General features: G+C 50.4%; 2 protein-coding genes and 1 long non-coding RNA gene across 4 annotated transcripts; 1 reads left to right on the top strand and 2 right to left on the bottom strand.

The window, feature by feature from the left end:
- Positions 1-41,810: 41,810 nt before the first annotated feature.
- Positions 41,811-72,463, bottom strand: ARHGAP27 (Rho GTPase activating protein 27). Its single transcript, XM_080679275.1, has 18 exons — positions 72,312-72,463; positions 71,159-71,293; positions 68,942-69,622; positions 48,857-49,267; positions 48,256-48,438; positions 47,932-48,009; positions 47,776-47,859; positions 47,336-47,403; positions 46,763-46,853; positions 46,152-46,256; positions 45,770-45,868; positions 44,743-44,848; positions 44,479-44,604; positions 44,308-44,406; positions 44,022-44,099; positions 43,798-43,932; positions 43,579-43,684; positions 41,811-43,476 (listed from the first exon to the last, which is right to left on the bottom strand). Exons 3-18 carry the CDS (start codon positions 69,602-69,604, stop codon positions 43,299-43,301), a joined length of 2,610 nt encoding a protein of 869 aa, XP_080535401.1. The 5' UTR covers positions 69,605-69,622; positions 71,159-71,293; positions 72,312-72,463; the 3' UTR covers positions 41,811-43,298.
- On the top strand, positions 71,504-72,913 carry LOC308253642. Its single transcript, XR_013961145.1, has 3 exons — positions 71,504-71,584; positions 72,139-72,227; positions 72,357-72,913. It is a non-coding gene; the product is annotated as an uncharacterized lncRNA (long non-coding RNA).
- Positions 72,914-74,332: 1,419 nt separating this feature from the next.
- Positions 74,333-125,957, bottom strand: PLEKHM1 (pleckstrin homology and RUN domain containing M1). 2 transcript variants are annotated; one of them, XM_080679478.1, is made up of 13 exons: positions 125,818-125,957; positions 122,671-123,048; positions 117,031-117,119; positions 112,898-113,145; positions 109,647-110,273; positions 100,588-100,987; positions 92,356-92,626; positions 89,342-90,259; positions 86,640-86,785; positions 82,003-82,196; positions 78,107-78,170; positions 77,294-77,451; positions 74,333-76,483 (listed from the first exon to the last, which is right to left on the bottom strand). In XM_080679478.1, the coding sequence occupies exons 3-13, from the start codon at positions 117,076-117,078 to the stop codon at positions 76,375-76,377; spliced, it is 3,183 nt and encodes a 1,060-aa protein (XP_080535604.1). In that variant the 5' UTR covers positions 117,079-117,119; positions 122,671-123,048; positions 125,818-125,957; the 3' UTR covers positions 74,333-76,374. The 2 variants fall into 2 exon arrangements, with proteins under 2 accessions (XP_080535604.1, XP_080535605.1); XM_080679479.1 differs by lacking the exon at positions 122,671-123,048 and having other exon boundaries at positions 125,818-125,896.
- Between the last annotated feature and the right edge of the window lie 1,749 nt (positions 125,958-127,706).

Here is a 127,706-nt window from a genome sequence, read left to right as displayed (position 1 = left end):
GACGCTCTATCCACTGAGCCAAACCGGTTAGGGCAGGTTTCTCCTCTTTTGAGGCAACCATCCTTACAAGTTTCTTGTGTATTTTTCCAGATATGTTTTTATGCATTTACAAACACGTAACTTCATATAACCTCTTTTAAAAACTTAATGGAAGCATGCTATCCACAAGTTCTTTGTACCTTGCTTATTTTACTTTACATATTAGTGAGTTCCATGTAGTACGTATAGAGCTGCCTCATCCTACTCCGTTATATGGATGGTACGTAACTTATCTACTCCACTGTATGGCTGGTACACAATTTACCTGGTCCCCTATTGATGGACTTACCTGATTCCAACCACTTCCGATTATAAAAATTGTTGCAGTAGCCCTAACTGGTTTGGCTCAGTGGATAGAGAGAGTATCGGCCTGCGGACTGAAGGGTCCCGGGTTCAATTCCAGTCAAGGGCATGTACCTTGGTTGCGGGCACATCCCCAGTTGGGAGTGTGCAAAAGGCAGCTGACAGATGTTCTCTCTCATCGATGTTTCTAACTCTTTATCCCTGTCCCTTCCTCTCTGCAAAAAATCAATAAAATATATTAAAAAAAATAAAAATTGTTGCAGTACATATCCTTATACCTGTTTTCATTTTGATTATGAATTAATCCTTGCACTCAACAAATATTTATTGAACACCTACTATTCACCAAGCCAGCTCAAGGCACTAGCAGAGTTGGGGTGGGAGTGTAGATCAGAAAATACAACAGGCCACAGAATAAATCCCTAGAATGGGTCAGACTTTCCTTCAATTCTTCTAATGAAGTCAAGAGGAAAGTCTCACTTTGGTGAGAAAGTCTCACTTTAGTGCCAAATGTCTTTAATACCTCTCTAACTCTTATCTCTTTACAATACAGAGTATTGGTCTTAGGATTCGAGCCTTTTGTGGGCCACAGAGCCCGGCTAGAGTTTAATAATAATATTTTTTATCAGATTTATTTTTACACAGCAAATGATACTGATGTTCCATATAGCATCAAAATATGAAGGTTCTGTTCAAAGTATGAGGGTTCCTTTCAAAATAATTTAAGTTAAAAAAAAGTGAGTCTATTTAAAGAATGTTAGGTAAATCATAACATAGGTGGAATTTGGAGGTGGAAAATCCAGGAAGGTGATATTCAAATGATGAGGTTAGGAAGCCACTGATGTAAACACTGCCAGGAGAAAAGAGAACCAGTCATTAAACTTCACACCATCAGATATAATCCACAGATTTGGGACCAACTTTATCCTGAAGTTGATGTTTAGTTTATTTTAAAAAATTTTTAAGTGATTTTTAGAGAGAGAGGAAGGGAGAGGGAGAAACATTGACTTGAGAGGGAAACATCCACCAGTTGCCTCCTGCAAGCCCTCTATCAGGGATCGAACCCACAACCTGGGCGTGCATCCTGACTGGAAATCGAATGGGCAATCTTTTGACGCCTGGGATGGCACCCAAACCACTGCGCCACACCGCCAGGGCGATGTTTATTTTTTAGAACCTCATCTTTGGTGTTGAAACGTCTTGCCTCCCTATTTCTCCCTAGGCAGCTTATTTGTTTGTCATTTATTATTTGCTTGGCAATTCTGATGCTTAGATTTCACTGAGTTTTTGGTCATGGGAGTGTTGTTGTTTTTTTTAAAACTGTTATCCATTAGCATTCTCTCAGAAAATCTCTTTCTCTAGAATTCCCCAGATGCCCCAGCCTCTTTGTCATCATTGGCCCTGGGGATATTTGGAGCCGCCTCTGCCAGGGGCGTTCAGGCAGTACCCTTAGTCAGATTTTCATCGTCTGGCTGAGGCTTGCTCAATAGTTCTCTTCCAATATAGTATGATGAAACAACCTACCCAAATAGGCCTTCGAGGAGATTTCAAAGCCATAATCTTCTGCACAATCCCCACAACCACCGGTGGGCCTGTAATCACCCACAGCTTGTTAGCTAAAGACACAAACAATTAGCTTGGTGGTTGCAAGTATAAGCGCTTTTCTTAGATGGCCACTTTATGCCAAGTGGGTGGTAGTAAGTTGGTAATACTGCTGTCAGCTGTGGTCAGAGGGTTGGGGGTGCCTCCAGGCCACAGACAGAGCATCTTTGTGGTGGGAGATGAGGGGCCAGGATCCAGCGGAGGCGGGTGGTTCGGGGTAGGGGCAAGCAGAGCTGTCGGCACCAAAGGTGCACCTGGGTTCTTGGAAAATGAGAAACAACAAAAAGGCCATCCATGAGCAGTTAAATCTCCGAACTTTCAAATCTGGTGGAGTTTAATGGTGGCTCATTAACTCCCAGGTACCAGGTACCAATTTAAGCAGTTTATAAGTATGAATTCAGTGGTTCTCAAACTTTCCCCCACCCCTCACCAGAGGACATGCTTTCATTGATTTTTCTTTTTCTTTTTTAAGAGAGAGAGGCAGGGAGAGGAAGAAACATTCATCAGCAGGGGATCAAACCCGACACCTGGACATGTGCCCTGACCGGCAATCAAACCCACGACCTTTCCGTGTATAGGACGATGCTCCAACCAACTGAGCCACACTGGCCAGGGCTCGCAAACGTTTTGGCTCACTCTTAAAATTTTGTTAGGACGCCCAAAATCTGTGGATTATATCTGATGGTGTGAAGTTTAATGACTGGTTCTCTGGGGGAGAAATCCTGATTTGTAGCACTTGTCAATTCCCATGGTGTCAATACTTCCACTGTGGCCAATTTCGAGATTCCAATCTGACATAAGAAATGTGGGGGGGAAAAGAAATGTGAAGTGTGAAGAGAAGTGTGCATTCAACTCTCCCAAGCAGGTGCAAGCTGACTCCAGCTGGAATATTTATTGATATTTAAGGTATGAGAAATTAAAACTGAGGAAAATAAAAAAAATGCATTCATTAAAAATACCAGTACAAACCCATTACATGTTATTATAAATAACACTCTTGGTGAAAATACTATATTTTCGCCTGGCCGGTGTGGTTCAGTGGTTGAGCACTGACTTACAAACCAGGAGATCACAGTTCAATTCCCGGTCAGGGCACTTGCTCAGGTTGTGGGCTTCATCCCCAGTGTGGGACTTGCAGGAGGCAGCCAATCAATGATTCTCTCTCATCATTGATGTTTCTATCTCTCTCTCCCTCTCCTTCCTCTCTGGGGTGGGGGAAAAAAAAGGCCAATTTTTAAAAAAAGAAAATAATTATATTTTTCAAAATAAAAAATATTTAGTTTAAAAAGTGACTTTTAAATATATAAATGTTTGCAACTCCCTTTAATGTCTAGTTTTATTAAAGACAGCTGGATCCATACATCTGCATTCAATCTGTTATGATGTCACACATCATATGGTCTCTGGATAACACTGTAGAGCAATAAAGATAAATAATGTCTTACTATCACTATGAAAATAGTTTTGACCACATGGATGCCCAGAAAAGTCCTGAGGCCCCTGGACCACACAGTGAGAATTGCTTTGCATTAAACTTTCCAAACAGTCCAAAGAGATAGGTTTCTAATTATCCTGATTTTACAGATGGGGAAACTGAGGCATGGAGAAGTTAAGTAACTTACTTAAGGACACTTAGCTGGAAAGTGGCAGTCAGAATTCAAAGTCAGTTTATACAGATGTGAATGAGTTGGTGACTGTCACTTACTAGATGTGTGCTCTTGTAAGTGACAGTCAGCTGAGTTTGAGATAATGTCATTTGATTAACCCATTGTCATCCCCTAGGTGGGATTAGAATTGATCTCCTTTCTGTTGGGGTCCTTATCTGTGTGTCCTTAGCATTCTCTCTTTGTTCTGCTCACGTAGCTCTGTATCCCTTGCTTCTGTGGCATTGTTTACTTGTCCCCATTGGACTGTGCACTCCAAGAGGGCGGACCCCACATTGACCTTGATTCTAATTGTCTCTGGAACTGGGGTCTGGCACTGGTGCTGGGAAATCTTTGCTGAAGAAAGGAAAGAATAAATTAATTCATGAAGGCAGGAGGCAGTTCATCCTACTCAGAATTCTCTGTGGCTCCGAGGAGGGAGAGAGAAAGGAGGATAGGGGAGGAGAAGCGCTTGTATACACTTGCCCAAGCCTATTACATCATCACAATCAGAATTAATCACAGACTAAGAAAAGCCTCCTCCTAAATTCTGCAGAGCGTTCTGATCATCCCCTTTTTGCCTGGAGCCACTTCTACTCAATGTGCCCATCACTTGGCACTCAGCCACTTAGTTTAGCAATCCCTCCAGATATTCTCTATCCTTCTAGAAAATTCTGCATCTCCCCATGTGCTGCTGGGGGGTAGGATGGGGGAGCTCTCTGCCTTTTTCCTTCATATCCTGGGCTTTGTATGTTATCAGCAACTTTCCTACCCTTTTCTAGAACAGTTTAACCTTTTTTTAAAAAAAAATACATTTTATTGATTTTTTACAGAGAGGAAGGGAGAGGGATAGAGAGTTAGAAACATTGATGAAAGAGAAACATCGATCAGCTGCCTCCTGCACACCCCCTACTGGGGATGTGCCCGCAACCAAGGTACATGCCCTTGACCAGAATCAAACCTGGGACCCTTCAGTCCGCAGGCCAATGCTCTATCCACTGAGCCAGACCGGTTAGGGCAAACAGTTTAACCTTTTTATCTCATCACCTCTAGAAAGGGTCAGGCATGAAAGAATGGAGTTGTTCTTGATCCAGTGCCTCACACCACTTGGCACCCAATTAATGGCTGCACTTCTGAAGCTGAGGACCCTGGGGAAGATGTGGCCTGGCAGGTGGGAACAGTGAGATGGAGGCCATCGCCCTGGGCTGGAGCCTCTCAGCTTCCCCTTTCACTATCTGCACGGTCCTTTCCAGCAGTGACCTTCTAGGATTCTCAGAAGCCCCTGAGGAGAAGTGTGATTGTGGGGGAGGGAGGGAGACACAGCGCAGAGACAATCAACCAGGATTCTGCCTGGAAGGTCACGAGGCTGAGCTCTGGCACCAGAAACCTTTAAGAAGAAGCAAAAAAGGAACTGAGAAAATAGCCAGGAGTCTGCTAGGCATGGAGTTCCTGGAATTCTGCTTTGTGTGTGAGTGTCCAGGGCACCTCTGATTAACAGGAGATGATAATGGGAAGTGACAGGGTGGGTGGAGAGGCAGCTGGGCCTGTCAGCTCTCCAGGCACTGCCAACGCCACAGACTGGCTCCAGGTTTCCTCTGGTTGCTGACAAGGGTCTACGTAGAACTTCGCCCATAAGGGTGGGCGCCTGCCTGCCTGCCTGCCTGCTGTGTAAGAGACCCGGCAAATCATTAAGTCAGGTTCTCTTCCCACCCAGGATCCAGCTCTCTGCCAACCTGGTCTTGAGTAGGCAACCAAATTGAGGCTATCTCTAGAAGGTCATCTTTAAAAACACGACCCTCACCCAAGGAGAAGGGACACCTGACCCCATGACCAGCTTTATGACTTGGTAGTTGTCATATTGGAAGGCACCATGAGCCTGGCCTGGGCCCCAGGACTGATGGATTTCAGTAGGAGGGAGGAAGGGGTGGGAGCAGGAGCAGCAGAGGAGTAGCAGTGCGGGGTGACGTTCTTAGGAATAGGTACAGTTGGGATCAGAGCGATGCCCCAGGTTGTAAACAAACTCAAGGATCCCATTTCCTCCCTCCACCCAACATTAGTGCAGGTGATACCTTGTTAAAATAAAAATCAGGAGTAGGTAGCCTTGGTGTATTCTTGTCTTCTCACACTATCACAAGTGGGGTTCACGGGTCTGTCTCCCATCTAATCTGTGAGCTCCTGGAGGACAGAGGGCTGGGTTGTTTCACCTTGGTACCCCATGTGGAATGAAGCCGCAACATGACGACTACACTCGGGAGTGGGATGTTGGGAGGAGGCAATGCAATCAGGAGGAGCTAAAAGCAAAGGCAGATTGTGGAGGGAGAGTGGTCCTGCTGCTTTAGGGGCTTAGAGCAGCTTCCTCCTCCTCCTCCTCTTTCTCCGCACCCCCCCACCCCCCTCAAGCTGCCCTGGTCTCTAAATGCTCAAATAAAGTGGTTAATCCATCCAGTCAACATTATTGAGCACCTGCCCTGACAAGCCCTGGGTTCTGCATAATTGGGAAGGAGACCTACACATTGCCTGCCTCAGGGAGCTCCCAGTCTAGTGTCGGTAAGGAAGTAATTATAATGAGCTGTGACAAGGTCTGTGACCTGGAAGGTCTCATAGAGCTGAGGTGACTATAATTTACTATTTTAATTGGAACACTTTGGAGAGGTAAAGTGATAGTTGCAGGGAGCAGATTCTGAGAATGAGATTCAGGTGCAGAAAGTTCATAACGTGTGCTGTGGGGATCGACACCTGTGGGAAGGAAGGGACAGAAGCCAGATTGGGCAGAGGGAGAAGTTGAGATGTGACACAGTCTCATTGAAAGTGCCAGTCAATCCCACAGGGGGGCCGGGAGCTGAGATGGCCCTGCAGCCTCCAGTTGGGTGAGGGGGCCTGTCTTTTATACCATCTTGTTGATCAGTCATTGGATACTGGCTGCCTCTGGAAGGAGGTGTGATCAGTTGGCTCTTTTTGGTTTTGTTAATCCTCACCCCAGGATATTTTTTTTAATTTATTTTTAGGGAGAGTGGGGAGGAGAGAGGGAGAGAAAGGGGGAGAGAGAGAGGGAGGGAGGGAGAGAGAGAGATAGATTTGAGAGCTATACATCAATTGGTTGCCTCCTGCATGTGCCCTGCAACCCAGGCACAAGCCCTTGACCAAGAATCAAACCTGAGACCCTTAGGTCGCAGGCAGATACTCTAACCACTGAGCAACCATCCAGGGCGAGGCTGTTTTCTTCAATCCCCAAAGAGGGCTGACAGCTGAAGGCATCTTCTGGCAGCATTCCTGGCAGCTGGGGATTTGGGTGGTGCCTCACAGCATCTGCCACTGGGGCACTGAGGACCACCATGGGCAGACAATAGGTGTAAACCAGCTGTCTCTGGTGCCCAAGGCAGGAGCACCTGCTGGGCTTTCGGCTGGAGCCCTGTGTCAGTGCAGGGTGGCCTAAAGCTCCCGCAACAGGAACAAGCTCAGGGCTTGCTCAGTCTGCAACCTTTTCATCCATAGCTCCTCCTTTCCCTCACCTGTTTCCTTTGCTTTTTAGGACCATTTGTGGCTCTCACATGAATTACTTCACTCCCTTCATGTTTATCTTGTCATTTAATTTGCAGTAAGCCCTGGCCGGTGTAGCCCAGTTGGTTGGACATCGTCCTTTTCACTGAAAGGTTGCTACTTTCACTGGGGTTGCGGGCTCGATCCCCAATAGGGGGCGTGCAGGAGGCAGCTGATCAATATTTCTCTCTCTCTCTCTCCCGCCCCCTTCTCTCTAAGACAAAAAACAAAAACAAAAACTCAATAAAAATATTTTTAAAAATTTGCAGTGAGCTGGGTGTAATTATTATTCTCATCCTACATTCAAACTATCAGGGGAGTCCTTTCACTGTTACTTCTAAAACATAGTCTCAAACCATTTACTTTCTTCATCTTCATCATCTTCAACCTGGTGCAAACCACGCCACCTCCCTCCTAACTGCTGAAAGGGATTTGGTTGTGAACCAAGGTGGCCAACAGCATGAAGCTGCTGAAAAGACAGGTGACAACTGTGAACAACAACAAAAAGAACAACAACAAAAAGAACAACAACAAAAAGAACAACAAAAGAACCCCAAGTAGAGCACACGCACTCAAAAATCTTCAGGGAGGCCAAACACAGATTTGATTGGGGAAAAAACCCAGCACATGACCTGAGTACTGAGGATATTCTCTCTTACGAATAAACTGAGAGGCAGGAGAGCACAGTGGTGAGCATAAACCCCTGAGGCCCGAGTGCCTGGGTTTATGTTACCAAAGGCCAGCTTCTTGATTTCTCTATGTCTCAGTTTCCTTGTCTGTAAAACAGGGTGATGACAACAGAACTATTTTACAGGGCTGTTAGGAGAAGTAATGAGTCACAGGGGTCAGACATTTAGAACAGTGCTAGGGACACACGGGAAGTGCTCTACCAGGTTAGCTGGTGGTTTTACCCGATGAGCTGCTATCGCGGTCCACATTCAGCATAGTAGACATGGCCCTGGTGTCCCTTCTGGCCCCCGTCTCCCGTCTGGTCCTGTCTCTAACGCTCTCTACTCAGCTCCCACATGGAGTCATGTATCCATTCAACAAATATTTGAGTGCCTACCCATGCACCAGGCACTGAACTCTTGTTTTATTCTACATCCCACAAGTCCCTGAGCTAGTGGACAGACGGCCCTGGGCTTGCTTTTGCTAGAGATGGGAGCCCCTGCCATTTCTTGTTGATGCTCAGGGTCACCCAGATGAAAAGCCAGCCTCTGTGGAGCTCAGCTACACTGTCCTCTGTTTTGTCTGAGAGTGAGCATCATGAATGACCCCATAGGTCCTTCCTCTTGGACTGAAAAGGGCTCAGTGGGAGAGGGGGCCCTTTGCAGCATAGAACCTGCTCTCTCACGTGGCTGAATTCTTCATGTGGTTCTGACCTTGGCTGTGACCTTATGTACTCCTGACCTGTGCCTCCTCTTCTTAGATGTCTTGCCCAATCTCAGCAAGGTCCTGGAAGGGGTGAGGGAGGAGTAAACCAGAGAGAGCAGTGGGTAGAGCAAGTGGAAGAAAGGAGTGAGGCGGAGGGAGACAAGAGGGGTTGGAAGGGAAGAAGGGTGAGAGGATGCTGATGATGAGTTAATGCATGTGAAGCCTTAATTCACATAATAGCCCTATGAGGTCAGTACTATTATCATCCCGTTTCAAAGGGGAGGAGTCTAAGGCAAAGATGGCTTATGAAACTTGACCAAAGCCTTATGGCTCACAAGTGGCAGAGCTGGAATTTGAACTCAAAGATGCCCTGGAAGGGGAAGGGTGCATCCTGAGGGCAGGCACCTGGCATACAGCCCGTGGGCAATGGATACTGTCAAATAGATGGTGGGGCAGGGGGCAGGGGCTGGAGTCTATGGGCTGACTCTTTACACAGATCCCTGGTGCCTGCTGGCATTGGCCAGTGAAGCATCTGATCTTCCCCACCCAGTAATTCCTCTGCCTCCTTGGCCAGAGGGAGACCTGGACTCTGCAGTTCTGTGTCGGCTCTGCCTACACCCGCTGGGTTGTCAGCTCCCTGTGTGGGCACCGCTTGACATCGGTCACTTCCTATCTCTGGGACCAGAGGTGAGGCCCTTAGCCTCACTTTCCTCCATGGCAAAATAGGAGTAGTAGGTGCGTCCTTATGGGGTCGTTGTGAAGATGAAACTGCACAGGGCAGAGCCCCCCACAGATAGGGAGGCGCTAAACAGACGCTGTTACGATTACTGCCCCGGTCACCAGCTCTACCGTGCTGACGGCTAAGGGGTCTTTACGGTTGACAAAGCTCTTCCTGCTCCCATCTGTCTCACGTGGATCCCCTCAGCAGGTGGGCAGGCACTGTGGAACCTCCCTCCATCTGTTTCACAGATGAGCGAATTGAAGCCCAGGAGGTCAGAGAGGAGGAGGAGGCCCTGCCAAAGTCTGTTAGGGGGCTGTGGGGGTGTCAGGAAGAGAGGGCCCCCTCCGGATCCTGGAGCCCAGTGCGGCCTGCCAGCCCCTCCTCCCTCAGCCGCGGAGCCCATCAGCATGGCTGGGATCTGTTGGCCCATATCTGGTCCCCATGTCCCTTTCCAGTAGCAGCCTGACCTCGTCCACTTGGAGAAAAACAGGAAGCTGGGCTTTGCCAGGAATCGGAACACACCCTTCCTCAGCCCTGGGCTGCGAGGACACTGGGATGGTGGGGGACTCTGGGGGGAGGACATGGGACAGGGTGTGGGGTAGGGGCTCTGCAGGCCAAGCCAGGGTGGCCTGGGCCTCGCCACCTTGCCCAAGAGCTTGGCTTCATAGGCTGTGTCTGCTCTGGCCTGGCCTGCTGAGCCCCCAGGGGCCTATAGGACTCAGCAATAGGAACTCCTGGCCCTCCTCTCCTGTGTGGGGACAGAATTCTGGGCCACCAGGGCCACATAAGACTTTTGCCTTTGTGGACTCCTTCCTCCATAAAAAATATTAAAAATTATATTATTCAGCCCTGACCGGTTTGGCTCAGTGGATAGAGTGTCGGCCTGCGAATTCAAGTCCCGGGTTCGATTCCGGTCAAGGGCATGTACCTTGGTTGCGGGCACATCCCCAGTAGGGGGTGTGCAGGAGGCAGCTGATTGATGTTTCTCTCTCATCGATGTTTTTAACTCTCTATCCCTCTTCCTTCCTCTCTGTAAAAAATCAATAAAATATATATTTAAAAAATTATATTATTCAACTGCATTGCTATAAGATGAATAGCATCCAAGTTGGATTCATGATGATATATTCATTATTATTTTATTCAGTTTATCTTCTGGTTTGAAAAGACAGTAAAATGAAAACATTTGCATGGGCCCCTGAAAGTATGGTGGGCCCTGTGCCTAAAGGATGAGCCAGCCTGTGGGGGAAGCTCCTAGCGCTTTCCTGTCCCACAGAAGTGTCCCCACGCCCACTCCCACCCTGTGGCCACCTAGCACAGGGATTAGCGCTCAGACATTAGAGGGAAAGCCTGGCTCAGCCTGGAAATAAAACCTCCCTGGGCCTCAGTTTCTTTTGTGGAACGAAAACCTCCTGATGCTCTTGCGAGATGATCCTGTAAAAGTGTCTGACCCACAGCCTGCCCCGAAGGCTCCCTGTTGTTTCCACAGCCTGTGTGAGCCTCAGAGCCTGGGGAGACCACGGCAGCAGCTGCAAGGTACAAGCGTGGGGTTTGGGGACACTCCCAGGGTTCCTACATCCTTCACTTTTTCTTCCTCTCTTGTCTGTCTCTCTTGGATCCTTTAGAGTCAGACCCAAGGCAACAGTGAACTGATGAATCATGTGGGGTTCCATCCCACAAACCACTTTCACCCCATCATCTCATCAGTCCTCACAACAACCCCCTGAGGAGGTCTTGTGTCACTGTTCACTCTGTCTGCTCTGAGCGGATACTGACCATCAGAGAGGTTAGGTACTTTGGCCAAGGTCACACAGCTCCCAAGGACAGAGCTGGGACAAGAGTTTAGGTCTGACACCCCAAGATGTTTACTCTAACCGGTGTGTGTGTAGTGGGGTTCTTGTAGTGACTGTGGAAGGGCTCAGGACCTTGCTGGGGTGTGCTGACAGGGGGTTCATAAGGGCGGCAGGTGTCTAGCTGTACCCCACAGGGATCTCTGAGGAGCTGGGCTTTGTGCCCTGCTGGGTGCCCTGTACTCCCCCCATCCCCCCTGCCCCCCACCACTTTCACTAGCTGTGTCCTCCATAGGTTAGGCATCTCCGGGGTGCAGAACTCAGGGAAGAAAGTGGCTTAAGAGAACAGCCACTATTTTATGTCAGAGTTTAGAGAAGCCGTGGGCAAACTACGGCCCGCGGGCCGGATCTGGCCCATTCGGCTGTTCTATCTGGCCCACGGAGCCGAAAGAGCGGAGGGTTCTCTTGCTTTCCCCTCCGCTCCTTTACTTTGAATTTATATTAGTTCACACAAACACTCCATCCATGCTTTTGTTCCGGCCCTCCGGTCCAGTTTAAGAACCCATTGTGGCCCTCGAGTCAAAAAGTTTGCCCACCCCTGGTTTAGAGTCATCCTTAACTTTAACATTTTTATTGGAAAACAATTCACTATCTTTAAATCCACATAGTCTCACAAATAGAAATATACCGAAGAGGTGGAATTCATGTTAGATTTCAGTGAAGAAGATTGAGGCCCCAGATGAAGAAGTCCCAGCCCACAGATACTGTTCAAGCACAAAAAGTAACTCCTGTGTAGAGTCCAGAGAACGCTTTTTAAAAACCTTGAAGGAGAGACTGAATTTCCAGCTGGCAGGGATGGTTTGGGTTCAGCTTTTCATTTTTGTGGTATTTCTGATTAAAACCTTCCAGTTCCTCTGGCTGAATTAGGCCACATTGGGCTCTCGTTATTTTGGTATTTCCTAAGAATCTGAGCTGGGGCGGGATGACAGATATGCTCATCAGCCCTGTCCCCATGGACTCTGTGGGCTGGTGGCCTGAGACACCGCTGGTCTAGTGTCTCCTTTTCCAGACGAGGATGAGGGTAGGGGTGGGAGGACAGGTCACCCAGCTGGTAGGTGCTGAGACTGGCCGTGAAGCCTCTTACTGGGAGGTGAGACATACATATATATATATATATTTCAGAGAGGAAGGGAGAGGGAGAGAGAGATAGAAAGATCAATCATGAGAGAGAATCATTGATCAGCTGCCTCTTGCACGCCCCACACTGGGGATCCAGCCTGCAACCTGGTCATGTGCCCAGATCAGGAATTGAACCATGATCTCCTGGTTCATAGGTCGACATTCAACCACTGAGCCAAACCAGCTGGGCTGGAAGATGGTCTTTTAATGACCCACATCTAATCCTGTCACTGCTCTGCCTGAAACTCTCAGGGGCCTTCTCTGGCTCCCCCAATAGGAGGGGAGGCTGGCGAGCCTACTCAGGCCCCTTCCCAGCCCAGGAGGGTAAGGCCCCCTGCCCGCTGCCACCAGGCTGGTCTGTTCTCCAGGTCTCTCACTTCCTTACGTCCCACCACTTGGGTTGAAGCAGGTCCTGCTGCTGTTACTCCCCATTCCGGCCTCCTATTGGCCTCCTTCACAGCCTTCTGCATCCGGAAATCATCCATTTATGTGCACGCCTGTTTGGGTAGAGTCTTTGAATAGAGCTCCACTGGGTTGTAAGCTCCCTGAGGGCAGGACTTTGTCCTGTCCTGCTCACCACTCTCCACCCAGTGCCCAGCTCAGTGCCCAGCCCACCAGAGGCACTTGGGAAATATTTGTTGAAGCCATTATTGCATTGAAGCAGACAATAATAATCCATAATAATTTTTACTGGAAGACAGGCTTAGGGGCCTCACAGACTGGGGTTCGTGTTTCATGTCAGATTTGTCATCCTCAAAGTGTGCCTGGCTCATTGGGGAGAAAATGAGGCAATGCACAGAGACTCCTGGTGGGGCAGAGCACCCATTCAACAATCATAAGCTGCTACGATGAGGATTCCCTCTGGTGACAGGGATGGGTGAGGGTGAGGGCCCAGGACCCACTGCACAAGACCCCACAGCTTTGTCTACGTAAATGGTGGACATTCATCGCCACAACCATAGCGGTCCCACCCCTAGTTGGCATTGTCTGATTTAGAATGGTGTTACTGCTCCGGTTCCCAAACTTGGCTGAACGTTAGAATCAAAGGGGAGTTTCCAAAATAAAAAATAAAAAAATAAATCCTAATGCCTGAATTCAGCCCCAGAGAGTCTAATGTAATTGATCGGGGGTGTGGCCTGGACATCAGGACTTTTAAATGACCCCAATGATTCTACAATGCAGCCACGGGTGAAAACTACTGTCGGTGTGACTTCAGGGGCCTCCTAACTTCTCACCACTTTCTTCCCACCTGCCTGACATTCATTTGACACAGCACAAAGACTTCCATGGCACAAAAAGGATAAGTGGCTTCAAGCGCAAATGACGAATTGAGCGGAGAAATGGCTGAAGCTCTTTCTCACACATACTCCATCAGTCAGCTGTCAGATTCCTTTCTGCCTTCCCAGCAAGAAGGGCATTAGAGCAGAGGGCTGGGTCCTGGGAGTGGGGAAGGGAAACGGAGTTAGGATCTGGGATCTGGAGCTCAGGTCATAACCTCAGCTTTGCCACTGTGTAAATATGGACAGATCACCCCTCTCTCCGACCCTGGGTCTCAGTTCCCCCTCCATGAATGACATTCTTTTGACAGCCGGCATCTTAGAGTGAGGGCCGATTCCACGATCCCCAAGGACCTGCCTGCCAGCAGTATGAAAGCCTGCAAATCCATGCAGCTCCCCTGGCCTCGAGCTTGCCCTGCTTTCTGAAATTTATTTGTTTAGCACAATTGAGTTATTACAAAGCTTGATTCCGAGAAGACATCACTGTACTTTTGAGGTTATGAAACAACTCAAAGTAAACTTATGAGGTGTTGACAAGTAGAGGTCGTGGGGGGATCAGCTTTGCATTGCATAGACAAGAACCTTCTATAATCAGCTGGAGGCTTATTGACAGTTAGATGTTGCCTAAGAGAGTAAAAACGTTTCCTCTTTTGAGCAGGTCACTGTGGAGCCACTGGAACAGCTTTTTTATTCAAGTTATTTAAAGGGAACCCTGTTCTGTGGTCACCAATTAATGGACGAGATTTTATAGTTCTTGGAAGAAAGAAAATGGAAATTACAAGGAAAAGACAGGAGTCCTAAATAGCACTTTTAATATGACACAGGAATGAGTATGGCTGAGGTGGGGGAATGTCTGGAACCAGACTGAAGGGTGGGCCCAGAAAGGCATTCCCTGGGCAACCACTCTTAGCTTTCAGATTTTTTTCCAAGGTCAGGGCCAAGGGCCTCCAAGTTATGAAGCTCAATCAGGCCACGACAGTTGCACAAATCACAACCATCTAACGCCAGCCCAATCAGGCCCCAGTCCAACTTTTTTGAATGTTAGAACTTGCCCATTTGAGGTCAAACACTGTTGGACCCAGAGAGAAAGGGTATTCGGGAAAGGATAGACTTTTTCCAGAAACTCTCTGGCACCCAGCCCCCTCACCCCCTAATTCAGAGATGGGAGCACATCCAAAGCAAGGCAACCTCAGGAAGACTGCTCAGATACCCTGGGAAAATTTCCCAGATGAAATTCACTCAATCACCTCAGTGTCTGCACTGGCTGAGTCTCCTTGTGCCTACCACTGGGTTAGACGCTCAAATCAGAGTTGGGAGGTAAGTAAACCTGACTTTATCCCTGTGCTCTCCTGCAAGAGAGTCGAACAATTCTGTGTTCCAGGCACTGTGAATTCAAATTGGGGGTTGAGAGGTACAGAGGCCTACCCCTATTCTGGAGGGGCTCACAGTTCATGGGAGAGACAGACAACAGACCTAGCTTGACTATCCTGCTGCCCCAAGGGCTGGACCCCACCTGGACAGACCTTGGCTCTTAATTCCACTAAAAACAATCTTTATGCTCCCACATCCAAATGGCTGCCTGATGGCTATCTGGTTGGCCCAGCCTCCAAATAATCTATCTATATAAAAGCCTAAGCAACCATCTGACCGTCCAACCAGTAGCTATGACACGCACTGACCACCAGGGGGCAGACGCTCAACGCAGGAGCTGCCAAGCTGTGGTGACTTGGCAGCTGTGGTTATCAGGTGATGCACTCAGAACCAGAGAGGAAGGAGCCCAAATCCTGGGTGTGTCACCCAAGAACCACCCTCTCGCAATTTGGGACCCCTCGGGGGATGTCAGAGAGCTGGTTTTGGCTCGATCCCCACAGGCCAGGCTGAGGGACCCAACCGGTGCACAAATCCATGCACTGGGCCTCTAGTATATATAAAAGGCTAAGTGACCGACCATCCGTCTGTCCAACCATCTGAATGGCCAACCTGCCAATACATATGATGCGCACTGGCAATTTAAAAATAAATGTTGACTCGTGCATGCGCGATACATATAAAGCTCTCGCTGGCGCCAATCGCATGCATGCTTTAATTTTATAATACTATATTATATACTAGAGGCCCGTTGCACAAAGAGATTCGTGCAATAGGCCTTCCTTCCCTTGGCTTCCAGCACCGGTTTTCCTCTGGCACCCAGGACCCAGGCCTTTGCTCCGGCAAGAGTCTGCCTTCTTCGTCTTTGCTGCAGACTCTGGCCAGCGTCTGCCATCTTTGTCTTCGCTGCAGACCCTGGAGTCTGCAGTCTTGTCTTCGCTGCGGCACTCCACTCCTGTAGATCCCTTCACCCCCCCTCACCCCGGCCCCCACCCTCTCTCTCATAGCAGGTGTCCTGCCCCGCCTGGCCACTCTGCGCTTGGAGCAGCTGGGCGGCCGCCATCTTTGGCCTTCTAATTTGCATACTCACTCTGATTGGCTGTGGGCGTGGAGGTACGGTCAATTTACATGTTAGTCTATTATTAGGTAAGATACTATTTTGACATGTAATTTTTTGCAGTAACATAATTACCACACAAATCTTTCTCCTAATTCCGTGGTTGGCAAACTGCGGCTCGTGAGCCACATGCGGCTCTTTGGCCCCTTGAGTGTGGCTCTTCCACAAAATACCATGGCCTGGGCGAGTCTGTTTTGAAGAAGTGGCGTTAGAAGAAGTTTACGTTTAAAAAATTTGGCTCTCAAAAGAAATTTCAATCGTTGTACTGTTGATATTTGGCTCTGTTGACTAATGGGTTTGCCGACCACTGTCCTAATTAATTTCCTTTCAATGTGCACCGGGCCACTAATCTCTCTTGATTACTGAGTTTTTTGGCACCTCCTGAAATTTTTCTCTTGAGGCAAATGCCTAACTCATCTAACCCTCACTGAGGCCTGGACAGACCTTTGATTGATGGCCACACATATACAAGCAGCTGCAGGCCAGAGGGGTGAGTGATTGGAACAAAGCCCCATGAGAGTTTATAGGGACATTTGAGTAATTCTGGGGGCAGTATTTTCTAAAGTGCTCTGTGAAACATCAACCCTATGAGATGCTCCTTCAAAAAGAAAAGACTTTGTGGGCAAATACATTTGGGAATTGGTGCATACTCTAGCTTCCACTTTAGATATTTACAAGGGACAGGAATACCCAGAGGGCTCTGAGAATTCTGTATGAAAAAAACACACATTACTTTTTTGGCGCATCATCTGTGGCTACTTAGCTGGGTCAGCTCAGCCATGTTGATTGTTTCTTAAAGTGGGCCCTCATCTCAGAACCTCTTAGGAGTGCCTGTCAGAAATACAGAATCCCCAGCTCTGCTGCAGACTTTCTGAGTCAGTCTCTGGAGCCAGGACCCAGGATTCGGCTTTGAAGAAGCCCGATTGGTTGTGATGCATGCTCAGACTGAGAACTCCAGGTAAATCTTCCCAGGCCTTGGCTTCTTCTCAGAGTGTTGTAAAGATCAAGACATAAACTTGATCAAAATATTAGTCAAAAAGAAACCTAGACACTTCCCAATTCATTCTATGAGGCCAGTATTACCTTGATAACAAAACCAGACAAAGACATCACTAGAAGATAAAACTACAGACCACTCTATATGTAATGAATACAGATGCAAAAATCTTCAACAAAATACTAGCAAACCAAATGCAGCAACATATCAAAAGGATTGTACACCATGACCAAGGAAGATTTACCCCAGAAATGCAAGGTTGGTTTAGCATCCAAAAATCAGTAAATATAATATGCCACATCAACAGAATAAAAGACAAAAACCATATGATTATCTCAAAACATATGGAAGAAACATTTGATAAAATCCAACATCCCTTTATGCTAAAAACACTCAAACTAGGAATAGTAAAGAACTTCCTCAATTTGATTAAGGGCATTTTTATCCACAGTTAACACATTTAATGGTGACAGACTGAATGATTTCCACTAAGATCAGGAACAAAACAAGGATGTCTTTTCTTCCTTTCTTTTTTTTTTTTAAAAAAAATACATCTCCTTTTTTTTTTTTTTTTTTTTTAAGATTTCAAGTACTTTTTTAAAATATATTTTTGTTGATTTCGGAGAGGAAGGGAGAGGAAGAGATAGAAACATCAGTGATGAGAGAGAATCATTGATTGACTGCCTCCTGCATGCCCAACACTGGGGATGGAGCCCACAGCCCAGGCAATCAGCCTGCTACCTAAGCATGTGCCCTGACCAGGAATCAAACTGTGACCACTTGATTCATAGGTTGATGCTCAACCACTGAGCCATGCGGCCTGGGCAAGGATGTCTTTTCAATATTGTACTGAGCAAAGAGCAGAATGATAATTGCTGGGACCTGGGGGAGGGGAAAGTGGGGAGTCATCGTTCAATGGGTATAAAGTTTCAGTTCTAGATGAATAAGTTCTAGAGATCTGCTGTACAACATAGCGGCTATGGTTAACAATACTGCATTGTGCATTTTAAAAATGTTGGTGAGGATGTGGAGAAATACACTACTCTTGTGAGTATAAATGGGACAGCTATTTGAAAAATGGTAAAAAACTCATCTAACCCTAATCGAAGCCCTGATAGACCTCTGATTGATAGCAACAAACCCACAAGCAGCTACAGGCCAGAGGGATGATACCCTCAAAAGATTAAACACATAGTCACCATGTAATCTGGCAATTCCACTCCTAAGTACCCAAAGAATTAAAAACATACATACACATAGAAACTTGTACATGTATGTTCACAGCAATATTATTCACAATAGCCCCAAAATGAAAACAATCAAATGTTCACAACAGATTAATAGATCAATAAAATGTGGTATATTAGCCCTAGCTGGTTTGGCTCAGTGGATAGAGTGTTGGTCTGAGGACTGAAGGGTCCCAAGTTCGAGTCTGGTCAAAGGCACATGCCCGGGTGATAGGCTCGATCATCAGTGGGGAGCATGCAGGAGGCAGCCGATCAATGATTCTCTCTCATCATTGATGTTTCATCTCTCTCTCCCCTCTCCCTTCCTCTCTGAAATCAATTAAAAAAATTTTTTAATGTGGTATATTCACACAATGGAATTTTTTCAGCGATGAAAAAATACTGATTCATGCTACACATGAATGAACTTGCAAGCATATTCAGTGGTTCTCAACCTTTCTAATGTTGCGACCCTTTAATACAGTTCCTCATGTTGTGGTGACCCCCAAACATAAAATTATTTTCGTTGCTACTTCATAAATGTAATTTTGCTACTGTTAATGAATCGTAATGTAAATATCTGTGTTTTCCGCTCTACAGCAGAACCGCTAGCAGGGTCGCCTAAGACCATCGGAAAACACAGATATTTACATTACGATTCATAACAGTAGCAAAATTACAGTTATGAAGTAGCAACAAAAATAATTTTATGGTTGGGGGTCACCACAACATGAGGAACTGTATTAAAGGGTCGCATTACAAAAGGTTGAGAACTACTGTGCTAAGTGAAAGGAGCCAGACAGAAAAGGACATCTATTATTTGATCCTATTTATATAAAATGTCAGAGCCCTAACCTGTGTGGCTCAGTGGATAGAGCATCAGCCTGCGGACTGAAGGGTCCCAGGTTCGATTCCGGTCAAGGGCATGTACCTTGGTTGTGGGCACATCCCCAGTGGGGGGTGTGTAGGAGTCAGCTGATCGATGTCTCTCTCTCATTGATGTTTCTAACTCTCTATCCCTCTCTCTTCCTCTCTGTAAAAAATCAATAAAATATATTTAAAAAAAATAAAAATAAAATGTCAGAAAAAAAAGGTAAATCTGTAGAGACAGAAAGTAGATTAGTGGTTGTCTGGGGCTTGGGTAGGGGTGGAGCAATGAGGAACAACTGCTAAGGTTATGAAGTTTCTTTTTGAGATGATGAAAATGTAAAATTGTGTCGATGGCTGCACAACCCTGTGAATATTAAAAACCATTGAACTGTACACTTTATATAGGTGAATTGTATGCTATGCAAATTATGTCTCAGTAATGCTGTTACAAAAAGAAAAGAAACCTTGAGATGGAACTCCAGTTGCACCCTCTGACTGATAAAGTTCATCTGCCGTGACACAAACAGAAACCAAACATGAATCATTACAACCTCTCACTTCCTCAAACTTCCTCAGTATGTTTTCCCTTGCCTTGCTCATCCCTCCCATGACCACACTTGTTGATGTAGCAAAGGAACCCTGGCTGCAAACTCTACACTGGTACTCAAGGTGCTTCTCTGTTTTAAGTAATTTTCAAGATCTCATTTATTTCAAGAAACATTTATTTAGAACCCATGTTCTGCAAAGCACATTGAAGAAAAGAAATATAGCTATTACCTTCAATTTCTTGCAGTGTCATAGGAGAGATAAGACCCATCATTTAGGATTGAATCGTTGGATATAAGAGAAAAACCTGAAATACTTAAACAAGATAAACAGAAGCCTGAAGGAAGGTAGTCCAGGGCTGGTATTGTTGTTCCTTGGGTTCACTAAGAACCCAGGCTCTGTGTTTTTCTATTTAGTTCTAGCATAATGATTTCCCATCCTCAGGGTCACGTCTTGGGCCAACATGGCTGCTGAAGTGGGTTGGGAATGAATGGGAATTGAGGCAGAGTGAGCAAAGAAATGACACAGTAGCTTGACTGTGGGCCAAAAGAGGAACTTGAGCAGATGGGAGATAGAGGCAAGTGAAATGATCTGATTCAGAAGGAGAAGTTGATATTATCAGAGGTGGTGGAACCTCTCAGGAGTCCTGTTCCTGAGATGAGAGGAGATGGCATTTTCAGCCCATACGGGGCAAATGGTCTTAGAGAGGAGCAGGGACATACTTCCAGTTGTCACAAGGAGGAGAACATGGTACAGATGGGGAGGTGTTGGGTGAATATTCCGAAGGGATTGCTTCTAGTTCCTAATTGAAGTTGTCTCCTTCCCCTTTCTCTCTCTTCTCTCTCTCTCTCAATCTCTCTCTCTTTCCTCAAGTATTTATTGAGCACCTACTCTGCTATGGCACTGTTCTAGGTGCTGAGGTTACAGCAGTGAATAAAATAGACAATAAACACTTCTCCTGGGTCATACATTCTCCTGCGTGAAGAGAGTCAACTAATAAGATGAATAAGTTTTACTGAGGTCAGAAAGTGGTAAATGCTACGGAAAAAACTCCAGCTGGAACGGAGGTAAGGTATCTGGGTGGTAAGGCAGGAAGGGACTAAGAGACTAAGGAAGGGGTGTGGAGGAAAAGTGGTGAGGTGATGGGATTGGAGATCTCCCGAGCATTGGTGCAGGTGGAGAGCTGGCAGGAAGGGTGCGGGTGTGGGATGCCTGAAACCAAGGTGGCACAGGACGGACAAGGTCTAGAATGTGCTATGGGGAATGGGTGGCTGAGTTGGCATGGAGGATTAGACCTTTGGAGGTGAGGAGGTCAAGTAACTGGGAAGCCAGAGTATTGAAGGGTCATCCATGTGGCCGGTGTAGTGTCAGTCACTGGTGACTGACTGGGCGCTTAACGTGTTAAAATGAACGGGGAGGATGGTCAGGAGCAGGTGTTTGCCCTAGGGAGAGGCACTAAGGTTTGGCCATTTGATGGGAACTTCGAAGCATCTAGAGTTTTTGAGGGAGAAAGGAAGAGAAATAATTTGGAAGAAGCAGAGGAGAGCAAAGAAAACACCCACTCACCCCCCACTTCCTGACTCAGAGGTACTTGGAATATGAGAGAAAAAAATAGCTTCTTCTTGAGCAGGAGGAAATGTCTCAGACGCTAGCTTGGTTTCCATTAGGCCAGGAGGTAGGGGTAAATTTCCAGAAGAGGCTGAGGGTACTGGAGAGGAGTTAGAGTTCCAGAGAGCCCAGGGGGAGGGTTTGTAAGGATGAGGAGAGGGGGTGTGCAGTTTAGGGTAAGTGTCTGAGTGATGATGTGGATCAACATCAGCTTCATTCAGTGAACAAGTGAATAGGGGCTTCATGGAATAGTCTCACTGGTCTCTTAGAAGGAGGGAAAATGGTATAGACTTGCTGATGAAGACTTGTTTGACTTTATTTTTTTAAATAATGTTGTCTATTTTCTTTTGACTATATTTTAATTGATTTCATAGAGGAAGGGAGAGGGAGAGAGAGAAATATCAATGATGAGAATCATTGACTGGCTGCCTCCTGTATGCCCCACATTGGGTACCGAGCCCACAACCCAGGTATGTGCCCTGACTGGGAATTAAACCATGGTCTCCTGGTTCATGGGTCGACGCTCAACCATTGAGCAACACCAGCCGGGCTTATTTGCCTTTTTTTCAAAACATTTTACTATGAAAATCTTTAAACATACAGAAAATTTGAAAGAATTGTATGAGTACTCCTATACCTACCACCTAGATACTATAGTTAACATTTTGCTCTATTTGCTTAATCACATATCTATATAGCTCTTCATCTCTCCATTCATCTGTTCATCTACCTATCCTTCCATCTTGTCTTTTTGAACCATTTCAAAGAAAGTTGCAGACATCAGTATATTTTACCCATGAACACTTAAAGATGTATATAATTAACTAGAGTTCAATATTTGTTTATCTTTTTTAGGTAGAATTTACAAACAGAAAACACACAGGTCTTAATTATATGTCAGATGAATTTTGACAAATGCTTATACCTGTATAACTCAAACACCTTTCAAGATATAGTAATTACACCCTAGCTGGTTTAGTTCAATGGATAGAGCATTGGCCTACAGATTGAAGGGTCAAGGGCACATGCCTGGGGTTGCGGGCTCTGTCCCCAGTAGGGGGCGTGCAGGAGGCAGCCCATCAATGATTCTCTCTCATCATTGATCTTTCTACCTCTCTCTCTCTCCCTCTCCCTTTCTCTCTGAAATCAATAAAAATATATTTTAAAAAAAGATATAGTAATTACCATCACTCCAGAAAGTCCCTCATGCTCCTTCCCAGTCATTCCTTTCCTTCCCTCATTCAGGCAACCAGTATTCTGATTTATTTTTAATCCTCACCTGAGGACATGCCGAGAGAGAGAGAGAGAGAGAGAGAGAGAGAGAGAGAGAGAGAGAGAGAGAGAGAGAAAGGGGGGGGGGGGGAGAGAGAGAAACAATGATGTCAGAGAGAAACATTGATTGGTTACCTTCCATAAGCTCTTGACCAGGAATCAAACCTGAGACCCAGGCATGTGCCCTAACTGGGAATTGAACCAGCAATCCTTCAGTGCAAGTGACTATGCTCAACCAACTGAGCCACTTCAGCTGGGCACATGATTTTTTTTTTATTATAGATTAGTTCTGATTTTTTTCATCATAGATTAGTTTTGTTTTAAAACTTCATATAAATAAACTCATGTTATGTGAACTCTTTTGTGTCTAGTTTCTTTCTCATAACATAATGTGAGATCATTCATGATGTCGCATGCATTGGTTAACTCCTTTTTATTCCATTATGTGATTATACCAAAAGAATTATTTATTCTTCTGTTATAGTTACTGGAGCTATTTCTAGTTTTAACGATTATGAATAAAGCAGCTAAGAACATTCTTGTATGAGTCTTTTTATGGACATATGCTTTCATTTCTCTTAGGTAAATACTGAGAAGTGAAATTGCTGATTCATAGGTAGCTTTTGTTTTAAGAAACTATCAGATCTTCATCCAAAGTATTTGTACCATTTAACATTCTTACTAACAATGTGGGAGAGTTTTGATTGCTCTACATCCTTGCCAACATTTGATGTTGTCGATCTTTTACCTATTCTGGTGGGTGTATGTTTGTGACTCATTTTGATTTTATTTTGTATTTCCCTGATGGCTAATGTTGTTAAGAACTTTTTAATGTCATTCATGGCCATCTGCTTATCTTCCATTGTGAAGTGTTTATTCAAATCTCTTGCCTATTTTCAATATTAGGTTCTTTTTACTATTGACTTGTGGGGGTTCTTTATATATTCTGTGTGTAAGTCCTTTGTCAGAGATGTTTTACAAATATTTGCTTCTGGTCTGAAGCTTGCTATAATTTTCTTACTGTTGTAATTTGATGAGAAGTTTTTAATTTTCATGAAGTCCAGTTTATCAGTCTTCTTCTTGTTGTTAATCCTCACCTGAGAATATTTTTCCATTGATTATTTTTTTTTTTTAGAGAGAGTGAAAGGGAGGGGGAGAGACAGAGAGAGAGAAACATTAATGTGAGAGAGACACATGAATTGGTTGCCTCCCTATGTGCTCCCACCAGGGGGCCTGCAACCAAAGTACATGCCCTTAACCAGAATCAAACCCAGGACCCTTCCCTCCGCAGGTCGACGCTCTACCCACTGAGCCAAACCAGGGGGGTGAGTTTATCATTATTGCTTTCTATGATCTATTTTAAGATAACTTTGCCTACCCCCATATCCCACAGATACTCTCCTGCTTTGTTGTAGAAGCTTTTATGATTTTAGCTTTTGATTGAGGCCTATAATCCATCTCACATCAACTTTGGTGAATGATGTGAGAGAGAGATTTGTTTTTCTATTTGGATATTCAGTTGTTTCAGCCCCATTCATTGAAAAGACTTTCATTTTCCCATTGGATTGCTTTGGTGGACTTTATAAAAAATCAAATGGTTGTTTAATTGTGGATCTATTTCTGAGTTCTCTGTTCTATTCCATTGATCTGTTTATCGTTTTGATAGTGACACAATGTCTTAATTGCTGTAGCTTTATAATAAGTCATGAAATCAGGAAAGGTAAATTCTCCAGTTTTGGGTGTTTTTTTTTTTAAAGATGCTTTGGATAGTCTAGGTCCTTTGCATTTTCATAAAATTTTAGAATCAAACATGTCAACTTCTACAAAAGCATCTACTGGAATTATAATTGAAATTGAGTTGCACCTAAAGATAACTTTGGAGATAACTGACATCTCAACAATATTGAGTCTTCCAATCCATGAACATCTCTCTCCATTTCCCTAGGTCTTCCTGAATTTCTCTCAGCAATATTTTGTAGTGTTCAGTGCAGACGTTTTACACATATTTTGTGAAAAATTTTCCTAAGTAATTCATGATTTTTTTATTCCTTATTAAGGTATTGCATATGTGTCCTTGTCCCCCCATTGCCCCCCCCACTCCCCCTAGCTCGTACCCTCACCCCTATAGTGTCTGTGTCCATTGGTTAGGCTTATATGAATGCATATACATCCTTTGGTTGATCTCTCCCTCTTCCCCCCACCCTCCCCTGCCTTTCCTCTGAGGTTTGATGGTCTGATCGATGCTTCTCTGTCTTTGGATCTGTTTTCATTCATCAGTTTATGTTGTTCATTATATTCCACAAATGAGTGAGATCGTGTGATATTTATCTTTCTCTGACTGGCTTATTTCACTAAGCATGGTGCTCTCCAGGTCCATCCATGCTGTTGCAAATGGTAGGAGTTCCTTCCTTTTTACAGCAGTGTAGTATTCCATTGTGTAGATGTACCACAGTTTTTTAATCCACTCATCTGCTGATGGGCATTTAGGGTAGTTCATGGTTTTTATTAATGCTATTGCAGGTAAAAATGTTTCCAATTGTATTTTTGATTGCTGGCAGCAGAGCTGAGTGCCTGATTCATTTGTTACCGCAGCCAACACAGGCCAATACGTCAGAAGAGGGTACCATATATATCCCTGTTCCACCCAGTTAGCTACTGATAAGGTATGTCCCTCAGACACTTGGTTTTGTGAACTGTATAGGCCCCGGAATAAGAGTGGCTGCCCAAAGACCAGCAGCCAGAAGCAGATGGGAGAATACTGAGGGTCCTCCTCAGCCCCTCCGAGCAGCAGGGGCCCCCAGGCCTGGCTTCAGGTTCTTCCTCTGCCAGGCATCAGGCTTCTCCCCGTTGATGGTTTCCAAAGCTGCTCGCCTTTGGCACAGTCCCTCTGTGTCCACCCCCAGCAGACAGCTTCCAGAAGCAAGGCCAGACGCCGCTGGCCCCTCTCCAGATGCTGGCCACAGTGCCTGGAAGGCTTCCAGAGCCTCTCATTGTCTTTCAGATGCATCCCTGGGGACGCAGAGCTCCGTACCCATCCCTGCTCGCCCAGCCCCTGGCAACCACCACTCTGCTTGCTGCTCCTGTGAGTTTGACCACCCCGGGCACCTTATACAAGTGGAATCATACACTACCTGCCTTTTCGTGTTTGACTTCTTTCACATAGCAGTGTCCTCCAAATTCATCCATACCAGGGGTCCTCAAACTTTTTAAACAGGGGGCCAGTTCACTGTCCCTCAGACCGTTGGAGGGCTGGACTATAGTTTAAAAAAAAAAAACTATGAACAAATTCCTATGTGCACTGGGGGCCCTGGGATGAGTCGGCTGCTAAGCAGGACAGGCAGCGGCACCCGGCGGCCAGATAAATGTCCTCGGCGGGCCACATGTGGCCCGCGGGCCGTAGTTTGAGGACCCCTGATCCATACTGCAGTGTGTGTCAGAATTTCCTTCCTTTTTTAGAGAACAATATTCCAGTGTATATACCACATTTTGTTTATCCTTTCCTCCCTCCATGGATGCCTTTGCTCCCAGCTTTTTGCCTTTATGAAGAATGTTGTTATGAATATGGGGGTACAAATATCTCTTCCAGATTCTTGTATCTTTATGTTTTTATTTTGTTGTTTCTTTTTAATCCTCACCGGAGGATATTTTTTCCATTGATCTTTAGACAGCAGAGGGGAAGGAGAAGAGGGGAAGAGAGAGAGGAGAGAGAGGGAGAGAGGGAAACATCCACGTGAGAGAGACACATGGACTGGTTGCCTCCCACAGGCACTGGATCGCTGGGGATTGAACCTGCAACTGAGTTACATGCCCTTGACCAGAATTCGAACCCGCAACCCTTTGGTCCATGGGCAGATGCTCTAACCACTGAGAAAACCAGGCCAGGGCTCTTGATGTTTTTAAAGCATGTGAATGTGCTACTTATTTGAAAAAATAAGAAATTAAATTAGATTTTCTAAGGATGAAATACAAATCCATAGGAATGAAAGTTGTACTATTTCCTCCCACACCCCCTTGGGGAGCTCCTGCACAGCTTCCACGGTACATTTGCCCGCGGGCCTTGCGCCCCCCCACCCCCACACACACACACACATGCTCACAGGGCAGCAGCCAGCCCGCTGGGGACCGGCAGGGGTCCGCTGAGAAGGTCTTTCTTAGTCTTGGGCAGTGGCTCAGCTCAGCCATGCCCTTGCCTGCCCGCCGCCCACCCCTGCCGGGCCATTGGCCAGGACACATTCCTGCGTGCAGCCTGCTGCACAGCGGTGACTCGTGGCCCAGGCAGCCCGGGAATGCCCGGCTCTTCCTGGGGCCCCGCAGCGCCTGGTTTTCCTATTTAGAAACGCCTTTGCCGCCTCTGCTCCAACCAGCCCCACCTCCTCCCTGGCCCCCAGCGTGGGGGGAAGGAGGGCAGGGAAGCCTTCGGACAAACACCCTCTGTATGCAGTGACCCACAGGGCTTAGAATCGATCCACGCTCCCTTTATCCCAGATTCCAGAATCCCCAAATGCCTGAAAACTAAACGTACAGGATGGCAAAACCTGACCTGAACGGACAGAGGCCAAGTTAGAGTCTTTATTTATCCTGTTGAGTTTTGCTGCAGAAATGTACATGCCTTATTCCAGGAGGCTGTATCAGGCCGCCCCGGGGGTGCACTATCACATACAATTTATGCTTTGAATTTTCTTTTTAAAATCGGAAAAATTGCCCTAGCCGGTCTGGCTCAGTGGACAGAGCGCCAGCCTGTGGACCGAAGGGTCCCGGGTTCGATTCCCATCAAGGGCTCAGGTTGAGGGCTCCTTCCCCAGTAAGGGGGCGTGCAGGAGGCAGTCGATCAATGATTCTCTCTCATCATTGATGTTTCTATCTCTCTCCCTTCCTCTCTGAAACCAATTTTAATATATAAAATTAATAAATAAAATAAAATCGGAACAATTGTGAATTCCAAAACCCAGCTGGCCACCCGGATCTTAGGTAAACAAATGTGGATCTGTGTTGCGTTCCTTTTACTGAGCAGAGTCAAGCTCAGAGGTCTACATGGGCTGCTGGGTCTACTGAGTGAGTTGGTGTCTTTCTAAAGCACCTCCTCGAGCATCCCCCACCGTGTCTGTCCCCCCCTCTCCTGACCCTCCTCTGGGAGCTTTTCTTGTCCACCCAGCCAAAGCTCTTATCCTCCTGGCAAATGACTTCCCTGTGGCGTCCCAGGCCCAGCCCGTGCCCACCGCTTACGGGCATTTTGTGGGGAGGCAAGAGAGTTCAGGGACTACAGGCTGACACGAGGCTCCAACTACTCAGGATCCAGCCTTGGTCTGGCCATTTTTCAGATGTGTGACATTGGGCAGGTTACTCATCCCTCTTTGCCTCACGTTTCTCATGCGAAGGGGCATCATAATAATACCCCTCCCAGCCCAGCCGGTGTGACTCAGTGGTTGAGGGTCGACCCATGAACCAGGAGGTTTGATTCTCAGTCAGGGCACGTGCCTGGGTTGTGGGCTCCATCCCCAATGTGTGTGTGTGGGGCAGGGCGGGGGGGGGGGGGGGGGGCGGGGCCGTGCAGGAGGCAGCCGATTGATCCATGTCGATGTTTCTGTCTCTCTCTTCCATTCTCCATTCCTCTCTCTCTGAAATCAGTAAAAACATATTAAAAAAAATAAACGTTGAATTAGGTGAGAGGCTTTTTACCATAGTATTTGCATGTGCCTAGTCTTCCATACTAGATTAAAAGCGCTTCAAAAGCATTCATTCACTTAACCATTATTTACTGGGCACCTACTATACAGAAGTCAGAGTTCCAAGCTTTGGGGATAAAGCAGTGAACCCAAGCTGGTGCCTATCCTCAGGAAGCCTAGTCTGTCAAGGAAGATTAGTATTAAACATCAATTACTCAGAATGTTTCACATCTGTTGTGACAAGCGCCAAGGAGAAGTCCTAGCTGAGAGGACAACCTATGATGGGGACTTAAGCCTTGAATTTTCCAGCTCCTCCCTCACACCCCTGCTCTCATTGTCCCACCTGGTGGGAGGCTGGATGGTGGTGCTGATAGAGAAGGGCGTGGGGAAGAGGCTCCTGATCCCTGCGGAAGGAGGGTTGCTACGTACAACGGTGTTCTTTCACTGATGCTGGCCCACACTAAGCTATCCTCACTCCCCCCCAGCCCCATCCTCACTGTGAACGGAACTAGGTGGGAGGTGGCAGGTCTAGTTGAGATCAAGGTGGCTCTGGGCTGAATCCACGCCCTCATCTTTTTTTAAAAATATATTTTTATTGATTTCAGAGAGGAAGGGAGAGGGAGAGAGAGAAACATCAATGATGAGAGAGAATCACTGATTGGTCACCTCCTGCATGCCCCCTTACTGGGGATCAAGCCCACAACCCAGGCATGTGCCATCGACCAGAATCGAACCCAGGACCCTTCAGTTTGCAGGCCGACGCTCTATCCACTGAGCCAAACCAGCTAGGGCCACGCCCTCACCTTTGGAAACACCTTCCTGTATGTTTGTCCAGTGAGCAGGCTCTGGGTGAGCGCTAAGAGAACCGATTTGAGGTGAATGATGTCTCTTGAGTCTAGGGCAGCCGTGGGCAAACTACGGCCCGCGGGCCGGATCCGGCTGTTCTATCCGGTTCTCTTGCTCTCCCCTCCGCTCCTTTACTTTGAATTTATATTAGTTCACACAAACACTCCATCCATGCTTTTGTTCCGGCCCTCCGGTCCAGTTTAAGAACCCATTGTAGCCCTCGAGTCAAAAAGTTTGCCCACCCCTGGTCTAGGGCGATCAGCTCGTGATGTTAGGGGAGAGGAACGCTTTAAAGATCAAGTGACTTGACATTTAATAGATGAGGAAACTGAGCCCTCGAGAGGGAAGTGATTTCTGAAGGCCACACAGATCTTTCCTGGTGCATCTGCCACCAAAACCCAGGCTGACTCCCAGGCCAGAGTCCCCACCGTCCCCCCACCCCCACCCCAGTGGTGCTAAAGCAGAAGGGTCCTGTGAGTTCACTGCCCTTCCCCCAACTGGGAATCCCCAAAAGGGGTCACCTGGGAGCACAACAGGCACCCCTTCTCCCACATCCCCCAGGCAAGTTTCGGTGCATTTTCACTCCCCCGACCAGGGCCTCCAGGTCTCTGCCTGCAGCTCAGAGCAGGGGAGCCACTGAAAGCCAACCTCAAGCAACAAATGAGAAAGTTGGCCTTGAAAAAGTTTCACTTCCCGAGTTTCACTGTGGTGGCTAGGATCCGGGCAGCGATAGCTGGCATCCCTAACGCTCCCTCACCGGCTCCTCGCAAAAACCCTGAGGAGTTTGCTCTGTGATCCGTCCAGGCTCCCTGAGTGCAGGACCCTGCTCCTCCCTTCTCCGCAGTGTCAGATACCGACTCAGATCCCCAGCCCTGGAGACGGGCTCCCCGAGCATGCACACCCAAACCGCCAGAACCATCCGGCCAGCCCAGCGGTGCCCAGTCCTCTGCATGCTCAGGCTGGGATGCCCATAAGGGACAGGACAGAGCTTTCACCTTCCTAGTGTCACTCCTCTCTGTGCCCTCTCCATGCCCACATCTACTGCCCTAGTGAGGACCCTGCTCTGTCTTTCCTGGCAGCCTGGCATCACGTGCAGTTCTACGCCTGATATGTGGACTCTGCCATCAGACATCCCCCGTTCCCCTCCTGATGCTGCCTACGGCTCTTAGCTGCGTGTGGCAGTTCTAAAACATGCCCACCAGTCCTTTGACACTCTGCCCGTGGAGAAGTGGGGTCTGTGTCTTCTCTCCTGGAAGCTAAGCCAATCTTACAGACTATGGGGACGATAGGGTATGGCAGAAGTGTTGTGATGTGACTTCCAAAGCTGGGTTTTCAGGACAATCAGCTTCCTTCAAGTTCTCAGGGACACTCACCGTTGGGAGTCCTGAGCTGCCATGGAAACCGTGCAAGGCCGCCATGCTGTGAGGAAGCCCGGACCAAGTGCAGGTGCCTGGCCAACAGTTCCAGCCAAGGTTTATGCCAGCAGCCAGCATCAACGGCAGAGAGTGAGGGACGCTTCGTGTAGAGAGAAATGGATGAGTCAGGGTTTCCTGCTGGGGACGCTGGGAACTTCTCAATTAGGACCAAGCTAACAGGCGAAACCTGGACTGGCCTAAATCAGACTTAAAGGCCCAGAACTCGATGTTCTGAGATGGATGGAATCACACGGCTACACTCCTCTACTCCCTGGGCTCACAATAATGAGAGACACTGACTCTGGGGGTTTGCCCCCCACCCTGGTCCCTATGGGATCCAGCCCAGACACAGTATTTTCATGATCATTGGACTGGAAGGGGTCAGTGGTCTGGACTGTTAAACCACACCAGCTCTCCCATCTATGTTTCCTTTACTTCTTTGTTTATTTGTTAGCTCTCTCCCCACGAGAGTGTGAGCTTTCTGAAGGCAGGAGCTCATAGGAGTTTATCTGTGTGGTAATCTGCATCTCCAGCACTTACAACAGTGCCTGGCATAGTAGGTGCTCAATGAACATTCCCTGAATAAGTAAATGAACGGATGGGTGGGTGGTGTGAGGCCAGACCAGCTGCAGACGAGGCCCTGCTCGCTCCTCTGTGAAATGCATGCCAAGATGAGGCCCACCTGTCGGGGTGTCGGTGGATGACTTGAGAGGACAGCCTCGTTCTCCTGCCTAGTGTACCACTAACACTCCAGGGAGGGTCACTGGGCTTCTTGGTTATCTCCAGGCCTCAGCTGAGTGCCCTCTGACTAGAGAACAGTGAGGCTTTCTGACCCCTTGGCCCGGGCTCCATGAGGACTGCCAACCTGTGGGCGTATGTGGGCTTCTGGGCAGATGAGACACCTCCTTGGGGCTCCCAAGGCTCTTCTCTCTCCACCGCCATGTGAACCCCAATCCCAGCTCTGGCGCACTGACCCCTGGTTGGTCTGTGAAACTCCAGGGTTGGGGGACCGAGCCTCATCCTCCCTATCCCCGGTCTAGCCCCACTCCTGCCTGGCGCTGGGAAGGGATAATGAGGGGACTGAGTTGGTCAGAGCTTCCTCTGAGATCCCCTGAGGCTCCTCTCCCCCCAGTTTGTCAGACTTTGACCCGAAACACCAGAGCCCGCCCCATCACACCATAAGAATCACTGTTCTGGGACAGCCAAGATGGTGGGTCCCGGGGCCAGTCTCTTCTCACTTCCCTCCCTGCCGGTCCCTGGCTGTCCCACCCCAGCTGCATCTCATTCCCTCATGCCCAGCTGTTTCCCGTTGCCAGCCCTTTGTTCACGAGGCCCCTCCCTCTCAGAACACCTTCAGAAAGGCTGTCCACCCATCCTTCACAACTCAGCTCAGCTATTACTTGATTCTGGCATGAATGTTAATGGAACACCTGCTCTGTCCCTGTCCCTGTCCCTGTCCCTATCCCAGACATTCAGGCACTGGGAAAACAGCTGAGGACAAGGACTGAGGCTCCTGCCCTTAAGGACCTTACATTCTGTGGGTGGGACAGAGAGGGAAGATCAGCAATCAAAACATTAACCTCCTTCCGGAAGCCTTCCCTACACTCCCCCCCCCCCCCCCCAAATCTGTCGCCTCTCCTCTGACTGCCGTCAGGGTCCTGTGCCCCTCCTCAACCACACTCACCACCCTGTACTATGAATCGGTGTCTGTATCTGTCTCCGCTTAGGACAGGAAGGCCCACATTCCTGTGTTTTCCGTCTCTTATCCCGACCAGCACGAGGCCAGCACTTAGTAACTGTACCTTCGGGTTGAACTCCAAAGGCTGAGAAGTTGTGGTGCCATATTTTGGGCTGAGGGGCTGGCAGGGGCAGAGCCGGGTGCGTGTAGGTGCCTGCATATTTGGGGGAAACATGGGAGGGGACGGGAGGGGGAGTGAAGTGGTGCTCTAGTTGGCACCAGATTTTGGTGGGCAGGAGTCAAAAGGGCTTCTATAGCACCTGCCTTGCTAAGGGAATATGTCCCGATTTACCAAACCGCCAAGGGCAGCAGGACTTGGTCACGTGGGAAGTCACATCTGAACAAGTTGCCCCACCAATGGCTTGTAAAGGTTTAAAACAGAGTTCCCGTCTCACTCAGCAAGTGCCCGGCTTAGGGAACCTGTGAAGCTCTGAGAGGTTAGGTAGACGCTGGAGGCGCTCTCGTGGGTGACCTATCCATATAGGGTGGTAAAGGGAACTGGGATGACTTGGGGACATCCCTAACCTTTGAGGCTGACGTCATGGTGATAACCACTCGCCCACAACACATCTCGTGTTGCCAGTTCTCCATAGAGGTGGATGAGGTCCCCAGTGCGGGGTTGAATGTCTGACATCCTTATGAGCACAGAAAAGGAACCAGCCCTCCCTCCTCCAAGAAACTGCAGAGAAGTTAGAATCATTCCAAGAACTGTTCATTCTTGCATTTGGCAGGTATATATGGAGAGCCTTCTCTATAAGCAAGAGCCAATCCCTAAAGGAACAGCAAGCCATACAAACCATATGTGTTCATGGGTGGATGGTGCCCAGGGGGTGGGGTTAACCTCATGAGGGGTGTGGCATCTTCTAGGAGCAGGTGCTTAAGCTGGGCATTGAAGGAATGGGGGTGTGATCGCCAGGTGGAAGGGCATTCTAGGGGAACCGCATGTATAGACACTTGGGGTGCGAAACCGTGTGAACAAGCAGGGCTTGTTGAGGGAGCAGCAGGCAGCTGGGTGTGGCTTTACCTGTCACGTCCACCTTCTGTGCCCAGTGCTGGGCCATTTCATTCCACTGATCAAGCCCATCACCCTTTGAGGTGATTTATAGATGAAGAAGCTGATGCTTGGAGAGGCTAGGACACTCGGTCAAGTCCCACAGCCAGTGGCAGAGCTCAGGTTCAAAGTCAGGTTCATCAGATTCCCAAGTCTGTGCTCCTAAGCATCACACCCAACTGCCCTGTGACGTGTTGCAGGAACTGAGGAGCCAGGAATGGCCATTTGGACTTGATGGGAGAGAGCACAGTGCCCTGAACACCTACCATTTGCACCCTGCCTTCAAGAGAACTGTCATGTCCTCAGATTTTCATTTTTTAAAAGTGGATTTCAGAGAGAGAGAGAGAGAGAGAGAGAGACTTGCTATTGCACTTACTTATGCATTCATTGGTTGATTCTTTGTGTGTCCTGACTGAGAATCAAACCCACAACCTTGGCATATTAGGATGATGCTCTAACAACTGAGCTACCCAGTCAGGGCCAGACTTCCATTTTCTTAATGCTCGTCTTTAAATAATTCACTTTTCTTAAAGTTACATTTAAGTAAAGTTTTCTTGACGTATAACATATGTAGGAAGACGCACACAAATAAATTGATTTTCACTCATATAACAAAAGTAACTTTTCACCCAGATCAAAACATAATATTATGAGCCCCTCAGCAGCTGACCTTGCGCCTCCTCCCAGGTACAGCCCCACAGGTAACCAGTCTGAGCTGTCCTGTGGTAGGCTAGGAATGTGGTTTAGACCCCCTGACCTTCCATATTACTGGTCATGCAGTTCTGACCCTCCCCTGACCTTTCCTCCCTGGCATTCACTGGTCATAGGGTAGACTACCTTAGAGGAGGAACAAGGGGCAGAAGAGTGGCCTCATACAACTCCCATGCGGGCCCTTGCATGACCATTCCCTTAAGCACTAACCCCTAGGGATAACATCTAGGTCTCAGTTATGTTTCAGCTCCAGGCTCAGAAAAGCAGCAAAACCAGACAAGTGAGGCCATAGCTGACATCCGGGCCAACTGCATTGACTAATGACCCCCTGCGCTCGCTCGTGCCGGCCAACCAGTGGAGACCATGACCTTAAAAGGACACACCTGGAAAGCTGATGAATATCCTATTGAGGTCCTCCCTCCCCTGGGACCTCCCTTACAATCCCCACCCTTCAAAGGACTGAGGACCAGGCTCTCCCTCCCGGAGCCTTCGCTCCTTCCTAGTCCCTCTCTCCTACCCCCAGGTGCATTACCTTTACCTTTCTCTCTCCTAAGTTCCAAGGGCCCTTCTTTGGCCTCTGTAGCTTGTTTCCTGAGCCCATTTCTTTTATAGCTTCACTTCTCCCACCTCTGTGACTTTTTAAAAAAACTTTCTCTTATGTTTGAGTCTTGGCTCTGAATTCTTTCTTAGCCAGAACGCAAGTACCGAGGTTGCAGGAGGTCAGGCCTGACTCCACAGGTCTAACACCTGGTGCCCTTTTCACTGCCGCCAACAGTAACAGCTTAGATTAGTTTTGTTTGCTTTTGAACTTCATATAAATGGAACCAAAAAGACTGTTCCTTTTTTGTGTCTGGCTCAACACTTGTATAGTTTAATTTATTCATTCTCACTTTGATGCAGCATTCCATTCTGTGAATAGACCAGAATGTATTTATCCATTCTACTGCTGTGACAGAGATTGTTTTAGATTTTTGGCTATCATGAAGGAAGCTGCTATGGCCATTCTTATGCATGACTCTGGGTGAATCCATGTATTAATTTCTGTTAGAAGTATACCCAGGAGTTGAATTCCTGGGTCAGAGGGTAGGATGGGTATGCTCAGCTGAGTAGATATGGCCGGTTTCCCAAAGTAGCTATTATAAATTACATCCTCACTGCCAGTGAGTCAGAGCTTCAATTACTCCACATCCTTGTGAACATTTGATACTGGAAGTCTTTTTCATTTTAGTCCTGGTGGGTGGGTGTACAAGGATATCAAGTTGTGGTTTTAATTCACATTTCTCTGATGACTAATGTAGCTGAGCACTTTTCATCTGTTTGCTGCCACTTATATATCCTCTTTTTATGAAGTGTTTAAGTCTTTTGCTCATTTTTCTTTTTGATTTTAAAATTTCTATTGGTTACTCTTATTGATAAGAGTTCTTTATATATTCTGGATGTTAGTTCTTTGATGAATATGTGATTTGCAATATCTTTTCCTAAATAAATTTTATGGACTATTGTTATTATAAATAAGACAACAATATCACATACCATAGAGAGTACGTAACTGTGAAATAAATACAAGACAATGTTATTATGTTCTAGCTCAGTGGTCAGCAAACTGCGGCTCGCGAGCCACATGCGGCTCTTTAGCCCCTTGAGTGCTCTTCCACAAAATACCATGGCCTGGGCGAGTCTATTTTGATGAAGTGGCATTAGAAGAAGTTTAAGTTTCAAAAATTTGGCTCTCAAAAGAAATTTCAATCGTTGTACTGTTGATATTTGGCTCTGTTGACTAATGAGTTTGCCGACCACTGTTCTAGCTAAATACCTTGTGGCTAGCAACGTGGCTAGAGTCCTGATTCCTGTTAAGAGATTAATAAATGAAAAATAGGTGTGAAGGACGTTCTAGCACCACATGGAGACTTTCTCCTTGATGTCTTCTAAAGGCTGGAAAGAATCAGAAAAGAAATAACTTATTATTCAGCTTCCTGTTCATTGTCTCAGACACCCTCTAACCCTTTATCCTTGAACCTTCTATAATTATGTCCTCTGCCACCCACTGTGTGAGGTCTACACTTGGGAAAACACAGCTGTAAGGGACATGGATGTAATGAGGGTTTCAGGTGCTGACATGGTGAGATTGATGTTTTAGAAAAACCACTCAGTAGGCAATGTGGATAAAAGCAAAAACAGAGGCGAGGGATCCAAGTTAGAAGCAGCTGGACAGGTCCAGGTGCTGTCAAGGGTCTAAATTAGGGGTGTGCCAGGGACTGGGGTGAGTGTGGGAGCTGGAAAGATAGGAGGTAGAATCTGGGCAACGTAGTGGCTGAGTGATAGCGGTGAGAGAGTAAAAGATGATGCCTGGGGTGACTGTGGGATTTCTAAATTGGAGGACTGAGAGGAGAGAGGCAGCCAAGACTGGAGAAGCAAATTGTGAGGAGGGAGGAGATAATGAAATTAACCTGGGATGTGTTGAGTTTGAACAGTTCACAGGGCCTCAGAGGGAGAGTCTCCCATTCATTCATTTCATAAATATTTACTGAGCATGTACGGGTGCCAGGGGTGCAGCAGCGGATCATACAGATAAAATGTCTGCTCTAATGGAGCTTATCGTTCGTGGAAAAGATAAATAGTTGGAAAGACACATCAGGACAAGGACGGTATGCACAGGACTCAGGACCCAGGGCTCTGGGCTGTGAGGTGGATTGGGGGCCCTTTAGAGCAAGGGCAACAGTTAAAGCTGTCAGTGTAGGTGAGCCTGGCAGAGGGGAGGGTGGAATACCAGTGTTTAGAGGTGGGGGAGGGGCAAAGAAACCCACCTAGGAGTAATCAGAGGGGATGGAGAACAGAAGCCCGTCACAGGAAGAGGATTTCAAAGATCTGTCCCCTGCTGCATTCATTCATTTATCCAAACTGGGGAACAAGAGAGGAGTGAGAAGTCTCTGGCAAGGTAGACTGTAAACTACGAATTGTTAGGCAAGGCCACATGAAACAGATTCTCTTAAGGAAGTGCAGACACCAGGTGGGAGCACGGAGGACGGGAACGCACGCCTTTTAGCCCACTCTGTGCTGGGCACTGGGGAAGGCTTCTTGGAGGAGTGGGCATGGAGCTAGAGAAGAGGCGCAAGGGCCCTTGACGGAGAGGGAAGGGCTTGAGCCAGGGCGTGGAGGCGGGAGGCTGCAGGGCACGTTCTGGGGACCAGGAGCCTGGGTCGGCAGAGTGAGGATCATGCCTAGCGAGGGGGCTGAATTGGGAAGGCGACGGGGCAGCGCGGGTTTGGAGGAGAGTGCCTGCCACTCGGCGGCGTTGTTCCACCGCGTGGGCCCTCGGAACACCGCAGCAGAGCTGCTCTGCTGGCCCTAAGGTTGGCAGGTGCCCGGGACCAGTAGGGGCCCACTCTGCTCGCTTCACAAATGCCAGCTCCACACAGCCCAGCGCCCGCTGGATAAGCCCTGCATCAGCGGTGGGCGCACGCAGGAGGGTGCGGTGGTGCAGGGAGGCAAGTGAGAGAGGGCTGGCTATATAGCATGGGACAGGCCGGTTGACAAGCTCCAGGGTCTTGGGAGCTTTAGAAGTGGGCAAGGACCTGAGGGCAATGATCAGGGATGAGGAAGGATGGACGGGGCTGAGGTGCCAAGGCCCAGTCTGGCGGCCTGAGCTCAGAGACACCCTCTGAGCGTGAGCCCTGGGCTGGCGGGGTGGGGGTGGGGAGCTGGAGCACTCTCCCTCCGCACCTCGCCAGCCCACCTCCTCCCGGTCCTGGCCTCACCTTGCCTCCTCCTCCACTACACGTCGTCAGCCTCCTCCCCCAGCCTTGGAGCTCAGGGCTGCACTGAAACTTGGGGGCTGGGTTCCGGAGGGGTACCAAGACGCCGGGGTTCTCTTGATTCATACGCACAGCAGGCCTAAAGCTGCTCCCCCAACCCTCTCTGTGGTTCACTGTTGAGAGTAAGCTCTTGGACAAAAGACCTCTGGCGCCCTCTACTGGCGGCTCTGGCGCCCTCTACTGGCGGCTCTGCGTCAACAATCCAATCGCCTGACCCTTAGGGCCTGCACACATCTGGGGCCACTTGCAGCGGTAGGGAGGTAGTGCAGAGGCCAGCCGGGATGGAGATCTGGCTTGTGATATTTACCTGGATTCCTAGCTGGTCTTCCTCCTTCCTCCCTCCATACACAGCTAGGAGAGTCTCTTTAAAAGCATATTTGTGGACGCCGAGCCTGTGGGGCTCATTGGCTGAGCTTCGACCTATGAACCAGGAGGTCACCTAGGTCACCATGCCCAGGTTGCTGACTTGATCCCCGGTAGGAGGCATGCAGGAGGCGGCCAATCAATGATTCTGATCATTGCTGTTTCTATCTGTCTCTCACTCTCCTTTTCTCTCTGAAATCAATAAAATAAAATTAAAAAAACATATCTGTGGAATACTACTTAGCAATAGCAAGTAGTGGACTATTGATAGCCGCAATGACTTGAATGGATCTTAAGGGCATTATGCTGAGTGCAGAAAGCCAATCTCAAAAGGTTCATATTTTATGATGCCATCTATGTAACGTTCTTGAAATGACACAATTATAGAGACGGAGAGCAGACAAGGTTGCCAGGCATTAGGGAAGGGGAAAGAGGGTGTGGCTATAAAGGGGCAGCATAAGAAATTTTTAAGGCGATAGAACAATTCTCTATCTTCATTGTGCTGGTGGTTATATAAATCTATGCATGTGATAAAATGTCATGGAATTAAACACAAAGACACACAAAAGAGTGAGTGCATCCAAAAAATGGTGAAACCAAGTAGGCTCCAGACCCTAGTTATTGTATAGTGCCATCACTTTCCTGGTTTTCATAATGCACTGAGTTTTGTAAGCTGTCTCCACTGGGGGAGGCTAGGTGATGGGCACACGGACCTCTCTGTACTACTTATGCGACTTCTTTATAAAAAATTTTATTGAATTTGTTGGGGGTAACACTGGTTAATAAACTTATACAGGTTTCAGGTGTACAATCATCTATACATTGTATTGTGTGTTCACCACCCAAAGTCAAGTCTCCTTCCATCACCATTGATCCTCCCTTCACCCTCTTCTACCTCCTCCCAGCCCCCTTTTCCTCCGGTAATCACCACATTGTTGTCTGTGTCTATGAGGTGGTTGTTGTTTTTGCTTCATTCCTTCACCTTTTTCACCCAGCCCCCCGACCCCCTCTCCTCTAACAGCTGTCAGTCTGTTCTCTGTATCCATGAGTCTTTTTATTTTGTTAGTTTACTTTGTTCATTAGATTCCACATATAAGTGAAATCATATGGTATTTGTCTTTCTCTGACTGGCTTATTTCACTTAGCATAATACTCTCCAGGTCCTCCATGCTGTCACAAAAGTAAGATTTCCTTCTTTTTTACAGCTGAGTAGTATTCCATTGTATAAATGAACCACAGCTTTTTTTTTTTTTTTTTTTTTTTTACCCAATTATCTACTGATGGGCACTTGGGCTGCTTTAAAATCTTGGCTATTGTCAATAATGCCCCATTGAATATAGGGTACTTATAGTCTTTCAAATCAGTGTTTCAGGTTTCTTTGTATATATTTCCAGAAGTGGAATCTTTGGGTCACAAGGCAGTTCCATTTTTAACTTTTCGAGAAAACTCCATACTGTTTTCCACAGTGGCTGCACCAATCTGCATTCCCACCAACAGTGTACAAGTGTTCCCTTTTCTCCACATCCTCGCCAACACTTGTTTGATTTATTGTTGATAGCCATTCTGACAGGTGTGAGGTGATAGCTCATTGTGGTTTTTTCATTTCTCTGATAATTAGTGATGAACATCTTTTCATGTCTATTGGCCATCTGTATGTCCTCTTTGGAGAAGCGTCTGTTCAAGTCCTTGGCCCACTTTTTAATTGGATTGTGTGTTTTGGTGTTGAGTTGTATGAGTACTTTATAAATTTTGGATATTAACCTTTTATCAGACGTATCATTGGTAAATATGTTCTCCCACTCATGGGTGTTCTTCTCATTTTGTTGATCGTGGGGAGCTGGCACAGCCATGGCATACTCAGCCCCAGGGCGCCTTATGTGCTGCACCAGCTCAGCCAGGTTCAGTGAACCCGAGTGGGGGCGATGGAGGATTGAGAAAAGATAGACAAGAGAAGGAAAGACGAGGACCCAGCAGCACCACGGACTACAAGCCTTGTCTTTAGTGTATAGCCGATGCCACGAGGCAAAGTAAGGGCGTGGTCAAGATGTTTACAACATTCTCGTGGGTTTCGATCCTACTCAATTACATGCACCTGATCAAACTTTGTTTACTTACTGCCTAATCAGTTAGGCACCTGTTGGGACCATAGGTTCAAGCTTACAACCACAGCTGTTGGCTGTCATTGTGCGGGGAGGGCTCTGCCCTCCAGGCTGGGACTTGCACGTGGCCATGAGAGGACTGTGCCCTCTCATCAGTCCAAGGCTTGAACCTGTCCAAACGCTGTAGCCGCGCCCCACAGTTGATGGCTTCCTTTGCTGTGTAATTAGTTGGATGTAGTACCATTTGTTTATTTTTTTTCTTTTATTTCCCTTGCCCAAGATATATCAGAAAAAATATTGCTTCGAGAAATGTCCAAGGTTTTACTGCCTGTGTTTTCGTCTAAGATTATTATGGTTTCAAGTCTAACATTTATGTTTTTAATCCATTTGAGTTTATTCTTGTGTATGGTGAAAGAAGGTGGTCTTGTAAGTGACTGAAAAAAACATAATATACAAACCAGGTAGTAATTATAAAGTACACCGTACTGACACACTCATAGGAATTCAGGCAGTGAAAGAGGCTTCAGGAAGGTTCCCGCACCAGGCTGTAAAAGGGCCGTGTGTATTGCACACGTCTCCTTTTATCATCGTAAGAAGCCTCTGAGGTGTGAACGTCCTACACTGAGCTGGCACTTCCTAAGACATCCCTGCCCAGGGATCCTCCTGCCTGTTGTCCAATGAGCAACACAGAACCCCTTATTGGGGTACACCAGTGGTCGGCAAACTCATTAGTCCGCAGAGCCAAATAGCAACAGTACAACGACTGAAATTTCTTTTGAGAGCCAAATTTTTTAAACATCTTCTAATGCCACTTCTTCAAAATAGACTCGCCCAGGCCGTGGTATTTTGTGGAAGAGCCACACTTAAGGGGCCAAAGAGCCGCATGTGGCTCGCGAGCCGCGGTTTGCCAACCATTGGGGTACACAAGGCCTTACACACTCTGCCCCCTGCCAGCCTCTCCCACACCCATGCCTACGGGATCTCCCGGCTCTAATCATGATGGTTTTAGATTTTGTTCTCCCCACAAGCCTTCCTGCCTCAGAGCCTCTGCCTATGTTGTTCCCTCTGACTATATACTCTTCCCTAATTCCTCTTCCTTCTTTAGTGTTTGGCTCAAATGTGGCTTCTGCAGAGGCATCTCAGGTCCCTGGGAGACAGTCCCACTCCAGCGACACAGCTGCAGAGGATCCTATGCCTTTCCCTAGCTTTTCTATAAATGTACTTAACCAAGTAATCAGGTGTTTAATATGGCAAGTTCCAAACCTTACACCTGGATGAGGGGGTCCCTGCCCTGGATCCCTCTATTCTGGACCTTCTCTGTGCTTCTCCACACAGGATGAGGAATCTGTGGGGCTCTCTCAGAGCCTAGGCCCTTTCCTTTAGACCACACTCCTGATACACGGGACCCCAAAATCCCCTGCCCAAAAGGCCCCAGGCCCATTCCCTCGAGGGTGGGCCATGTGGAGTGGCCATGGGGAAGGAGGTTGCAGGGAAGGAGTATGGCAGTTTGCACTCAGGGACTGGAGTGTCCACCTATGTGCACATGACCTTCTCCTTGGGGCAGGATGGGTCTTTGGGTGGGAAGATACAGGGGGCAGGCTGAGAGCAAGTTTACATCAGAACCTGGCCTTCCAGGTCAGTATGAGAGTATGTTTGCCGAAGTAGGAGAACAAAACACATTTTATTGAACAGTTGTTAGCTTGGTTTGTAAGTTTACAGTATTTCGACGGGTGTGGCCTCCACTTGTACTCTTGCCCAAGCCCCGCTGGCGTTAGGGTGGGCTTGGGGCAGCCCCACCCACTGGACATGGCTCCACCAGGGAGGCAACTGCAGCACCCCTGCTCCAGAGCACAGTGTCTGGCACAGAAGAGCAGGTAATAAATATTGGCTGTGAGAAACGAACAGGATAATCCAAGTAAAATGCTTGGCATGGTGCAAAGGTCAATAAATATTAGCTATTATTGCTTGTTGAATAAGTGAGCGGGCGGGTGGGACAGGGAGGGAAGACCCATAAACGGATGTGGTCTGTGTGAGGGAAGGGGGCTGCTGACCCCAGCGTCCACACTTCCTTTGTGGAGGTTACACGCCCCTTCCCTCCGTCCTGCAGGCCTCTCCCAGCTGTGTGGCAAGGCAGCCACCAGGGAGGCATACTTGACAGCGAGGTGCTGAGAGGGGCTGGGGGCTCCTGCTAGTGCCACTTCCCCTCCCCCCAGGGAAGGACAGCTGGACAGGTTCCCTCTTCCCCTCCAGGTTCCTCCCCAGGCCCAGACAGAACCCACCCAGCTTCGTTTTTTTTTGTTTGTTTTGCTTTACCCATAAGTCCATGCTGCGGTTAGCGGGTAGCTGAAAGGATTGGTTTTACCCCACCACGAGTATAAGGGGAGCTTATACCAAAGCACAGCTGGGGAGTCAGATCACCCACTGGACCCTGAACCAAGTCACTTTGCCTCTGCAAGCCTCAGTTTTCTCATCTGCAAAGTGGGATTGTGTGTGGAAATGGTGCATGTCAGGTGGCAGGTGCCAGGCACACATTTACCCAACGGGAAGACCCCTTGCACAGAACCTAAGTGGGTCCAGGAGGGCAGAATCCCGGATCCGCAAACAAGAAAGCAGGTGAAAACTGTCCACAGCCAGCCAGTGGGCGGGCTGGGCAGAAGGTCCTTCCTGCCTCCTGAGGGAAGGCAGGTTCAGCTGCCCACGCTGGAGGCCCGGGTCAGTCCTGTTTCAGCAGCAGGGAAGTTGCTTTATGATGGGCACAGTGCCAGCCCACAGGGTCTCTGTTAAGGCCTCAAGCCTGAAGAAGCCAGGAAGCCCCTCTCCCAAATTACTCCTCGCAACAACCCTCACCCCCCCCCCCCACTACATTCTCGTGTGCGCGCCCGCGCACACACAGTAGGTGGCGCTGTAATCAAGAACAGAACCCAATTAACCCCAAAACAGGACAGGTGAGGGGAAAAATCACATTTTGTGAGTTACCCACCCAGGGTCACCATACCCTCAGAACTGAGGGGTGCAGAATTCCCAGCGGCCTGTGGACCGGGGGAAGTGGAGGGTCTCAGAAATCGAGTCTAGCCACGTGGCAGGACAAACGTGGCCAACTCCAGTGCCAGGTCCTCGGTGCGGCAGTGGGGTCAGTGCGGCGGGAAGATGTCTGAGCACTGCTGCAAGATGAGCTCCACAACCTGGTTCTGGAACACCATGGTCATGGGCATGCTGGCTTCCTCCGTCTCCGGCCGCAGCAGCGTGGGCCCGAACACGATGGCCACGCTCTGCACGGACATGCGGTTCTGTTCCCCATACTCAATCACCCTGCAGCGGGGATGGGGTGGAGGGGAATCAGGGCCCAGAGATGGGAGGGTGCTGGGGGTCCCGGCAGGGCCCGCCTCCCCATTCCCACGGCCGCCCACTCACCGGCACAGATGCTGGAAGAGTAGCCGCATCGTGTCGTGGTTGGGGGCGGGCAGCGTGTGCACCAGGTTGCGCACAAGGCGGCTGCGCTGGGCCTGGTCCTGCAGCTCTGGCGAAGGGAAGGGTGGGCTCGGCGAGGGGAACGGATGGAGCTACCTCCCGGTGTGTGGGGGTCCTGCCCCAGGCAGGCCAGCTGCACCCCACCCCCTCCGCCCCACTCACTGATGGCCGCGATGAACTGGCGGAAATGCGAGAAGGGGAAGAGGGGCTCGGGCAGCTCTCGAAAGAAGAGCTTCAGGGCGCCGGTGATCACGTGAACGTCCTCCCAGCGTCCGTCGTCCAGGTCCAGACGCTCATCTGCGGCAAGCGGGACGGAGGAAGAGGAGGTGAGCGCCCCCTCATGCCATGCCTCCGGGCCCTGAGGCAGGGCTGAGGGCGAGCCTCACCGTGGTCCACCTTATAGCGCAGCTTCTGGATGGTGGCCAGGTTTCCACTGATGCGGTACAGCCCGTCGATGTCCAGCCCTGGAGAGAGGAGGCGCTGAGCCCGGGTTTCGTGGATGGGGCTAAAGCCCCTGCTACGGTTCCGTCTAAGGAGCTCCCGGTCCTTTTCTCTCGACCCTGCGCCCGCCCAGGGGCCTCCCTCATGGGGTCCTGTTCGGAGGTTGTCAGGCGCCCTGCATGCGCCCTCCTCCCTGCCCGCCCCTGCCCCCGCAGACTGCTGCGTACGTACCGCGGGCCTCGACGGCGCGGATGCACTGCTGCACGAAGCGCGGCACGGGGCTCCTCTCGCGCTCACACAGCGTGGCCAGCGCGCAGCCGAACACCTGGTCTGGGGGAGAGGCTGGTCAGCGCCGCCCTCCCCTGCGCCACCAGCGGCCCGCTCTCCAGGTCCCTCCGGTACCTTTGATGTAGCCCTTCTCCCGCAGCGACTGCAGCGTGGGCCTCCGGAGTAGGAACTTGCGGAGCTTCTGCCGGACCTTGCTCAAGTCGCTCTCCTGGACCCCAGGGCTCAGGACAGGAGCGGCTGCTGCAGGGAATGCAAGGGCGGGTCAGTCGGTGGCGCCGGGGTGGCCCACCAGGCCCCATCCGGGTCATCACCCTCTCCAAAAGATTCCCTTCACCCCATCCCCACCCTCATCCCCCACCCCTCCATCCCCGCGCACACCTGCTCCAGGCCGTGCCTCATCCTCCCGCCAGCTTCCCAGGCGCTCGCTGGACCCGAAGTCCACACTGCTGTTCTCGCTTTCCTCCTCTGGGGGCAGGTCTGCAGACTAGAACCACATAGCCTCAGAGGCAGAGCCTCGGGCCTGCTGGCCTGGTGACCCCCGACCCCACAAAATTCACCCTTCCCTTAACCAGGATAATTCCCCTCATCTCCACCATGGAAGCTCAGAACATTCACCTTCCTAGCTGCATGACACTCTTCAGGTGTTGGGAGACAGTCCTCCTGTTCTGCCCTACCCATGTCCCAGTTCCTGTCTCCCACCCCCGCCCCCTGGCCCTGCCCTTTCCATATTTTTCTCAGCACCTCTGTACACTCCACTAGGTCAGGATTCCCCAGTATGTGGCTCCCAGTTCTGAGCTTGCAGTTCTAGCTGGGGCCTGAGCCAACAACCACACCAGAATCACCTCCCTGGATCTGGATTCCTGCCTCTAGTAATACAGCCAAATGCCGCACCCAGTGTTGGGTCCTAGGGAATTTCAGAAAGCCCCAGGTTGTTTCCAGGTGAATTGCCGTCAGCGGGGGACTGTCCCATCTCTACGTATGCAATTGATATTTTGAACCTAAAAATGGTAGACTCTTCAATTCAACCCTTAAACATTTTATCTTCATTCTAGCCTGAGGCTATTGCTCGGATATGTTCTTTTCCTTCTGCGCCCCTTAAAATGGGGCAGTCCTCTAGGATGTGCCTCCAGCCCTCATGAAGCATCCTCCTGCAGGGCCAACCTCAGAGGCTGGTTCATTAAGAAAGGCTGTTTCTTCAGCAGCCCTCTTGCCATCCAGTCATAACGGGGGGGGGGGGGGGGGGGAGGGGGAGGGGGGCTGCATCTGCAGGGAGGGGCACTACCCACTGGTGCCATGGAGCTCCCAGTGCCTGAGTAGAGGACCCCACCCACAGTGGGCACAGCTGCCCTGAATAATGGCTGGCCATCCCCTCCCTACAGTCCTAGAGGCCCCAGGCTCTGCCTACCAGTTCCTGGATGCCCTGGGCAATGGCCTTGTGCCAGGTGCTGATGATGGCCTCCGAGTCGTGCTGGATTAGGTACTCTGAGCCATCTCGGCTCCGCAGCTGCAGAGACACAAGTCATGACAGAGTTTTGTCCCCCAGAGACCCCTACTACTTCTCATCACCGTCCAAGGCCAAGGACTGGGGAACTCAGCTCCTGGAGAGGAAACTGCAGAATCCATGATGCCAGAAATACTGTGGATGGGTCCCTAAGGTGGGGGCAACTTGAGCTTTGAGCCCTGAGAATTCCAGACCCAACTCCCCCCAGGTCCCCTTCTTGGGACTTGCCTAGTTTGAGTCCCAAGCCATCAGTAAGCCCCCTTTCTTTCTCTCTACCCCAACTCACCTCCAGCACATTCTTCTTGCTGGATTTGTCTTTGGGGGCCCAGGCAAGAGAGGCCCCCTTCAGCTTCACCGTGTACTCGGGGATAGAGAGCTTAGGAGGCTGCCTCTGTGGGAGAGGGAAGGAGAGAGCCTTCAGCTTGGACAGGCCTGCCACAGTACCCTGACTTCAGTTCACCAGGCTCTCTCAGCTCTAGTGACAGGATGGGGTCACAGCTCTGGGAGAAGGGGGCCCAAGGGTTTCTGGAACCCAGAGATCCTGGAACTTCTTAACCACAGAACCTGAGGGCTGGTGGGTCCTTTGCTGCCTGCCCTCCCAGGAGAGGAAAGGAGAAAAGTGTGCAGCCCCCATCCCTGCAAACAGGGCACCTAGTCCCCAGCTGCCTGCCAGGAGGCTGGAGCTGTCGGCCCTTAAGGACAGCTAGCTCCCCATGCCCAGTGGCTGCAGGTGCTTGTCCTGGGGTAAATCTGCTCTTGTCTTTGCCAAAGGCCTAGCTCGCAGGACATTTATGTTCCACTGTCTCAGAATTGGCCTTTGACAAGACACATCAGGTAAAGACCCACAGGAGTCAGGAGTAGGTGGCGTGATCCCTGCCTTGGCGGCCCGGGCCTCACCAGGCTAACTGCAGCTGAGGTCTTCGAGTCCTTGAAGAACGTCAGGACGCCACCCTCCAGAACTGTCCAGGAGGTACTCCAGTGCTTCTTCCTGGGTGGGGATGGGGAAGCGGGGGGGGGGGGGGTGGCAGAGCTTGGAGTTGGCCCTGGGCTGAGGCCTCCTTCCCACCCCCGGGAGCAGGACACAGAGCTTAAGAACACAGCTTGGGGCCCGGCCAGAGTGGCTCAGTGGTTGAGCGTCAACCTCTGAACCAGGAGGTCATGGTTCGATTCCTTGTCAGGGCACATGCTCAATCCCCAGTTGGGGGCAGGCAGGAGGCTGCCGATCAATGATTTCTCTCATCACTGATGTTTCTCTCTCTCTCTCTCTCCCTCTTCTTCCTCTCTGAAATCAATAAAAATATATATTTTTAAAAGATCACAGCTTGGGGACACCCAATGGTTAGAGGTGGACTCCCTTTATCTCTCCGTGCCTCAGTGTCCTCACAGGACCTCTTACAAAGTTGCTATGAGGATTAACAGAGTCTGGCACAGGGGAAGTGCTCAGTGAATGTGGGGGCAGAGAGCTCTCACCGGACCCGCTTTCCCTTGTCCACTGTCTTGGTGCGATGGAGCACGCCTGCCTTGTCCAGGGTCTTGATCTTAGAGAAAGAAGGGGAAAGAGGACGCAGTTATGGATGTGAGCCATGGTGGAGCGAGGCTAGTCTCCGCCTCGGCCAGCAATGCTCCACAGGCTGGGCCTGGACCTCCATTGAACCCTCTTTGCTGCTGCTGATGGTGGGGTACCTGCTCCCACAGCAGCAGCAGCAGCAGCAATAGAGATTTCCTCCCAGATCCCAACCTCACCCACCTCTGGGCCTGGGATGACCCCCAGATCCAGGCTCATTCAGCCCAGGCTAGTGCTGGGGCTTATGGGGGAGACATGCCTGGCTCAGTTCCAGACCCCAGGACCTCCAGAACTCCCCTATTTCTTCTGTGGGGTCCTACCAGGGCCTACATGCCCCTTCCCTTACCTTCTCCTCTGGAGGGCTGGCCTCGGCGGGGGTCTCACTGTCTTGGCTGGATTTGAGGATGCTTCGAGGGGCAGGAATTGGGATCTGGGGAGAAAGACACTGTCATATATAAACCCTCCCTCTCTCCTTTGGACTCTCCCTTCCCCAGTCGGTTACCTGGGGCAGATCCCACCGAACAGAGTCGTCCTTGGGGTTGTAGAAGTAGGGCTTCCCATGGTCCTCCAGCTTCACCCACTGTGAAGGGGAGAGGGAAGGTCAGGGCTGCCAGTGGCCTCAAGAGAGGAGAAGAAAAGGTTCCCTCTAACCAGAGCCCAACATAGGCCCCAGGAGTCTGGAGGGACAGGTGCAGGTGACACAGTGTCCTAGGCTGGCGTGGAGCCAGAACAGGAGCTGAAGTTCAGTGTTAAGGGGAGCTACTAGTAAGGAAAGGCTGGAGGCGTGTCCCGAGGCTCTCTGGGGCCACCTGTCTGTTTCCCCTACCTGCTCTTGGGTAAACTGGTTGGTGTAGAGTGTCTGCCCCTCCGGATCCACGTGGCATGACCAGCCGGGAGGCGTGACAAAAGGAGAGGCGGGCCCGGGCTCACTGAGGGAGCCCGAAGAGCAATAGTCCTCCTCGGGGTAACTGGTCAGTACCTCAGGGTAGTCCGTCTCAGGGGTGGGAGGCTACAGGGAGTAAAAGACTGGGTCAGAGGCCCCTCAGAGCCAGCCCACCCACCACTGGCCAGGCCCCGTCCCTCATTCCAAGTTCCCAGGGCTGTGGGGAGGAGGGGGGAATCAGAGGCCTAGGAGCCAGCCCCGCCCACCCAGCTCAGGCCCCGCCCCTCACCCCAAGTTCCCAGGATTGTGGGGAGGAGGGGTCAGAGGCCTAGGAGCCAGCCCCGCCCACCTAGCTCAGGCCCCGCCCCTCACCCCAAGTTCCCAGGATTGTGGGGAGGAGGAGGGGTCAGAGGCCTAGGAGCCAGCCTCGCCCACCCAGCTCAGGCCCCGCCCCTCACCCCAAGTTCCCAGGATTGTGGGGAGGAGGCGGGGTCAGAGGCCTAGGAGCCAGCCCCGCCCACTCAGCGCAGGCCCCGCCCCTCACCCTCTGGTCCTTGGGGCTGCCTGGGCTCAGGCCTGGCTGCATCTTCAGCGCGTCGTGGTCCTCGTGCTCCTCGGACTCCTCCTCCCAGACCGTGTCGCCGGTCACCGGGTTGTAGAAGAACACCCTGCGGCTCTCCTCATCCCAGTACTGACCCCACTCAGTCTCAAGGCTCTCGTGGCTGCCCACCGAGGACAGGGAGTTGGCCGGGCTGGTGGCGCCTTCCGCAGCCTCGAAAGGCGAGTCCCAGGTGGTCACGCCCGTGTCTGGGTTGTAGTAGTAGGGCCGCCCGGTGTCCGCGTCCGTGTGTGTCTCCCACACCTGGCCGGGCTGGCGAGCCGCGGCGGCGACAGGTGAAGTGGCTGGAGGCTGTCTCTCTATGTTCGCGTACACGGGCTCTGGGGCTTCGTCCACCTGCGCAAGAAGAAGGAGACAGGTCAGCTGCGGTCACATTTGCCACCTGGGCAACCTTCAGCAAGTCACCGTACCTCCCTGCCTCAGTTCCCCCAGCTGTGAAATATCTGCCCTGCCGTTCTGGAAATTGTAGTGAAGAGAGAATGAGGAAATGTTCTTGAAAGTGCTTTGTAACGTATGCAATGCCCCAGATAAGGTGGGGCAATGCCATGAATTATTTATTAATAAAATATTGATAACCGAATTCTCCCAGCTGTGCACTCACAGAGGAGAATCAAAGGTTGGGCAGAAACAGAGAAATGGTCTGGGACCCACCCCTTCCCTGTCCTATGCAGGTCCTATGGGACCAGGGTCTTGCTGCATTCTACATCCCGCCCTTCCTCCTGGCCGGGAGCGCTCTGGGGCCAGAATCAGTACTGCCTCTGGATTTGGGACTAGAATCTCCTGGATGTGGGGTTTGCAGGACTCTGAATCAACTCCAGACATGGAAAACACAGAGGACAGCCAGATGGGAGGGAAGAAGGAGGGGCAGCCCTAGCCCGTTTGGCTCAATGGATAGAGCATTAGCCTGTGGACCAAAGGGTCCTGGGTTCGATTCCAGTCAAGGGCGAGTACCTCGGTTGCAGGCTCCTCCCTGGCCCAGGCCCTGGTCAGGGCTCGTGTAGGAGGCAACCAATTGATGTGTTACTTTCACATCGATACTTCTCTCTGTCTTCCCCTCTCCCACTCTCCCTAAAAATCAATGGAAAAATATCCTCGGGTGAGGATTAACAACAATAACAACAACAAACAAAAGAAAAGGAGGAGGAGGGGCAAAGAAAGGTGAACCCCTCCTACCCCCAAAGGAAGTGAGGTGGGCTAGAGGATTCAGTCATACAGAAGATAAGCCTGGTTATGCTTAACACCCTCGAGGCTGCCTGCAGCCTGGCAGGGCAAAGTCCAAGCCTTTAACAGGCCACCAGAGGCAGCCCATCACCTGCCATCACCTTATTTCCTGCCACTCCTTGCTCCTGAGCTTGAACTTTGAGCTCCTGTAGCACCGCCCCCACCCTCTCTGCTGTGTCTCCTATGGGCCTCAGCTCATTCACAGCCTGCCCAGGCCCCTCCCCACCCCTTTTTCACCTGGCTGACTCCTAGTCCCTTAGGACTCAGCTCAGGTGTCAGGTTCAAGACCTTTCCCAAGATTTCCCGTGTGCCCACCACAGCCTTGCACCCTCAACCCATCAGAGGGGTAGACAGCTACCCTCTCAAACCCCAGGCAGCAGAATAGCACAAGGAGATTAATACTGTTTTCTAAGAATACAAAACGCTGCAAGGGAAAGATTTCAAGATGATAAACTTAGCACAATTCCAATATTGTGTTTTTAGAAACAGAGGTGTAATTATAGGGATTGGATTTGTTTTGTTTAGTTTTTTCTTTAAGCTTTTAATCCTCACCCAAGGATATGTTTAGAAAGAGGAAGGCGGGGGGGGGGGGGGGGGGCAGAGAGAGAAACAAGATGTGAGAGAGAAACATTTACTGGTTGCCTCCACTATGTGCCCTAACCCGGGATCAAAGCTGAAACCCAGGTATGTGCCTTGACCAGAAATCAAACCAGCAACCTTTTGGTGTATGCCATACACTGTACGGGATGACGCCTCAACCAACAGAGCCACCTGGCCAGGGCCAATAAATTTAAAATTTATTTTTTAATATATATTTCTTATTTTAGAGATGAAGAGAGAGGGAGAGAGAGATAGAAACATCAATGATGAGAGAGAATCATTGCTTGGCTGCCTCCTGCATGCCCCCACTGGGGACTGAGCTTGTAACTCTGGTATGTGCCCTGACTGAGAATTGAACTGTGACCTCCTGGCTCATGGGTCAATGCTCAACCACTGAGCCACATCCTCCGGGCCAAACCTTTTTAATTTTTTTTAAGTCATAGAAGTTTCTCTGTTGCCGTGAGACCTTCACTAAGCTGTCAACTCCTCAAGAGGGGAAGCATGTCCTGCTCAAGGTGGCCTCTCCCTGAGCCTTAGGTGCCTACAAAAATACTCATTTGTCCAACAGAGATCTCCTACTCTGGACCAGGCATGGTTTTAGGCACTAGGAATGCAGCAGTGAAGAAATGGACACAAACCCCTGCCCCGGCAGCCTGCACACGTGTGCAAATGGTGGGGGGAAGCAGGGTGACGTAAAACGCACAGCATGTCGATGACGACGACTGCTAACCAAAGAACAAAACCACTGCCGAAGAAGGGGGTGTGGCAGCTGTACACAGCGTGGCAGGTCCCAGGCATGTAGGCGGCAGGGAGAGCTGGGTGCAGCAGTCCATCCCTCCTCTCCCTCCCCTACCAGCTCCTGCGTGGCTGAGACGACCCTCCACCCCCCTTCTCTTTTCTCTCCACTCACAACAGCCCTTTTGTGGCTTCTTGTATTCCAGCCACACCAGCCCCCAAACACAAAGGCACCTTCCTACCTCCGTGCCTTCGCTCCAGCCATGCCCTCAGCCTGGAACTCCCGGCTCTTTCCCTGCCCACCCAAATCCGGCTCCTCCATGGAGCTCCGCTCACAGGCCTCACTGGGCGAGGCTTTCTCCCTCCAGAGAAAAGTCTAACCTGCTGTCACTCCGCTCTGTTGGGGCCTGATGGCATGCTGCCTTGGTGGTCCGGTTCGTTGTCCACCCATCTACCTCCCTTCTCTGCCCCTAAAGGCATGAGTTTCTTAAGAGCAAGACTCAGGGACTGTAACTGACACGGTCACCCCGCACTAGGTGGTCCAATGCAGATCCACCCAAAGCACTTCCTGCTTGAGTGCACAGGTCATTTCCATACCAGACTTCAGCAACAAACACACACCTGACACTGCAGGAGAGACCGGGTTAGCCTTGAGCAAGAACTTCCTGAAAACAAGGGTTCAAGCAAAGGAACAGGAGACTCCTTGGGATGACAGGATGGAGGCAGCAGAGGAAGGTGAACAACCAGACACACTGCTATGCACCCCAGCTAACCCCGGGGCAGGGGCTGGAAGGGCGCATGGGCAGTGAACCCGCCAAGGAAGGAGCCAGGCTCTTTGGAGCAGGGATCTCCACCTGGCTAGGCTGCTGGCCTTGGCTCTGAGTCCACGGGGAGCCTCAGGCCGGTTGAGCTGATGGGAATCTTGCACAAGGAACCCTCCCAGCAGGTACAGAGGAGACCTGGGCGGAACAAGTTCAGGCCTCCAGCATGACTGGGATGTCATGAGGAAGAGAAGATGCAGACTCATACTGTGGGGCTCCAGACTGCAGATTGGAGGTTAAATGAGGGCAAGGCAGTGTCCCCTTGAAGGGGGCACCTTCTCTGGATGGGGGCTGCCTCAGGAGGTAGTGAGGGGCCTTCACTGGATGTGAGCAAGCAGAGCCCCAACCTCCCCGCCCCGCGCCCCCAAGGGAAGTGGCAGTCCTGTGAGGAAGCTGGACTGCAGCAGCCCTGAGGCCCCTTCAAACTCTAGAACTCTACAGAGCCCCCAGTGCTAAGACAGAGGTACTTTCCTTTCCTGACAGCCTCAGCCTGGATCAGGCCAGCTCCTGGAAGCCAGGTGAGTCAGTCCCTCCATGCCCCCTGGCCTTCCAGGGGGAGCTCGCCCAGGTTAGAGCAGGGCCTGCCATCCCCACCCCCAAACTCCTAGAGGCCCAGACAAGACCCAGATGCAGCCTGTCTAGGGCACCAAGGGCTCTCGGGGCCCAGTCCCAGTCATCAGAGACACAGGGACACCTAGTGGGAAAGAGGAAGTGTCCTCCCACCTCAGGCCAGAGGACGGAGCCGAGAGGGGCCCAGTTCTCACCACACTCAGAGCTTCCCGGCCCCCAGCTCCTCTTGTCTTCAATTCCCACCCGCAAGCAGGGAGCAGGCCTGCCTCTCTTCCCCCAGCTGATCACCACCTCTCAGCCTCTTTCGGACGGGCAAGGCCTCAGAGAAGGAAAGAGGAAAAAAGGGAGGATTCCCAAGCCCCGTGAGACTCCCTGCTCCGAACCCCAGCTCCCCCCAGTTCCTGACAGGGCCAGGGATGGAGTTCCACTATTGACCCCTTGACTCCATAGGACCGTCTGCTATCCCCATCAGAGGCCAAGTTCAGCTCCCAATGCCAAGTTCCCCTACCTGCACCCGAAGGGCCCGACTCTGCCTCCTGGTCAGTTTGGCAATCACGTCCACCATCCTGTCCCCTCTGAGCTGCTGGGATGGAGCCCTGGGAAGCTTTGGGGGTGGAGCTACGGGGCACAACCCCGGGCTGGCACAGGGCAATAGGGAAACAAGAAGTTGCCTTGAGATGGTGGGAGGCTGAGCCTCCAGCCCATTTCCTGTCAGGGCTGCGGAAGTGCTGCATGAGGCAGGCTGCCTGAGGCAGGGTGTGTGTATGGGGGGCGGGGGAGGGAGCCAGGGGGTCTGATGGGAATCTCGCACAAGGAACAGGGGGGAGAATGGGGAGATTTTTATGTGGCCAGGACTGGCTGCCTCACTCAGCTCTGATTACTGATGAGTCTGACTCCTGGGCCCAGACGCAGCCACTGGACAGGCTCCACAGGGGACGCATGGGAGCAATGGGTGGGGGAGGGGGAGGCTTCACAGATGGGGACAAGCCTGGGGGCAGCTGGGTGTTGGGGCCTGAGCTGGCATAGACAGGACAACGAGTGACCATCACCTCCCTCAAGGCCTAGGGAGGGTGTGATGGGAAAGAGGAAGCTTTGTGCGGGTGGGTGTCTCAAAGAGGAAGGGGGCGGGCTGATGTGGTATCAGAAGAAACCGGTCTCTGGATGGGTTTCTAGCCACGTGGAGGGCAGGAAGGATTTTGGCCACACCACCATCTACCCGCCTGACCGCCTTGGTCTGCCTCCTTGAGGCATGTGCCACCTCCGCCGCGTGTCCACACACATAAACAAGCATGCCTGTGCCCACCCCCACTCTCCAAACCCTGGAGAAGGGGACCGGAACCGCTCCGGAGCCCTAGCCTAGGAGCTTCCTCCTGGCCTGCCGCCCTTGACCCTCTCATGCACAGCGGACACAGCACACCCCCAGTGAGAAGCAGCAGCCCCTCCTCCCACCCCTTGGGGACCATTTTGTTTTCACTGATCCCCTCAGGGGTGCTTCCTCCCCAACCCCAAGTGCCAGGCAGCACCCTGCCCACCCACCCGCCTGCCTTAAGGCTGTCCCATAGGGGCTGTTCAGGTCCCAGTTTAGGCTCTGACCCCCACCCTCCCACCCTGGGCCCCAGACTTCCCATCTCTTAGTCTTCCATTTCAGTCATCTTCCTGCCCCCAGACCTGGCTCTCCCTCTCCCGTGTTCCCCAGCCCCTCCTCCCCTGCACCCACAATGGGCTCAGCACCAGACACCCAAGTAAACCATGCATGGATGGATTTGGGGTCTAGGACCTTGGGGAACCACATCCAGAGCAAGTCTGGGGTCTATGCTCTACTCTACCCCAAAAGCTCCCGGACAGTCTCCTGTGCCCCAACTCAGAGCCCCAGAGTAGACTAATCCCTCCCCAAGAGCCTGAGTCCTCAATGCATCACACACATGACACACTACAGTACCCCGCCCTGAGGGCCAGGGAATACACACACACACACACACACACACACACACACACACACACACACACACACGACAGGTCAACAAGAGTTATGGAGCCACGCCCAGGAGATGGAAACAGCTGTAAATTCCAGAGCAGCCAGAAACTCTGAGCCACCAGGGAGGGGCTGGGGTCGGGGAGGGGAGAGAGCAGAGGAGGGCAGGAGTGGGAACCCCGGCCTTCGGCTCTGACCTGCAGGTGGAATGGGGAAGCAGGGTGTCCATGTGGCAGGAACCTGGAGTGACAGTCTAGGGCAGTGGTCGGCAAACTCATTAGTCAACAGAGCCAAATATCCACAGGACAATGATTGAAATTTCTCTTGAGAGCCAAATTTTTTAAACTTAAACTTCTTCTAACGCCACTTCTTCAGAATAGACTCGCCCGGGCCGTAGTATTTTGTGGAAGAGCCACACTCAAGGGGCCAAAGAGCCGCATGTGGCTCGCGAGCCACAGTTTGCTGACCACGGGTATGGGGGCTGGGACCACACGAAAGGTAGCCGGAACTCCCCTGCTGCTTTCCCACGGTACGAGGCCTGGCCTGCATGCCGGGGTCTCCCAGCGAGCGGGCCCTGGCCCCACAGCACAGCGACCTACCAACCCCACACAGCTCTGGCTGCTCTTGGTGATGGAGGTTGGCGCCTCAGGCCTCTTGCCTGGGCTTCTCGTCCCCCGGCAAGAAAAGGTGATGACCACAGAGGTTCCCCAGTGGGGTCCTCTTTCCTCAACCACACCCTCAAGTCTTGAGAGGTGCATGGTGGGGGAGGGGACAGAACAAGCCAACTGCACATCATCCATCTCCCCAGCCCTCTGTGCTCACCCCTCTCTCCAAAACCCTCACAGGAGGGTTGGGGCAACTAGAGCAGGTGCAACCAGAAAATCCCATCAGGTCTCTGGGGCTAGAGGCAAAAGAAATACCCACAAACCCTCGACTGGGGCAGGGGTGGGGGTGGAGGGGCAGGACCTCCTCTGCTGACTCTGAGCCTGCTCCGAGTCATCTGGGCTGAGCGGAGGGAGCGTGAGAATGAATTGTGATCTTTTCCTCTGGAAGCTTGGCCGAGTGCACAGAACTGTCCCTCCCCTGAGCACACCTGCTCCAGAACGGAGTCCGGCCTCACTCGGTATCCACCCCAGCCCCACCTCCGTGCCTTGGGGAGGCTGGGTCACCCACAGGATCCGGGTCCTCAAGCCTCAGAACACCAGGGGATCCACGCAAGCCCGAGAGTCTGATGTCACCAGTCTGGGCAGGGGCCTGGGCAATGCGTGTTGTGTCAAGGCCCAGGGGGCTCAGTGGACTCTTATCACATGCAGGTAGCATGAGATTGCAAACACAATGGCCTGAGGTGAGGCTGTCCTCTTGGGGTTGGGGCAGAAGCTTCATTCCATTAAAAGGAAAGAGTGGAGCAGGAGTCCAGAAACTTGTGTATTCTCTGGCTCAGCTTCTCTCTGGACAACCTCTTGAATCTCTGGGCCTCCGTTTCTTTCTTTCTTTTTTTCTATTATTGTTAATCCTCACCCGAGGATATTTTTCCATTGATTTTTAGAGAGAGTAGAAGGGAGGGGGAGAGACAGAGAGAGAGAGAAACATTGATGTGAGAGAGACACATCGATTGGTTGCCTCCCGCACACACCCCAACAGGGGCGGGGGATGGAGCCTGCAATCGGGCCTCGGTTTCTTTATCCAGAGATTGGGCTGTCATTCTCTCCCCGCTCACAGGGCTGGTCTCTGTGAAATAGCCAAGCAGCAGCCTGAGTTCCCACACCCACAGGACATGGGAAAGAGAGCAGGGCTCTGTCCCCCACTTCTGCTTTTCTGGCTTTGGGTTTTGATTGCGCGCCCTTGGCTCTGGACTCTGCCTGAGCCTTTGGGTGGCTTCATGGGGCTGCCTGCTTAGCCTGCTCCTGGGGTGGAGCCCCTCCTGGCTCACAGTCCCTGTGCTCTGCGTAAGGCTGGGAGCTCTCCGGCTGCTAAGCTAGGTGGAGTCACAAATGGTTTGTCAAGGAAGTTGTCAAGCAAAGGCTGTGGCTAAGTCAGTCTCAGGGGGTGGAAAGATGTGGTGGTGGTGGTCACCTGCCCACCCCCTCAGACGTATCTGAACTTGTAGCCACCATTCCTTCTCCCTCCCCTAATGGGAGCTCAGGGTCCTCCTGCCCCGCCAACCCAATGCCCAGCCAACCTCATTGCCTCTCACTTGCTCAAAAGCTGCCTCACCTCAAATCTCCAACCCTTCCACCTTTGTCCCTTTGGCATTGCAGCAAATTCAAGGTCTCTCCATCTTTTTTTAATTTTATTTTATTGATTTTTTTTAGAGAGGGAGGAAGGAAGAGGGATAGAGAGATAGAAACATTGATGAGAGAGGAACATCATCATTCGGCTGCCTCCTGCACATGCCCCACAAGGGATCGAGCCCACAACCTGGGCAAATGCTCTGACTGGGAATTGAACCAGTGGCCTTTCGGTTCCTGGCTTGACGCTCAACCCCTTGAGCTAAACCGGCCAGGCAAGGTCTCTCCATCTTGAAAAGAGAAAGAATGCCTTTGGACCCAACTTTCCCTTCCTCTTTTTCAAAGCCAAGTTCTTGAAGTGGTGTGTGTGCCCCACTGTCTCGCCGTCCACTCACTCAACACCCAGCCCACTGCCCAGGCCTCCCACAACTTCCCTGAGGACAAATTTGGTCCTTGTCTGGTCTTACTCTCCCTGGTACTTAGTCCTTACAATCCTCTCCCTCCCGTACTGCCTCGGACATGGCCTCTCGGTCAGCTTTCTCTTCCTCTATCTGCTGCTTCTCAGCTCTTGGGCCCACGCTCGTCGTCCTCTGCCATCTCCCCGGTGCTTTGGTGTCTCATCTTTGCTTCTCACTCCACTGTCCTGGGAAAGCTCAACTGACCTCATTAGGTTAACAACTCACAACTGCGTCCCCAGGTTCAGCAATCCAACCTGGATGTCCCCAACACACTGAAAAGCTGCCTGCCTCAGCCTGAGTGCGTCTCCACCCGTCTCGAGCTCCCCATCTCGGCATCACCTCTGTTGCCCAAACAGAGATCTAGAATCATCCTTGATTCCTGCTTCCCCTGGATGATCTGTCCCTAAGCCCAGGTGACCTGGCCTGCCTAAGCCTCTCAGACCTACCGCCCTGAGGTATCACAGGGGTCAGAGGAACACGGGGGCACCCGCCACAGGGAAGCCAACATTCCAGCTTAAAATAGACATTCTGTAGGGCAACCGGTCTGGTCTCTTTCACAAGTCCCTGTCAGGGCAGAAGGAAAGGGACGGGGTTGTCAAGAGAGACTTATGAGACAATCAAATGCAAGGGATGGCCCTTGACTGGATCCTGGTTCAAACCAAGTGGCTGGGAGGGACTTGCTTTAGCTAAGGGGGGACACTTAACTATGGCCTGGATCTTAAACAGTAATTGTTAAATCTAGGTAATATGTATAGATGTATTCATTTTAATATTCCTTTTGCTCTTTTGTATGTCTGAAAATTTTCATAATAAAAAGTAAGGGGAAAAAAACCCTTAAAAATTCTTCTTACTCTTCCACACCCTAAGTGTTACTACTCTACGAGGTATTCATTATTCTTTATCTGGAGACAGACTGGCCCTTCCAGTTCTCCCTTCCTCCAATCTAACATAGACAAAGGAATTTCTCTCCCTTTAAGATGCAGCTCTGGGGCCCTAGGGTTCTGGGAACACGGCAGCTTAAACACGCCCTGTTTCTCCTCTTCTCCAACTGCTACGCTCTACTGCCTGAGCCAAGCAGGGGCTGGGGCAGCTGGTGGGCAGGACTGGCTAGCACAGGTCAGAGTGTCTGAGACCTGGGAAACTCCAGGGCAGACTGGGCCCCCCATGAGACTTTAGGGTGAAGGCAGAGTAACCCTTGTACCAGACCCCCAGGAGCTGATGGGGAGCCAAGCACTCTTTGCCTTTGCCCAGCCTGCGTGGCTCAGTGGTTGAGCGTTGACCTATGAACCAGGAGGTAATGGTTTGATTCCCAGTCAGGGCACATGCCCAGGTTGTGGGCTCGATTCCCAGTGTGGGGCGTGCAGGAGGCAGCCTATCAATGATTCTCATCAATGATGTTTCTATCTCTCTCTCCCTCTCCCTTCCTCTCTGAAATCAATAAAAATATATTTAAGAAGCAAACAAAAAAGCCCCCACTCTCTGCCCTTAAGGCTGGGAGCACAGGGAGGTGGGGACAGGCAGAATTCCTGCTGGTATCTTGGACTGCAGGGGCCAGCAGAACCCTCACTCCTAGAGACCACCACCCATTCTCCTCTTTAGGCCCCTCACCAGGTAGGTGCTCCAACAGCTCGACCCCAGTCCTGGAGAGCAAACACACATAAAATCCACTCCTCTGACAGCCCAGTGGCTGGAGAAAAGGGACAAAAGACCACCAAACCAGCCACTGCTCTCAGACCCCATTAAGGCTGGGGCCCAGGACGTGCTAAAGATGCCTCGCTAATCATGGTGGAAAGAGGAACTTGTTGATCAGAGGTGATGGGGGCAACTGGGTGGCCATCCAGAAAAAAATAATTAAAGGTGGGTCTACATCTCACTCTTTTCACTCAGATATTACCCACCCCCACCACCAAAGGATCAAAGATTTAGATTTGATAAGTGAAACCATAGAAATACTCAGAGGGAAACATGAGCAAAATTCTGTATTTTAAAAAGGCCTCTGTGCCCTGGCCGGTATTCTTAGTGGTTAGAGCGTTGTCCTGTGCACCAAATGGTCAAGGGTTCGATTCCTGGTCAAGGGCATATACCTGAGTTGCAGGTTCAATCCCCAGCCTCGGTTGGGGTGCATGCAGGAGGCAACCAAGCAATGTGTCTCTCACATCAATGTGTTTTTTCCCCCTCTCTCTCTCCTCTCCCTCCCGTTCACTCTCTCTAAAAATCATTGGGGGGGGGGGGGCAGGGAATATCCTCAGGTGAGGATTAACAGCAACAAAAAAAGGCCTTCATGATAAAATGAGTGATTTACATATTTCTTATATAAATGTATTTTAAGAAAACTAGTGTTGCTAAAAATACCATTGGCAAAGTAGAGAGGCAAACTTGGAGGGTTGATTACAACTCATGTCAGAGATAAAGGGCTATATTCCCTAATATAGAAAAACTTCCTCAAAATCAATAAGGAAAAGACCAAGAACTCAATAGAAAAATGGGCAAAAGATATGAACAGATCATTTGCAGAAAACAACAACGATCCTTAAATATATGAAAATGCATATTCAAACTACCTTAAGATAATATGTTATAGCATTGTTCGTCATAGGCAAAGATTGGACACAAACCAAGTTTCATCAACAGTGGTCCTGCTAAATGAATTGTGATACATCCTGACAATGAAAAACCACAAGGCTAGAAGGAAGGAGCCGGATACTCTCTATATACAATCTCCAAGATAACATTGTTATACCAAAAAGGCAAGAAATAAACAAGATGTAGGACCATGCGTACTGCCTACTACCTTTACTTTTTATTTATTTTTATTGATTTCAGAGAGGAAGGGAGAGGGAGAGAGAGATAGAAATATCAATGATGAGAGAGATATTTTTACTCTCCTTTACCACTGGGGATCAAGCCAACAAGCCAGGCATGTGCCCTTGACCGGAATCGAACACAGGACCCTTCAGTCCACAGGCTGACGCTCTATCCATTGACCCAAACCAGCTAGGGCTGCCTACTACCTTTGTGTAGGCAGACAGAAAATTAAGCAAGCAATTGTATATTCATACTAGTTTATATTTGTATAAAGAACATCTGGGCCTGACTGGCATGGCTTAGCGGTTGAACCTTGACCTAGGAACCAGGAAGTCATGGTTGGGGCACATGCCTGGGTTGCAGGCTCGATCCCCAGTGTGGGGTGTGCAGGAGGCAGCTGATCAATGATTCTCTCTCATCGTTGATGTTTCTATCTTTCTCTCCCTTCCCCTTCCTCTCCGAAATAAAAAATAAAAAAAAGGAAAAGGAAAAAGAAAACCTGGGCATAGAGAAAGAATTAATAAAAGTGGTGATGCTGGAGCTGATGGAGAACAGGGCATGGAAGCAGGGGAGTGTGTGAGAGTTTTTATTATATACTTTAAAATATTGCTTTGATTTTTAAAAACTATGTATGTACATTACTTGGTTTAAAAAAAAATGAGGCTATCACTAAGAGAGAGAAGCTGGAAAATACAATTACAACTTGAACAAAAAACAAGAACGCACAAGGAGATTCAAGTAAAGCGCCAAAGGAAAAAATAAAAAGGCCTACTCTAGAACTTAAAATACGTCACACACTACCGATTGAAGAAGAAACTGGGCACTCTTGAGACTCAAATCTGTGGCCTGGAAGGTTATGCAGAAAAATACCTTAAGCCTCAGGGCAGAAGTACAGGGAGACAGAAAAAGAGGGAAAAGATAAGAAACTGGGAGGATCCAGTCTGGAGAACGAACATGCAAATAAAAGAAAAAGTAAAAGAAACAATAATCATGCAACAAATAGATTTCTCTAAGCTGGAAAAAGGCCCGAGTCTACAGGCTGACAGGCTTTTGTGAGTTCCAGATGGAAGTGCTGAGAATAGGAATCCCCATGGCTGCACATTCTATAGAATGCGCCTGGTTAGGAACCCCAGGGAAAAGCAGAAGCCACAGATGAATTGGAAAGTGTAGGAGGACAACAGATGAATAGGAGGAGAAAAGGGGAATCAATAGCAACCTGATTGGACAACAAAAGAAAACCGCAAGGTAAAATAAACCATAATAAAATCAAGTGCAGTCCTTCAGCTATTAAACTAAATGTGAACAGATTGAGTTACACCATTAAAAGGCATAGTTAGCTTGGGTTTAAAAATATAGTCATATGATAGCTATATACAAGAAATACGCTTTTAAAAAATGTGATAATGGTTGGAAATAAAAGGATACTAAAGATACCAGCAAATGCAAAAAAAAAAAAAAAAAAAAAAAAGAACTGAAATAAAAAGAAAGATTGGCCACCATATTAATAACAGAAAGGTGGAATTTCAGGTTAATGATACAAAATAATGATACAAAGGCACAATTTGTGATAACAGAATAGTCAAAATTTGTATGCTCCCAATAACACTGTAGTTAAATATAAAAAGCAAAAACTATTAAAAGTACAAGAAGAACTCTATAGAGAAAAGTTGAATGGGAGATTTAATAAACCTCTATCAGAATTAGAATAAAGGATAAAAAATAAGAAGTACACAAAGGAAATGCCAATTTGAATAATATAATCAATAAACTAGATTTGAAACATATGGAACCTTAATTAGAAAATATCATTAACTTGGTCACAAAGAAATCCATAAATAAATTTAAGAGGGGGATTTCATAAATCTAAAAAAACAACAACCAAAAACACAAGGGCTTTCCTAGTAAAATATGAAATAATCAAAATTACTTGGAGAACTAGTGGGAAATTTGCAAAGACCAATTCTTATTGATGAGAAGAAAAAGTCAGCCAGGTCCAGAGGGTTTCACAGAGGAGGCTGGATTCCCCTCTGACATCCATTTCCTGGCCACGAGGTGATCCTGGGCTTCCCTCTGGTGGGGGAGCAGGGTGGTGGTGGCTCCTCCAAAGTGCTCTCCACCCCAGTACCTTATAGGCGCAGTCACCACACTAGATCATGACTATCAGTTTGCTTGGCAATGCTTCCTCCTGGACAGTAAGCTACCTAGGACAGGGACCATGCCTTATTTTTCACTGCCTCCCAGCGCACAGTACAGCACTTGCCATTTACTGAATCAATGAATACAGAACAGTGACAAATTACAGCACCATTGTCAGCACACCAGCATGTCCCTATGTCTATAAAATTCCCAACACACAGGAAAGCAGAATGGAGGGAAAGAAACCAAAATGCTAACAGTCATTAGATTGACATTTCCCCCAATTAGCCAAATATTTGTCATAGGGTTAAACTATTTTTGTAGGGGGAACAGTAATTTATACATTCAGACAAGGTGGAGAGTCATCAGGTTGTGTAGAAGACGAAGGATGATGCTGAGAGCATCTGGAGGCAGGCCCCTTCTGGCACCTCTGCTTCCTCTCTTGGGCTCAAGTCCAGCCAGCCCCCAGGACAGACATTGATGTCTAGACAGACCCCAGCCCCGTTCACCTGTATGCCTCACGGTGGACCGCCCCCACCAGATCCCTGGCCTGAACAGAGGGGCCTGCAGGCCTGTTTGCCTAGGCAGCAGCTCTGGAAATCCCCTCGACACCACAATCCTTTCACAATTTGGAAACAGAGTCTCCGGATTTAAGCAAGAGCCCCTATGGCCCTGGGACCCCGCCTTGGTAGAGCCCCATTTCCCTCTACAGTACACCAACCAACATCAACTATCTCCTCACTCCCCAACACTCTAGCGTGGAACCCTGACCACATTCTGATCATCAGAAACCCCAGTCATGATGATGGATTTTCCATGCCCAGGACCTGGCACTCAGGGCTGACATTCAGTCCCGATTTCCCGGCTCCTCCCACTGCTGGACACAGATCCAGGAAGGGCAGAGAAAATAGGTCTAGAGAGAGGCCAGCTGCTGGGGCTCAAGAAGGAAGTGGGAAGACAGGTGATCCAGGGGCTGAAGGGAACCAGAGACTGGGAGGTGAAGAGGCCCAGGCTGGGGGAGAGAGCCCAGGGGGCAGAGGGGCTGTCACCAGCCTACATACAGGGTGAGGGGTGGTTCCTTTCAGCCTGTGAGCTGTGGGTGGGGAGGGCTTTTCGGGTCAGGAATGTGGGAGAAGGAAGGGACAGAGCTCCCCAACAACCTGCTCTTTCACAAGCCAGGACGCAGCATGGGCAGCGGGGATCCTGGGTCAGCCTGGGGCTGCTGGTGAGTCATGAGGGTAAAAGGTCAGGTCAAGTGTGAACAAACCAGTTGGGCCACCCAGGTCAACGGCCCTTGCCAGAGGATAGGGAGAGCTGTTGAGAGGAGGGAGTACAGACAAGGGGACTCCCTGGACCCTCCTCTTGGCTCAGCGCCCTGCTCTTACCAGCCTCCCTTTCCTAAAGGCTGCCTGGCTGGCCCCCAAGGGGGGCCCAAAGGGATCTGTCCAAGGCCAGTTTCTTCGTGTCCATCATAGCTGCCTGGGCTGCCCTTGGAGTTTGCTCTGAGGAGTGGGTGCTAGCCTGGATCCCGAGAGGAGGGCAGGGCACCTCGCAGCCGTCGGTCACTGGGTGGGCTTTCGCAGGGTGCAGGGGAAGACGGGTGGGAACCGGGAGGCAGGGGAGAGAGTGGGAAAACTGCCCTCCGCCCCAGCGCCCAACTCCATTCGGAGCTGAAGGGTCACTCACAGTTCCTGGCAGAGGAGGGAGAAACCAGGGCCCCGGGGCTTCTTCCAGTCCAGGCCGCCTACTCAGGTGAGGTGCCTCCTGGGCTGTTTGCATAAGAAGCCTAAGAGGCCAGGGCTGTAACTCTTTCCTCCCTGTGGCCAATGCCCAGGCAGCAGGGGCGGGCTAGGCCAGATGGCCAGCCTGGGCGGGGATGGTGACCTCACCCTGAAATCCCTGAGTCAGAAGGCCCCCTGGCCCAGGGGTGGGCCCCAAGCCACAGAGGAGGAGTCTTAGGTCCCTTCCTCCCCAGACTTCCCTGGGCTCCTGGAGCACCTCAGGGGTGAGCGGGTAGAGTGCTCCAGCTTGCCTCCCCTGCCCTCCATCTCTCCCCCCTCAGAAGCAGGTGCTTCACCCTCTCCCGGTTCCTCTCATTTTCCTACTACGCCCTCAGCTGCAGAAACCAGGGGAGGGTTTAGGATTCATGCCTCCTTCCCTGCTGCCCGTGTCCACGACGGGGCTGGGCACGTACAGGGCACTCCCTCTTTGCCTTCGGCTTGTACTATCCTTGCTGAGGGGAACAGGGTGGCCAGGCCCGAAGGCCGCGCAGCTGAGACTGAGCCTGGTGGCCAGAGTGGGGTTTGGGGTCAGGAGGCCCGGAGCGGACCTGAATGCTGCCACCTCCTGGCTGTGTGCCTTCCAGCCAGTCACTGAAACTCTCTGAACTTCTCTTTGTACTCGGGGCAGATGGAGGTACCTTTGCCTGCCTTCTGAGCTGCTGGGAGGGTGAGCCTTTGAATGAGAGCCCACGGGACCATGTTGTATCCTACCAGGCTTTGTGTCCCCAGTGGCCAGCATGGGGGCCAGCAGACACCAGGTGCTAGCTGAGTGACTGGTGAGTGACAAGGCTGTAAAATGCTGTGGAGTGTAGAGACTCCTCTCAGCTGGGAAGGGGGGTGGTCCCTGCCTCTGCCAACTGCCCTGCCCTCCACACCACCCCCTTCCCAGTGGTCCATCGACTGGATACTGTTTCCCACCCTCTTCAATGACTCCATGTCATCTCCATCTTCACATCCTTGCCCCTCCTCCCTCTTAGCACTGGGGCCCTGCCTCACATCCTTTCTCCTGGGGACCCCATCTAATCAACTACACCCTCACCATCCGCAGCCTCCCCCTCTCCCAGCTCCTGCCCATTCACTTAGGTTCGGGGAAGTCTCCACCCTTGACCTACACCTGCATCTGGCCACACAGCGTCTCTCCCTCCCCTGCCAAGCTTCTGAGAGTTGTCTACACGCTCCGTCTGTATCCTCCCCTTCGTTCCTCTGACCCTCTGGCTTCTTCCTGATAAGGTGGCCACTGACGTCTGGTGGCTACTTCCGATGAATGTTTAATGGCCTTTATCTAACTTCCCCTTTCCTCTGGCCACTTCTCCTCAGCTTTGAGCCAACACTCCCCTGCGTTTCCTCCTTATTCCTTGATGGTTTCTTCCTCTCAGGCTCTTCTCTCTTCCCTTTGTCTGTCACCCAGACATGGTAGCCCCAGGGCTGTCTCAGCACTCCTGTCCCCATGTCCACACTCTCTCCACACCCATGGCTCCAACATCACATGGTGAACACCTTCCCCCCGGGGCAGCAGACCGCCCCTAGCCAACTGCCTCCTGGGCCCAGCCCGGCGGGGCCAAAGTGGTTCAGCCTCATTCCTCCACTCCTCTCCTCCCTATCACCCCCTCCCACCCCCAGCGTGCCAACTGTGATTTCCCCCGCCCCTCAGCCCATGGGCTACCGAGTCCTGCTGAGTCTCCTGTCATCATGGAGTGTCCAGGAGACCATGAAGGTCCTCCTCCATTCTCAAAGCCCCTGCCACAGGGGTCTCTTCTCAAACCCACTCCCTTTTCTTCTGAGAGCCTTCCAGGGCTGCAGGATAAAGCCCCGATTCCTGGTGAGAGCACTCCCCACTCCTCACCCCAGCCCCCATTCCTGAGGCCAGCTGCACAGAGTGGGGTGGGGCCTTGCATGTCTCACCTCCACCTCTGCCCAGGCACCTGAGAGTGGCTGGATCACAGACATCCTGTGCCATGCTGGACTGGGCCTCTGTCCCCTCCTGACATCCTCCTGCCCCCGATGCTGGGCCCCGGGCCGGGCTGTGCCTCCCTCACCTGTGGGTCTGAAGGCTCACTGCTGGTTGGCAGGTTCCGTCCACACATGCTTAGCGAGTGAGTAAACGGAGGGAAGGGCAGCACCTGCTCCTCCATCTCTTCCCAGAAGAAAACAGGCAGGCTCACCTTTCAGGAAATTCCTTCTCTAAATGCTGCCTCGCACAACTAAGAGCAGAGGGCATTTCCTTTCCAGGGGGGAACCCACGCCCCACCCCTGGAGTGTGTGGGGGATGGGGCGTCAGGGAGACCCACAGCTGACACTGGAAGAAAGCAGGGTCACAGAGAGCATGGTTTACAGCCATCTCACAAGGAGGAAACAGAACCAGAGATGCTAAGCAACTTGCTGAGGTCACACAGTGAATTAGGGCCGGAAGTGGGGCCGGGCAGAGTCTCTTTGCCAATAACCGGGTCTCTGGCTCATGCCCAGTACCTCCCCAGCAGGCACCACCACCACCCTCTCCAATATACCACTGCCACTGCTGGGAGCCTGGGGCGGAAGGGCAAAGATGCCACTCCGTAGTGACTGTGGCTGCCGGGGTAATTTCTCAGGAGGAACCCGAATATAGGGTCTTCCCCCCCCCCCCCCCCCCGCTCCTTCCACCCTGGTCCAGAGCTCTGTGGTGGTTTCCCTGGGCGGACCTGCAGAGCCCGGGCTCATGGGAAAGGAGCTGCAGCTCCTCGTCCCTAGTCAATACACTGCACACGCTCTGGGCCAGGCTCTGTGCGGGACGCGGGGGTGCAGAGGGCAAGGCAGTCCTCCACCTCCAGGGGCACACCTCAGAGGGACAGGCAGATACCCCACTATCACCAACACACAGAAATGTTGAGGCTCAGGAGTGCGCCGCTAGGAGTGTGCCTAGGAAACGGAGGGGCGCCGGGAGACGACGCGCTGGCATCCAGCCATCTATCCCACAGAAACTGGCTGGCAGGCAAGGGCGCCACGCACCAGGATCCCTCCGCTCCCCCACCGTATCCCCCTGCATCCCACCAGCGGGCAGGGTCCGTTCCCTACCCGCTGGGTGCTGTTCTGCACCCTGGCCACAAGGGGGCGGGCTGCCCCCTGCAGAAACCGGAGCGTTGGCGGCGCAGACCGGGAGGAAAGGATACTAAGGGGGACCGTAGCCAGTCTTTGGCGGACTGCCTACTACGTGCCAGGCGCGTCCAAGCCTCACCTCGTTGAAAGCTGTCAACAACCTTAATCCCTAGGCATTGTTCTACATTACACACGATAACACTGTGGCTGGAGGATGACTGGGGGGGGGGGGGGGGGCGGTGACTCAGCAGAATCAAAATCGGGTCTCTGTGGTCAAATCCTGAGCTCTCTGCGCTGTAACCACATGGGGTGGAAGAAATACCCAGCAGCTTGCTTATGCGGACGGTGCGCCTTCCTGTGGGCATCCCAGACTCAGTCCTGGGACTTGGCAGGGATCAATGTTTATTGAAATTACACCAACTACAAAGAAACTATAGCCTCATAAGTTTCAAGGGTCATCCAGCCATCTCCCTCCCCCCCTCCCCCGCCCTTCTTTGGGCTGAGAGACAAACTGAGACCCCCAGAGGAAGCGAACTGACCATCATTCACAGCTGGTGGCCGATGTCTGTGCATTCCCCTCCACTCCCCTCCCTGAAAAGTTCCTGAGTTCAAGAAGTCATGCCGTGGGCAGATTTCTGAGGATGTAAGAGTTTTTAAAACGTGCTCTGTTTTCGATTTCCCAAATTAACATAACTAGAATCTGAAGCGAAAAAGAAAGAAAAAGCCACTATGACTGGACTTCTTTCTGAAACAAACCCATTTAAAAAAAAAAAAAAAAAAGAAAAAGAGGGAACTAGCCGAAACCGGTTTGGCTCAGTGGATAGAGCGTCGGCCTGCGGACTGAAGGGTCCGGGGTTCGATTCCGGTCAGGGGCATGTACCTTGGTTGCGGGCACATCCTCAGTGGGAGGTGTGCAGGAGGCAGCTGATCGATGTTTCTCTCTCATCGATGTTTCTAGCTCTCTATCCCTCTCCTTTCCTCTCTGTAAAATATCAATAAAATATATTTAAAAAAAAAAAGAGGGAACTGAAATGTTGGAAGCAGCCAAAAAGGGAAGCAGCCTCCTGACTTTCCTATCCATTATCTTGTCTGACACACCCCACCCCCAGCTCTTGTGAGAAGGGCCAGCAGGTAGAGCCGGCGCAGGTGCACATCCCCCTATTTCATGCCAGATGCGTGTCTGAGTGGTTCGGTTTCAGAATGACAATGCGGCGCACACACCTGATGCCATAGGTGGTGTAACGCTCCCAGCGAGGCCTGGGCCAGCACCCTGTAATCAAGTTCATTGGTAGCAAAACCTGAATATTCACATTAAATGTGATGAATAAAGACCACCAACGGCCTCACATGGGTTCAAGTCAAATTTTGCCATCTTTTTTTTTTTTTTTTTTTACGAAAAACCTTTGGGCTCCAAGAAGCTTTGGCATTTTGGCAGATAAGAGATTGTGAGCCTGAACCCCTTGTTTCACGGTAGAGGAAAGCGAGGCTCGGTGTGAGGGAGCTTCGTCCAAAGCCGGCGGACACTGCTGCTTCCTGTTGAGCCCAACGCTAAGTCAAGTGGGTCTCCTCGGTGGGTGCAGCCCCCCGTCCCGCCTCCGGCTCCCCGCAACATACCTGCTCCGGGCGCTCCTCCCGCGGTGGTCCGCGCACGTCCTCGATGGTCTCGTACATGTTCTCGGAGTCGCTGCGCGCCAGGGGCCGCGGGCACACCCAGGAGCCCGCCACGCTGCAGGCCTTGAAGCTGCCCGCGCTCCCGAGGAGGCCGGCAGGGGGCGCGGCGGCGGCACGCGCCAGGTCGTCCAGGGACTGTGCAGGCCTTACCCGCGCCGCGGGCCGCGTGTACAGGCAGGCGGGCTGGCCTGGTGTCAGGCTGCTGCGATGTGCCCGGGCGCCGCGCAGCGCGGGGCCGCACAGAGAGCCTACCCGGCCTCGGGGCTCGGCGGGCACGCCCTCGGGGCCCGCGGGCACCGGTGCGCTCACGAAGCGGTAGTCGTAGGCAAGCGGTTCCGGGACTGCGGGGCCAGGATGGGGCGAGGGCGGCGGCGGCGGGGCGGCGGCAGGGTCCCCGATCGCTGGCAGCTCGCGCACGTACTGCGCGGGCAAGTAGAAGGGGCGTCCGTCTGGCTCGCTCCGCACATGCCACCAGTGCTCGGTGCTGCGTCGTAGCAGCCGATAGCGCTCGTTGGGCTGGATGGCGACTTGGCTCCCGTCCTTGCCAGTGTACTGGAAAGGGTGCTCCACCAGCACGTACACATCCCCCTCGACGTCCGCCGCCATCGTGGCCGCGGCCTTTCCCTGTGGGCAGCAAGGAGGAGGGGCACGGAGGTCAGAGCCACGGAGACCAGAGGCAGCCGCACGAGTGCTTCGCTCCTCAGGTGCGTTCTGGCCTCAGTTTCCCTCTCTCTAAAACGGGGGACTTGTATAGCATAATCTCTGAAATTCTCATTCTTACACCCAGAGACGGAATTACGGCAACCCTTCATTCAGTCCCTTGGTGGAGGATTGTGGGTAATGCTGGTTCAACTTTATGGCCAGGAAAGCCTTGGTTCAAAGAGATAGAGATAGGGCAAAACAAACAAATAAAACACACACACACACACACACACACACACACACACACACACACACAGAGAGAGAGAGAGAGAGAGAGAGAGAGAGAGAGAGAGAGAGAGAGAGAGAGGCGATTTTCAACCTTTTGCATCTCATGGCACCCATACATTAATAACTAAAATTCTGCGGCACACCCAACATCTGGAAAAAAAGTATAATTTTGATTTATTCACAACGGACGGCTATTGTGTTGGCTGTCTGTTGTCATTCTTTCATTTGACAATCCGAGGGAGAGAGGTCGGTGCCTTTGACTAGTCAGATGTTGCATGTTTAAAAAATTCTTTTGGCCCCTCAGTGTGCTGCAGCACACGGATGAAAACTGCTGACATAGGGTGATTGCCCGAGATCAGGCCGACACCACAATTTGCCTAAAAGTTGAGTGGGCCTCAGTTTCCCTTTCTGTGAGGTGGGAAAAACAACCCATTCCCTACCCCGCCCCCCCCTGCCGCCTCCAGCGCTGAGAGAATGCGAGTCCACAGCGCCCCTTCCTGGCCGCGGGCCGCTCAACCCACGGAGTGTCCCTGCTTCACTTAGTTCAAGAGCCTTGGCAGAGGGGCCAGACTCCCAAGGCCGGGAAACCGGTTCTCTCGGTTTTTCTTTTCTTCCCCAGCGGCTTTGCCGCAGACGTGAACCCGGAGCCTGGCCCGCCCAAACCGGCCCTCGCCGCCTCTGCTCTCCGGCTCCCACCTCCACCTCCGGAGAAAGGGTGGGCCCTCGCGCCGGTCTACCTGCCCCGAGATCTCTACGTACAGTGGCCCCCAGGGAATGCGCGTGTCCGTGACTACTCCGGCCTTGCCTCCAGGGGCGCCGGAGCGAGCACCACAGCCCCCAGCCTCTCCATGCTGGCTCGGCCTGGCCTCAGAGCCTAACTCTCAATCTGCCCGTGTCCCTCCATCAAAGCCAGAGTCGGCGGCCTCCTTCGGAAGGGGCTGGTTCCTGCAAGCCTTTTACACCGACCACACCTCCTGCCCCACAAAGGTGGCGGGGGACCAGCAGCTGGGAGCTCGGCTGCTCGCTGAGGCGGAGGGACCGGGGGACAGGGTCCCGCGGAGGGGCGCATAACGCTCCTCCTTGACTTTGTCAAGCTTTCCTCGCTGGGGAAACTGAGTCACTACGTGCACTGGGCCTGGGAGGCGGGATCAGCCAGCTGCCCCGAGCTAAGCCAACAAGCCGCAGGGAGGACACCTTCTCCCCACTTCCCCGCCTTCGCGGCGCACTCACGTTGGCAGGGCGCGTCTTCGGGAGCCCATGGGCTGGATGGGCTGAGCCTGCGGATGGATGCAGGTTAGGCGCCTGCCATCTCGTCGTCGGGCCGGGACTCAAAGGCTAGGCTGGAGAGATTTCTGGTAGCAGGAGCTGGCAAGGGGAACAAAAAGGGAGAGGGGCGCTCTGGCGGGCTGTCCCCAAACCCCAAACAAAGCAGCTTTGTCTGGGAGGGGGCGAGGGGGAGCCTGAATGGGCCCGCGAAGACATTGGAAGCTGGTCCCGGTGCAGGAGAAACCATGAGACGGGGGGGGGGGGGGGGGGAGCGGGGGGGGAGGAGGGGCGGGGACTGTTGGTGTCCCTGTTGGGAACCCGGCTCCGAGTGACGGGGCGCTGGGCGCTGGGCGCTGGGCGCTGGCGGGTCGCAAGCAGAGCCTCTGGAAGGTAGAGTCCCGCCCCTGCCCCCCACCCCCACCCCCACCCTCCATCCCCGGGATCTGCTGACCACGAGCCTCTGCGTCCCAGGGACTACTCTGGCTTGTTGTTTGCCCGGGGCATTCTCAACTCGAGCGAGGCCACTTGCACTCGAATCACCAACCACGAGCCCTTTGCAGCCGGATGGCTGGCACTCCGCGCTCTGGGCCCACCCCCGCCCCTCCCAGCCTCTTTCCCGGAGCTGCCCAGCCGGGCCTGGGAAAACTCGGAGCGGGCTTCGCAACAGGGACGCTCCCAGGAGCGCAGAGTGTGGGATGGGCGAGGATGGCACCCGGGCCTCGGCTCCTTGACCTTGGGGGAGCGAAAAGGAAGGGAGGAATGCGGGGAGCGGGGAGAGGGGAGGATCCCTGGAGCGCGAGGACGGACCGGTCGCCAGGAGGTGCCCTGCGACGCGAATCACAGCGGCACCAACGCCCCGGTCGGCGCTGGGGCCCTGGACCTGGGCCCCTCCTATCCCCGGACTGAGGGCGCCCTTCTCCCCCCTCCCTCCCGTCCTCCGCAAGGAGGGGGCCGTCCTGCGCGACATCCTCCCGGCCCGTGCAGCTCCAGTCCCTACGCGATAGGAAGAGGAGCCGGCGCGCGGTGCTCCCGGGTGAGGACCCGCACCTGCGGCACCCAACCCCCCATCCCCACCCCCGGCTCAGCACCCCCGCCCAGTCTGGCCCGGCTTTAGCACCTCGGGGTGTCCACTCGCTAGCCCGGCCTCCACTTGTCCCGGCAGGGAGCGCGTGGGCTCGGCGTCCGGCGCTCGCTCTCCTCCACCGCCCAGCTCCCGCGCTGCCGGGTTTCCTGTTCAACAATATAGCGAGGGAGGCACCAGCCGAGCGCACCCGGCAGAACTTCCTCCCGGGCTGGGGCAGGGCAGCGGCGGCGAGAGACAATCCCCGGTGTCCTGGCTTCCTGTCCCCTCTGGGCCGAGCCAGCGCCCTAGGAACAGAGGCGCCACCCCCTCCCCCAGCACTTCCCGGGATCCGGGGCCACACCTGGCTGTCTCCCGGGAGGTGGAGGCAGCAAGACCAGGACAGGAGGACGAGGGGGTAGGGGGTCTCCTCACCAACTTCTGGCTAGATTTCCCTTCCAACTACTTGGTTCTCATCTTCTCCTGGATCCTTGTTGGGGAGGAGGGCCACCCTCCAATCTGTCTCCAGGGTAAGATCAGAGCAACTTCCTGGGGCTGGGCTCAAGATCCTCACCTTATCTCTGCGTCTGCTTCCTGTGAGCTGGGGACACCAACACCTACTTCACAGGATTGTTGAGATTAAATGAGATGCACTAAGGACGATGTTGTTATCACATTATTATTATGAAACACACAGTATATTAGCTATGATTAATCCTACTTTTAGAAAAATACATTTTTATTGATTTCAGAGAGGAAGGGAGAGGGAGAGACAGAAACATCAATGATGAGAGAATCATTGATCAGCTGACTCCTGCTGGCCCCCTACCGGGGATGGAGCCTGCAACCCGGGCATGTGACCTATGTCCATGCTCAACCACTGAGCCACGCTGGCCAGGCCTGACTACTTTTATAATGAGCCTCTTTGGGGTTGGAATGAAGTCTCCAAATCTCCCATCCTCCTTTATTTTTTTTTAAATACATTTTTATTGATTTTTTACAGAGAGGAAGGGAGAGGGATAGAGAGTTAGAAACATCGATGAGAGAGAAACATCAATCAGCTGCCTCCCGCACACCTCCTACTGGGGATGTGCCCGCAACCAAGGTACATGCCCTTGACCGGAATCAAACCCAGGACCCTTCAGTCTGCAGGCCGACGCTCTATCCACTGAGCCAAACCAGTCAGGGCCCATCCTCCTTTAGATGGTGGTGGTGGGTGTGGGGGGCAAGAGTCCTCAGAGGCACTTTGCTCAGGACAAAGGCACTGAGTCCAAAGGCAGGGCAGGTCACTTGCCCCAGGTGGGCCTGCCTCCTCTCCCCTCCCCCCCCCTCGCCCCAGCCCTCAAACCAGGTTCCTCTTGTCTTCCTGGAGCCCTCCACCACCTACTGCCCCTGGAGGGAGGTGAGCTTGAAGGAAGCTGGCTCATGGGATGGGCAGGGGTGCTCCCTCGTGGGCTGAAAGGACAGGAAACTGCAGACCTAAATGTCTTCTCCACCCCCTTTTCCTACAACCTGATTTCCCTGAAAATGAGCGCTTCCTTCTTCTGTCCTTACAGTGGTGGGCTTCAGAGGAAGGTCTGCAGCCAAGAAGCAGCCAATGTGAGCCCCCAAACCATGAGGGCTGAATCAGGGGCCCTGCCGAGCCTGTCCTTCCTGAGCCCCTTCACTCAATCCAGTGGGAAACGTAGGCCTGAGGTTTCACATGTTCCAGGGCGGGGATCTGTGCTTTGGCATTTAAGGCACAGGAAAGAAGCCATGGTGGTGGGATTTCAGGCATCAGCTTCAGTTGCTGCATGTGAGTAAACCTCGCAAAGGCCCTGAAATCCAACCCCACGGGGTCCCTGCCTCCTCAGATTGGCAAGGGTGGGGTATATACTGAACCTGTTACTGCCCTCTCTCCTCCATGCCCACTGCTGGCACACAAGTCTCCTGCTTGCAAATGTTTACCATTCCCCCCATCCTCTTCTCTCGGGTGCCTAGGGACTAACAGGAGAGTGGAGGCCCAATCAGACTGGCAATGGTTGGCCCATGGTCTCCCCCAATCAGCCACAGCATTAGGATTCAGAAGCCGGACCAGAGATTAGAAATATCAGGTCTTTACTGCAAAATCATTCAAACAACACACAGCAGCAGTTCCTTCAGTACATTGCAAAGCACGTCTCAGGACCAGGGCCCCATACTGCAAAGTTTATTGCATAAAGTGACACTTTAAAAATAGTGTGGACACTACTGGGGCTCACATCAGCTTTCCACTGGAGGTGAGGAGGTGTAACTCAGCTCATCTGAAAGCATCAGCGGCTTTTGGGGGTGGGGAGAGCCTCAGCTTTAATGCTACCAACCTCTGGGAGCGCAGGGGTGGAGCGGACTGAAGTGAGCGCCTCCAGGGTCTCACTCCTGCCACCTCCTAGGGCGCCTCGTGGAATATAGAATCTACTCTCAGGGCCAGGCCAGGGCCACACTGCTCATCCCAGGCTGGGCTCCTGCCCACGCAGGGATCGGGGCAGCTGGGGCTCCGATCAGGCTGTGCTTGCATAAATGCTCTGTGAGGGGTGGGATGCGGATGAGGATCCATTTCTGGTTCTGGAGGCTTTGGTGTGCCGGGCACAGGTGTACACCATCTTGCGAGAAGGGACAGAGAGGCTGTGTGGCAGCCCCGCCCCCACCTGCCTAGCACCTCCTCTGTTCTATTGCACAATTTATCCAGCTCCACAGGGCTAGACTGGTGACTCAGCAGCCAAACCACCCCAAGGGAGAAGTGGGAGTAGGCTCATCTCCTGACAGGACAGGTGGACCTTCACATGAGGCCCCCAATCTCAAGCTGAGTACAGAGATGACCAGAGGGCCCCAGGGCTGAGGGGGGCTTGCTGGATTCAGGAGGGAGGGGAGGATGCAGCAGAGAAATCACACCCAGATTCCTCCATACCCCAAGGGTCTAAATATAATTTGAAAACAATGCCAACACCCCTTCAAAAGGCAATGGTGTTTCAATGAAATTTCCCAGTCTCCAGCTGCGCCCCTCCTTGGGCCAGTCCAGCAAAGCTGTGTGAATGCATGGCTTTGTGAGCGGAGGTGAAGCCCTTCCATGGACCTTCCCCCGCTGGCCCCCGCACATCTCAGCAGCAGGGCTGGCACGCTTCGTGAAGGACGGGTCACTGTTCCACAGTGTGTGCCAAGGCCGGCCCCCTCTCTGTGAGCCCAGACTACCTGTCCCAGCAGGGGTCAGTCAGGCAGGGGTGGGACCCCTGAGAGTGTCCCAGGGTAGGGTAGGAGTAAGGAGGGCATGGGGCTGAGGGGTGGGCCTTTCCCTGGCCCAAGGAAGATGCAAAGTGCTGACAGTGCTGGTTTGGAGTCATTCCCCTTCTCCTGCAGGGACCAGAATCCAGGCTACAGAAGAGCCGGGGGGCTCGAACACAGAGAAAGATGGGCTTTTCAGGTGGGGAGCATGGGGCAGGGAGTAAAGAGAGGGAGAGGAAGAAGGTGGCGTCAGGACCGACCCCGCCTGGCCCCATGGGCGGTTTGGCACATTGCACTTGAGCTGTTGGCAAGTGTCTGGGGAGGGTGAAGGAAAGGCAGCTGACGGGCTCTGTCCCAGGAATGCCCAGGTGCCCGCCTGTCTGCAGACCAGGCCTGGGCAGTACCTGCACATTTGCTCGTGGTGAGAGTGCCTGGATTTCTTGGGTGACTTGTATAGGGTTAAGAATAAAAAAATATTTTCTATTGAAATAGGAAGGGGAAAACCCACCTTAAAAAACTAGACCTTTTAATCAGGAATGTGGATTTGAAAATGCGCCCCAAGTCTTATTTCCACAGTGTGTGAACAGCCCTGATGGGGGTGTCATGTCAGTGAGGTGAGCTGGAACCTGGTGAGTGCAAAGTCCCCCCACCCCAGCACCCCGGACAGGGGGCGTCTGCTGGTGTCCCACCTCCTGGAGCAGATGAGGGGGGCACCAATCATCAAGGGCTCCCTCTGGAACGCTCATGCTCTGGTCACATCTGAGTCTTCTGACGAGGGAGACAGCTGTGACACCTTGAGAGAGTGGCCGGGGCTGATAGCAAACCCAGCTGCATGGCTGAGCTGAACCCTCACCCTGAGGCCTTTGAGGGGGGTCAGGAGATTGGGTTAGGTGAGAGCATTCTGTTCGTGGTACTTGCGCCGGCGGGCACAGCGGGGGCAGCCCTTCACCACGGCCTGGCAGCTCTGGTGGAAGACGGTCTTGCATTCGCCACACCTGGGAGAAAGAGGCAAGTGCTATGTGCAAATGGGCTGGAGGCCTCCCCTGGGGCCTGAGGCTGGCCCGTGTTCCTGACCAGAGCCCACAGTCGGGCTGTGCTCCACCCACAACCCCAGGCCCGCAGGCACCACTTCTCCATCCAGGGAGAAGAGAGTCTTGCAGCGATGCATACCCAAGGTCATGTGATGCATGCTGACCATCTATTTCATTTTTTATAAATGCTGCTGAGACTCTCTAATGACTTCTTGCCTACGGTTAAGATACTCTGCAGTTGAAAACACTCAGCCCAGGTCTGTTCAGGGGCTGAATCTGGGCCAGGGAACACGTACTGAAAATGAATGAATGCTCCCACCAGTTCAGATTTCCACTCCCACGTTTTGGAAGGAAGGTTTGGTGGATGCATTTGTCCATTTAGGGGCTTCTGATAATGAGCGAGTGATAACTGGGAATAAGAACAACCATGACAGGGGCAGAGGTCACCCACCAGCTGCCCATTTTGTGCTGGGCCTTGTCCAACAGTCCAGGGCAATAACTCATTCAGTCCCTCCTCAACCCATTCATAGCTGACAAAACTGAGACCCCGGAAGAGAGCCAAGAGCATTCTGTGAGGGCTTGTGTTGTCCCCTGAGCAGGATTGGGGCTGGCCATGACTGCCCAGGGCGTCAGCTGCTCTAAACAACCTCACCAACCCGAGGCACTGGCGCAGAGGGGATGTTAAGTGTGTTCCCACTCAAGGACGCAGGGCCTGCCACCCTGAAATGCTGGGGAAGGGGAGGGGTGGGGCATCTGGCTGGGTGTCCTGCATACCTGACAGTGGTGTCAAACTCAAAGGGGAAGATGATGTCATGGTGGTGGCAGATCTGGCAGATGAAGCCACGCTGGGTGCACAGGTCACAGTGGTAGACATGCTGGGAGGCAAACTCGATCAGGGCCTTGAGGAATCCTTCATACACTCCCTCCGAGATCTGTAGGGGCAGATGCAGGCCGCCAGGCATTTTAGGGAGCTGTGCCGAGGCCAAGGCCATCTGCAAAACGTGGCCTATTGGTGGCACCCCGCCTGAAGAACTCCCCCTACCCCCGGCTGGTGTGGCTCTGTGGTTGAGCACAAACCCATGCACCAAGAGGTCCCTGGTTCGATTCCTGGTTGGGGTACATGCCCGGGTTTCAGGCTGGATCCCCAGTGGGGGGTGGGCGGGAGGCAGCCGATCGATGTTTCTCTCTCATCGATCTTCCTATCTCTCCCTCCCTATCTCTCTCTCTCAAAAAAAAAAAAAGCATCCCCAAATCAGGCTGAGCAGTATAGGCATCAGCCCCTGTGCAGCTGGGGATCATGGGACTGATAGACGAGGCCCAAATCCTTTCCTTGAGCAAAGGAATGCCTCAAACTCTCGCCCTGTGATCCTGGGCTTTGCTGTAGTGCCTGCTTATTCCAGGGGCACTGCGGGCTCACTCACTGCCCCAGGAAGCAAGGGATGGCAGGACGCCATTCCAAGGTCCTGAAACGCTGCAGACCTCTGTTTTGTCTCAGTGAACTCAGCAACACCACCCCACCCCCCTTTCTGATTTTTCCAGGAATGGAGTCCCTCTGGAGAGGTCTGGGGAGGGGGGCAACTTTCTCACCTGCTGGAGGTCAGCGACACTGTACTTGTGGGGAGACTCCAAGAGATAATTCCTGTGGTTAAGCCTTCAAAGAAAACACAAAAGGTCCCTTAGAAGGGTTTCCAAGCCCCAGCCAGCCTGTGTTTGTTGTCGTCCCCTGAGCCGGGCTAACCAGGCACAGACTCCTCCCACTTGGGCTGGGTGGTGTCCAGGAGCACAGCCAGCCAGCCGGGCCGGAACCCGGCCTGCCTTCCAGTGACTGACTAACATTGGCAGGTTACTTAACCTCCCTGAGCCTCACGTTTCCTCACCTGAGAAATGGAGCTGTTTTGAGGATTAAATAATTTACTTAAAGCTTTTGGCAAAGTGCCTAGCACAGTGGTCAGCAAACTCATTAGTCAACAGAGCGGCAAACTGCGGCTCACGAGCGCTGCGGTTTGCCGACCACTGGCCTAGCACATCGTAAACAATGAATAATTACCTAACTCTAGTTGTTAAACTCGTATTGCATAATTGAAATTCGCTGAGAGCAGAACTTACCAAAAAAATTTATGAAAAATAAGTAAGTAAATAAGGTGGTGAATGTGTTAATTAACCAGATGGGAAGAATTCTTTCCCAATGTGTACATATAGCTAATCAACATGAGGTACACTTTAGATATCTTACAATTTTATTTGTCAACTATACCTCAATAAAGCTAAAAATACTTTTTTAACTTAAAGGTATAAAAAATAAAATAAATGTCTATAAAAATAATAATGAGGAAGACGGTGATGCAAGTTAACAGTTGGTACCAGGAACTGAGCTGAAAGCTTATACATACACTGAGTGGCCAGATTATTATGATCTCTGAACGCATAATAATCTGGCCACTCAGTGTGTGTTTGTGTGTGTGTGTGTGTGTGTGCATGTGTGTGTGTATATATGTGTGTGTGTGTGTGTGTATGTGTGTGTGTGTGTGTATATGTATATGTATATATATATTAGAGGCCCGGTGCATGAATTTGTGCACGGGTGGGGTCTGGCCAGCCTGGCCAGGGGAAGGGGACATGGGCAGTTGGCTGGCCTGCCTGCTGGTCAAACTCCTGGTTGAGGGGACAATTTGCATATTAGCCTTTTATTATATAGGATATTCACTGAGTGGCCGGATTATTATGTGTTCAGAGATCATAATAATCTGGCCACTTCAGTGTATATAAACTTATTCAACCTCACAATAATCCTTTGAGGTCAGCACTATTACAACACTCACTGTGAGGAGGAGAGGACACGGAGGAACAGAGAGGTTATATAACTTGTTGTGGCCGCCCAGCTAGGAAGTTGCAGAGCTGGAGTTTGAGTGTAAGCGCTTGGCTCTGGAGCCTGTGTTCTTATCTGCCCTGCGAATGCCTGTAGGTGTCAGCTGTTGTCATTATTGCCCCCATCACATATCAGGGACAGTGCTGGGGACAGAAATGCACAGGACGTGGCTTCTGCCCTCCCGCAGCCCTGGTCTGGCTGAGGGACAGACATTCAAGCATCTGCTTTCGGTGCCCTGTGAGGACCTGAGACCTGTCCTAAGCCCCACGGCAGATCCCATTTCAGAGGTGGGTGGGGAGGCGGGGAGACAGAGGATGAGGCGCCACCACCAACTGGGCTCTGGTTTCTACCCCGCTAATGACAGAGGTCCCAGGGTTACATCCTGAGGGACAGAGAGGAAACACCTGCAGACGTTCCCCTGGTACAAGCCTGCCTGGCCTTGCTGTGTGAGTGTGCATGGTGCTGGGGTTCTGGGGAGAATGCTCCAATTCCGAGGAAGCCTGGAAACCTGCCCCAGGATGCTCTGAACATCCGGCAGGATGGGGCCAGACCCTGGGGTGTCTGGAATGGGGGCTTGGCCATGGCTCACTCCACAGCCTCAATTATGGCCCAGGGGGGAGCCAATCCAGGGTGGAGATGGCAAGTCCCCCCAAGCAGCCAGGCAGGCTACATGGCGATCTGCGGGGTGGGGACGCTGCCGACTGGATGCTCAGTTCTTTTTTCTTTTTAATACACACACACACACACACACACTCACACACACTATTGATTTTAGAGAGGAAGGGAGAGGGAGAGAGAGAAACATCAATGATGAGAGAGAATCATTGATCGGCTGCCTCCCGCACGCCCCACACTGGGGATCGAGCCTGTAACCCGGGCATGTGCCCTTGATGGGACTCAAACCCCAGACCCTTCAGTCCGCAGGCCGAAGCTCCATCCACTGAGCCAAACCAGCTAGGGCTAGACGCTCAGTTCTTTATGCTGGTCTCCCTAGGAAAATCCCAGCTTTCTGGAAACAGGAAGCCGCCATTTATCACCAGGAAAACGCAGGGGGCGGGGGAGGGGGTGCTCAGGCTGTTCCTGAGTTGGCAGGAAGGGTGGGGCTGACTTGTATGGGGAGTCATCTCTATCATCTGCCCTCTGCTCAGTCATGGAACCCCTGGGGGCCACCAGGTCCAGAGCCTTCTCTGTGAGCCACTGCACCTGGGCCTGTCACACTCAGAGAGGCCTTACAACTGCAGAGGGAGGTGAAGTCGAGAGGGCGGGGGGAGCTCCCCTTTGCTGGTGGCAGCCCCCTGGCTGGGTCCTCTGAGAGAAAGGGGATCCCACATCTGAGACCCGCCTATTCCTTCTCGTCCTCTCACCCTCCTCCACCTGGATGACTCAGTCCAAGCCACCTTTCCTCTCGGCGAATTACTACCTCTGCAGCCAAACTCAGTCTTTTCAAACTCCTGACCGGAATGCGACAGTCCCTGTGCAAACCCTTCAATGGCTCCCCACTGCTGGCAGAATAAAACCCAGGTGCCTTTGGTGTGGCACACAGGACCTCCAGGTCTGGCCCTGCCCCCACAATCCAGCTGCACTAAGCCTCCTGAGGGTCCTGGTGAGCCACACGACCACCCCCCTCCACGCCACAGGTCCCCTTAGCCAGGAAAGCCAGCCTTCCCTTCCCCTTAGTTTTCTAAGCCCATCTCCCTATACACGGGGTGCCATGTGCTGTGGTAACCGTATTTGCTGTGTGTAAGGCAGAGTGAGGTCTGGAAGCTCAAACAATACCTGCAGGGCGTCCCACCTTTCTGCCTGATTCTCATTCTTACTGTTTGAATATTATCTTTGCAAGAAGAAAAGCACTGTTTTTCCTTAATGAAAAGGCAGAACTCTACAGATGCTATCTCCTCTGGGGGCTACCCTGGCCCTCTGGGCCCTGCCAAAGCTGGGTCAGGTGCCCCCTCTCATGGCACATGCCACGCTGAACCAGGGCCATCTGTCTGCCTGTCTGTGTCCCTTCCCAGACTCTAAGCCTCTTATGCATCCTTCACCACAACTCAGGAAGGCCACGTGAATGCAGGGGTGACTTGCCCATTTTACAGACAAGAAAAATGAGGCTCAGAGAAGTAAAGCGACTTCCCTGAATCACACAGTGGGTCTGAGCCCCAGCAGAGGCTCCTCTCGTGCTCTTTCTCGTGCCTGTTCTGCTTCTTTTTTAAAAAATATGTTTTTATGGCCCAGCTGGTGTGGCTCAGTGCTTGAGCGTGGACCCAGGCACCAGGAGGTTGCCAGTTCAATTCCTGGTCAGGGCACATGCCCAGGTTTTGGGCTTGATCCCCGGTGGAGGCTGTGTGGGAGGCAGCTAATGGATGTTTCTCACAACAATGTTTCTATTTCTCCCTCTCTCTCTCTCAAATCAATAAAAGCATATATATATATATGTGTGTGTGTGTGTGTGTGTGTGTGTGTGTGTGTGTGTGTGTATTTAACACACGTTTATTTATTTCAGAGGGGAAGAGAGAGAGAGGGGAAGAGAGAGAGAAACATCAATGATGAATCATGATTGGCTGCCTCCTGCATGTCCCCAAGAGGACGCCTGAGCGTGTGTGTCTATGTGCAGGGTGCTCACCTTTTGCTGAGCTCCTTCAGGGCCCCACTTCGGCACAGGCCCAGGTAATCCCCCAGAAGCTTCAGCTGCTCCCGGCTCCTCCCGATGAAGTGCATCCGCTCCTCGTGTTCATACAGCGATGGGTTCACCAGCTGCAGGTTGATGAGGGGTTGGGCCCGGATTTTCATCAGGAACTTCAGGGCCTGCCGGCAGATCTGGGGACACCACCAGGCAATGGGGGTGAAACAGAAAGGCCATTCAGTAAGCGCCTCTGGGTCAGGCCCTGTATTACCCACCCACCCACTCAGGCTGCAGCCACCCTCCATGAGATGGTGCCATTTCATTTTACAGGTGAAGAAACTGAGGGTCAGAGAGATGAAGTGACTTGGCCTGGGCCCACGACTCATAAACGCCAAGATCTGAACCCAGTTTATATGAGCCCCAAACCTCCTTTCCCTCCATGGCACCAGCTGCCTGCCGCCCTCCCAGACCATGCTGGGATGGAGGAGGGGTCTCTCTCCCCCTGGGCCTCAGAGACCCTTCCCACGACTTCCTCTCCTCCCAGCCCCCATTTTCCTGCCCAAAGGAAACGCACTGTCTCCTGGGCTGACTCAGGAACCAGGTGACTGGCTGAGTCAGGCTCCAACCACAGGAAGCCACAGATCAGACGCAGCTTGACAAGAGGTTTCCCCAGTTCCCTCGGCTCTTGTCCCCAGTTCCCTCGGCTCTCGCTAGCAGCAGCACCCAGGGCTCCCCCGAGTCTCTGGGCAGAGTTCGGTGACCAATCTCAGTCTGTCCCACCTGATAGAGTGTTGGAAGTTTTACCCTCAGGCCCAGCCCTAATGCCAAAGCCAAGTACTGAGCACCTGCTATTTGCTAGACACTGCTGGGATGAGGATCTTGACCACCTTTTTTCTTCATCCCCAGTAACAACCTAAAGGGGAAGGTGTCATCATCCCCACTTTATTGGTGAGGAAACTGAGGTTCAGAGAAGCTAAAGTGGCTTATCCAGCCCACCTGTAGGAAGTGGAGACCAGGTCTAAACTGAGGTGTGGTCTCCTCCACTGTCAACTACTGTGCAGTAGTTAGGAGTCTGTCTTTCAAGTCAGAATTGGATTTGAATCCTGGCTCTACTACTTCCCACCTTATGACCCGTGAAACTTCCTTCCTTAACCTCTCGGTGACTCAGTTTCCTTATGTGTAAAATGGAAAAAAATAAAACCATTTGTCTCCTGGAATTATTTTGAGTTTAGATTAAAAAATAATCCAAGTGCCCTAGCAGGTTTGCTCAGTGGTTAAGAGCATCAGCCCTTGAACTGAAGGGTGCTGGTTTGATTCTGGTAAAAGGCATGTACCTCAGTTGCAGGCTTGATCCCCAGCCCTGGTCAGGGCACCTATGGGAAGCAACCAATCGATGTGTCTCTCCCACATAGATGTTTCTCTCTCTCCTTCTCCCCCTCCCTTCCACTCTCTCTAAAAAATTAATGGAAAAATATCCTCAGGTGAGGATTAACAACAACAACAAAGTCTATGTAAGCTCCTGGCACAGAGCATAGACTCAGCCAAGGGGCTGCCATCAGACTCTGAGCTCCAGCTGTGGATCAGCTGCCCCTGGAGGGTCAGGAATGTAACAGGGACCTCAGGAGGCTTCTGGCTTCTGGTCCCCCAAGTCCACTGGCATCTCTCGCCTCCCCCAGGAATGGACAACTCCTTCTTTCCCATTTCCCAGAAGTACCAGCCCCCAACCAATGGGCAGCCCAGTGTCCAAGCCCCTGTGAGTCAGATCAAACCGCTGTTCCCCAGCCCCCACCCATCCCATCCCTGACCACAACTCAGCCTCAGGCCTTGGGTGAGGCTCAGATGAAATAACACAAGGAATGTGTGCTGAAAATAGCCAAGCGCTGCAGACGGGCAGGGGCTTTGTGCTCCAGGGACTGTTTGTAGCCCGCGCGCGGAGGAGACAGACCAAGAAGGCAGCCCCAGTCCTGGCCTCACATCCTGCCAAGTGCCAGGCAGGCCTCACACAAGTGGGTCAGCCAGAGGAGTGACGGTGAGCAACAAGGGCCTAACCTGAGAGCCAGGCACTTTCTAGTCTGAATTTCCCTGTCGTTCCCAAGCCAGGGATCTCTGAGAGAGCTGGCTATTTCCCAACCTCAGATATGCCCAGAAGAGTATTGTCATTTTCTAGCTGGAACGAGGAAGTGGCACCAGAATTACAGCAACGAATATGGAGTTGGCTCCACAGAAATATCCAGGTGTTGTCAATAGTGAGTGTATTTTATGGTCAAAGGGTTCTTTGCATTTGTGGTGATTTTTTAAAAAAATATATAGTTTATTGATTTTTTGCAGAGAGGAAGGGAGAGGGATAGAGAGCTAGAAACATCAATGAGAGAGAAACATCGATCAGCCGCCTCCTGCACACCCCCTACTGGGGACGTGCCCGCAACCAAGGTACATGCCCTTGACCGGAATCGAACCTGGGACCCTTGAGTCCACAGGCCGACGCTCTATCCACTGAGCCAGACCGGTTAGGGCTGTGGTGATTTTGAGGTTTACTTTCTCCATGTAGTTAATTAAATACTTAACATTGAGGGTATGGGTGGGGATGAGGTAACCAAAAACAAAACAAAACAAGACAAAAACCCCCCAAGCAAAAACAAAATGAAGCTAACGTCTTCGGAGTTCCCACCCCCAGGAGGGTAGAGGCTGGGAGGGCACAGACTCTGAGTCCCGTGCTCCCTGTGCCCTGGCGAGGACACAGCCACATGCTGAAACTGCATGGACCCAGTCACGTGAACCAGGGCCAGTGTGACCTGCCTCAGGAGAGGGGAAAGGCACCATGAAAGGCACTGCCCGAGAGACTGCAGGGAACTGTCTCCTTTGGCCCTCACGCAAGCCCGAAATGGACACTGGTATAACTCGCCCTTCCCGATGAGGAGGCGGAGGTTAAATGATCTGCTCACGGTAACACAGCCAGAAAAGTGGGCAAGCTCAGCTGGAGAAGAGGAAAGCCTGAACCATCTTAAAATACATCTTAGTTAAAAGCATTTGGTGAACATAAGTATCAAAGATGTCATACTAAGTAAACGAAGTGTGTTATAAAACAATGTGAGTCCAGTATAATCCCAGTTTTATAAAAAAGCAGATACATATATAAATAGTTGCATGGTGTGGACAAAAAAAGGGGTGCTACATCTAACCGAAAGTAACCTCACAAGGTGATCTGATCATAAATTCCTAACCGGGCAGGTCACAGTGGTAGTCATGCCCCAGGCCTATAACTTCTGCCTTCAGCAAGCACTGTCCATTGCTCCTGTGCATCTAGGGCAGCGGTCGGCAAACTCATTAGTCAACAGAGCCAAATATCAACAGTACAACGATTGAAATTTCTTTTGAGAGCCAAATTTTTTAAACTTAAACTTCTTTTAACGCCACTTCTTCAAAATAGACTCGCCCAGGCCGTGGTATTTTGTGAAAGAGCCACACTCAAGGGGCTAAAGAGCCGCATGTGGCTCACGAGCCACAGTTTGATTCTAGGGTAACACACCTTTGAAATGCCTCTTTTTAAACCCCCTCCTCCTAAAGTGCGACCACTCTCAAGAGAACACAGAATTTTGTTAACTATCCTGTAATCCAATCCCTGACTTGCTTTCTCCCACCTTCATGTAATCTTCATTACGTTCCCTCTTTAATTGCAGTGTATAAAAGAAAGTGCAAAGCTGTCATTCTCTAGAGTGTTTGAGGTCTTGCTTCCCAGTAATTGTCATTAGTTTTTTCCATTGTCAGGTTCTTACATCGACAACAGAAAAGGCTGACTGCTCCAAGGGTATTTGCAACCAGCTGGCCAGACCATCCACCTATCCACCCATCCATCCATATCCACCCTTCTATCCATCTCCCCATCTATCTACCCAACCACCTATCCATCTACCCATCCACCCATCCATATCCACCCACCCATCCATCCACCCTTCTATCCATCTCCCCATCTATCTACCCAACCACCTATCCATCTACCCATCCACCCATCCATATCCACCCACCCATCCATCCACCTTTCTATCCATCTCCCCATCTATCTACCCAACCACCTATCCACCTATCCACCCACCCATCCACTCTTCTATCCATCTACCCATCTATCTACCCAACCACCTATCCATCTACCCATCCATCCATCCACCCTTCTATACATCTTCCCATCTATCTACCCAACCACCTATCCATCTACCCATCCACCCATCCATATCCACCCATCCATATCCACCCACCCACCCATCCATTCATCCATCCCCACCCATCCATCCATCCACCCACCTGCTCATCTATCCATCCATTCATCCATACATGCATCCATCCATCCAGTTGCTGGTGCCTTAAACAGTTTTGTCGTAGCCATGAGGAGCTGCAGAAAACCATCTTCAGACTCTACCTGAGGACCACGGCAGGCACTGACAGAGCTCTGCGCAGAGGCTCTAGACCAGCACCAAGTTTTTTCTTGATCATTTTCCCCATATCACGAAGCCTAAACCAGTGACCCTGCCTTCCTTAGAGCCAAACTCCTCCCAACAGATGAACAGCAGCAGCAAAGAGGGGTGACCGTTTCTCTATCATTCAGCAGCCCTGTGTGGCCATGATAGGCTGGGCTGGGGACTCACCGGGCGCTTGGTGAGGTCCCAGTTATGGATGATCCTGGCCGGAATCACTGAAGCATCGTCTTGGTGGCAGATGTCACAGTAATAGAGGCCAGAAAAGGCACAGAGCTTGGGTCGTACAAATGAGAAGCCGATCTGCCGGGAGCAGCCTGGGGAGAGGGATATTGGGAGAGTGAGCAGCGGCGGGGCCAGAGTCAGCTCCTGAGTAACACAGAAGCAACCAAGGTGGATAGGCCTGCTATCTAAGGGGAGTATAAAGATAAAAAGGAGAGTATACAGATAAGAACCACCACCACGCAGAATCAACCCCATTAATCAATCTTTACAACACAGCACTGTCATTTTACCACTCAAGGGACTGATGCAGAGACTTGTCAGTCACACAGGGATGAAGTGGCACAGCCAGGATTCAGAGCTGCATTGTGTTGGTTCTAGAGCAGTGGTGGGCAAACTTTTTGACTCGAGGGCCACAATGGGTTCTTAAACTGGACCGGAGGGCCGGAACAAAAGCATGGATGGAGTGTTTGTGTGAACTAATATAAAATCAAAGTAAAGGAGCGGAGGGGAGAGCAAGAGAACCCTCCGCTCTTTTGGCTCCGCGGGCCGGATAGAACAGCCGAATGGACCGATCCGGCCGTAGTTTGCCCACGGCTGTTCTAGAGCCTGCATTCTCTTTTAACTAGCTGCCTTCTTCCGTGTTTCCCCGGCTTGCTCACCTATGTCAACCTCCTCTAGGTCTGTCCCTCCACTGGGGCCCAGACAAGGAAGCAACTAAGTCAGGGCCTTGCAAGTCGGGCATAGGGAGTGGACAGGAAGGCAGTAGGAGGCAGGGCCTGGAGCCAGTTGGAAGCGAGAGCGGCTGGATACCTCAGGACAGGGGTGTGGGGCCCAGCCTCAGCGCCTCAGCTGGAGGTCCCTCCGAGTAGGGAACAGAGGGAGTGAGAGTCCCTGTGCCTAGGGCAAACAAGGATCTGGCTCAAATCTTGAGCACATGCCCAGCCTCCCATGGGGCCAGGGGACAGAGTCCCTCCGGCCTCAGGACTAGAAAGGCCAGTTCCTCTGCTTACCAGTTGCCTCATCCTGACCTTCACGGAATTTTTTGCCGAGTCCCCTTTCAGTATCTGTTCAGCTACTACTGGCTCTTCTGTGGGGTTATTACAAAGTTGAAACGAGACAGGCTTTGAAAGTGCCCCATAAACTATGAAACACAAGCCAAATGGCTGTGATTGGTGCCCGCCTTACAGGCGGAGGGGAAGCCCAGGCTCCCCAGTTTCAGTCTTGCCCAAAAGCTGGCGAAGGCTGGCGGGTGGCAGGGACAGTGAGAGCCAGCTGTCCCTGCCAGCATTCATTCACATCCACAAGTGTGAATCACCTCAAAGGGGGTAAGGGGGTGTGTTGGTGGAGGGCGGAGGTTGGAGGCGGGGGGGGGGAGCTTGAAGAAGTTTTCAGCAGGAAACTCTGCTCTGCCTTCCGAGGGGTACTGACCGCAGACCACTTCCTCCCAGACGCCTGAAGCAGGCTTTCCCCTCCAGTCCCACAGGCTCTACCCCAACAGGACGGCTCCTAACCCACTTGCAGCCGCATCTGTAGCTTTGGCACGCTGCAGCAGGCACGCCACCCAGTTCACTGCGAGGGCCCAGGGTGATGGGCACGGCTGGTTGGATTGGGAGGGAAGAGCTAAAGATGGAACATGAGCAGCAGAGTAACAGGCAGCCTTGAAAACAATGGAGTAGAGAGGGCCTATGGGGACCCGGCTAAGAGCAGAGCTTCTGGGACCAACGTGGCCCTCAACTGGCTCCGCCACTTGCTAGCTGTGTGGACCTGGGACAGGTTCTTACCAGCCCTGTGACTCAGTTTCCTCAGCTATAAATAGAGATGATAGTGCACCTGTCCCAACAGGGTGGTTGTGAGGATTAAATGAGACAATTCAAATAAAGCATCTGGCCAGTACCCAGTACAGAAGAATTAGGTTTGATGATGATAATGATATAGCAGATGCACTGACTTGGAATAATACCCATAATGTATTTTTAACTAGAAAAAAACCAAGTTGCAGAACAATATATACCACTGTGCTGTCCAACATGGTGGCCATGAGACACGGGTGCCCTTTTAAATTTAAATCCGTTTCAATGAAATAAAGTAAAAAATTCCATTCCTTAGTCACACTAGCCACATTTTACATACCCAGTAGTCACGTGTGGCTGGTAGCTACTGTATGGGACATTTTCATCAGCACAGAAAGTTGTATTGCACAGCATTGAGTAGTATGAGCCCATTCTTGTAATTTAAAAAAATTGTGCCCACTTGCAATAATATTTGAAAGGGTACCATGCCCCTGCTCCAAAATAATATGATAATGTTGTAATCTGAATACGAAGGGAGCGGAGAGCTTAGCTCCGCGGAACTCCCTGGGCAGAGAGAGGCACATAGCAGAGCTGCCCCCCACAGGTCTCACCCCTGAGCAGTGGCAGGAAGGGCAAGGGATGGAGGCTCCCACAAGCAGGGGCACTGGCTCACTGGGTGCTGGGAGGAGCAGACACTATTTGCTGCAATAGCTGCAAATAGCTTCATGTGCAGCAACACCCCCGGGTTGGGATGGGCCACTCGTGGAGGGCCGGGAAGGGGTGCAGAGCCTAAAGCAGCAACCCCAGCGGAGGGAGAGGGAGGCTGGAGGGCTGGGGGTGGTGGGAGGGCGTCGGCACCTGCACAGAAGCAACCCTGGGAGTCGAGGCCCTTCTCGGCGGGGATGGCCACCAGGTACTGCAGCAGGAAGCCGTGCTCCCCGGTGGCGAACTTCAGCACCTCTTGGCAGTTTTCGTCCAGACTGCCGCCCAGGGTCACGGCCTCCTCCGCCGTCTCCAAGTAGGACGCCAGCACCTTGCGCACCAGGTCCCTCCACAAGGCGGCCTCCTCGGCGCTGCCGGCCTGCAGCTTCAGGATGGCCTTGGCCGTGATGATTTTGAAGAAGGACGGGCCCCCGAGGCTGGTGTCGGGCAGGATATCTCGGATGGTCTCCACTCCATGGCTGTCACTTAACATCTTCTCGTTGTTTTTCACGCGGAAGCATTTCAGGGACTCCAAGGACAGGGAGAAAATATAGGGTGTCCAGGTCCTGTCGGTGTACAGGTACAAGAGGGATTCTTTAATAGCGTCCGGCTCGGGAACTTGGGCGGAGGACCAATCCAACTGCGTGCCCTGGAGGGATTCGGGCTCCGTGGGGTCCGAGTGGGAGGGGGGGCCACCCTGGGGGCCTTCGGGGAGGTCGTTGGGCTGCTCTGGGTACTGGATGTTCACCCACTCCTCCTCCTGCTGGGGCCGGCACTTCTGCAGGGCCTCCCGCACCCGGTCCAGCCAGTCCTCGGCCTCGTCCTGGGAAGAGGCACGCAGGGTCAGCTTCTTGCCGGAGAAGACCAGCTCGAAGCGGCCGTCGCTGTGGGCCGGCCCCACGGACTCACAGCGCAGCAGCGAGCAGTTCTCCACGCAGGTGCGCTCCTCGCCGCTCAGGTAGAGGCGGAACTCCAGGGGGGAGAGCTCGCAGAAGAGTTCCTTCCAGATGCCCATCGCCCCTCGCCGCTCCACTGTGCCCAGTTTCATGAGACCCCGGAACGGGTTGGACAGTCCTGCAGGCAGAAAGAGGCACTTCAGACAATGGGCTTGTCCCTTTATCACCCAAGAGAAAACATCTGGGCCCGAGGTCCTGTAATGGGTGCGGGGAAATGACCGCCATCAGAATACCAGCCAGCCACTTTGCTCTGAGGGGATAGCAGCCGCTGCGGGGACATGATCTGACATATTTTAAATGGGGGAGTCATCCTGGCTTCATATGTTGAAGGACAACGGGGAGAGAGACCAGTTAGGAGGCCATGGCCATAACCCAGGCCAGGGATGTCAGTGGATTGAACCCATGAGGTGGTGGAGGTGGTCAGGAATGGAAGACTCTGGATATGCCAGCAGGATTTGCTGACGGATTTGATGTGTGATGTGAAAGAAAGTCAAGGATAACTCCAAGGTTTTTAGCCCAGGCATATGGGAGGATGAAGTTGGGCATTTTATGAGATGAGAAACATAACTCCACAGGACATTTTTATCAGCACAGAAAGTTGTATTGAACAGTATTGAGTAGTATGAGCCCATTTTTGTAATTTAAAAAAATTGTGCCCACTTGCAAAATATTTGAAAGGGCCCTGACTAGTTTGGCTCAGTGGATAGAGAGTCGGCCTGCAGACTGAAGGGTCCCAGGTTTGATTCTGGTCAAGGGCATGTATCTTGGTTGCGGGCACATCCCCAGTAGGAGGTGTGCAGGAGACAGCTGATTGATGTTTCTAACTCTCTATCCCTCTCCCTTCCTCTCTGTAAAAAATCAATAAAATATATTTAAAAAATATTTGAAAGGGTACCATGCCCCTGCTCCAAAATAATCTGATAATGTTGTAATTAGGAGAGAAGCAGGTTTGGAGTGGAGAATCAGGAAGTCATTTTTGGACATGTCAATTGTGAGAAGCCTATTAGACATGCATGGAGCCGATGGAGATGCGAATCTGAGGTTCAAGGGCGAGGTCCACACTGGAGATAAACATTGGGCAGTTGTTGGCATAAAGCCCTTGAGAGTAGGTGAGATCAGCGGGGACATGGGTGTCGACAGAGAAGAGGACCCAGGACTGAGCTCACCTTCCCCAACATGGTTACAACCATATCACACAGGCTGACAGAAAAACCTAAAAGAAGCCAGGATGGAGACCAGGGCCCCAGGAACCTGGCCAGAATTCTCTGCTGGATCACTGCAAACAGAAAATGAGAGAAAGAGACGGACTCTAGGGCACACTTTTTTGCTTGTTTGAAACAGGAAGTTCATTTATGAAGGTTATAGAAAAATTAGTTATTAGTTCATTCTGGACTTCACGGGAGTGGGAGGGTGTGGAGATCAAGACAGAACCATGAGCCGAAACCGGTTTGGCTCAGTGGATAGAGCGTCGGCCTGCGGACTGAGGGGTCCCGGGTTCGATTCCGGTCAAGGGCATGTACCTTGGTTGCGGGCACATCCCCAGTGGGAGGTGTGTAGGAGGCAGCTGATCGATGTTTCTCTCTCATCGATGTTTCTAGCTCTCTATCCCTCTCCCTTCCTCTCTGTAAAATATCAATAAAATATATTAAAAAAAAAAAAAAAAAGACAGAACCATGAGTTCCATATAATAAGGCTTATAGGGTAGTTTCAGGGAAAATAGTTTCCATCTCAATATATGATACAGTAGCCTAGCTTGTGTGGCTCAGTGGCTCAGGAGGTCATGGTTTGATTCCCGGTCAGGAGGCAGTTAATCGGTGATTCTCACTCATCATTGATGTTTCTCTCTCTCTCTCCCTCCTCCTTCTCTGAAATCAATAAAAATATATTTAAATATATATATATATATATATATATATATATATATATATATATATGTGTGTGTGTGTGTATGTGTGTGCGTGTATGTGAGTCCATATATATATATGAGATACAGTATTTTTTCACTCTGTAGGCAATTTTGGGCATTACTTTTTGAGACTGTATGAGAAAATATACATAACACTTTTCCTGCAATGCTTTCTTGAATTACTCATCATGGGATGAACGTTTTTTGTGAGAAGACGCCACCCAATTGGTCATTGAAAAGAGGACGTCAGAAGGGCTTTCTGAACGGTGTGCCCCTGCGGTGAGGCCTGGAATGCTGCAGCCACCTACCCATCTGCCTGCGATGCACCACCCTGAAGTTCTTATGCTCCTGCGTGCTGGCTGCCGGGCTTTTCCTGCTTCCCGGAGAAGGCACACAAGCTTTGTCTAAGGCCCCCATGGAGGAGCTTTTCCTTGGTCCTTGAGAAAAATGCCTGAGAAGACACGGCCTGGACTCTGGAGTCCCTCTGGGAGAAGCTACGGAGCCATCTGAAGGACTCTCTGGGGGTGGTTCCTGGGGAGGCCGGTAGAAGTCATCTTCTGAGATCCAGCTCTTGCTTTTCTATGGGAAGAAGTAAAGACACAGGCTGTTTTTAAAGTTTTTTTTTTTTAAAATCTTAAATGAGATATGATTCCCATCTCATAAAAATATATTTAAACTGCATAATGCAATAGTTTTAGTATATTCACATAATTGGGCAACCATTACCACTAAGTTTAGAACATTTTCCTTACTCCATTAAAAACAACCCTTTCCACCCTAGCCAGTCTGGTTCAGTGGATAGAGCATCGACCTGCCAGGATCAAGCCTGCAACGGACATACATGCCCTTGACCAGAATCGAACCCAGGAAGGACCCTTCAGTCTGCAGGTCGATGCTCTATCCCTCAAAAAGATATGTTGAAATCCTAGCCCCCAGTACCTCAGAATGTGACCTTATTTGGAAACTGGGTTATTACAAATGCAATTAGTTAAGATGAGGTCATACTGGGGTATGGTGAGCCCTTCATCCAATGTGACTGTGTCCTTATAAGAGGAGAAAGACACAGAGAAAGAGAGAGAATGCCAAGTCAAGATAGAGGCACAGAGGAATGTGATGGAGGGAGGGACTGGAGCGATGGGTATACAAGCCAAGGAATGCCAAGGATTGCTGGTAACACTAGAAGTTAAGAGAAAAGCATGGAACAGATTCTTGAATCCCAGAAGGAATCAACCCTGCCAACATGTGGATTTTGAACTTCTAGCAGAAAATACATTTCTGTTGTTTTACACCAGTGTATAGCACTTTGCTGCAGGATCCCTAGGAAACAAATACAATTTGCAAATCATTTCTCCAATTCTGTAGGTTGTCTTTCCACTTTCTTGATGGTGCCCTTTGAGGAACAAAATTTTTAAATTTTGATGAAGTCCAATTCGTCTGTGCCTTTGGTGTAGAAGAAACCATTGCTTAATTCAAGGTCACAAAGATTTACTCCTGTTTTCTGCTAAGAGCTTTAGTTTCAGATCTTAGAATTAGGTCTATGATCTACTTTGAGTTAATTTATATGTACGGTGTGAGGAAGGGTCCACCTTTATTTTTTTCTATCTGGATATTCAGTTGTCCTAGGGATGTACAATTTTTCAGCTCTGCTTCTAGGGTTTGAGATAAGGGAGGCATGGGGGAGAAGGACCCAGAGTTCTCACTGGCAACCCCTACTTCTGCTCCCCACTTCAGAGCAGGCCCCCTAGGGCCCAGGCAGCCTACCCTACGCTTCCCCTTCTGTTGCTATCTCTCTGAGTCTGAAGCTGCTCATTGGCTTTGAGAAGTGGAGTGGGTCTGGGGTCAGGGGCTTGAGGGAACGGGCTCTAGCACCCCCCACCCCCCACTATTTCAAGCGCTCCCAGCCTTTCTGTGCCTAAGTGTGCAAGAGCAGAGACAAGGAAGCCGGCTGGGCCACAGACATGTCTGTCTACACAGAGGAAATGAGTCACATGGGGGACCAGCCCAGCTGTTTTGTTAAGTGTCACCAACCTCAACCTGACATTGCTATTTCCAACCCCTAAATCAAGACTGCCCTCCCTGCTCCCCTAGACAGTGAAGGGGAGTAGGGCTGGGGATTCCCCAGAAAGAATGGTTTAGACCAGTGGTTGGCAAACTCATTAGTCAACAGAGCCAAATATCAACAGTACAACGATTGAAATTTCTTTTGAGAGCCAAATTTTTTAAACTTAAACTTCTTCTAACGCCACTTCTTCAAAATAGACTCGCCCAGGCCGTGGTATTTTGTGGAAGAGCCACACTCAAGGGGCCAAAGAGCCACATGTGGCTCGCGAGCCGCAGTTTGCTGACCACTGGTTTAGACAATTTAATTCATTCAGATGCTATAAGACTCCTTTCAGCCAAGAGTGAGAGTTCTGAGCCAGGAGTTTGGGGGTGGGGGAGGCTCACAGAGCAAGGCCTCAGAGCTTCCTCTGAAAACCCTCAGACTTAGCAGGTGCTTCCTTCTGCCAGTGGCAGGACAATGTGTCAGTGAAGGTGGCTACAGGGGACCATTTACCAGGACTCTGAACAAAGCCTGCCTGGGTCATCGGGACTCAAGGCACACACACCTCCCAGCCCCTGCTAATGGCCCTACTGGGAGAGACCACTATCTACTCAGCGGTCATCTACTACCTCCTCCTGGAAGCTTTCCTTACTCTTCCCTACCCCACTCCCACCCCCCAGCTGGGTTAGGAAGCCTCCATCCCACCCGGGGGCTCCCATGGAGTTCTGGACTTAGCCCCATCCTAGCACCTACAAAGCTGTTCGGAACAGTCATTTTTATTTGTGCCTGGCATAGAGTTATAACAGGTGAAAGAACAAATCTTGACTTTCCAAACATCTTTAACATAAAATACAAGGGTGAGGTGAGGGAAGTGGAAGGAAGGAGACAAATGTGGATTCTGAGATGATGTATGTTCACTGGTGAGGGCTCCTTCATCCGCAGCGGAGAGGGAGATGAGCTGGAAATGGTCAGACGCACTCCAGGGACCACAAGGTTAGCCACCAGGAAATCATACTCTCGGGGAAACCTTTTGTTCTCTTAACAACAAAGAAAAAAAAAGTGGGAACACTGGGTCCTTGGAACTTCTGCACATGGAATTGGACCAAACCCTGTGGCTGTGCCCCACGCCACGGCCTCCAGTTATAAAGCAGAAAGGGAGGTAGGGGAGAGGAGCGCACCACTGTCTCCCATCTCCCTCTTTCATGCCACCTCCCTACAGCCCGCTCACTCAGGGGCCCATATCTGCCAGTTCCCTGCCCCTCCAACAGTGAGGGGGAATCACCGTTGACCAAGAATCTCTGCCAGAGCAGCACCTGCCACCAGGGACCCAAAGCACCTACCACTAGGGACCCAAAGCACCCCAGGAATGCCACCCGGAGTTATTAAAGGCATTAGGGCACTTTATACAATGGTGAAATCCAGAGAGGAGTCTGGCTGAGGAGTGAAGATACCAGGTCAATGTGAATAGGCGGGCCACACAGTGTTGCCCAGTGACTAGGGAGTGGGGGAATGAATGGATCTACAACTCCCCTAAGGAGAGGTGCTTTGATTCCACGTTACCAAGCAACCCTCTAGCAACCAGACTCCCCTGAAGTGGCAAGGAGGTGGAGCCTGCCCTGGTCAGTCCAACCTGCCACCTCTGCACTTGATGGTGCACTTCTCAGTGTAAATCTACAAGCTGGTATTTCAAGAGTCTCTAGAGAGTTCAAGAACTATTGATTGATACCTACTCTCTCCCAGGTACAGTGCTTGGAGCTGACACTACAGAATGAATGGACATGGTCTTCCATATAATGGAGCCAATATTCTAGTCAGGAAGACAGGAAATACACAAATAGAAAATAAAGAGATAATGTAACTTCACAGAGTGATGAGTGTTACCAAGTGAAGCAGGTGAATGGGAATGCGAGTCACTGGTGCTTGGAGGCAGAGTGGTCAGGGAAGGCCCGAGACAGCAGTGAGGGAAAGGAGTGAGTCAGAAAAGGGTCCAGGCACAGGGAACAGAAAGTGGAAGTGCCTGGGGCTACAAGAAACTTGCTTTGTCAAGAGCTGCAAGGAGGCCAGGGGGTCAAAACATGGTGAGCAGAGAAAGAGCTTTGTTGATGAGTGGAGCTGCCCTGTCCCGGCCCCGCTGGCTAGGATAAAGAGATGGCAGCGCTCATATATTACTAGCGTGAGGATAACTTGGTACAAGACTGTTAGAAAGCTGTTTGGCAGTATCTACTAAAGCTAAACATATGGCCCTAGCCAGTTTGGCTCAGTGGATAGAGCGTCAGCCTGCGGACTCTAGGGTCCCGGGTTTGATTCCGGTCAAGGGCATGTCCCTTGGTTGCGGGCACATCCCCAGTAGGAGGTGTGCAGGAGGCAGCTGATCGATGTTCCTCTCTCATTGATGTTTCTAACTCTCTATCCCTCTCCCTTCCTCTCTGTAAAAAACCAATAAAATATATTTAAAAAAAAAAAAAAAGCTAACCATATGTCTACCCAATGGCCTGGCAATTCCACTCCTAAATATATACCCACAGAAATGAGTACATAGGTTCACCAAAAGGCAAGTACAAAAATGTTCTTCATAATGGCCCCAAACCTGGAAACAACCCAAATGTCTGTTAGCAGGAGCATGGAAAAATACATTATGATATAGTCTTATAATGAAACTAGAGGCCTGGTGCACAAAATTCATGCATGGGGGTGGGGGTGTGTGTCCCACAGCCCAGCCTGCACCCTCTCCAATCTGGGACCCCTCGAGGGATGTCCAACTGCCTGTTTAGTGGGATCGAGCCTAAATGGGCAGTCCGACATCCCTCTCACAATCCAGGACTGCTGGCTCCCAACCGCTCACCTGCCTGATTGCCCCTAACCGCTTCTGCCTGCCAGCCTGATCACCCCCTAACCACTCCCCTGCCTGCCTGATCAACACCTAACTGCTCCCCTGCCAGCCTGACTGCCCCTAACTGCCCTCCCCTGCCAGCCTGGTCACCCCTCAACTGCCCTCTCCTGCAGGCCTGGTCCCCTCCCAACTGCCCTCCCCTGTAGGCCTGATTCCCCCCAACTGCCCTCCCCTGCAAGCCTGGTTCCCCCCAACGGACCTTCCCTGCAGGCCTGGTCCCTCCCAACTGCCCTACCCTGCTGGCCTGATCGCCCACAATTGCCCTCCCCTGCTGACCATCTTGTGGCGGCCATCTTGTGTCCACATGGGGGTGGCCATCTTTGACCACACGGGGGTGGCCATCTTGTGTGTTGGAGTGGTCAATTTGCATATTACCTCTGTATTATATAGGATACTCATGGTAAAGGAAAAGACCAAACTATAGTCCCAGGTTGTATGTATAGGTAAATTGCACAGTTCAGTGAAAGAAGCATAAGAGTATATATTGTATGATTCCATTTACAACAAGTTCAATGACAGGAAAAATGAATCTATGGTAGTTTCCTTTGGTGGGCTGGAAATGTTCTATATCTAGATCTGGATGGTGGTTACAGAGTGCATATCACATAAAAAAACTTTTTAAAAAGGGGAAAAAATAGTCTTTCAACGAATAGTGCTGGTAGAACTGGATATCTATATGCAAAAGAATGAAGTTGGACCTCATCCTTATACAATATACAAAAATTAACTGAAAATATACCACACATCTAAATGTAAGAACAAGACGCCCTAGGTGGTTTGGTTCAGTGGACAGAGTGTTGGCCTACAGCTGAAGGGTCCCAGGTTTGATTCCAGTCAAGGGCACATGCCCGGATCCCCAGTAGGAGGCATGCAGGAGGCAGCCGATCAATGATTCTCTCTCATCATTGATGTTTCTCACTCTCTCTCCCTCTCCCTTCCTCTCAGAAATCAATTATATATATATATATTTATATATATATATATTTATTTGTATATATATATTTATATGTATATATAAAAGACAACTCACAGAATGGGAAAAATATTTGCAAATTACAGCTCTAATAAAGATCTACAATCCAGAATATATAAAAAATTATTGTACTTATTAACCAATGTCACCCCAATAAATTCAATAATATGGTTAAAAGAACCCAACCTATTATTACTCAGTAATAAAAAGACAGGTAACCCTGGCCAAAGGTTCTGATTGACATTTCTCCAAAGAAGATACAGAAATGTCAATAGCACATGAAAATATGCTCAACATCGTTAGCCATCAGGGAAATGCAAATTAAAACCATAATGAGATGCCACTTCTAAAGACAACAACAACAAGAACTATTGGTGAGGATGTAGAGGAATACACTGCTGGTGAGAATATAAAATGGGGCAGTTCCTTTGGTTACCATATGATCCAAAAATTCCATTCCTAGGTCTGTATCCAAGAGAATTATCAACATATGTAAAAAATAATTAATTAATTAATTAAAAACAAACAAAAAAACATATGTCCACCCAAAAACTTGTACATGAATGTTTATTGTAGCATTATTCATAATAGCCAAAAAGGGGGGGAAACCCCCCCAAATGCCATTCAACTAATGAAAGGATAAATAAAATGTGACATAAGCATAAATGGAATCTACAATGGAATAGTATTCAGCAATAAAAAGAAATGAAGTAGGGATAGATACATCCTACAACATGGATGAACCTTAAAAACATTGTTAATTGAAAGAAACCAATTGCCAAAGGTTACATATTACATGATTCTATTATGTGATATGTCTAGAATAACATATCTATAGACAAAGCAGATTAGTAGTTGCCAGGGGTTGAGGGGAGGAAGACAGTGGGAGGGAGAAAGGGTTGGAGAGTGCCTGCTAATGGGTAGGGGATTTCTTTTATGAGAGATAAAAAGGCTTTAAAATTAGTTTATGGTGATAGCTACAAATCCCTGTGAATATACTAAAAAAAAAAAAGAATCTATAATTTAATCATGTGAACTTAAAATGCACTAAAAGCCCTAGCCGGTTTGGCTCAGTGGATAGAGCATTGGCCTGTGGACTGAAAGGTCCCAGGTTCGATTCCGGTCAAGGGCACATGCCCAGGTTGCGGGCTGGATCCCCAGTGGGGGGGTGCAGGAGGCAGCCGATCAATGATTCTCTCATCATTGAAGTCTCTATCTCTCTCCCTTTCCCTTCCTCTCTGATTAAAAAATAAATAAATAATTTTAAAGGCACTAAAGCTGTTTTAAAAAGGGTGTGTGTGTGTGCCTCTTTCAGTTTGTTTCATGGCCCTGGTCCCATCCTGAGTTATAGGATCTGGAAGTTACAGGCCAAAGGAGAGATGTGCATGGATGGAGCTGAAATGTAAGACCATGCACCAACATGAGCCCCAGGCTGCAGCTGGGACAAATTCCAGGCTTCCTGTGTCCATAGATTCCTGTTTGCATTCCATGACACAAGAACAAATGGAAATAGCCAAAAAGCTTGGGTCACAGCTTTGACTGCTGCTCCGCTGGGCCAATACTTAAATTCTCAAGTCACTACCCATGGTTCTCTCCAGGACGTTGCCAGGATTGACTTCCCTCGGGTTATCAACAAACTGAATTGGCTTATTCTAGAATAGCACTGTCCAATAGAAATACAATGTGAGTCATATATGTCACTTTCAATGTTCTAGTAGCCACATTTTTTTTAATGTAAAAAGAAGCAGGTGAAATTAATTTTAAAGTTTTATCTAACCCAATACATAAAAATATTTTCATTTTAATATGTAATCAATAAATTATTAATGAGAAATTTTACAGTCTTTTTTCCATACTAACTCTTCCAAATCCAATGTTTACTTTCATAGCTTATCTCAATTTAGACTAGCCACATTCTAAGTGTTCAATAGTCACATGTGGCTAGTGGCTGTCAAATTGGACAGCATAGTTCTAAATCTGGATTATGTTGCAAAATGAGTATTTTCAAAGGAATTATATAAAATTATCAATTTGCCCTAACCTGTTTGGCTCAGTGGATAGAGCGTCGGCCTGCAGACTGAAAGGTCCCAGGTTCGATTCCGGTCAAGGGCATGTACCTTGGTTGCGGGCACATCCCCAGTAGGAGGTGTGCAGGAGGCAACTGATCGATGTTTCTAACTCTCTATCCCTCTCCCTTCCTCTCTGTAAAAAAGCAATAAAATATATTAAAAAAATAAAAATAAAGAAGTAAAAAAATCAATTTATTAATAACAAGAACTGAGGAGGAAACCAAGGATCAGTGAGGTGAGGTTCCTGGCCCAAGGCCTTAAGTTGCTCAGTGGCAGTGCTTAAGAGCAGAGAGTCTGTGGTCAAGTGAGAATTATCTTCTCATAAGGTCGATGCGAAGATGACAAGAGATAACCATGGGAACTGATGGGCACGGTGCCCAGCTTATATCTACTACTCACACACCAAGAAACATCAGCTTCATCATCATGATGCTATTAACACTAACACCACCCAGAGAGAGGGGGTAAATGGGAAGAAGGCAGAGACCAGTTGGGGTCATCAACTGGGGAAACCCTGACGTGGAGACCTTTTTCCAGACCACCCCCAGAACAGCCTGAACCACTCACCGGACTGGTGGGTGAGGAAACCATGAGGCTCAGTCCAGCTCCGTCATCCACCGAGGGCCTCTGCTGGCCATCCCCTTGGCCGACTGCTCTCACAGGACTAGAAGGCTGCTGGTCTGAAGTGCTCCTCCAGGTGACAGCTTGGGCAGTGCCCAGATGCTGCAAGCCCAGGATGCCAGGTGCCAGGGAAAGCGGTTCCTGGTTGTGGCCACCATCTGCAGTCCCAGAGGCTGCTCGGGCAGGGAGGGGCTCTGCAGGCGCCTCAACGTGCAGGTGTGTGCTGGTGTCGAGGCAGAGGCCGTGGAGGGAGAGTGAGGCCTGTAGTGTGGGAATCTCCGTTTCTCGGTTCGGTCCGTTGGTTGGCACAGAGTTTACCTGGGCTTTGTTGAATTCAGACAACACCCTAGAAGTTTTTAAACAAAGAAACCTGTGTGACAGGTTGTCAGCTAGAATGCCCATGGCTACTGGGGCAGTGGTAAGAATGGAAAACTGCCATTTTGTGATTTAAGAAGCAACACTCTTTTTTTAAAAAAATCCTCACCTGAGGATATTTTTTCCATTGCTTTTCAGAGGGAATGGAAGGGAGCGAGTGCAGGGAAAAGAGAGAGAGAAATAGAGAGAGAGAGAGAGAGAGAGAGATTGACATCGAGTGGTTGCTACACGAACCTGAGACCTTTGGTGCCGGGCTGATAGACACTCAAATCACTGAGTCACACTGGCCAGGGTGAAACAACACTCTTCCTCACCCACTGCTCTCCTTCGACCACCAGCCTCCTCCTCTGACACTCACCACCACCCTTTCTCTGCAGCTGGCAAGTGAGTTGTGGAGCCCAGGATCACAGGTGAAAAGCTCACACAGCAGAGAAAAGGACTTGATGTGAACGGGAACTGACTGCCTTTGCCTGCTGCACAGGGTCCCTGTGGGCCTGTAGAGCCTGTAGAGTTTGCCCGGCCAAACAATTGGCTGGGAAGGCAGTCATTTCCCAAAGCCGACTGTGGCACAGCCCCACGAACAGAGCGTCTCAGAGCTGGGCTCCCCAACGGCACCCAGGCACCAGGACTCCAGCCCCTGGGACATGGACTTAGCTGAAGTGAGACTCACCTTGTTCCTGGAACAATATCTGGGAAGTGGGGTTGGGGTGAGGTGCAAGGGCTTGTCCACTTCAGAGCTGGATTGGCTATGGAGTCAGAGAAGGCTCCTGTTCCCAGAAATTGCTGCTGGGGGTCAGTGTACACAAGGTGTGCAAGTGTGCATACAAGTATACATGAGGTGCGCTCCTGCTCACTCCTTCCAACGGAACTGGCTCTTCCTGCCCCTAAATGGTGCTTTCGGGGCCAGAGGGAGCCAGTGTTACTGCCTTTGTGTACACACACACACACACACACACACACACACCAATGCACACATGCATGCAAAAACATACTTCGGGGCCTTCTGGAATGTGCACTGGCTAGTGGCTGCTCTGTCCTCCCTCTCCTGAGGTTTTTGGGAATCTAAGTTCCATTTCTGAAGTAAGTCTATTTGCTGGCTCCTCTTCTGCTGATGAACCCAGTTGAGTCCGTCATGGATAAATGCAGGTTCAGATGACAATAAACCTGTCTGGAGCCCAAGAGATTGCACACATCTGCCCTAATGGCTTCAACTGGGTCTAGAAGACACATCAAACTCTCCTTCATGTCGGATTTTGGAAAGTAAGATTTTAGAACTCAAATTTTTACCTTCTGGCTCAACTCTGCTCTTATCTACACAACACCATCTTAATCCAGAACAACAATTCAAGACATTCTAGTCAAGAATAGCTGACCAACCCATACATTCATGGGCAACTGATTTTCAACATAGGCGCCAAGACATTTTAATGGGGAAAGAATAGTCTTTTCAACAAATGATGTTGGGATAAGTAAATAGTTCCATTCAAAAGAACTAAGTTGGACTCCTATCACACCATGTTAAAAAATTAACTCAAAATGGACCAAAGACTTAAAGGTAAGAGCAAAAACCATAAAACTCTTAGAAGGAGACAGGTATAAATATTCATATCTTTGGGTCAGGCAATGGTTTCTTTTTTCTTTTCTTTTTTTTTAAATATGGAACGCTTCACGAATTTGCGTGTCATCCTTGCGCAGGGGCCATGCTAATCTTCTCTGTATCGTTCCAATTTTTTTAGTATATGTGCTGCTGAAGCGAGCACAGGCAATGGTTTCTTAGCTATGACATCTACTGCATAAGCAGCCAATAAAAAAATAGATAAATTGGACTTCATAAAAATAAAAACTTTTGTGCTTTCAAAGAATATTACCAAGTAAGTGAAAAGACAACCCAGAGAATAGGAAAAATATTTGCATATTTTATATGCAGATACTATCATATATCTGATAAAGTTCTAGTATCCTGAATATACTCTTTCTTGTTATCCTCACCTGAAGACATGTTTATTGATTTTTTAAAAAATATATTTTTATTGATTTCAGAGAGGAATGGAGAGGGAGATAGAAACATCAATGATGAGAGAGAATCATTGATTGGCTGCCTCCTGCACACCCACCCTGGGGATCAAGCCTGCAACCCAGGCACATGCCCCTAACCAGAATTGAACCTGGGACCCTTCAGTACGCAGGCCGATGCTCTATCCACTGAGCCAAACAAGCCAAGGCGATAGATTTTTTTTATCCTCACCTGAGGATATGTTTACTGATTTTTTTTTTTTTTTTTTATGAGAGAGAGAAAGAGATGAGAGAAAAACATTGATCAGTTGCCTCCCATATGTGCCCTGACCGGGGATCGAACCCACAACCTTTTGGTGTACAGGATGATGCTTCAACCAACTGAGTCACACTGGCCAGGGCTATATAGCATTCTTACAACTCAATAATAAAATGACAACCCAATTTAAGCATAGGCAAAGATATGAACAGACATTACTCCAAAGAAGACCTATACATAGCCAATAAGTGCATAAAAAGATGCTCAATATCATTAGACAGTAGTGAAGTACAAGTCAAAACTGCAATGAGACCTACTTTATGCCCACTAGAATGGCTATAATTAAAAAACTGTCCTTTAACTGATAAATAGCTAAACAAATTCAGTCACGATACATGCTGCAACATGGATGACCTTGAAAACATACTATGTGAAAGAAGTCACAAAAGGCCACGTATTATATGATTCCATTGACATGCAATGTCCAAAATAGGTAAATACATAGCTAATGGGTAAGGGGTTTCCTTACAGGGTGATAGAAGGGTTCTTGAACTAGATGTTGCACAACTCTGTGCATATACTAAAAATGACTGAACTGTATACTTTAAAATGGTGAATTTTATGGTTTGAATCATGTCTCATTAAACAAAAAGGTGACCTATCAGAGAAAGGTGTAAGTGTATTTGTAGAATAGTTATGGAAGACGCAGGTGGGTGCTGGTTCCTGCTCTATGGCCTCACTCTAAAAACAGAGTTAAAAGTCCAGGAGTGCAACCTGCAGGGAACAGGGATTGCTGAGTTCTGGAAGCAAAGGGCTAGTCTCCACTGGCAAAGGAGGAAGGAAGATTTGCTAACCAGTTGTATGTGTCCAAACCACTGTGACAGACTGGGCCACATTATGAAATGAACTAGGGAGACAGATTTTAGGATATGTTTTCCCATTGATTTTTTTAAAAATATATTTTTATTGATTTCGGAGAGGAAGGGAAGAGAGAGATAGAAACATCAATGATGAGAGAGAATCATTGATTGGCTGCCTCCTGCATGCCCCCTACTGGGGATCGAGTCTGCAACCCCGGGCATGTGCCCTTGACCGGAATAGAAAGCGAGACCCTTCAGTCTGCAGGCCGATGCTCTATCCACTGACCCAAACCGGCTAGGGCCCCATTGATTTTTAGAGAGTGGAAGGGAGCGGGAGAGACACAGAGAGAGAAACATCACGATGTGAGAGAGACACATTGATTTTGCCTCCTGAACATGCCCCAACCGGGCCTGAGATCAAGCCTGCAACCGAGGTACATGCCTTTGACCAGAATTGAACCCAGAACCCTTCAGTCTGCAGGCCGACACTTTATCTACTGAGCCAAACCAGGTAGGCAAGGGGGACAGATTTTTATATCCCCTGTAAAGTCCCAGCTCTTCATGGGCTCCTGGGAGGTAGAGTAGTGAGTGACTGATTGTGCAATAAATTCGAGCTTCCACCAAACCAAAACCAAGGTCAAGGTGAAATCAAGTTCACAGAGCCTCATCAGAATCAGTTCTGGTCTCAGGATCCAATGAGAATAAGAGATAGATACCTCAATTGGAAAAAGTGCAAGAATGAGATTTTGAAGAAAAGGCAAAAGAAAGAAAACTTTGAATAAAATGCAACATACAAATGATACAGCCCTGTTCGGGTAGGTCAGTTGTTGCTTAAAGCTTTGTCCTGATATACCAAGTCTGTGGATTCGATCCCCAGTCAGGGCACATAAAAGAATCAACCAATGAATGCATAAATAAGTGGAACAACAAAATCGATGTTTCTTGCTTTCTCTCTCTCTAAAAAAGAAAAAAAAAAGAACTGAAATTGTTAGTCTTTCCACTTCTCTCCGGTTCAGGGCAGTGGTTAACAAAAACATCTGTTCAAAAAATTTCTTTGCACATTCACTTAAAAACTTAAAAAACAATCTTAAAAAAGCACATTGTGTTATATGCACATGCATCTATGTGTGTATGTGTGACATAAATAAAAAGCATGGCATGGAGATTCTGGATGGCCACCTCGGAAAGAACCCCTGCCAATGGTTCTGAGCCTGTGGTTTCTTGCACAGAGGTGGGCCGCATGGTCTAAGAATCATTTCCCACAAAGACCTCATGATGACAGCGGATAAATGTTATTAACCAGTTATTCACAGCAGTGCTTATAGAGACAAGTAGTGGAACTCAGGTCATCAGTTCTCAGGAGTACTTAGCAGGAAATGACAGTAACACCACCTACTGGGCACTCACTGTGTGTCAGGCACCGCTCCAAGCACTGTCTTAACTCATTTCATCTTCCTGGCATCCCTTTGAAACATTCTTATCGCCATTTTACAGATGAGGACGTGAATGTCAGAAAGACTGAGTAGCTTGCCCAAGGTCAAAAAGCTGGTTAAGGAAGACTCAGGTCTGGCTCCTGAGTCCACGTTTTCAACCACTAGAATGTACACAGGCTTCTCTGTGATAATTATAATTCAGACTCAAAAAACACAAAAGAAGCAAACTGCAATTTGGTTTCAGTGAAATATTGTATCAATACATTTCATTTTGAATGTTAGTGTTTTGTACTTTTCTTGATGTTTAATTTGTAGAGTTTTTTAAAATTTGTTTTTATTGATTTCAGAGAGAGGACGAGAGAGAAACATCGATCGGTTGTCTCCCACACACACCCCAATCAGGGACTAAAGCCTCTTTAACGTGGGCATGTGCCTTGACCAGGAATCAAACTGGCAACTTTTTGGTGCACAAGATGCCGCTCAACTAACTGAGCCACTCTGGCTGGGCTATTTGTAGATGTTCTGATTTTACAACTTAAAGAGGTATATAAGCACAAGGTATTTATATGTAATTTTTAAGTTACTTTAAGTAATATAATAAAAATAGCTTAAGTGAACTCTCAACTGTTGGTGAGACTCTTTACCCTTGAAACACTCAAGAAATGCTAGGGTCTGTGGATGCTCAAAGACTCCAGCCCAGCTCTAAGAAGGCTGCATATGTGTTTGCACATCTGTGTGTTTAGTGTAGCTGGTTCTTCACACAAGTGTTGGTCTGTACATCCTGACCCTCTTGCCTTGAGCTAGTTTCCCATAATAACCACACAGGGTGGATGGCCACTGGCTCAATGACCTTCAGCTGGAATTTTCCAATCACAAGATTCATGAAAGATAAAGAAAAGACATGTGACAAAGAGAAGGCTGGCTGGTCTGTGGGAGGAGGGAGAGGCAACAAGTGACTGAGACATGTGAATAAGCCTACGCCATGCCACAGGCCCAGCCGTGTTGGGGCAGGGCCTGCTCCTTTCCAACATGTTCTGGCTAAATCCTTCCGTTTGACATTTGAAAATTCCATCTCACGCACTCAGTGCTCAGAAGCTCTTTCTGGTGCCTACCAGACATTCTTATGTGTGCAACTCACTAACAGGCATCTGATCTGATCCTCAACCAGCCCTCTGAGGCGACCTCCATTTTATTTATTTTATTTTTTAAAAAATATTTTTATTGATTTTAAGAGAGGAAGAGAGATATAGAAACATCAATGATGAGAGAGAATAATTGATTGGCTGCCTCCTGCACGCCCCCCCAGTGGGGATCGAGCCCGCAACCCGGGCATGTGCCCCTGACCAGAGTCGAACCCGGGACCCTACAATCTGCAGGCTGACGCTCTATCCACTGAGCCAAACCAGCTAGGGCCACGATCTCCATTTAAAGATGAAAAAACAGAACCTCAAAAAAAACCAGCAACTTGCCTGACATTACTGGGCTTGTAAGGGGTAGAACAGGGCTTGAAATGAGATCTGCTCCACGCCAGTCCGTACCACCAGCCCAAACTGGTACAATTCCCACACCAGGTGGTATCCCTGTAAAGACCTGAACCAAAGGTGGGAGGTGGCAGGGACAGCAGGAGTGAAAAAGAAGGTCCTAAACACAGGCTGATGGAACATGGATCCAACTGAAGAAAATGGTTAATAAAAAGGTTACCATTTGTTACCTATTAGATGAGCAAACATCCAAAAGTTTGATAATACTGTCTGTTGATAAGGCTAACAGAGTGTAAATAGGCAATATCTGTGCGATGACAAATTCATCTATCCTTTGACTCAGCAATTTTGCTTCTGGGAATTTACTGAGCAGAGATAACTGCAGAGAAATAAAAAACTACACATGCAAGGTTACTTATAAAACACTGAATTCCGATGTCTACTACATATAGGGCTTATTAAATAAACTAAGGTACTTTCAGACAATGAAAAAATATGCCAGAGGGGAAATAAAAAGAAACTCTGATATGAAAAGATCTCCTCCAAAACAAGGTGTATAATAGTGTATTTATACTAGCTTTTGTTAAAAGAGGTGGGAGAATAAGAAATACAACTTTAAAATCTGCATATGCATATTTGTTATAGATGTATTTAGAAACACTGGAAGACTAAGCAAGAAAATAATTATGGTTATAGGGGTGAGAAACACTTTTTAGGGTTTTTTTAACCATAAAAATAGACTATTATTCAAAAATTAATGTTAAAAAGCCTGAATGAAGAAGGCTCTGCTCTGGCCAGTGTGGCTCAGTTGGTTGAGCATTGTCCCATGCATCAAGAGGTCAAAGGTTCAATTCCCAGTCAGGACACATGCCCCATTTGCAGGCTTGATCCCCACTAGGCGGCATGCAAGAAGCAGCTGATCGATGTTTCTCATTGATGTTTCTCTCTCCCTCTCCCTTCCTCTCTCTAAAATCAATAAAAACAGCATGGCTGGTGTAGATGTTCTGATTTTACAACTTTAAGAGGTATATAAGCACAAGGTATTTATACGTAAGGTATGGTTCAGTGGTTGTGTGTTTACCTATGAACCAGGAGGTCATGGTTCAATTCCCGGTCAGGGTACATGCCAGGGTTGTGGGCTCAATCCCCAGTAGGGGCATGCAGCAGGCAACCAATCAATGATTCACCCTCATCATTGATATTGCTCTCACTCTCTCCCTCTCCCTACCTCTCTGAAATCAAGAAAAATACTTTTTAAATAAAATCAATAAAAACACATTAAAATGCCGAAACCGGTTTGGTTCAGTGGATAGAGCGTCGGCCTGCAGACTGAAAGGTCCCAGGTTCGATTCCGGTCAAGGGCATGTATCTTGGTTGCGGGCACATCCCCAGTAGGAGGTGTGCAGGAGGCAGCTGATCGATGTTTCTCTCTCATCGATGTTTCTAGCTCTCTATCCCTCTCCCTTCCTCTCTGTAAAATATCAATAAAATATATTAAAAAAAAAAACACCACATTAAAAAAAAAGAAGAAGGCTCTGCCCAGGTTCCCTTCTCTAGTCACTGTTGTCGCTCCACGTATTCCTTTCCCACACCTGGGCTTGGCCCACTTGTCCACCACCTCCTCCAGGCAGCATTCAGGTTTGTATCCTTTGGGAGGTCTTCTGGGAGGCCACAGAAGACCGTCCTTTTGCATCATGCTTTACAGTATTTTTTAGAAGTTGTAAACATAGCCTTGAACTATTAGTTTCCTTCTCTCCAGATGGTGTAAAATATTGTTGTCTTCTCTGAGTACCAGAGAGATGAAATAACGTGTCAAAGATCGCCCAGGAGCAGCACAATTCACCATAGCTAAGATTTGGAAACAGCCTAAGTGCCCATCAGCAGATGAGTGGACTAAAAAACTGTGGTACATCTACACAATGGAATACTACGCTGTGGTAAAAAAGAAGGAATTTTTACCATTTGCAACAGCATGGATGGAACTGGAGAGCATTATGCTAAGTGAAATAAGCCAGTCAGAGAAAGATAAATATCACATGATCTCACTCATCTTTGGAATATAATGAACAACATAAACTGATGAACAAAAAACAGATCCAGAGACAGAGAAGCATCGATCAGACCGTCAAACCTCAGAGGGAAGGTAGGGGAGGGCAGGGGTCAGGGGAAGAGATCAATCAAAGGACTTGTATGCATGCATATAAGCCTAACCAATGGACACAGACACCAGGGGGGTGAGGGCATGAGTGGAGGGGTGGGGGGGCAATAGAGGGGTAAGGACACATATGTTCCTTAATCAATAAAGGGGCGGGGGGGAGGTCGCCCAGGACAGAGCTGGATTGAACCAGCTCTGAGCGCTGTCTAAATCCATTTCCTCACTGCCCCCATTTGGCCTCCACTTACAGCTCCCAGCAACCTCAGTCCCTGAGGAAGAGAGATGTTCCCTTTGCCTTTCCTTATGCCCTAACAGAGTTCAGTGCGCGGTCACAGGCAATCACATGCTATAGGAAGGGAGGGAAAGAGGAAGGGAAAGAGGAAGAGAAGAAGGAAGGAAGCAGAGAGAGAGGGAAGGAATGGTACTCACTCGTGCAGTGACGGGTCTGAATCATCGGCATTTGCTGTCCCCAGGTCTGAGTCGTAGGACATGGCCTCCTCAGAGTGATCTGGACTCTTGGGGCCATTCTCTGGGAGTAGGAGGCTATCAGAGTTGAGGCTGCAGGACAGCTGGGACGAACTGGCCGTGTCCAGGCTGAGGGAGGAGGCAGTGAGCTGCCTGTGCCGTTGGATCTTATGGCCCGAGTGCTGGACTTCGATGTCCTCTGAGCCTGAGGAATGGGAGATGGAATCCAGAGACTCCTTCCGCTGTAGTTCTGTCCCCGAGGTAGTGACGGGGTCGAGCTCAGAGAACGGGCAGAGCCCAGAGAGGGCCAGCGGGGTGAGCGTCCACTCGTTCAGGATGGAGGACTTGTAGGAGAGTTCGAAGGACAAGGATGTCAGTCCCTGCAGGAAGCTGAGGAGGAACTCGCTCTCCTCGGGGTCTCGGAGCAGGGCGGAGGGCTGGTAGTACTCGCACAGGCGGGCTGGCTCCTGCAGCAGCAGCTTCAGGTAGCACTCCATCAGGCCGTCGTTGAGGGCCAGCCGCAGCCAGGCCCGACAGCGGCCCACGTCCGTGCTGACAAAGACCAGGTGCTCCAAGTCCGAGATGGTGTGCCTGGGAAGGGGGAGAACAGGATTATGTCAAGAAATGACTTTGAATCATGGACATGTCATTTTAAACACTGGTTGGCAAGAGCCAATACTAATGACACAGGGGAAAGACATGGTCCCTGTCCTCCGTCCAGGTAACTAGCTTTTAGGGGCGCACCTGTTGTTAGCAGAGCTGTGGTGGGAACTGGGTGATCATTTTCGGGTTGGAGTGAAAATAATGCCATAGAATGGGCAGTTTCTGAGCTGGGCCTTGTGGGATTTCAAGAGGGAAAGCTAGGGGGACCTCGTAGGCACATGAAACTAACAGAAGGCAAGGCATAAAAGGTAGGAAAGCCACAGACCTGTAACAGGAGTGGGGAGCACCGGCATTACAATGTGGGAAGGTGTGTGGGTGATTGGGTGGCAGAGCCGGGTAATGCAGGTTTTTGAGAATCCAACTGGTGAGGCAGAGTGGGGCAATGGTCCCCACACTTGGCTGTGCCCCAGAATCACCGGGGAACTTGGTCAGGGTACAGATTCTGGGGCCCCAACCGAGTGAACCAGACTCCAGGCTAGCATTTGGGAGCCTGTGGGCTATAGGTTTTTGCACAGGAAGGTGACTTGACCTCAGCTATGCAGACTTTAGGGCGGGTTGCTCTGGATAAGATCAGACCCAGGTATACCAAACTCAGTTCCTGAATGCCTCGATCTGATTAAATGCCCGCCTCTGACTACCACAGTCCCCTGCTCATGTCCCCTGCACAGGAAGACAGACCATGCTCTATAGGACGCAGTGACTGGCTCCGGTTCGCTTAAGCTCAGTAAATGTCAAGAGAGGACAGAATGATAAGGGGGACAATTAGAAAGCCACTGTCACCCAGGAGTGAGGTAAGAACCTGAGATAGGGCAGTGGCAGTAGGCATGGGAAGGAAGACTAGAGACTGACAAAGCACCATTGGGCTGAAGGTGGCATTTAATAGCCCTTAGAGGCACAGTGCCAGCTGCTTGCTCCAAAGCCCAGGCAGTTAGGGGCAGGGCCACAAAGACAAGTGTCTCAGAGCGAATATGAAGATGCTCTACTGCAGGGGTCCTCAAACTTTTTAAACGGGGGGCCAGTTCACTGTCCCTCAGACCATTGGAGGGCCGGACTATAGTTTAAAAAAAAAAACTAGGAACAAATTCCTATGCGCACTGTGGGCCCGGGACGAGTCGGCTGCTAAGCAGGACAGGCAGCGGCACCCGGCGGGCCGGATAAATGTCCTTGGCGGGCTGCATGTGGCCCGCGGGCCGTAGTTTGAGGACGCCTGCTCTCCTGGATTCCACTCTTTTACAAAAAAACTCCCTACACCATGTTATGAGTAAATACTTAGCACACAGATGTTCAAGCATTCTAAGGCGAGGTCAGCACCCTTCTGTGAAGGGCCAGGTAGTAAAGATTTTGGGCTTTGCAGGCCACACCACCTCTAATGCAGCCACCGAACTCTGCCAGGGTGAGGCCAAAAGACGGCGCCTGCTGGGGGTGACCAGCCCAGGGGCTCGAAGCAGTGCCAGGCTGCTGCCTGAGGAAGGAGGGGCTAAAGAGGCTTGGTCTGACAATATCCCCTACCTCAGCCACCCACGTTCTATCTAGACCAGCCGTGGGCAAACTACAGCCCGCGGGCCGGATCCGGCCCGTTCGGCTGTTCTATCCGGCCCACGGAGCCGAAAGAGCGGAGGGTTCTCTTGCTCTCCCCTCCGCTCCTTCACCAGCAGCAGTGTTAACATGGCAACGTCGGGAAACACAGCCGCAGCTCCTTCTTCTGAGTGGGCGGACTTATATCCGCCCATTCAGTACAAGAAACAACCTCTCAACCTTCCAGAGGCTCCTTGTAATGCCCGCGGACGCGTCCCCCGACATCACCCTGGGAACGCGTAGACATGTTATCGTGGTGATGTAGGGAGACACGCCTCTGGAGAGCACAGTATCAGAGCCTTTCTGAGGTAAGATTAAGAGCTCTACTCAAACACAATTTTTTCCTGTTTTCACATTCTCTACATCACAATGACTTGTTAATAAAACAACAAAGACTTTCAGCTTTTAGGGCTTGTATCTACTGCAGTTTTTTTTTCCCACTGCGGACGCACGCAGCAAGGAAAAAGACACACAGAGGACATGTCACACAGCCATGCTGCGGCTGCATTTTTTTGCTGATACGGATGCGGTATCAGTAACGCTACCGTGGCCACTAACCGCATGTGTTAGTGGCAAAACAAATGCATTTTGCGCTGCGTTTGCTTCTCCCCCTTGCGCCTGTAAAAATGCGTGCTACAGGGCATTTGTGTTAACATGCACCACTGCACATTAGCATCAACGCTGGTGTTAAAATGTTTGAAATGAATAAAACTATTGAAATAAAAAAAAAAGACCGTACCCTTTTATGTAATGATGTTTACTTTGAATTTATATTAGTTCACACAAACACTCCATCCATGCTTTTGTTCCGGCCCTCCGGTCCAGTTTAAGAACCCATTGTGGCCCTCGAGTCAAAAAGTTTGCCCACCCCTGATCTAGACACCTGAGCGCCTGCTGCTTTCCCGCAAAGCTGAAGAGCCCCAAGTCCCACCCTCCAGAGCTCCCTCCCAAAGCCAAACCTCCCGGGCTGCTCTCACTTGTGGGTGATGGCCTTCAGGAGGGGCCAGAAGACAGGCTGAGGCAGAGGCTTCTGGTAGGCACTCTTCTTCCTTTTCCCCCCGGCCTCCGCGCGGATGTGCTTGGCGTGCAGGCCGTGGATAAACACGGCCTCCAGGGCGCTGCACATGGTGTTGGCATCTCCGTCTTCACTGGTGACCACTGTGTCCGAGGATGCATACTGCTTCTGCAACGCCTTCATGGATCCCACTAGCTTCTTCTTGATGACCTAGGCGGGGTCAGACGTAACACAGGCCTTCAGAATATCCCATGGTGACCCGTGGAATATAACTCTGCCTGTCACAAAATACATGCACAACTACACACGCACACACCTGTATGTATGTATCTGTATGTGCCTTCTGCAAAACTAGCACATGCTAATTATAGAAAATAAAGATGAAGCATACAGAAGAAAAGGAAAATCACACACACCATCCAGAGATACTGTTATTATTTTTGGCAAAGATATTTGTGTATCTATTTTTTTACAGAATAGTTGGATTTTTAGAGAGGAAGAGAGAGAAAAACATCGATGTGAGAGTGCAACATCCATCAGCTGCCTCCAGCGTGGTGCCCCCTACCAGGGATTGAGCCTGAAACCCAGGCATATGCCCTTGACGGGAATTGAACCGGTAACCTCCTGATGCATGGCATGGCCCCGAACCAACTGAGCCACACTGGCCAGGGCTCTTTTTTGTTTTTTAAACCAAGTGTCAATAAACTGATAGCCATATAAACCTTATGTTTAAGTAATGGCTCCATCACTGGTAATGGCGATGGGACTTGGGTAAATCCATCTAGGACCGAGGTGAGGTGTTCCACCTTAGGTTCCAGACAGAATCAAGAAGCTAAGAGGCAACAAGTGCTGCTTTAGAACAATGAGAAGACCAACAAACAGGAGTATGGTCTACATTCAGAAAAACCAGGTTTCGTCTCAGCTGTCAGACCTCAGACATTTCACCTAACCTCTCTGAGCCTCACTTTCCTCACCTGTTAGATGGAAAGAATACTTCCTGATCTGCAGCATGGAGGGATTCCTCTTTCCACTCAACCTCGTGTCCTTAATAAATGTTTGTTAAATGAATAACTTACAAAATGTACAAGTCTTCTGGAAATACAGAGTAAAGAGAGTTCTGTCAAAACAGAAGTATGTCAAAATTATCCAAGTACCCTGGCCAGCATGACTCAGTGGTTGAGCCTTAACCTATGAACTAGGAGGTCATGGCTCGATTTCCAGTCAGGGCACATGCCTGAGTTGCGGCAGCTCAATCCCCAGGGTGGGGCATGCAGGAGGCAGCCAATCAATGATTTCCTCCCATCATTGATGTTTCTGTCTCTCTCCATCTCATCTCCCTTCCTCTCTAAAATCAATCAATATATATATAGTTAAAAATTACCCAATTATTTGGAAAAGGACTGGAAGGGATTGCAAAAAAACTGGTTTGAATCGTTAGGTGACAGAATTCTGGATAAATATTATATTATTAGTTAAATGTTCCTTTTTTATAACAACTTTCATGAGACATAATATACATAGCATAAAATACTCTCATTTAAAGTATACAGTTCAATGGTTTTTAGTATATTCACAGAATTGTGCAACCATGGCCACTATCTAATTTTAGAACATTTTCATTGCCCTAAAAGGAAATACTGTACCCACGGGCAGCCACTCCCTATTCCTTTCCCCCAAACCTTGGCAACCACTAATCTACTTTCTGTCTACGGATTCGCCTGTTCTGGACATTTCATATAAATGGGATCATACAATAGGCAGCCCTTTGTGTCTGGCTTCTTTCACTTTAGCATGTTTTCTTTCATTTTGGCTTCTTTTCCTCTATGTTGTAGCATTCTTTATGCATCAGTACTCCATTCATTTGTATGCCAAATACTATTCCACTGCATGGATATACCACCTTTTATTTATCCATTCATAGATTAATAGACATTTGGGTTGTTCCCACCTTTTGGCTACAATGCTGCTAGTGTGGACGAAAGGGGCCACATGCTGACCTGACAAGCTCAGGAAGGCCTGCAAACTCTAAGACCTAAAGTAAGCACAAAGGATGGTCTGAAATTAAACTTTAACTGAAAGCAGTCATGGTGGGCAGTCACGTGGTAGGCCAATATCTTCCCTGACAAGGTCAATCTTTACTTTAACTGAGCTTATGGTCCTTTTGCATCTACCATAACATATCATTGTAATGTCAGGTAGCTTGTAACTTCCCTTTTTCCGGATCCCTCAGGGCACAACAAATGGCACCAGGGAGGAAGCCATAAATTCCCTCATTGTTGTTGACTGTTAACTATCCTGCACCCACCTAAGTAATGTGTCTATCATTTTACTTTCTATCTAGTCCCAAAGGTCCCCCCACTTTTGCTTTCTCCCGCCTCTCTAATCTATCACCAATGGATTTCATGTAACTCACCTATGTCTCTTCCTTTGATTGCAATGTATAAAAATAGATGAAAAACCGCCACTCTCTGGCGCATTATCCCAATTCGTTGAGATTCTACTTCCCAGCAGTTGCCGACAGTTAGGCTCAAATAAACTCACAAAAATTCTCTACCAGGCTTGAATTGCTTTTACATTAACACTGAACATTCACCCACAATGTTAGGGGCAAAAATAGAATATTGGGGACTAGCTATAGTTATAAGAAATATTAATCATGCTCTATTAACCGTGATTGCCTTGATCTGATTAAAGAAAGGACATTCTACCCTGGCTGGGAGTTGTATGCCCCTGGGACCTGGGAGTCAACCTTTGGAATCCCTTTCATTCTCATTCAAGAACTGTCTTATTATCATGGAAATATTAACAACCTTGGAGTCCTGCCCAAACAATGGAGTCCTGCCCCAGCCCGCCGCCCGCCCCCACCTTGCCTACTTCCCCTTGCCTGTAATTCCTACTTCCCCATGTAATCTTTGTCCTACCCCATATAAGCAGCTGGTTTATGGAGGGGGAGGGTTGGAGAGCAGATTTTTGTGGGTGACCTGCTACTCTCCCATACTACCCGCATTATTGGAATAAATGCTCATACCCCGTGACAGGCAGCCCAGACCCACTGGTTGTCCAGTTTCAACAAGTTTTTGTGTAGACATATGTCATATGTTTTCAATTCTCATGGGTATGTACCTAGAAGTGGAATTGCTGGGTCAGATGGAGCACTATGTTTAACTTCTTGAGGAACTATCAAACTGTTTCCCACAATGGCCGTACCATTTTACATTCCCACTAGCAATGAACGAGGGTTCCAATTTCTCCATGACCCCACCAACACTTATTGTTGTCTGACATTTTGGTTGTAGCCATCGTAGGGAGTGTGAAGAACTATCTCATTATGGCTTCAATTTGCATTTATCTAATATATAATAATAAAAGTGTAATATGCTAATTAGACCGGACAGCCGAACGACTTTCCAGATGTCCTTCCAGACGTCCTTCTGGAGGGCCGAGCCCCTTGGATGAATTTTGTGCATCAGGCCTCTAGTCCTTTATAATAAAACCCTAATATGCAAATCGACCGAATGGTGGAACAACCAGTCACTATGACATGCACTGACCACCAGGGGGCAGATGCTCAATGCAGGAGCTGCCCCTGGTGGTCAGTATGCTCCCACAGGGGGAGCACTGCTCAGCCAAAAGCCAGGCTCACAGCTGGTGAGCGCAGTGGGAGCCTTTCCTGCCTCTGCTGTAGGCGGGCAGTAAGGAGCGAGGGGTCCTGGGCTGCAAGAGGGTGCAGGCCGGGCTGGGGGCCTCCCCACTTCCCCTGCATAAATTTCGTGCACCAGGCCTCTAGTGTCTAATAATGGTGAGCATCTTTTCATGTACTTACTGGCCACTTATACATCATCTTTGGAGAAATCCTTCATTTTCAGATAACCTTTATTAAATCCCAACTGTTTTTTGGTAAATTCTCATTTTATCACCAATAAGATGGTCTAGAAAGGGCAGGACTTCCTCAGAGCTTGCTTCTGCTATAACTTTTTTCTCAGCCTGAGGCCTCTCTTTCCAGACAGTGTCCATACATTTCAAAGTCAGGAAAGCCAATGAAATGGCTGTTCCGTGCACCTCCTTCCCCACTCTTGATCCTCCCTTGTCACCTACCGAGATGGCATCCCGGGGGTCCACTCCATTCTCCACCACTGACAGCATTTCCACTCAGGCAGCAGCCCCCAGGGAAAAGGACATGACACCTGTTGAGACAGATGGTGGCCAGGTGAGCAAGCTCCCAACTCACCACCCCCAGCCAATCCCTAGGCCCCCAAGCAGCCAGCAGGAGGTCAGCCCATTTTACTGCAACTGAAAGAAGGGCCTCTGAATACAAAAGTACAACACTGAAAGTGGGTTTTAAGGAAGGAAACAAGGAAGGAAAAAGTCCGAGGGCCTGGATCTTGGGAGGGAAGGAGCCCTGTGTGCCAGGGATAGGCCTGCCCCAAGGAGTGGGTGGAAAGTACCCTTAACTCCACACCAAACACAGGGAATGAAAGGCTGATGATTTACATACAGAGCTGAGGGTGCAGGGGACGCTGCAACTGTCTGTGAAAGAACCCGCAGGGACCGGGAAGCCGGCCTCACCAGTTACAGTCAGGGCGGGGGCCTTGCATTCGCCCCCTCTGACTCCTGTCTCAGCCTGGTGTCAGCCGCACAGCAGCGAACAGTGCAAGGGAAACTGTTGTAGACGGTTAGACAGACAAGAGCAGAGCAAGGACGATGGGCCAGATACAGAAGGTCACCAAGGTGCAAAGCCCCAGGTGCCCAGCAATGGACAATTAACTGTAGGGTGGGACCTTGTCCCCAGGGTGACTTTTCCTCCCCTAGTATATTGCCGGTCATGAAGCTTGGACCCCTGACCTTTCCTCCCTAGAGATAACATCTAGGCCTCAGTTGTATTTCAGCTCCAGGCCCAGATAAACAACACAACCAGCCATGGCTGACATCAGGACCAACTGCTGCATTGAATAATGAACCCTTCCCCTGATGCCAGCTAATTAATCCTGAATGGACATACCTGGAAGACTACTGAATGTTCTATTGAGATCTTCTGCTGGGACCTCCCCTAAAATCTCCACCCTTAAAACGCTTAGGATGGCCCTAACCGGTTTGGCTCAGTGGATGGAGCATTGGGTCCCAGGTTCAATTCCCGTCAAGGGCATGCACCTTGGTTGTGGGCACATCCCCAGTAGGGGGTGTGCAGGAGGCAGCTGTTTCTCTCTCATTGATGTTTCTAACTCTCTATACCTCTCCTTTCCTCTCTGTAAAAAAATTAAAAAAATACATTTTTAAAAACCTTAGGACGGAGGACCCAGCGCATTCTCCTTCGCAGGAGCACGCCCGGAGCCTTTCCCTTCCAACCCCACCCTCTTGGCAGGTTACCATTAGCTTCCTCACTCCCAAGCTCCAAGGCCCTTCCTTTACCTCTATAACTTGTTCCCTACGTCCATTTCCTCCAGGAACCTACCTCTGTAATTTACCCAGTAAGTGTTCTCTTACAGTTTGGGTCTTGCTTTGGATTCTTTCCTAGCCAGAACCCAAGTACCGAGTTTGCTGGATCCAGGTTTGATCTAACCCCACTGCTCCTACCACTGCCTACAACAAAACAGCTTCAAAAGGGAGACTCTCTTGTTACTCATCTGCTTCTCCTTTGGGCTGCGAGAGTCAAGCTTGAGCAGCACAGGGACCTGTGTAAAGGGGAACAACACGGGTTCTGTGGATGGACAGGGCCACGTGCTGACCTGACAAGCGCAGGGGAGGCCTGCATGGGGCGGCCTTGCAAACTCAGAGACCTAAAGGAACCACAAAGGATGGTCTGAAATTAAGACTTTTTTTAAAAGCAGTTTATGGACGTAGTCACGTCTTCCCTGACAAAAGTCAACCTTTAACTGAGCCTATTGTCTTTGGCATCTACATCAGTCATGTCAAACTCACGGCTTGCAGGCAGTGAGTTTGACATGCTTGATCCACTAGTACATTAACATACCTTTGGAATATCAGGGTAACCTTTCATTTTACAGACTCCTCAGGGCACAACCAATGGATCAGATTAGAGACTACAAATCCTCTCCTTGTTATTGTTATTTTTATCATGTTAATGACTAACTATCCTGTCCCCACCTATGTAAAAGATGTATCATTTACTTTTGATCCAATTCCAGATAAAGTTTTGCTTTCTCCTGCTTCCCTAATCTATCACCAGTAACCCACTTACATCTTCTCTTTTGCTTATAATCTATCTCTATATATAAAAGCCTAAGTGACCATTTGACTATTCGACCAGTAGCTATGACGTGCACTGACCACCAGGGGGCAGACACTCTGACCAGTAGGTTAGCTTGCTGCTGGGGTCGGGCCAATTGGGACTGGGCGAGACTGGTCAGACACGCCCTGGATCCCTCCCACGGTCCCTCCCCAGCCCTGATTGTGCACTGTTGGGGTCCCAGATTTCGAGAGGGTGCAGGCTAGGCTGAGGGATCCCACCAGTACACAAATCCATGCACCGAGCCTCTGGTGTATAAAATAAGGTGCAAAACTGCCATTCCCTGGAGCATTTTCTCAATCCCTTGAGATTGTGCTTCCTGGCAATTGTGGACAGTTTGGTTCAAATAAACTCACAAAAATTCTCTGTAGATTTGCATGTTTCTTATGTGGACAATTCTAATCTCAATTTGCCATGAACCAGCGAGGCACACTGGGGCACTGTATCAGCTTCTCAAATGGAGGCTATGACTGTGGAAAGTGCCTAGGTCAGGGCCTAATATGTACCAAGGACAAATGGTATCTATAATCCCAGTGGATGTGGCCACAGAGAATGCCACTGTGTACATGAATATGCACAAGTAGGTGGAATCAGTACACAGGAAAATCCCTCCGGCAGGGGCTTCCTCCCAGGAGTGGTGACTGAGGGTGAAGTGGGGGTGGGGGTAGGGGCTGTGGTCTTAGTCTGAGGGGGCACCTGGGTAGCCTGGCCCCACCCCAGCCACTTGGAAAGGCCAGGACCAGGCAGCACATTCACATCTAAACAAATCTCTAGTGAGCACACAGCTGAACTTGAGGGGACACCAAAAATAAAAGCTGATTGCTGTCTCTGCTCCCCAAAACTCGTGGCCTAAGGAAGTTAATAAAACCGAGGCCTGCTAAATGAGTTTTAGACCCTTTACATATATTGCCTCATTCCATTTCTCATAACCACTCCAGGAAGGCTCTTTTATTACCGCAATCTGACCGATAAGAAATAGAGGCTGACCCAGGTCAAGGAAATTCCCAAGATCCCAGAGCTGATATGGCAGACTACCCCACCCAGGACAATGCCAACACCAGCTCAAGGGCAACCTCCGGACTCCTGAACGAGTGCAATCATCTCCCTTCTGGAAGAGGCTGGTGCGAGCTAGGGCTAAGGGTTGGGGGGAAAGGGGCAACAGGAAAAAGGGAGCAATGGGGGACTGGGGAAAGGAAGGCTCTTCAGCTGGCGACCCTGGTGGAAAAGGCTCTGATTCAATCCCTGGACTTGGCAGAGGGCAGACAGGACCCAGAGCCAACCTGGCTAAGTACGGACATGCAGAGGGAGGGAGGTGTGCACGAGGAAGGCCCTGCAGAGCCAGCTCTAGTCAGGGTGCGACAGACCACCAGGAAGAACACTGGGCCCGGGCTGCAGCCCTGTCTGCCTGCCTCACCCTTCAACGCTGTTCCTGCTCACACCTACCCAGGATCCTCAGGCCCTCCCAGGAGACCAGCTCCACACTCTGCCCACCAGGGCTACTGGGAAAAGGGCATGTGCTGTGGTGAGTCCCTCTGCAAACATGCCCCATCCTGGAGGCTGGGCTCCTTCTGGTGCAGCCCTGCAGGCCAAGGCCAGTTCTCTGGCTCCAAGGCCCTGGGCTCCATCTAACACCTTTCAGCAATTCCAGGGGCCCAAGGCCTTCCCTCAGGCCTGCCTTCTACACAGAGCCTGGACATCCAAAACTGACCTTCCCTCAGCCAGCCACAGGCCAGGCCCTTCAGGTCTTAGACCTCAACAATCTGAATGCAGCCTGGGCCCATTAAGACCTCATTAACTAATTAACTGAAAACAAGAGAGTGCTCATTGGAGGGAGGGAGGCTTATCAACAGTGGATGCTCTGGCCAAGCAGAGGCCTACTAAAAAACCAAAGTAGCGGGGTGTGGGGGGGCAATGGTAAGATATGTACACATATAATACCGTAATTAAAAAATGGGAAAAAAATAAAATTAAAAAAAAAAACTAAAAAAAACACCAAGTAGCCCTGCTGGCATGGCTCAGTTGGTTAGAGCAGTGGTCGGCAAACTGCGGCTCGCGAGCCACGTGCGGCTCTTTGGCCCCTTGAGTGTGTCTCTTCCACAAAATACCACGTGCGGGCGCGCACGTACAGTGCGATTGAAATTTTGTGGCCCATGCGCAGAAGTCGGTTTTCGGCTCTCAAAAGAAATGTCCATCGTTGTTCTGTTGATATTTGGCTCTGTTGACTAATGTGTTTGCCGACCACTGGGTTAGAGCATCATCCCAATACGCCAAGGTTATGGGTTGGATCCCTGGTCAGGTCACATACAAGAATTAACCAATAAATTTGTGAATAAGTGGAACAACAAACCAACGTGTCTCTCTCTCTCTCTCTCTGTCTCGCTCTCTCAAATCAATAATTAAAAACAAAAACAAAGTAAACTGACACTAAGAAGTCAGAGCAGGGTCAAATAAGAGACAAGTAACTGTTGCCTAAAACAAAGTGTCAGAAAAGCCACAAAATGACATCAGCACAGAAGAATCCAGGAGAAAAGCCACTGGACAATTCACAGCATAGAACTGGGACTGTGGGGTTCGGGTCACAATTTAGGTCACAACTTTCATCGTAGGAAGGCAAAGAACCCTACCCATGGTGTGGTTCCATAATGCTTCACAGAGGCAGGAAACCGGCTCAGAGGCAGGAATCAGACAACCTATGACCGAGAACTTGCTGGTGGAACCAGAACAGCACTTGGGGGGGGTCTCTCGACTGCTGAGTCTGTGCTGCCTCATCCTCCCGGTGGCCCAGCCCCAGGCTATGGGACTTGTTTCACTCCCTGTCCTCAGAACACTCTTCACTGACACTAAGAACCAAACCAAAGGGAGGTGTGGCTCCAAGGAGCCCTAGGCTGAAGGGAGTACGGAGGGACCCTGAGCAGCACTACTAAAGGGTTCTTCAAACAGCACCAGCGGCGTTTAGCAGAAAAGGTGACTTTCTGACTTTCAGGAAACTCCAAACCCTGCTAAGTCTACCTCTCCCCATAAGTACTAATTCACCCCGACATAGCTCTTCAAACTTCTCTAATCTCATCTCACTCCACAACAGTCCTGGGAGAGGAGGGTTTTACAAAGCGGACTGAGGCTCAGTACAAACAGGCCCCAGGTAGGGACCAGCATTCGCTGGTTTCCTCATTCCAAACCCTGTGCCTGTCGCTAGACCAAACTGCCCCAGGTCTTTGGTCCAAAGAGTTTCAGGCAAACGTATCACTTACACAGCCTTAAGAGGCACTCAGAAACTCCATTTATCAAATAAGGCTTAAAAACAATCTTGCTGAAATTGAGGCAGCCAAATTTCAGAGCCGTCCTTTCTTAAATGTTCTAACACGCAGTTAGGAAAGAATTGTTCTGGTTGTTTCTTTTCATTATGCTGCCTGGCCCTCTAAGTATGTGCAATTTCACTTCCTCCAGAAACCAAGGAAGAAAGAAAAGAGAAAAATGGCTTACATGAGACTTACGTTAAAAGAAGAAATGGATGACCGGCTTCACCACTTCAAAACACTCCATCTCAGTAAACAGCAACCTCCTCTCCTTAGAGACTTCTCAGCCATTCCCAACAGCCTCCACTCTATGGCCTGAATCCAATCCTGTACCTGGCTGTTCAGAACAACAGCCTGGCGTTTAAGACATCCAGCTCCTACAGTACCAACTGATGAGTCATGGTTTTCAGTTGGAAAAGAATGACAAAGTTATCGTCTGATTCAGAAAGGCAGCTGATCTTTCAGCCTTGTGAGCGATGAATGAGTAAACAGCATCTCCTTCCACCTGAAGAAAATTGGATTGCTGGTCCAGCTGGAGGGCGAGAAACTTCTAGCTTGTGACTCCCAGACCAAGGGCTAGTGGGTGAGGCCAGAAATGTGAAGTCAGTTAACACTGGCTATCTTTTTTCCTCCCTCTTTCTTTCCATTCATTTCCCACTCCCACCCCCCATATTCTTGGCCAGTACCCCTTAGGATTCTAGCAAGGGCCAAACTCTGAACGAATAAAAACAGGTACTTTACCCAGTTTATTCACCATTACATTTCTAGTGCCTAGAACAGTGCATGGCACACAGAAGGGCTCAGAAAATACTTGCTGAGTCAACTGATGAATAAAATAAAAATAAGGCTCAGGGTGGGTATCTCCCTACCACAGACTGTGGAGAGTTGAAGCATACAACTCTTCAGAGGTGGGAACTCCTTCCATTATACAAGCTACCAACAGGCTGAAAACCATTCTGATCTATCACACCTTAATGGGGAGATATTGGAGGTAGAAGGGCATTCAATTTTCAAATGAACAAGACTATAAATGGCAAGGAAAGACAATGATTCTGTTTGGGGCCCTTTTAAAATTGCTGTCAACCGGCCAATCCTATGAAGCCAGGTCACCAGAATTTGGAGGGAACATGCACTCAAAAGCCCTGATTATATAGGTTGAGCATGGGGCCTGGGACCCCAGGAATGTCCTTCTGAGACAACTAAGCTGTGTTCATAGGTAACCAAGGGGCCAAAAGTCAATGATGCAACCCCTGCAAAAAGAGGAAGCGATTCAACAGCCTCCATGCCCACCTAGGCCTCAGCCTCCCAGGACCCACTCACCTATGCTCTACATGTAATATCACCTCTGGCTCCCAGTGTTCCCAGTGTTCAGGGCTGGGACTGATCTGTTCTCAGATCTAGCCAGGAGGAGCACTGTGTGAGGTCCTTCCAGGTGCTAAGACAACACACATGGACATGGCTCTGTAACCACAGCCAATCCTGCACAGTGGTTTCTTCACCGCCAGAACACCAGCCAAAAGGAAGTGATGGTTTCTGTTGCCCCAGACTGAGTGAGCTGGATGGGTGGCCATTCCTCACCTACCAGGCATTTGAAAGATACCTACCATTCCAGGGGCCAGCACAACTATATAATAAAGAGGTGATATGCAAATTGACCATCACTCCAACACACAAGATGGCCACCCCCATGTGGACACAAGATGGCCACCACAAGATGGCCAGCAGGGGAGGGCAGTTGTGGGTGATCAGGACAGCAGGCGAGGGCAGTTGGGAGGGACCAGGCTGGCAAGGGAGGGCAGTTAGGGGTGACCAGGCTGGCAGAGGAGGGCAGTTAGGGGTGACCAGGCCAGCAGGGGAGGGCAGTTAGGGGCGACCAGGCTGGCAAGGGAGGGCAGTTGGGGGACGACCAGGCTCGCAGGGGAGGGCAGTTAGGGGCAACCAGGCTGGCAAGGGAGGGTAGTTAGGGGTGACCAGGCCGGCAGGGGAGGGCAGTTAGGGGTGACCAGGCCAGCAGGGGAGGGCAGTTAGGGGCAATCAGGCCAGCAGGGGAGCAGTTAGGCATTGATTAGGCTGGCCGTGGAGTGGTTAGGGGGTGATCAGGCTGGCAGGCAGAAGTAGTTAGGGGCAATCAGGCAGGCAGGCAGGCAGGCAAGTGGTTGGGAGCCAGCAATCCTGGATTGTGAGAGGGATGTCCCAGATGGGAGAGGGTGCAGGCTGGGCTGAGGGACACCCACACACTCCCCCTTGCCCCGTGCATGAATTTTGTGCACCGGGCCTCTAGTAATTTAATAATCCCTGGGACAGATATAGGGGACCAGATATCCAGAAAAAGCCACTGACCGAAGTGGGTGTATCTCTACTCCTCCATATCTATTTACCATCTGAGGCCCTGCACGAACCAGGCAAGCTGTTTAGTCTCTAACTGCCTGGCTGTTAGACCAAACAAGCAACTAGATTTGGCTGTAGAGGGGCAACTGGTGGGGTGGCAGGACACTCTAAACTAAGATCTCAGATTGAATGGGGGGGGGGGTGTCAAGGGAAGAATGGGTGGAGGGTTGGGGTGAAGACAACAGAAGTGAAAGGATATGGAGACCCCAGTTTAAATAAGATTGAGTGGGAGTGGTAGGAACTGAGGCAGCAAGAGCTGGGGGCGGTTTAGCAAACACTTAGGGATGGCGGATGTCTTCAGATGGAAAGGAAGTATGATAGGCTAGGAAGTTAGGGGTTGAGTCTGTGCAGACAAGATACAGACCTGGGACAGGGCTGTGATCAGAGTTATCAAGAAGAAAGGAGTGAGCTCAAAGTTTACTTTGGTGGTGGGTCTTAAGTGAGAGTGGGCAGAGGTGGGTGTTTCGGATGAGCAGGTCTTGGAAGCTGAGCTGCAGGAGACTGGGATAAGAAAGCTGATCCAGAAAAAGGCAAACCAGAATGGTGGGTCTCAAGATTTGCGGGGAGCATTAGGATTGCCAAAGGGGTTGGGGGGTTAGGATGACATGTGTCAGAGGGAGCCGGAGGAATGTAGCCGAGATCGGGGTTGGAACTGGGCTAGAGTGGGGCCAAGGGTGAGACCGCATTTACGCAAGACCGGTGGTGAGGGGGTGGGGGTCAGGGCTGGCGTCGGGTCACGGCGGGAGAAGATAGAGGGGACCGGCCGCAGTGGCAGTGCGGGCCGGAGGCTAGGACCGGAGGAGGAAGCGGGGCACGGGGTTTGGGCTGGGAAGGGAGAGGGCTCTGAAGCAGGCAGTCTCAAGGCAACCAGGGGTTCGGGATCACGTCAAGGGCCGCTGGCCCATCGCCCGTCCGCGTCTCGGCCCGCCGCCCTCCACGCCCCGACGCCTAACTCACCAAAGGAAGTGGGGAGCGGGGCAGGGGGTACTCCCGGCCACCGCAGCCGCAGAAGCTCGGACCCGAACCCGCGGCCTCCAGTTACTGACAACAGCAAGCTGCGCCCAGGGCGCCTGACGCCATCACGTCGGCTCGATGTCCGGCCCGCCCCCGGCCCGCGGAGCCTATCGCGGAGCCCGGAGGAGCGGGGGCGGGGCGGGAGGGCGGGGCTGGCGCTCCGGGACGCCCCAGGGTTCCCAGCCCCCGAGTGGTTCTAGGAGGCTCGGATCGGTTACCCGGCCGGTTCAGAGACCCGAGGCCGGACGTCGGGCCGAATGCGTCTTCTCTGCCAGCTCCCCGCAGGGTCTGCGTCAGACTATAGACTCTGGCATCGGGGTGCCCGACCTCTCCTGGCCTCAGCATGGTGCTGCGTAGCGTTGGGGCTGCCGCTTGACCTCCTGCAGCAAAGGTTGCCCATTTGTAACATGGGATCAATAACCTCTGCCCCATTTTTGCCTTGCCAGGGCATCAGTGCAGCCCCGGGACAGGACTCAGGGCCAAGTCGGACCCTCCCGCCTGGAGGCGTTCAGGAAAAACACGGAGACCACACCTTACTCTCAAAGGAAGCGCCTAGATACGCCCCGACATTCTCCTTTAACCAACTCATCAGCAGGGAGACACAAAGCTCAACCAGCCATAGTTAAATTTGATTTTCATCTTAGACGTGACATTTCTCTTTCCAATGGATTCAAAACAAAAATAGCAAGGGGTGTCCTGCGGTGCTTCAGACACTGCGCAGATGCAAGCATTGGTGTGAACAGGGATGCGGAGTTAGGGCTAGATGCGGGTCCAGGGAGTCCCTGTGGGTGGCCACAGGGCTGGTTGAGGATCAGGCCAGTTCTTGGAAGCAAGTTGCACTGACCTCTGTGGGGGGGAGGGGAACGGGGGTGGGGGGTGAGAGAAGTGTTCCTGTGCTCCATGGGCCTTTCTGGAATGAAGGTGATCCTCATGTCTCTGAGAAGGTTGAGGTCCCAGAGCCTGTTTCCACTTACAAAATCAGCTCTTGGGGTGTGCCCCCTCCCCCCACGGTGCAATTCTCTCTCCAGGAGTGAAAACGCACTGGCTCCCTAGGTTTTCGGCTAGATGCCTGAGTGTTAAGTGCCTACACTATAGTTAATAGTTGAGCAAGAAAATAAGAAATAAAAACTTAGTAAAATGTGAGACGCTCTGCCCTAAGAGATGAGGGAGTTAGGGTTTTAATATTTGTGGTAAACAGAAGCTCCTACTGTTTGCCAGGTAAAAACATTTGTCATTATCAGCCACCTGGAAGGTAAGTGTCTTTGTCATCCCCATGGTGCAGGTAAGAAATCAGGCTTGAGAGCCAACCTGGGGGTCCCAAGGCTGCACAACTAATAAATTCTCACCCAGCTCTTTCTGAGTCTAGTTGGAGGAGTAACGTAGTTCCTTCAGTAAGAGAGCAAGTGGGCCTGAGAGCCAGGATTGCTTAGGTTTGAATGCCAGCTCTACCCCATGCTGTTTTCTGGGTCTCCCCTAAACAGGGGCCCAAGGCAGCCCAATAAGTGTGGGGCTAAGACAATTGCCACAGTGTCTGTATTTTTTCATAGGCCCCTTGAGATAACATTGAAGATAAAAACTTCTCTTGATGTTCAAAAAAGAGAAGTCAAGCCACACTACCCGTGGCCCCTTAGAGTTGGGAAGAGGGGTCAGAGTGTGTGAATTCATGGAAGTTTCAAAACCTATCTGAGTCTCAGTTCCTCATCCCTAAATTGGGCAAGATATCAGCTGATGTGAGGATTAAATAAGATCATATCCTCAGGAGGGTTTTTGGTCTGTAGTAAGCACTTGAAGATGACTAGCTATTATTATTACAGTTCTGGCCATTCTCACCT

The sequence above is a fragment of the Plecotus auritus genome (assembly GCF_963455305.1).
Source record: "Plecotus auritus genome assembly, chromosome: 7".
NCBI lineage: Eukaryota > Metazoa > Chordata > Mammalia > Chiroptera > Vespertilionidae > Plecotus > Plecotus auritus.
Note: the sequence above shows the minus strand (reverse complement) of the source record. Positions and strands in the feature narration are given on the sequence as shown.

Coding starts and splice junctions, on each gene's coding strand:
- ARHGAP27 (XM_080679275.1), bottom strand. CDS start 69,604: ATGGCGGCGGACGTCGAGGGGGATGTGTACGTGCTGGTGGAGCACCCT. Junction 44,605..44,742: donor TGAGGCACGGCCTGGAGCAG/GTGTGCGCGGGG, acceptor CATTCCCTGCAG/CAGCCGCTCCTGTCCTGAGC. Junction 44,407..44,478: donor GGAGAAGGGCTACATCAAAG/GTACCGGAGGGA, acceptor CCTCTCCCCCAG/ACCAGGTGTTCGGCTGCGCG.
- PLEKHM1 (XM_080679478.1), bottom strand. CDS start 117,078: ATGCTGTCAGTGGTGGAGAATGGAGTGGACCCCCGGGATGCCATCTCG. Junction 92,627..100,587: donor TTTCCTCACCCACCAGTCCG/GTGAGTGGTTCA, acceptor TTCTTCCCATAG/AAAAGCAAGAGCTGGATCTC. Junction 82,197..86,639: donor GGGACCTCACCAAGCGCCCG/GTGAGTCCCCAG, acceptor TGGTGTCCCCAG/ATCTGCCGGCAGGCCCTGAA.